The sequence below is a fragment of the Mixophyes fleayi genome, assembly GCF_038048845.1.
Source record: "Mixophyes fleayi isolate aMixFle1 chromosome 2 unlocalized genomic scaffold, aMixFle1.hap1 SUPER_2_unloc_7, whole genome shotgun sequence".
In the NCBI taxonomy this organism is placed as follows: domain Eukaryota; kingdom Metazoa; phylum Chordata; class Amphibia; order Anura; family Limnodynastidae; genus Mixophyes; species Mixophyes fleayi.
This window is the reverse complement of record NW_027445884.1, coordinates 370,715-514,893: the sequence shown is the minus strand read 5'-3', so window position 1 is coordinate 514,893 and position 144,179 is coordinate 370,715. Positions and strand designations below refer to the sequence as shown.

General features: G+C 43.2%; 1 protein-coding gene across 2 annotated transcripts; it reads left to right on the top strand.

The window, feature by feature from the left end:
- Positions 1-73,435: 73,435 nt before the first annotated feature.
- LOC142109666 (integrator complex subunit 2-like) lies at positions 73,436-139,948 on the top strand. Of its 2 annotated transcripts, none has more exons than XM_075193732.1 (24): positions 73,436-73,909; positions 74,780-75,082; positions 86,237-86,375; positions 86,604-86,706; positions 87,124-87,237; positions 88,439-88,569; positions 88,762-88,935; positions 90,629-90,849; positions 91,307-91,432; positions 106,193-106,264; positions 106,398-106,512; positions 114,788-114,856; positions 117,330-117,464; positions 120,400-120,682; positions 122,456-122,560; positions 122,681-122,845; positions 123,613-123,814; positions 124,591-124,716; positions 124,800-125,004; positions 125,092-125,277; positions 126,978-127,085; positions 133,565-133,670; positions 136,027-136,203; positions 139,760-139,948. In XM_075193732.1, the coding sequence occupies exons 2-24, from the start codon at positions 74,790-74,792 to the stop codon at positions 139,924-139,926; spliced, it is 3,522 nt and encodes a 1,173-aa protein (XP_075049833.1). In that variant the 5' UTR covers positions 73,436-73,909; positions 74,780-74,789; the 3' UTR covers positions 139,927-139,948. The 2 variants fall into 2 exon arrangements, with proteins under 2 accessions (XP_075049833.1, XP_075049834.1); XM_075193733.1 differs by lacking the exon at positions 73,436-73,909 and adding an exon at positions 73,997-74,088.
- The last annotated feature ends 4,231 nt before the right edge of the window (positions 139,949-144,179 follow it).

Genomic DNA, 144,179 nt, shown 5'->3' with positions numbered 1-144,179 from the left:
ATAGTGAGACAGCAACCAAGAACGTCCAAAACACTGTTTCCTGAAAGGTCACACTAACTGTCAGGATGTTGGATCGGGAGAGTATGTTGTGGAGCAGTAATTTCTTAAGCTTAGGTTATTTGACAGACAGGTACCAGGTGTAGGCTACCAGCATCACGGCTTCAAGGGTAGCAGAGACACACTGTTGCCCATTCCACCCACTGCAGAGGGGCCAACACTCAGAGAAGGGTCCAAGGGCACTCATGAGTCTGTACTGGAAGGCCTCGAATGCAGTTAGTAGCACCTGAGCCAAAGGCTAAGACTGTTGTCCAGCATGAAGTTGTAGTTTTTCCTGTTTTGTGTTCTCTCATTTCATTCTCTTCTCAGGGCGGTTAATTCTTTTGATTATTAGCAGGTGACAGAGACTGGTTCAGGTAATGATAAGGAGGTATTGGGGAGGAAGAAGTTAGTAGCATAATCAGTCCAGCCAATTACTCTATTCAATTCAGGGGTAAAGGAAAATTTAGAAACCTTGGAGCTTGAAAAAAGTGCGAGGGGCTATTGTCTGAGTAGCATTGCATCCATAAGTACGGCGACCCCATGGTTAGAAAAGAGATACACCCAGCGATGCCAGTCCAGTAATATTCGGACTTGAGCAGGCATCCTTGAGAATGATTATCATTCTTGGGAGGGTAAGGTTTTAGACCAAACAAAGTGCTGGGCATGCTCGCACGTGCCTCAGTGATTATATCAAATAGGATTAGTTCTCTTTCCACTAAATATTCTTGAGGTACCCGAACTATAGGCGGGAGGTCACTAAGGGAAAAAGTAGGACACCTAGGTCCCTTAGTCTGAAGTCTCCCAATGCTTTGCAAGCCGATCACTGTTAAATCTGAGTATTGAGAGACTGGGAAGAACGAACAGACAATAGCCCGCCCACAAGTGTTGATGAAAAGAACTGGTGACATTATTAGATGTGTGTATATTAACACAAGCTGAAGGAGATTGCATATGACATTATTGATAGACATAGGATGATGCTATTGATGAACATGAAGTGTTTAAATGTATTCTGAGCTTAAAGACATGCGTTGGACAGAAGAACCTGTTAAACTTGAAGAACTGTAGTAGAGAATTCAGTATAGCTGATACATGTTCTACTGTTCCTTGCACCTTTCCAAATAATGTATTAAGTGTTTTATTGCACCCTTGAAGGGCATACAAAAGGTTATCTCCAAGCTCCAGAAGTGTACGGTTTATAGTAAAAGAAGAAATCGTTCAGAGGATTAAGACTCTCTCTTATGATAACTTGTTTAGATCTACAAACAGCGTGGTCATACACCAAGGGGGATTTGTATTACATAACAATGAAACGTGGTACTGAGATCCTGCATATAACATCTTTAAGGTGATAGTTTATTATACTATCAAAGGGTGGATTGTTGAAGTCGTATAATTGGATGAACGAAAGTATATTGCTTTAATATTGGTTTGCCGTGCGTGTTGCGAAATGTACGCTTCGCAACACGTGGCGTGATGCGATCGCACGGTAAAATACGCACGCACACACTCGCATTACAACATTTAGTTATTTATATAATTCATATTCATATTGGTTCCGTTACACTGTAATTTATGAGCAGATAGCATTTGGTTTATTATTAGTTTATATAATATGATTATATGTACATTTTAGTGTAATTAAAGGTTTAGGTTATAGGAAAGGTGTCATGCCTGATATCATATTGAAGCCCTAATCATCAGCAGCTGTCCGGTGCAGTCAGCGAAGAGATCGCACATTGCATACTTTAGTCATTGATATTAGGGAATAAACCTTTGTATGATGCTGGCTATGAAAGGAGCAGACCCCCTGGAGAGACGACCCCCTCCTTTGGATTCCTTAGATTGAATCAGCCTATGAACAGTTTACCCTGAAGCCACCCTGTGCCTGGACCTATGGAAGCAAGCTACGTCATCTCTATTGTTCACAATGAAACACTGACTGTATATATTAGCTGCATCCCCCATCAGGGTCAGTCAACTCTGACCACAGTTATCTAACAGATACACTGTTCCATTGGGACCCATGGAAGCGCAGCGATTGCAGTGGTATGTATGTATGTAACTTTTGGTATTGGCTGTGCTGTACTGTACTGTATTATAATATGTTAACGTATTGAATTGTTGACTATTTACATCTGCTAAAATAAACCACCATGTGCTTTGGACACACATACAATTGATTGAGCAATGCTTATTTTAAAACGATAGAATTACTTTAATAGGATAGACAGATGAAGCTGCGAAGCAAGAGAGGACGAAATAAAGTTTCTTGCGGCACCAGAATCCACAAAGGCAGAAGTCTGCTGGGGTCTATTAGGAGAAAACAGTTGCACAGGCATCAAGAACTTGGGATTGTGGAAAGAATAGGGAGTGGAAATGGCAACTTCTAGGGCGGCTTCCCTCTTACCGTCTAGGAGGAAGAGTTTCCCGGTCTCTTTGGGCAGGAATTCAGAACATGCCCAGCATCTCCACAGTATAAACACAGTCTGTGTTTAAAGCATCTCTTACGTTCCTCAGGGGAAATTCGTGAACACTCAAGCTGCATGGGTTCCTTGGGGGCAGATATTGGGTTTTGAAACTGGGGTGCCAAGCAGGGGGTGCGTCTAACCGAAGATCTCTCTTGTGTTCTTTCTCAAAAACAGAGGTCAATCCGGATACAGAGAAATGAGGGCATTCAAGTCAGAGGGAAGCTCTCGGGACACTAGTTCATCTTTGATCCGGTTGGCGAGACTCTGCCAGAAGGTGGCAATTAAGGCCTCGTCATTCCAAAATAACTCCAAGGCTAGTGTGCGAAATTGCACGGCATACTGACCGACTGGTAAGGAACCCTGATGGAGATTCAGAAGACTTGCTGCAGCAAAGGAGACCCGTCCTGGTTTGTCAAAAATCTTCCGGAACATATCAATGAAGGAAGCCAAATTTTCCACGAGAGGGTTGTTACTTTCCATAGGGAAGCCTAAGCGAGAGCCTGTCCGCTGAGCAGGGAGATTATGAATGCAACCTTGGTATGTTCAGAGGAAAAGGCTGCAGAATTACATTCAAAGAGGATAGTGCATTGATTTAAGAATCCTAGTCATCTCTTAGGATCTCCGTCATACTTCTCCCGTGAGGGAATCCAAAGCCCAGAAGAAGAGGTGCTGCAAGCAGAAGCCGAAGAATTGGAGATAACTGTAGTAGCCACTGCCGCTTGGGACGGTGCTAAAGCGCCCTGCAGAGAATCAAGCTGAGAGACCACTCCTTGGACACATTGCAGTAACGTATCTGGGAACTGAAGGAGTTGCATTCTGATTTTAGTGCTACTCAGAAGTGAGGTGCGGAGTCTAACGTGCCCCAGGTCTTCGCCAGGGACCCCCGCAAGAGAGTTTGGCCTTAGCTGCGGGAACACGCAGGTCGTGGTCCTCCAAGAGTGTAATCAGTAAAGCGTAGATAGAAGAGGTGTCAGGCAATCCGGGTCAAAACCACACAGGTAAGAATCCGAAAATGTAGTTAACAATCTGGGTCAAACACTTGAGCAAAATCAGCCAAAGGAGAGAGCACAGACAGGTCAGGAACGATAGCCGGGTCATACATTAGAGTCAATCTGAATATAGAGAACACACAAGTAGCGCTGGAGTATGGGGACCCAATAGATATTGTGACTGGATCACTGATAAATAACTTCTGGTATAAATTTATTTAAAGGAAATAGCGCAGGGCGCTTATTTACATAATTGCACATGCACTAATTTTTGGTATTGTGTATGTTTTGAGATGGGAAATCGTTATTTCTGAGACCAGGGTAGAAAATTTGTTTTTCTGTTTTAACCTTTCTAAAGGAAATGCCTTATTTCTCATGTATATATCTGATACAATGAGCCTTTGTGGATAGAGTTCTTTTGTGTATCGGGATGTGTTTTGTATGGAAGTGTCATTGTTTGGTGTTTGTAAGGTTGCTAGTGGAAACCTCCAATCAGGCATATGGGGAGGGAGTCTGATAGCAGGAATTGCTAACTAAGTTTTGTGATGAAGTGTCAAATGCTTGCTCTGGCCAAAGGCCCAGCAGGGGGTCGTTACCGTGTGGCCTTTTGTCAGAGTGTTCAAACCTTTCTGAACATTGTAAACAGCATGTGATGCAGGACATCACAGCAGCTCTAGAATTTCATAGATAAGTGTAAATATTGTTGGCTTTGCAATGCATGTAAACCTTTGTGTAAAAACATTGTTTCCTGATTCTAAAAATAGCCGGTGTCCAAACTTTCTAAAAGGCACTGGCATGTATTGAAAAGTTGTTGTTCTTCTTCTTTCATCTGACCTGATCACTGGTACCTCCAACCAGTGTGAGAGCAAATAAACATCACTTGCTTCAAAGACCTGCTTAAAACCATCTTCAATATTTGAGCCACTTGCAGCCCTGGTCAGTGTGATAGGCCAGGAGGGATCCATCCACAGCAACCCTGATCTATAGGAAAAGGTCAGGAGTACCAGCCCAGGTACACCAGCAACGACCGTTACCCAGAAGAAACCCGGTTCTGGATGTCGGTATAGGAGTCCAGTGGTGGCAGCATTTGTAAGCCCCTCCTACTGCGGCAAGAGGGCGCATTTAAGATGACGAAAGGGATCGGTGACAATGTAAGCCCAGCCGGTTCCCAGCAACAACAGACAGGGTGGCATAGACGGTCCACAGAGATATATATATATATATATATATATATATATATAGAGAGAGAGAGGCCCTAATTACTGGCGGCGCTGACATGGAAAGCCGCAGCCGGGACCCACTGTAGCGTCCCGTTGCTAGGCAACGGGGCGCGCATGCACCATCCTGGTCGGCAGGGCTGGAGAGGAAGTGCGTCTGGTTGCCAAGCAACCAGATGCACGGAAGCCAGAAGCAGGCGCCCATCCCTGTGTAGAGGAGACGATACAGGGACGGTGCCTTACACTACTCTTCTTAAGTCAGTATGATCTCCACCCAATCTCTGCCCATGCCCCTCCTTTTCTCAACCTTTTTTCTTGAGTAGTCGGAGAGCTGCTTAAGTTCAGTTAAGAAGGATTTTCATCTTAGCTTAAGAAATTCTTAACTTACGCAACAGATTTCCTTTCTTATCTCACTTTTCTGGGCATGCGACGATTTTCGTATTATCCACAAAAAACAGCAGATAAGATCAGTAATGAATCAGGTCCGATATGAATAAAATACAAATAGAAAACTTTCAACTTTATCTATTGTTGATTCCAGAAGGAAAGAGAAAAACATTTTGATTTACTATATTACTCCTTTAATGGACATTCAATGTAGCCCTGATTTAATTCCTGGTTACATATCAAAAATGTTCTCTGGGGGGCGTGGTCTCGCTGCTAATATGGCCGCACGTCTTTTGTAGAGGCTCCGTTCGGGCACACTATTCTCTACATAAATAGCAGACATTGTGGAGGAAATCAGAGCTTATTTGCTTTAAAAAATGTGGAGGAATATCCAGGCTCCATTTTGATGTTAGTGTTGCCTGTCTCACAGCTCCTACCGTAGAACATTTTCATTCTGTTTAGTGGCTGAGGTTGTGGCACGAAGCACCTTTCTCTTTTTTTTTTAAACATATTTTATTTTAAGGTTTTTCAAGTTTCAACAGGATATAGATTAGGACATATATCGTTCAATCGGTATATAAAGTTATTAAGAACTTTGTTATAACTAAATAAGACATCAAAATAAGAAATGGGGGGGGAGAGTAGCCCAAGAAAAGGACAATGGAGGAGGAAAAACAGTTTGGGAAAGAGAGAAGAAAACAAAGAAAGAGGCTAAAGGGAAAAGGAATTGAGGGGAAGGGAGAAAAAAGATAGAGGGACAGGAACTCAACCCGGTGTCTTGAATATCAGCTATTTAGTATGAGATTTGATATTAAGTTTATGGTACCAGTTTCTACCTCAAGAGGTGCTTGATTACTCTACTCCGCAAATTGCAAGCCAAGGTTACCAGGTATTCTGGAATTTGTTAGGTTGGTCATTAAGTATACTTGTAATATGTTCGCAACGATAAGTCTGTCAAATTCTATTAATTATTCAGGCATCGCAGGGGGTTCTAGGTGTTTCCAACTTGCTGCTATTGCACACGTGGCAGCATTAAGGATATGGCTCTCTAGTACTGTTTCATGTTTGTCAGTGTCAGGTATTGGCCTGTGTAGGAGCGAATAGGAAGGACATGGAGGAATTTGTATTAAGGTAACTCTAAGGATTAGATTATATATCTTTTGCCAGAATCTGACCATTTTAGGACAAAACCACCAAATGTGTAAAAAAGAGCATTCTTCTCCACAGAATCTCCAACAAACACTGGAAGCATCTGTAAATATAACTTTGAGACGAGAGGGGACCAGGTACCACCTATAAAGTAGCTTATACGCATTCTCTTTAGTCCAAACGCAAATAGAGCTTTGACAAAAAGTTTCCAAAGGCGTTAATTGGTAGAAGGTTTTAAACGCTAAAAGAGATTGAAATAGATGCCTTAATTGAAGATATTGATAGAAGCGTTTATGAGGGATGCTATGTATCCGCTGCAGATCTGCAAATTCCGGAAAAATTTGCATAGCTTTATCTGTCATAAACCAGAGCCCGCGATTAAACCAATGTTGAGAAAAGGATCGTTGCTGTCCAAGGGGGAAGGCCAGGTTGTTCCACAACGTAAACATAATTTCAGGATTAGCTAACAAATGAAAAGCATGAGTACTATAGTCCCAAATCTGGCGTGAGAAACAAGTAGAAGATGGAAGCGAAAGGAGTGGTGGGCGATGTTTAATTGAGATCCATAAAAGGGTGTAAGGCGAAAAGAACTGTATGCGATTTGCCTCTATGTCAACCCATAATCTAGTGCCAGGTGAAGAGTGAAATAGAACTAGCTGGGTAAGATGCGTAGCAATGTAATACTTAGAGATATTTGGAAGACCCAGACCTCCCTCCGAGGTCCGACGATGAAGCTTGCGAGCTTGGACTCTAGCTCTCACAATAACTAGGCTCACGACCCTCCTTAGCAATAACCATGACATCTGCTCTGGTGGTATCTCTCTCGAAGCTTTCACCACTTAGCACTAGAGATGAGCGGGCTCGGATATCTGAAATCTGAGCCCACCCGAACGTTGCCGATCCGAGACAGATCCGGGTATTCCCGCCAATTGCAAAACTGAAACCGAGGCTCTGAGTCATAATCCCGCTGTCGGATCTCGCGATACTCGTATTCTATAAATTCCCCGCTAGCCGCCGCCATCTTCACTGGGGCATTGATCAGGGTAGAGGGAGGTTGTGTTAGGTGGTCCTCTGTCCTGCTATATCTCGTGATGTGCTGTGCTGTGCTCAGTCCAGTGGTGCTGTGTCCTGTGCTCTGTCCTTCTAAGGGCATTGTTATTTCCCCATTATTCCCAAGTTATAAAAAATGTAAAAAAAAGTTATAAAAAAAATAAATAAAAATAATTATAAAAAAAAGAAATTAAAAAAAAATATTCAAAAACAATCCTGCAGTATAAGTCCATTGGTACTGCAATATTACAAAGTTTACTGATTCTGCAGTATAAGTCCATTGGTACTGCAATATTACAAAGTTCACTGATCCAGCAGTATAAGTCCAGTGGTACTCTTCTGTGCTGCATATCATTTTTAAAGGCTTTGCCGAGTGTGTGTGGCTTAGGGGTACGCTCTCTTGTGCTACATATAATGGAAAACAAAAATTTGGAGGATAAAGTAGGGAAAGATCAAGACCCACTTCCTCCTAATGCTGAAGCTGCTGCCACTAGTCATGACATAGACGATGAAATGCCATCAACGTCGTCTGGCAAGCCCGATGCCCAATCTCCTAGTACAGGGCATGTAAAATCCAAAAAGCCCAAGTTCTCAAAAAGTAGCAAAAAGAGAAACTTAAAATCATCTGAGGAGAAACGTAAAGTTGGCAATATGCCATTTACGACACGTAGTGGCAAGGAACGGCTTAGGCCCTGGCCCGTGTTCATGACTAGTGGTCCAGCTTCACCCAAGGATCTAAGCCCTCCTCCTCCCCCCCTACAAAAAATTTGAGAGTTATGCTGTCAGCAACAACAACAAAACAGCAAAGAACTCTGCCTTCTAAACAGATGACATCACAAATCCCCAAGGCGAGTCCAAGGGTGTTGGTGGTTGTGAAGCCTGACCTTCCCATCACTGTACGGGAAGAGGTGACTCCATCCAGCATTTGCAGCACACCCTCTGCATATGTTGGAAGGATCACCCACAGTGTAGATCCAGATTTGGATAATCAAGGTGTCAATGTTGTACACCGGGAGGAGGCTATTGATGTAACTGGCGCTGTGGAGGAACTTGATGATGAGGATGGTGATGTGGTTATTGTAAATAAAGCACCAGGGAGGGAAACAGCTGATGTCCATGGGATGAAAAAGCCCATCGTCATGCCTGGTCAGAAGACCAAAAAATGCACCTCTTCGGTCTGGAGTTATTTCTATCCAAATCCGGACAACCAATGTATGGCCATATGTAGCTTATGTAAAGCTCAAATAAGCAGGGGTAAGGATCTTGCCCACCTAGGGACATCCTCCCTTATACGTCACCTGAATAACCTTCATAGTTCAGTGGTTCGTTCAGGAACTGGGCCTAGGACCGTCATCGGTACAGGGACACCTAAATCCCTTGGTCCTGTTGGATACACACCACAAACACCCTCCTCGTCAACTTCCTCCACGATCTCCATCAGATTTAGTACTGCAGGCCATGTCACCAGCCAGACTGAGTCCTCTTCTATACGGGATTCATCCGAGGAATCCTGCAGCGGTACGCCTACTACTGCCACTGCTGCTGTTGCTGCTGTTAGTCGGTCATCTTCCCAGAGGGGAAGTCGTAAGACCGCTACGTCTTTCACAAAACAATTGACCGTCCAACAGTCGTTTGCCATGACCACAATATACAATAGTAGTTACCCTATTGCAAAGCGTATAACTGCGGCTGTAACTGCTATGTTGGTGTTAGACGTGCGCCCGGTGTCCGCCATCAGTGGAGTGGGATTTAGAGGGTTGATGGAGGTATTGTGTCCCCGGTACCAAATCCCATCGAGATTCCACTTCACTAGGCAGGCAATACCAAAGATGTACAGAGAAGTACGATCAAGTGTCTTCAGTGCTCTTAAAAATGCGGTTGTACCCACTGTCCACTTAATCACGGACATGTGGACAAGTGGTTCTGGGCAAACGAAGGACTATATGACTGTGACAGCCCACTGGGTAGATGCATCCCCTTCCGCAGCAACAGCAGCAGCTGCATCAGTAGCAGCATCTACACAACGTCTGCCCGTGCTAAGGCAGGCAACATTGTGTATTACAGGCTTTAATAAGAGGCACAACGCTGACAACCTATTAGAGAAAATGAGGGAAATTATTTCGCAGTAGCTTACCCCACTTAGACTGTCCTGGGGATTTGTGGTGTCGGACAACGCCAGTAACATTGTGCGGGCATTGCATATGGGCAATTTCCAGCACGTCCCATGTTTTGCCCACACCGTTAATTTGGTGGTGCAGCATTACCTCAAGAGTGACAGGGGTGTGCAGGAGATGGTTGCGGTGGCCCGCAAAATTGCTGGACACTTTCGGCATTCTGCCAGTGCCTACCGCAGGCTCGAGGCACATCAAAAAAGCCTGAACCTGCCCTGCCATCACCTCAAACAAGAGGTTGTGACGCGCTGGAACTCCACCCTCTATATGCTGCAGAGGATGGAGGAGCAGCAAAAGGCCATTCAGGCTTACACCGCCACCTACGACATAGGCAAAGGAGTGGGGATGCGCCTGAGTCAAGCGCAGTGGAGACTGATTTCCGTGTTGTGCAAGGTTCTCCAGCCGTTTGAACTTGCCACACGAGAAGTCAGTTCCGACACTGCCAGCTTGAGTCAGGTGATTCCCCTGATCAGGCTGTTGCAGAAGCAGCTGGAGAAAGTGAGGGAGGAGCTGGTAAACCATTGCGATTCCACCAAGCATGTAGCTCTTGTGGATGAAGCCCTTCGTACCCTTTGCCAGGATCCGAGGGTGGTCACTATTTTAAAGTCAGAGGAATACATTCTGGCCACCGTTCTCGATCCTCGGTTTAAAGCGTATGTTTTGTCTCTGTTTCCCGCGGACACAAGTTTGCAGCGGTGCAAAGACCTGCTGGTCAGGAGATTGTCCTCTGAAGAGGACCGTGACATGCCAACAGCTCCACCCTCATTTTCTTCCACATCTGTGGCTGTGAGGAAAAAGCTCAGTTTTCCTAAAAGACCCGCTGGCGGGGATGCTGATAACATCTGGTCCGGACTGAAGGACCTGCCAACCATTGCAGACATGTCTACTGTTGCTGCATTGGATGCTGTCACAATAGAAAAAATGGTGGAGGATTATTTTGCTGACACCATCCAAATAGACATGTCAGACAGTCCATATTGTTACTGGCAGGAAAAAAAGCCAGTTTGGAAGCCCCTGTACAAACTGGCTCTATTTTACCTGAGTTGTCCCCCCTCCAGTGTGTACTCGGAAAGAGTTTTTAGTGCAGCGGGGAACCTGGTCAGTGAGCGGGGAAGGAGGTTGCTTCCTCAGAACGTTGAAAAAATGATGTTCATAAAAATGAATTATCAATTCCTCAATCAAGTACAGCACTGCCCTCCAGATAGTACAGAGGGACCTGTGGTTGTGGAGTCCAGTGGGGACAAATTGATAATGTGTGAGGAGGAGGAAGTACACACTGTAGGGGGAGAGGAATCAGAGGTTGAGGATGAGGACGACATCTTGCCTCAGTAGAGCCTGTTTAGTTTATACAGGGAGAGATGAATTGTTTTTTTGGTGTGGGGGCCCAAACAAACCAATCATTTCAGCCACAGTTGTTTGGTAGGCCCTGTCGCTGAAATGATTGGTTTGTTAAAGTGTGCATGTCCTATTTCAACAACATAAGGGTGGGTGGGAGGGCCCAAGGACAATTCCATCTTGCAACTATTTTTTGGGCATTATGTGACCATTCAACAGTCGTTTGCCATGAGCACAAAGTAAAACAAATTCAACAAATTAAACCAAAAGTAAAATGCCCTGTCATAATCAAAAACAAGAGGTATTGATGTGCTAGAACTACTGTAGTGTTTATAAGTTATAAACACTACACTTGAAAGCTTGAGCCTTTAAATGAAAAAGTCACTCTTCATTGCACGAATATTTGCAACAGGGACAATTTTTTGGTTAACAAAGTCAACAAATAACACTTCGACGCTGTCTGTCTTTCACATACTTGATGGGATCTCAATGATGAATGCTCTGTACCATGGTCATCTAAAACAAGAGTTATTGACGTGCTATAACTACTGTAGTTTTTATAAATTATAAACACTACACTTGAAAGTTGGAGGAGGTATTGTGGCCCCGGTACCAAATTGGGTACCGGGGCCACTCCACTATGCAGTCCAGATAGAGGCATATCAGATATTAAACAATGTTGACTGTTGCTGCCAAATCATAAATTAATGAAAATGACCTGTCATCGTCAAAAACAAGAGGTATTGACACGCTCGAACTACACCCTGTATATGCTGCAGAGGATGTAGGAGCAGGCAGCTGTGCAGTGGAATTCAGACCATTTGAAGGCGGAGGTATTGTGGCCCCGGTACCAAATTGTGTACCGGGACCACTGCACTATGCAGTCCAGAAAGCTACCTCGGTGTAATGTTTTGGACTAAAAACAATATTGTGAGGTGTTCAGAATAGACTGGGAATTAGTGGAAATGATTGTTATTGAATGTTATTGAGGTTAATAATAGCGTAGGAGTGAAAATAAACCCAAAAACTTGATTTTAACACTTTTTATGTTTTTTTCAAAATAAATCCGAGTCCAAAACCTTAAATCTGAACCAAAACCTTTTGTCAGGTGTTTTGCAAAACAAATCCGAATCCAAAACACAAAACGCGACACACCAAAAGTGGCCGGTGCACATCCCTACTTAGCACTGCCCTGAAAAGTGAAAGAAGCATTGGTGTTCAGGAGCAAACATTTTATAATATGATGCCGTAAGGCCATCTGGTCCTGGTGCGGCCGAGTTTCTAAGAGACTTAATAGTCTTGTTTATCTCTTTCATCGTGACGTCTGCGTTAAGTATCGGCAGCTGCGCATCCGAGAGGCATGGGAGAGAACATGTGAGAAGGTATTCACGTATTCGTTTATTGAAAATGTCTAGGGAGTCTGCTGGAAAGGGGAGGTTATATAGTGAGTTGTAATAAGTACAGAATTTATTTGCTATAGCTTGGGGGTCATATAAGAGTTGCTGTTCCTAATGGCCATCAAAACGATTGCGTGAACGCTTTTTCTGGAGTCTACGTGCTAGCAGCGTGTCAGCCTTATCTCCTTTTTCGTAAAATTGTTGTTGAAGCCACTGAAGTGTTTTGGCCGCTTTGGCAGCAAGTAATTTACCCAGATGTCCCTTCACGGCTAGAAATTTAAGATAGGTTGTGCGTTTGGGGTATCTCTGATGCTGGATAGTAAGAGCCTGTATTTGAGACTCTAAGTTGGCTACAATCTGCTTGTTTATCTTTTTATCAAGAGAGGCAAGGCTGATCAGACAGTCCCGAATAATTGCCTTATGGGCTTCCCATCTAACAGTAGGAACGGTTTCTTCTGGACTATTGTCTACTTGAAAGTTGCTTAGAGCTTGTCTTATCTTACTACGATTCTCCTTCTTTAGAAACAAATGGTCATTTAATCTCCACCGGTATCGCGGCATAAATTGTGCCAAGATGTCAAGCCGTAAAAACATAGCTGAGTGGTCCGACCAAGTAACCGGAATGATGTTAGCCAATTTCAGGCTCCGCATCGTGCAAGCGTCTACAAAGATCATATCTAGTCTAGAGTATGTGCCACGTGTGCGTATAAGCTCTGTCGTTAGAGTATAGCACTCTCCATGAGTCATAAAGATTAGCATGTGTGAGCAAAGACTGCAATTTAAAACCTTCACGAATAGCACTCTTGCTACGTAATATAGGCTGCGAAAACAAAATAAAATAAATGTAACTGGAAACACATGTGCAATCAGATCAGATGCTACCTCCTAATCCTACATACACAATCCCCAATGTGTAAAGAAATAACAATGTAAATATAGAGGAAAAAGATGGCGCTTCTGATAAAACAAAAGAAAATCAATCGTCTTCATGTGGACCAATAGTTTCAAGACAATATTCAAATCAACATACGTATACGCTAAAGTCCAAACAAATCTTTTTGTTCCACTATAAATATTCCAAATATTACTTGATGAGGACCAATTGACACAAGCTGGTATACAATTCCATATAGATTTCACTCCTGAAAAATGTATCTCCTTTGTTCAACTGTGGATTATCCACTGCACATGGTACTTAAAAAAGGGGGAATCAGAAAAATATCTTAGTGCGACCCCTTTAATAAAGTGATTCAGATATCTCTCAATCCCACTTAAACCAATGTGTGAAAATAGAAAAGTACAAAAATCACCTCGTGATGCACTCCTTGGCCCCTTTTGGGTATGCACTTACATGTAAAAAGAAAAATATATGCGTCTAAGATGTCAGGTAATCCTCCAACCAGTTCTCCCCAAATTCAGAACTCCACTCCGTTCAAGGTGATTTTGTATGGGGAAACAAAAGGTTTCTCATGGCATAAAATCTTTTTGATATTTATTGATATTTGATATTTATTGGTATACACATAAAACAAACTATAACATCTGACAATGACAAACTTCCCCGATATCACAGCGTTTGGTGCAAATGGACCCTTACCAGCTAATCACAGGCATGTAGGTGTATGAAAGTGTCCAGAGAGAAACTCTGGATAGCCGGCTAAATGTCCTGCACATCTCGTGAAAGCTGAAGAGCCGGAAGAGAAATTCACACTCCCCGCGTCCGACGTCATCCACTTTGTTGCCGACGCGTTTCAATAGTAAAATATTTATCAAGGCATAGTGGGTAGACAAACGAGCATTCTTAAATAGACATCTGAGAACCTCAAAAAACAGACTTTCAATTGAGAGTGATTGATCCACAAATCAAAGTAATATTACCTCAAGGACCATCAATTACAAGGACTTGAGTTACATATTGCATATATATAACACAACACATTTCCTGCCAATCATGTATATATAAAAAATAAAATATAAAAATTAATAAAATATAAAAAATATATAAACAGGAGGTATCATATATAAAACCCTCTAAAAGATCATAAGACCTATGGCAATCTATTTGTTCATATAAAAACGTGATTGATTTTATTTTGTTTTATCAGAAGTGCCATCTTTTTCCTCTAAATTTATATTGTAATATAGGCTGTGAATGATCTAACCGTAGGTTTAAAACTGTAGTAAAATCCCTATTATTACTTTTCCTACTTAAGAGGTATTAGGTGCATATATCGTGGCTAAAGTAATAGGGGCATGTGAAAGTAAGCCTGTTAGAATAGTAAATCGACCATGGGGATCCTCATGAATCGTCTCAACTGTCATCGGGAGAGTATGGTGAAGAAGGATAGCTGTGCCTTTGACCGTCTGCGAGGAGGTCGAATAGAATACCTGCAGATTTTGTTTACAATGTAATTTTGGGTGAGTGTGTTTAAAGTGCGTTTCTTAAAGCATTACAAATTGCGGAGAGTGTCGTTTAAGGTACTGAATCAATATTGTACATTTCTGCGGAGTGTTAAGACCATTAATATTAATAGTCAGAATCGAGAGAGTCATGGCTGATACCAGAAATAATCCGACCAAGGTAGCATAGTTGGCGAAGTAAGACAGCAGGTTGAGACGGGAAAGTTAAAGAGAAGGGATAACGAGATAGGGGGGACTTGGGGGGAAGGTCTAAGGGGAGAAGACAGTTTGACTGACAAGACATGTCTTCCGAACAATGAAACCAGTACATCTTTTGTATTTGGGATGTGTGGGGGGTGGTAGCATAGCAGAAAGGGGACACGTGGTGGAGTGGAATCCAAGGGATCACAAACCGGTTAGTGTCTGTACTTGCAATTTAAATAACATTCAAATGGGAGAGAGAAAATATTTAAAGGAAACACTGGGATATTTTAAAGAAACGATACATATAGTTCAGATAATTACTGCGTTCAACAACCATAGTAAACAATAAACTAATTTTTAACCATAGCGACATTCTCAGACCAATCACCTTCAGGTAAATAAATGTCTGGCCATTATCTTGTCGCTAGTCTAGGCAATTATTTGCATCATGATCTGGGAGGCAGTTCAAAAACCATGAAAAAGTACTAATAATCAGCCGTCTCCCAAACCACAAGGGCATTCCTTCCTATCAAATCGATAAACACAGTGAACTTTGCAAACAATTGTACCCAACATTTGGTCAACTCACATGAGGTCTTAAAATTGAAGATCAATAACATTTACGAGGTCTCTGACATGCATATAAAATTAACACGTCTCACGTAGAGCCCTCAAACTCATAATACAATACATTTAACTATATACAGCAGGGCTCAAGGGCCTCTTTTAGTATAGTTTAGCTAACAAAGGGCATAGACTTCGTCTGTCTCCTTATTTAATCTATACATGGCCCGATCAATGTCTTACCTCTAATCTAAAGGCACATTAGTTTTTTAATCCTAAACTGAATCTTAATGTTAAAGCAGGGAGACAGTTCTGGGCTTAATGGTGGACCAGACCCCAGAATGCCAAATTGAGATGTCCCCATAACTTAGCGCATACTGTGTGGAGTTTGTATGTTCTCCCTGTGTTTGCGTGAGTTTCCTCCGGGTGCTCCGGTTTCCTCCCACACTCCAAAAACATACAGGTAGGTTATTTGGCTGCTATCAAAATTGACACTAGTCTCTCCCTCTCTGTCGGTCTGTCTGTGTGTGAATGTGTGTCTATATTAGGGAATTTAGACTATAAGCTCCAGTGGGGCAGAGACTAATGTGAATGGGTTCTCTGTACAGCACTGCGGAATTAGTGGTGCTATATAAATAAATAAATGATGATGATGATGGTGATACTATAGTCAGTTTATGCTAGAAAGTTGGCCAACCCATCAGGGATCTTATAGCTAACAGACACTATCGTCCATAAAATATTTTACATATATAGAGTATCTACCTGCGTCCTGAGAAGACTATGGCTACACAGTAATACTCGCTTATCAGTATTTGACTGGGCTCAAAGGGCCCATTCAAAGTGGAGCAGTAGTGATTTTTACCTTCTAATGATGCAAATGAGTTTGAGTAGTCAGTATTTATACCCATCACTTATTAGTTGTATGGCCACTAAGACATTTCACTACTAATTCAATACCTGCAATAAGCATTTGGTTCAAGTAGTAAACTAACCCATGCGAGACCTCAAGCTAATATTCAATAACCTTTAAGTTATGTTCTATAATCAAATAAAGTTTACTTGTCTCATGTGGGTACCTCGAGCACCTAGTAAAGTACATTTATCAATATGTGATGAGGCAAGGAGGCATTCTTCAAAGTGGTTGAACTAAAATCGTAAGCAGACTTTTCCAGTTGAGTCAAGTAGCGTCAGTGAGCTAGTAAAAAAAAGACAGCAAACACGCAATTTTTTTGCTTAATTTCCTTAGGTTTGTGTCCATGAGACCGTAGGAGCAGCTGGTCTTGTAGCTTCTGTTGTAGTGATTGCTGGAATTGAGGAAGTCGGTATTCCCAATGTTGGCAGAAGAGTTATTCCTTGATCCAGTGACTTGACCTTGTGGGATTGTCCTTCATGACCTATCAGGAGGTGAAAAGGAAAACCCCATCGATAACGGATTTTATGATCCTGCAAGAGTTTGGTAATTGGAGCAAGATCTCGCCGTTTTTGCAGAGTATTAGGGGCCAAGTCCTGATTAACCTGGAGGCCTGTTCCTTCAAAAGTAAGCGAAGCGGCGGTTTAGGCAGCCATAGCGAATTGTTCCTTATGCTTATAACAGTGAAATCGGACAACAACATTTCTGGGCGGTTGGTTTAAGGAAGATTTTGGGCGTAGTGCTATGAGCCCGATCTATTTGAACCTCTAGCGCTGTGGCCTCTGGGAGATAATGCAGGAACAGTCTATCCAGGTACTTAGGTAAGAGGTCGTTATCTATTGTCTCTGGGATATTCCGGATGCGAAGGTTATTCCACCTATTTCTGTTCTCAATATCCTCGAGGTGTTCACTGAACGATTCCATTTCCGTGTGAAGGTCTGAGAGTTCTGTGGAAACAAATTCTTGAAAATACCAAACCTCATCCACCTTTTGCTCCAGGTCTGCTGTTCTGGAGCCAAGGGCTGCTATTTATTTGCGAAGCTCGGTGGATACTACTTTTCTATTTTCCTCTTGTATTACAGCACGAAATTCAGATGGGATGGTGGATTTGATATTGTCTCTCAATTCTGCAGACATTGATACCTCATTGGTGGAGCTAGCGTCATCGTTGTCCGAATCTGAATGCAGCGTCGGCGAGGATGTTACAGATTGTGTTGCTAACCGCTTTTTAGCTTGAGTAAAAATAGAGGCTGTATCCAGGGTGGTGATTTTCTTATTTTTATTCGTCGCTGTGGTGGAGGCGTTATAGAACTAGAGCTCCATGGATTCCTCTGTGTCCCGATGTGCTACTGGCTCATTTAGCCACTCATGTGTGGCACTCATTGCAAACTCAGGCTGTGGTGGAGGAACCCAAATGTGCTGAATATGAAGATACTCAGAATTAAATGCACCTTGACTTCTCAAACAGCTGCGCCTTTTACAGCATCTCTGTGAGAGGTTATGAAGCTTCAATAGGTACAAGTTGCAGTGTATCGTTATGTACACTAGATGGCAGTGAAGTGTAGTAATGAAAATTCAAGCACTGTCAGTGAGCTGCTGTATTAGGATGGGAGCAAGGACAGCCGTGTATTTTTAAATAAACTGGTACTAACCAAACAGCTCTGATGACTGCTTTTCTTCAGCACAATCACAATCAGAGGGCGCAGGGTCGTCTCAGTTATCCAGCCAGTTTTAATACTCTGGGCTCCGGCTCCAGTACTCTACCCAGCAGGCACCACTCGGCACCTTTCATTGGGATCTGACCCTGTCAGCTCAACTTTAAATCTTGCCCGGGACTCGGCTACTGTTGGTCTGCAGTCCTGCTCAGTTGTATTCCAGAAGGCAGACTTTGAAAAAGCCTTAGATTCCCGTGGTGCCTGCTCCACGCCATTCCTATCACTGGACGGCTGTACTACTCCACTATCATCAGTGTGATATCCGATACCTAGAGGCTCCTGCATACCCTGTTTGTAAATTAAAAAGCACCTGCTTACCTGCAAAATCCTTGATAAAGCAAGCTGCACTTCCGTACTCAACATAGCAGTGTACCCGGTTTTCAGGGCTTCATTCCTATCAAAAACAGCTGTGCCTTATAATTAGATCACCGATCGCAAACTTTGTGAGAAATATACCTTGCCTTCAGTCATCGTGTGAAGTGTACCAGTCGCGTGAAGTTCTCCTGGTTCACCATTTAATTTTCTCTGTACTCCTAAATCCATCTTGTGGCCAAATTTATATATTGCACTGAAAGTATTTTAACATCAGAACGTCACCACCAACTCGTGAACGGTAAACCAACTACATCGCCCACAGCAACAGAACAACCAGATCTGCAACAAATTCTGCAGATGCTCAGATCATTGCCAACCAAACAAGCGTTGCCCTCCAAAAAGGACTTCAAAACATTAGAAGCTAAGCTCCAAGAAGTGGTTACACAGGAAGTCGCCACACTATAGGCTGATCTTACCCATCTGGGACATCAGCTGGTTGCCTTGGAAGAAAGCAAAGAGGCAGAAGAAGAGCGTTTTGTCATCTTACAAGCCACAGTCACCAATCTGGCCAAAGTTTTACAGTGGCTACACTACAAAATTGACGACATGGACAATAGGGGAAAGAAACAACTTGAATCAGAGGCATCCCAGAAGACATACCACCTCTGGACCTGGTTGATGTGCTCACTAAGTTGTTAAACGAAATCCTGCCAGACAACCTAATTACATTTTATAGAGGCCATTGGGCCCTCCGCCCTTGAGGTGCGCCATCAGAACGCCCTAGAGACGTAATTTGCCATCTACACTATTTTTCCCAGAAAAATGAAATCCTGAGGAAATAAAGCCGACTTGAGGGTCTTGAATTCAATAGCCAAGAAGTTCAGGTATTCCAAGACCTCTCATGGCACACCCTTCAACAAAGTAGGATGTTGAAATCCCTCACAGATGAAATAAGGAAGAAGGACATTAAATACATGTGGGGCTTCCCATTCCATTCCAATTACAGGTCACGCACAATGGGAAATTGGGCTGTCCTCAGAGAACCATCTGACCTATCACCTTTCTGCTCTGCCTTGGGCATTCAAATGGTTCCACTTACAGAATGGCACGATACACACTCCCGTATAATCCCAATGATTACACCATCTGAAAAGGAAAGGTTTCAGAGTTCGGGCAGATCCAGAAGGAATCCCAAAAGGCGTCCAAATACAACGAGTCAAGAAGTCACCTGATTCTCCCAGCAAAACATACTGGACTGCCATCTTCTATGAGATACTCCTTACTGTCCGTGTCTACTGACATTTGTTCTTGATTGCCACTCTCGAGTACTCATACATCCCTTTTCTAGCAATTTGTTTGTTGTTCCTCTTTTTTTCCTCAGGTATCCTGACTCTCCAACCTAATGCTTACCATCAAGACTTTTACATGAGATCATCACTCTAAGTTCCAACAGATGAGTAATCTATAGAATACCACACTGAGGATTTCATACTTCCTCTGTCACGATTTGCACTCTGCAGCTGCTGTCTACAGTGACTCTATTGGATTTGGTATGCTTTCCACTTGTAGTACCACTGCCCACCAAAGGGGCCACTGTACTACTTGATTATTCTCCTTGATCACTGGGAGTGGTTTCAGCTGCATGAGGCCTATTTATACCTGCCTGCTTCAAACAGTCTGGGCCAGATCATCAGGTCATTCTGAGGAGCATTCCCTGTGCTCAGCTTCTATCTGCTATCTGGACTCCTGCATATTTCTTCGTTGAAATCCACTATTTGCTGTTACCTGTGTCCTTGACTCCTGCATATTCCTTCGTTGAAATCTACTATTTGCTGTTACCTGTGTCCTGGACTCCTGCATCTTCAACCATTATACCTGGTACTTGTAGTTCTACGCTGCCTGTTGAAATCCACTATTTGCTGTTACCTGTGTCCTGGACTCCTGCATCTTTAACCATTATACCTGGTACTTGTAGTTCTACGCTGCCTGTTGAAATCCACTATTTGCTGTTACCTGTGTCCTGGACTCCTGCATCTTCAACCATTATACCTGGTACTTGTAGTTCTACGCTGCCTGTTGAAATCCACTATTTGCTGTTACCTGTGTCCTGGACTCCTGCATCTTCAACCATTATACCTGGTACTTGTAGTTCTACGCTGCCTGTTGAAATCTACTATTGCAGTTACCTGTTTCTCATCTGCACTTTGAACTGTCTCATGAGTTACCTTGTCATCTCTGTTTATTAATAAACTCATTATAACCACTTATCTCCTCTCCGTGGTCATACCTGGGAAATCCTGACAGTATGATCTGGCCATAAAACCAAGCCTGCTGCTGCACGGCTTTCATATCTTTTGGAAAGGATTTCCAGGAAAGTGACCTACTCCGTTTTCAACATTAAGACCATGGCTGCTATTTCCTCAGAAAATTCCCTGTTCCAGTTGCTCCAAGTGGACATTCTTCAACTTCGCACTCAAATAGCGCAAGTATCTTCCTTGCTGAACCAAGTGCTTAAGCAACTTCCAGTTTCCACCCCTAATACATCCTGCTGCAGAGCTGGATTAAGGCTTTGGGGGGCCCGGGGCACTTAAGACAAGGGGGCCCCTAAGATCAAAAATTAAGGTAGTGGTTCCCAAACTTTTGCAGTTTGCGGCACCCTTAGAGTCATCCACACACTCTGTGCCCCTCTGCATCCACACACTGTGTGCCCCTGCATTGCCTCCACCCACTCTGTGCCCCTGCATCGCCTCCACACACTGTGCCTCTGCATCACATCCACACAATCTGTGCCCCTGCATCTCATCCACACACTCTGTGCCCCTGCATCATCATACACACACTCTGTGCCCCTGCATCATCATACACACACTCTGTGCCCCTACATCGCCTCCACACACTCTGTACCCCTGCATCGCCTCCCCACACTCTGTGCCCCTGCATTATCTCCACACACTCTGTGCCCATCTGCATTCTCACTCTGCCCTCTCCTTCATTCTTTTGCCCCTCCATTGTTTCCTATCACCATTCCCCTCCATTTCTTTACTTACCATACTTCACCTTCTTTCTTTTATTTCTTCTGTCTTTTCTTCTTTCTTCTTACCAATTTGGCGGTGCCTGGGACCCAGCATCCTCTCTCCTTGCCGCTGCTCACTGAATGTCGGGCGTGATATATATATTAATATTAGTACAGGTACTTGTAAATTGTACAAGTACCTCTGTATAAAACGCATGTAAAATAACGCCATTGGATATAAGGCTATAGGCATTGACACATCCTGCATTACATCACCTACAGCCCACAGTATGACACTTACAGCTCTCCCAGAGGGCTCGCCTAGGTTGTCTGCATAAGACAAATTATTGCTTCCACAAACTAAAATACTGTACATTAAAACAATCATCAAAGGCCCACATTAAAATGGGTATTGACACAACACATTAAAACTAACATTGAAACTGCACATTAAAAATAGTATTGATAACATACACTAAAACAACCAATAATACCGCAAGCTAAAACTAGCACCGATACTGCACGCTAAAACTAGCATTGATACCGCACTTTAAAAATACCATTGATAATGCACATTAAAACTAGCAATGATACCGCACATTAAAACTAACATAAAAAATAAACATTGATAACATAACACCAATTTTGACTATATATGTCTAATATATATATATACATATATATCAGGCATTGGCGCTACCAGTCTAATATTAATGTTCAATGTATATTTATTGAAACATAACTGATAAAATAAATAATCATATGTATATACATATTGAAGAAGACCCTTCATAGCAGGATTAATACTCTATTGCTTGATTAAATATGTCAAATGTAGCCTGAATATATATATATATATATATATATATATATATATATATATATATATATATATATATATATATATATATATATATATATATATACACACACACACACTCTTACTACTGCAGGTGGCTACATATTTAGTCAAACAGTCAAGTAATAATCAAGCTATGAAGGGTCTTCTTAAATATGTATATACATATGATTATTTATTTTATCAGTTATGGTTCAATAATATAATTATGTATATACATAAAATAAATAATCATATGTATATACTTGTTTAAGAAGACCCTTCATAGTGAATGGCATATTTATTTATATATGATTCTCCTTTTGTTCTATGGGGACTCACCTTCTCTCCTTCATGTGAAGTGGGAGCTGCTGCACATGCGCAGCAGCTCCATTTCAGCCATTTTAGATGGTCCAGCAGCCGCGGTGCTGCTGACAGAGAGTGGATGCATGCATCAGTGGGGATCCCGCCGGCCGCCGCATCTGACAGCTGTCAGATAGCAACTGACAGCTGTCAGACAACAAATGACAGCTGTCAGATGCGGCGGCCGGCGGGATCCCCACTGATGCATGCATCCACTCTCTGTCAGCAGCACCGCGGCTGCTATCAGCATGTGAGGGTATGCGGGCGGCGGGGGGCCCTTGGAGAGAGGGGGGCCTGGGGCACGTGCCCCCTGTGCCCCCCCCTTAATCCGGCCATGTCCTGCTGTAAGGAGTCTAACTATGCTGCTAACATTTCATTATCAAATTTGTCTGCCTTTGACTCTCTGCAAGCAGTACCTCCCAATATTCCTGTAACAAATTCCAGGTTTTCAGGTGCTCCACGCCCTCACCTGACCGAAGAGGAGCGATGGCGCAGGATGACCTACAAACTATGTCTTTACTGTGCCAGTGATGTACATTTTTTACAGGATTGCCCGCTCCGTAGACTCCGACCATCTTCAACCTCTATCTCCAGCTCTAAATTACAAGCTTCTGTCTTCATTCCAGACATGTTATCTGCTCCCATGAGAACCCAGGTTCCCCAGTTCAACCCAGAGGGGGCGCTGCCCTTAAAGACTTCTCCAGAGGGGGCGCTGCCCTTAAAGACTTCTCCAGAGGGGGCGCTGCCCTTAAAGACTTCTCCAGAGGGGGCGCTGCCCTTAAAGACTTCTCCAGAGGGGGCGCTGCCCTTAAAGACTTCTCCAGAGGGGGCGCTGCCCTTAAAGACTTCTCCAGAGGGGGCGCTGCCCTTCCAGTCCGCTCCAGAGGGGGCGCTGCCCTTCCAGTCCTCTCCAGAGGGGGCGCTGCCCTTCCAGTCTTCTCCAGAGGGGGCGCTGCCCTTCCAGTCTTCTCCAGAGGGGGCGCGGCCCTTCCAGTCTGCTCCAGAGGGGGCGCGGCCCTTCCAGTCTGCTCCAGAGGGGGCGCGGCCCTTCCAGTCTGCTCCAGAGGGGGCGCGGCCCTTCCAGTCTGCTCCAGAGGGGGCGCTGCCCTTCCAGTCTGCTCCAGAGGGGGCGCTGCCCTTCCAGTCTGCTCCAGAGGGGGCGCTGCCCTTCCAGTCTGCTCCAGAGGGGGTCCTGTCCCTCCAGTCTGCTCCAGAAATGTTGCCAGTCCATGCGGTCCAGCCCGAGTTGCCAGTCCATGCGGTCCAGCCCGAGTTGCCAGTCCATGCGGTCCAGCCCGAGTTGCCAGTCCATGCGGTCCTGCCCGAGTTGCCAGTCCATGCGGTCCAGCCCGAGTTGCCACTTGGTGCTGTCTGCCCTCAGGCTTCTCAAGGTGCTGTCTGCCCTCAGGCTTCTCAAGGTGCTGTCTGCCCTCAGGCTTCTCAAGGTGCTGTCTGCCCTCAGGCTTCTCAAGGTGCTGTCTGCCCTCAGGCTTCTCAAGGTGCTGTCTGCCCTCAGGCTTCTCAAAGTGCTGTCCCTGCCAGGCCTGCCGCCCAGTCCGGGCCTGCTCCCAAGTCTGCGGCCCAGTCCGGGCCTGCTCCCAAGTCTGCCGCCCAATCCGGGCGCCCTGCCAAGTCATCTGCCCAGTATGGATTGTCTTCTGCCAAGGGGGTCCTACCCAAGTCCCAAGGGATGTATGTTCAACCCGAGCTGGCCGAGTCTCATGCTAATTCGAATTCACCTCCTGTTCAAGTCTTCCAACCACCTACCTTCAATGGGGATATTCAGCAATTTCGTGCTCTTATTAAATTCTGTATATCCTATTTTCCCTCTGTATCTAACCTCCTTGATACTCAACGAAAGCAAGTGTTTTACATGTTGGCCAACTTTACAGGGGAAGCTCTGGAATGGGCAGAGCCCTTAGTTGAAACCCAAGATCCCATTCTGTCTGATTTACAGCTTTTTACTGAGGCCGTGATCAAAGAATTTACACCAGCACCTGCTCTTCTCACTCCCAGTGCTTCATCTATGCCACATGTTCTATCTCCAGCTACTCCCACTTTGAGATTATCGTTTTCTTCACTCCATTTCCAGCAACCCTCTAAAAACCATAAAAAGAAAGTGAAGAGGAAGAAGAAGAAGAAAGATTCTCCTGGATCTCAACTCCCCTGTGGTGTGGTTTCTATACCCTTCCCGTCCTTGCATGAAGACTTCTCAAATACATGCCCAATTCTGGACTATGACTCTGACTTTTCTGACCATTTCTAGTATTTGGGCGTCTGGAATCCGCCCTTTAAGGAGGGGGTACTGTCACGATTTGCACTCTGAAGCTGCTGTCTACAGTGACTCTATTGGATTTGGTATGCTTTCCACTTGTAGTACCACTGCCCACCAAAGGGGCCACTGTACTACTTGATTATTCTCCTTGATCACTGGGAGTGGTTTCAGCTGCATGAGGCCTATTTATACCTGCCTGCTTCAAACAGTCTGGGCCAGATCATCAGGTCATTCTGAGGAGCATTCCCTGTGCTCAGCTTCTATCTGCTATCTGGACTCCTGCATATTTCTTCGTTGAAATCCACTATTTGCTGTTACCTGTGTCCTGGACTCCTGCATCTTCAACCATTATACCTGGTACTTGTAGTTCTACGCTGCCTGTTGAAATCCACTATTTGCTGTTACCTGTGTCCTGGACTCCTGCATCTTCAACCATTATACCTGGTACTTGTAGTTCTACGCTGCCTGTTGAAATCCACTATTTGCTGTTACCTGTGTCCTGGACTCCTGCATCTTCAACCATTATACCTGGTACTTGTAGTTCTACGCTGCCTGTTGAAATCCACTATTTGCTGTTACCTGTGTCCTGGACTCCTGCATCTTCAACCATTATACCTGGTACTTGTAGTTCTATGCTGCCTGTTGAAATCTACTATTGCAGTTACCTGTTTCTCATCTGCACTTTGAACTGTCTCATGAGTTACCTTGTCATCTCTGTTTATTAATAAACTCATTATAACCACTTATCTCCTCTCCGTGGTCATACCTGGGAAATCCTGACATCCTCTAGTTATTGTTTGTTTGTTAAAAAATGTTTGGGGATGTCTGCTTGGGTTGTGGTCATCTTGAGACCACCAGGTTGACATTATGTTCCTACATAATGTTCTATTTTTCTTTGTAAAGCTTATAATCCTGTTTGCTCTTCTAATTTCTTACATGTTAATTGCTAAGTAAACTCATTCTCATATAATGTTTAGCATACTGAAATTTAAGGGGGAAAAACAAGTTTTCTGTTACATTGTTGTCTCTGTCACTGACCCCCAGTGACCACCAAGCTACATAGGCTTTTTCCGGATCATGGTCAGACTATTGTTCACCATGATTATCTGGAGCCGTTTATTTTTTATTTTTTATACATATGGACATCCATACCAGCATTCATTACCATTCACATATTTTTGTCTCCTGACCCTCTTTCCTTCCCCCTAATTCCTAGTCCTCATTCCTGTTTTCACCTATAGCCGGGGCACACTGTATCTTCACCTGATATGCTACAGGGCAAGCACTATTCACTAGAACATCCTACCAATGCCAGACAAACTTAAACTTATTACCTTTAATGTTAAGGGCCTAAATATTCCAGAAAAAAGGTCTAGGCTTTTGAGAGACCTTTTGGCTGCCAAGAAAGATGTGGCTTTCCTGCAGGAGACTCACTTCAAACAAGGGTCAGCACTCTCCTTAAACATCTGCTCTTTTCCTCACATATTCCAGTCTAATAATAAGGATAGCAAAATAGTAGGGGTGGCCATACTTTTCTTTAAATGTCTGGTGATACAAGATGCTGTCATTCATAAACTCCTAGAGCGCAGAGATTTATTGATAAAATGTAAAATTTTCCATCAATCCTTTTACCTTTGTAAATGTCTATGCTCCTAATTATAACCAACCTGCTTTCCTAGAAACACTTTTGGACCGAATAGACTCCCCAAGAGAAGGGGTTCTAGTTATTGGAGGAGATCTCAACTAGACCCTTCAGCCTACCGTGGATGCATTCTCCGGAGCAGCTAGACACCCAGGCAGGTTACACCGCAAGGTGAGGCGTAATCTTCGACCACCAGTTGGTGGACACCTGGAGACTCAAACATCCCACAGACTGCAACTATACTTTCTTCTCCCACCCACACAGCATTTACACCCGACTAGACTATTTCATCTTGTCACACAGACATTTACACATGATCACGGACGTCACCATAGGACAAGTTACCTGTCAGACCACGCCCCAGTATTTCTTTCTGTTTCCATACCACGGCCTGGTCATATACTGTTCACTTGGCGACTGAACAAAAATTTGCTGCAAGATGCATACTGTAGATCACAAATTGAGACGACGCTAGATGAATACATCCAATTTAACAATTCCCCAGGCATATCTAAAATCTCAGTGTGGGAAGCCCACAAGTATGTCATACTTGGAAAATTTATACAGTTGGGCACATTTAGGAAACAGAAAGTGGCTCAAAGAGACGCCATTCTCATGAAAATCCAATCTCTTGAAACGAAACATAAAGCCTTTCTAGAATCATCTATCCTTACAGAATTAGCTGAAACCAGAGCGGCACTGAACAAATTACTCTCGGATAAGGTGAAGCTTGATTTCCGTAAATGCCGAAACAGGTATTATCAGTGGGGTGACAAACCGGGCAAACTCCTAGCACGAGCCCTAAGGAAACAACAAGCTTAATTGTATATACCACATATTAGAACCCACGCAGGGAAGCTTAATCACTCCTCGACAGATATAGCTGCAGCATTCCATGATTATTATGCCAAACTTTACAATATATCTCAAGGGGTGGGGTACGGTTTTTCGGTATTGAAAGACTTGACACCCACTTGCCCTACAAAAAAAAAAGACGAATGTGTTAAAACTATGTGACTATTGATAGACTTACCTTTACAGCGACTCCGCAGCTAAGCGATGCACCACAATGCTGACCGCAAGTCATTTCTAATGATGAGGTGTCCAGCAGTACAGTTTCTTGTCATTGCGACTTGCATTAAACGGCAATGTCAGGTTAAGTGTTTAAACACTTAACATGCGGTGACTTGACATTGCCGCTTTAAATTTAAAGGAATACGGGCATTGTATACATACCCAACGGCAAAAGTCAAAGTTAATGGAGAATTCTCTGATCTGATCGGGATCACGAATGGAAGGAGATAAGGGTGCCCCCTGTCCCCAATGATATTCATATTATGTATGGAAGCATTGGCACAGACTATCAGGGCTAACCCTGACATCTCAGGTCTGCGGGTGGGGGACAAACAATTCAAACTTGCGCTATTCGCAGATGATCTTTTAGCTATCCGCACAAACCCTGTATTCTCACTTGCAAACTTGATGTCCGAGTTTCAATTATTTGTAGCCCTCTCTAACTTTACAATTATGCAAAATCAGTCGCCCTCAATATCTCGTCTCCCCTGGAGGTCATTGAAGGCTTGAGGCATGCATTTCCATTTGTCTGGCATCCCACCCAGTTAAAATATCTGGAAATCATCATAAACAGAGATTTGTCCAGGATGTATGCAGAAAATTTCATACCCATAACTGCTACTATTCGTAAAAGCCTGAGACTGGCTTCCCAAGGATTTCTCTTTGATAGGTAGAGTAAATGTAGTTAAAATTAACCTACTCCCGAGGATCCTATATCTTCTGCATACACTCCCCATCCATATCACTAGCCAGTGGTTTGCTGACCTGCACCAGTCCATACGTGTCTTTGTTTGGCAGGGTCGAAGACCCTGTTTCAAATGCAAGATACTTTATAAGTGCAAACACTCTGGAGGCCTCCAGTTGCCACATTTTGCCACGTATTATGATGCTGCAATGCTAAACAGGGTCCTAGATTGGATGAGGGGTGGATCTGTTAAACAATGGGTCTAGATTGAGGAGTATGTACTAAATGCCCCCATAAGTCACATGCCCTGGCTACCAGTACTCCCCTCCATACATCACCCAACACTCACCCTGACCCTGAACAGATGGTCCACATTCCTTACTATTCCAGACATATCTTCCAGGACTTCTTACCTGACTCCACTACTAGACAATCCAGACTTCCCTCCAGGTCAACAGGGTTCGGCCTTTGCTTGGTGGACAGATGCTGGGGTCTCCCGGGTCGGCCAGCTGGGGGGCATGTTGGGTGTTTTGCAGTTCCCAGACATCCAGATGAAATGGGACTTGGCTAATTCCGAAGTTTGGCGGTACCTGCAAATAAAACACTTCTTATGCTACTCAGGGATGCGCAAAATGGTAGGGAGAAAACTCACTTTGTTTGAATCTCTATACACTGTAAACAAATACCCCAGACACACACTGTCTTCAATATATAACATTTTGATTGAACACATCTTTAGAGCTTTGCCAAATTTCACCAAATATTGGGAACAAGACTTGAGAACTGTCATTTTAGATCAAGAATGGACTGACATTTTCCAACATACACATGCCAGCTCCGTCAGTGTTCGGGTGATTCATACAAGGTTCTAAACCGGTGGTACCGGTGTCCCAGCCTCCTGGCCAAAATGTACCCTGGTTTCCCAGACCTCTGTTGGAGATGCCAAACAGCATCTGGTACCCCACTACACATTTGGTGGGAATGCTCTGCCCTTCGCCCCTTCTGGAAGATGGTGTCACTTATTTTCAAGGCTATTACTGGATCTGAGGTACCAAATTGTCCAAACTTTTGGCTGCCTAATACTAAAATGCCCATTTCCAAGTACAAGAAATCCACACTAAAATACCTCAGTTGCGCTGCGACGGCTGTGATACCAGTCCACTAGAGATCCCCATCACCGCCATCCATTAAAGAAAGGTTTGCATGATTGGAATTTTTATATGTCCATGGATAACCTGATATTATCATCATCAACAGAAAAATACCGAGAGTATTACTTGTTGTGGTTCGAATGGCTAGAATTCAAGGAAACCCCTTTGTACACCCTCTGGAATAGATGAGGTTTCCTTGATCCCTCCACAGTGCTAAACCCACTGCCTTTTGCATGACAAGTTGAGTTCATAATATAAAAAAAAAATTCCTGGCTATCCTCCAATCACACTCCTTCCCCACTTTGCCGTTCCCCCTCTTTCCCCATTCATCCCCTACCTATCTTTATCTCAGCGAAAATATCATATTGAGTCTAATCTCTACTAAAGTGCTTGCAATAAGCCTCTTTCAAATATTACTCATTATTTTGTTTGTTAAACTCAAGGTATACCGTGAACGTAAATTAGTGATATTTTGTTATGTGATCTACATCCTATGCTTCTGTTCTATTCTGTTCACCATGTGATTTGCATAGACTGTACTTTTATTTTACATCCAATAAAAATTGAATGTTTAAAAAAAAAAAAAAATGCTCTCTGAGGGGAATTCACTTTCCCCCAAAACAATGCGGCCATTAACACAGCAATTTTAACCCTACTTTCTGCTTGCGGATACCTGAGCCACAAGCAAAAAGCCGACATTGAAATTACTGTATTGACGGTAATTACGCTTTATTACTGTAATATTGGTAATAGTGCGCAGGCCGTGTTACTTTTTACAGTAACGCGGCCAATTGAATTAAATCGGTCTGAATGGAAAATCAAGGGGGATTTACATTGTATTATATTTGAATCAAAAACTTTTGGGGATTTTTTCATTCTGTTTACAATTTACAAACTATAGAGTTTCTCAAATATGCTGAAATTCATTATTAGGTCATATTTTTAGATAACGATAAGCAACATATTTTTTCAGATACTCATATATCCTTATTTTAAATGAATTAAAAAAGGAAAATGCAAACCAAGGCTCGGCCTTGGATTTATTTATAATATTATGTAGGTCAAACTTCATCTGGACATTTATATTTGCATCATGGAACTTTTAGGGGTATATTTACTAAACTCTGAGTTTGAAAAAGTGGAGATGTTGCCTATAGTAGCCAATCAGATTCTAGCTGTCATTTTGTAGAATGTACTAAATAAATGATAACTAGAATCTGATTGGTTGCTATAGGCAGCATCTCCACTTTTTCAAATCTGCAGTTTAGTCGGACTCCCATTCTAAAATTTGCATTAAAGGAACTAGTAGAAGTATTCTGCTACATTTGATCTATATAACTATTATCTCTGGCTGGGAAGCACTGCTTGTGAAAATGTTGGTATACTCATGCTTGGTACAGAGCTGGCATAGTGCAGTAGAGATGGGTCCCAAATTCCTGCTTAGGCTCCATTTTCAACAGCATTATGTATGATCTGGGGCTAAATTTATTAAACTGCGGGTTTGAAAAAGTGGAGGTGTTGCCTATAGCAACCAATCAGATTCTAGCTATCATTTTGTAGAAAGCACTAAATAAATTAAAGCTAGAATCCGATTGGTTGTTATAGGCAACATCCCCACTTTTTCAAATCCACAGTTTAGTAAATATAACCCCCGGTGTGCTTTTATGTATTTTATGATGGCTTTGGAAGTAGCTATCTCATCTCATATTTTTTAAATAATAGCTTATAATAGTAATTTTTCTACTTGACTACTTCTAATCTTGATTTCAAACAACGAGCAAGGACAAGAGATTATGCAAGAAGAACTGTGTTCCTTAAATTGTGCCAAAAGAATAGCGAAGAACAAATAAAGCAATAAGAAAGATTATTTTCAAACACCTCGGAGAGCTCTTCTATTAAAATTAGATGATAAATTGTCAAGGACATACACAGCCGAACATGATGACCCTAAACCATATTCCTAAATTACACTATTGGAGTATGTAATTTACCAAATGACACACAGTCTGCACCCCATATTAATCCATATCAACCTTAGAACAATTGTGATAACACTGTCAGTCAGAATCCAACCATTATTCTATAAATATGTGATTCCTATTGTAATTAAGAACAGTTGTATTTGTTTAATTAGTTTTGCAAAAAGTCAGATTTACAAATATTTAACCGTTTAATATATATTGCAGAATAGGATATATTTGTAACAAATAAACATATATATCTATGTCACCAGGTCCCAAGCAAAATAAAAGCTATTTTTTATTTTTTATGGTTAATGTAGATAGTGGGCCTGAGTCATTAAGGAAAGTAGGGCAAAAAATGGACAAAACCATGTTACAATGCAAGGGGTGCAATTTAGTTTATTATTTAGTGTATTATTATACTGGCTGTTTTTTCATGTATCACACAAATACTTCATAGCTTTATTTTACACTGAAATTTAAATTTCATCTAGAACTTGCCTTACCCTAACTATAAATCTGCCATCACATTTTGAATTTTCCTCCCCCTCAAACGCAACATGGTTTTGCCAAGTTGCAAAGTTACTAATTTTTTTTTTTTGCTTTACTTTCCTTAATGAATCAGGCCCAGTAACTGTAAACCATGTCTAACATGACCATAAATTAAGCCTTAGAACCCAGAAATGATAATCTAACCAATTTTATTCCAAAAAGGACACCTACACAGACATCACTGTTTTGGAGTACACCCCTCTTTGTCAAGCTTACTTAAATATTATTTATTGGAGGCTTTACTAAGGCGTCTCGCCTTCAAAACGTTCCTTTACATGTATGTGTTCTTTTTGGAATACAGTTAGACAGTTTATTTTTGTGTTTGAATTTATGTTCTTCTAGGTGCCTTTATGCTGAAAATAGCAGACATACCTCTGTTATTTTGTAAGTGTAGTAGTACTGTGAACACAATTGTACTATATGCTTTGGTGTTAGCCATGCACATGTTTGCATTTACTTGAAAAAACAAGATCTGTACTTGTGAGACGCAAAATAAATGAAACATTCTTTGATAAACTGTAAACTAATTTGTTCAATATCCTGTTATACTGACTGTAAAAATCTATAGTCTTGTCTTTTAGTGAAGTCTGTATAAAAGTACCCCTGTTCAGCCTTCAGCAGGGTTAGAATGGCTATTAAAATACACAAGTTTGTCCCTTAATCATGTCTGCAAGTATTTTCCAACTAATCAGCCTTACAATGAGCAGATGGTCAATTCAATTGCTACTCCACCTATTTACAATTTGTTTATTTCATTGAGTGCAATTGAAAATAATAAGTTTCTCTGCTGTCATTCATACATTCCATTCATTCATATGCAATTAACTAGCCTACCTGCATGTTAATGGCAGATTCTATACTTGGCTTAAGAACACAATCATTTAGTTTCTATATACACTGTATCTATTAGGGGGCCAAACAGAAAACTTTGCAAACACAGACGTGCATTTTGCTAATGTTAGCTTTGTCAAGACAAGCTAAAGAATCTTTAGTTGCCTGCTCTATATAGTTATTTTAACCAAGCCCTTCCTAGTGACATCAATGAGCAACAGTTTGAATCGTCTATCTTTATTGCATTACACCTTCTGGAAGATAACATGTATTTTAATTGGCCAAACCTAATTGTAAACGTTTTATAGTCCCACCTCTCCTCATTTCTCATAGGTTGATTCTTGTTCAATATACAATTAATCTAAACTTCCTGCTGTCTTCTCTGAAATCTAATGCTATCCTTTAGTTATAGATAGAGGGAATGCTTAAAATTGAGGGGGTCCCTCGAAAACTGCCGTTAAAATAGGCCACATTGAACCTTAGCACAATCATTCCGAATCAGTACAAAAGAGAAAAATGTTAATTTGATATTGCTTTTGTGTAACATTGATAACAGACACTGCCCTATAACATATTTTAAAGCTTAAAACATAAAACTTGTCACGGCTATTAATAATTATGGATCCCCAGCCTCTACTTAGATGGTGCTAGTAGAGGGTGGTGGGGTGGTGGAGAGGGTGGTGGAGACAGAACACGATGGGATTTGAAGTTCTTAACTTGAGAGCATCACAAGAAACAATAACACAAATGATGATGGTAGTGTTGCAACTTGATATATTAATAGATGGTACAACAGCAGTAGTAATAAAAGGTATGTAGAACTCAGCAGAGCTGAGCACACGGCAGTTCATAGAATACAGTAATAATCACAGAAGTTACTTCAGTTGGTAACCAATGGCAACAGCATGAGAAATAAGCAATATAACAGTTCAACGATGAGATGGTAATTAGAACACTTGGATCCTAAACGAAACACACAGCAGATGAAGGTGAACCACTGATACAGCTAAAAGTCCAATGAGAGTAGTATGCAGACTTGGCTGATCCAAACAGAATAATATGATTCACTTTAGCAGGTGGTTATAGGTATCACAATAGTTCATATTAGCGTAACAGAAAATGTTATATGCTGTCCAAGAACTTGGATATAACTGGTAACATGCAATAAGGTGTTGCCTAAAAGTAGCAGCGTGATAACGAAATCCAAACTGAGCGTGGAACTACAGGTCACAGATGATCCGGTTAACAGGTAAGCGCGAGTTCATCACCAATAGATGCACACAACTTGAGTTGAGGAAATGGTTCCCGGCTTGGCAATATATTCATATTAACAGTCCAGCAATAATAATCAGCAGAGTAATAATAGCCGTGCCAGACATAGAACCACAGATGACAAGAAAACTTGATTGTAGTTCAATATAGAATATTGCAACATAGACAGCCGAGTAGAGTAGTACTTGAGCCAATCAATATGAGCGCAGGTGTAGCAGACAACTCACGAATAGTTCTGTTTGCAGATGAACAACGACAAGTAACTTCAGCTTGTAGACGACCCACGAACTGGCATACAGCGGAGCCGATGGAGAGCAATGATGACAGGTAACTTCGGCAACCGATAATATCCAAGAGATAAACAGAAAGTCAGATATGCAGCCAGAACCCACAGCAGTGTGAGAAACACGAATATCAGGCAATGAGTCCATGATCACGGGAGATTGAAATAGTCCTCTGGGACCAATAGGCTTCGGAAGGAGGTCTCAATCAACATAACAAGGAACACGTTTGCAAAGGTAGTGACTCTGAAGCAAAAGCAAGCACCAACATAGTTCTTAAAGGGCAAGTCACAACGCCAGCACCTAGCTATGGGACCAGCGTATGACAAAACTATTTCATTAGACAGTCCCTATAAGACATTAAGGGGCATATTCAATTGTTGGCGGAAATGCCGAAAATCTCCACTTCCTCCTACCAGAGCTATGGAAACTTTAGAAATAAGTGGTGGGACTGATAAATGATAATAGAGCATATTCGATAAATGCTTAGGGGCATATTCAATTCTCGCGGGTTTCCGCGGCATTAAAACTACTACCGTTATTACGGTAGTTTTCTCACTAGATTTCAGCTCACCGCTCCCTGAGCCGCGAGCTGAAATCCAGCTAACTACTACCGTAATAACGGTAGTAGTTTTAATGCCGCGGAAACCCACGACAATTGAATATTCCAATTCCTGCGTATAGTCGCAGTAATAGGTAGGAAGTTATCTGCGTATATTTTTGAATTGTCTTTGTTTATGATCACCCCCAGATACTTGAGATGTGTGGGGTGCCAGACAAAGGGAAAAGCCGACTTCAGACCTTCAATTATGTTGGGTGGGGAGAAAATATTAAGGGCCACTGACTTTGAATAATTAATTTTAAAGTGAGATAATTCTCCAAAAACACGAAATTCCGACACCAGGTTCGGAATTGAGACGGTCGGATTCGTGAGGATGGCTAGAAGGTCATCCGCAAAGAGGGCTAATTTGAATTCCCTCTCTCCCACCCGGACCCCTGAAATGTCTGGGTTTGCTCTAATAGATCGCGCGAGTGCCTCCATACATAGGATGAAAATCATGGGAGAAAGGGGGCATTCCTGCCTCGTTCCATTGGCTATATTAAAGGGTTCTGATAAGTCCCCATTAATTCTAACTCTTGCCGTTGGATGAGTGTACAATGTTTGAATTCTAGCCAACCCCACCGGCCCCAGACCCAAATGACTAAGTGTTCCCTGTATGAAATCCCAATCCACTCTATCGAAGGCTTTCTCCGCATCTGTAGATAGTAAAACGGTGGAAGATTTGGTAGTAGTGGCTTGCTGGATCAAATCAATTATTTTAGTATTGTTGTCGCTAGCTTCGCGCCCTGGGACAAAGCCTACCTGGTCTGAGTGGATGATTTTAGGCAGGAGTGGTTTCATTCTGTTTGCTATGAGCTTGGCGTATAATTTGATGTCCACGTTAAGCAAAGATATTGGCCTATAGCTTGGACAAAGCGCCTGGTCTTTCCCTTCTTTAGGCAATACTGTGATATGTGCTGACAAGGATTGGTGTGAAAAGTGAGTTTGGGCCGAGATCGCATTGAAGGCCTGGAGCATGAGCGGTATCAATTTGGCTTTAAAGGTTTTATAATAGGATATTGTAAAACCGTCTGGACCAGGACTCTTCCCTGAGGGTGTTGTTTTTATTGCTTCCTCTAGTTCCTCGGGGGTGAAAGGGGCCTCCAGCAATTGTATGGCGTCTGTGTCTAGTTTGGGAAATTGAACCCTCTCAAGGTAGTTCGCTATGCGCTCCTGCTTAGCAGAGGGTTCCGCCAGCGATATCTTCTTATTAAGGTTATAAAGATTTGAGTAATATGCGTGGAACGTCCTAGCTATGTCTGAGGAGGTGATGCAGAGTTTCCCGATGTCTGATTTGATGTGTGATATATACAGCTGAGCCCTCTGAGCTCGAAGGGCTCGGGCCAAAAGCTTTCCGGGTTTATCACCCCACTGGAAGAATTTATTTCGGCATTTGCGATAGTCCAGCTGTATCTTACCCAACATCAGCCTATTGAGGGTCTTTCTTACCTCCGCCAATTCAGCCAGAGTTTCTGATTCTTTAGAGACTTTGTGCCTCATTTCAAGGGATTTGATTTTTTCCAAGAGTAAATCTCGGTAAGTTTATCCCTTGCCATCTATTTTGCGAGAGGAATACATGCTGGTAGAGCTATTGTTCTGTGGGATGCGTTTCCATGTGGCCCAAAACAATGGAAGTGGGATAGGGTGGGAGGAGGGAAAGAGGGGGTTGGGAATGAGGGACATGGGGAGAGAAAATGCAGATAGTAGTAACATTTGAAAATAACCTTTTGGTACTTTAAACAGAAATAACAAACCGCTCCGGGGAAACAAGAGGGACCAAATATCCCTCAGGCCTCGGAAAAACTCTTGCGGTTCAGGGGGTACTGGGGGGATACAATGTCAGTGACAACTTTGTAATAAACTTCTTCTGTACTGCTATTTCAACTTTTTACAGGAATAATATGTAGCCTAACATATCCGAAACTGATACTACTGAACAAAACATTGGCTATGCTTTTAACTAACCTAACTTTACAAATGTTTTGACTAACGACTGGCCTCAGGGAGCGGCCCCCTCCCCACCCCCTCAGAGGTAAAACAATGAAAAGACACGGAGCGGTCCATGTCACACAGACCACAGGGAACTGATCCTTCCTTTCAGAGGCTTTACGACCATTCTCTTGACATTCGAACACTGTCCACCTGTGGAAACAAAAACCGGGAGGGGGAGAAGAAGAGGGGAGTAGTGCAACAAGAGGGAGAGACAAAGGAACATGAAGAGCAAATAGCTTATCTGCAAGGCAACTCTACTGTGACCCATGTGTAATAGAGAAAGAGAGGCAGCGGCATATGCCTTCTTGAGTCGCCTCCCTGCAATATCAAGTCTCTTGAGACCGTTGTTAGTTGATCATGTGCTCTCTTGGTTTGGCTGATTTTGGCGCTTTTGAGGAGCCTTCTTCGTCCTGCCCACTTGTCGAAACCTTTCCACCCCCTGAGGGGCATCCATCAGTGTCAGACGTGAGAAAGACTCTTGCCATTCTGGGAGTGTGACCTTTGGGATGCCTAATGATGAGCAAAAGTCCGAAAGACCTGCTGGTTCCACCAGAACAGCTGATTTGCCTTCATGAACCACCTGCAGCTGAAAGGGGAAGCCCCAGCGATACTTCATGTTATTCTTCCGTAGCTCTTCTGTAAGGGGCTTTAACAACCGCCCTTGCTGAAGCGTGTGCCAGGATAAGTCCTGGAAGACCTGGATCTCTTGGCCGTTAAATTGGAGACCATCCAGATGACGCAGCTTCCGCAAAATCTCATCTTTTTGTGTGAAGTAATGTAAGCGGCAGATGACATGCCTAGGTCTTTCCGAAGGGGCCCCTCGTGGGTGCAGTGCCCTGTGTGCTCTATCAAAGGTGATGACATTCTCTGGTGGCATCTCTAGTACTTCATTGAATATTTTCATAAGGGCGTCCACCAGACCTTGTACGGAGACATCCTCAGGTAGGCCCCTTATCCTCAAGTTATTTCTGCGGCCACGATTGTCCATGTCGTCCATCTTGTAGTGCATCCACTGTAAAGCCTTTCCCTGGGCCGACACCGTGGATTCAAGGGTAGTAAATCGGCTTTCCTCTGCCTCTTTGCTCTCCTCCAGGGCCACCAGCCTGTGCCCCAGGTGTGCCAGGTCTGCTTGAAGAGTGGCCACCTCGTGGCGGACCACCTCCTTCAGTCTGGTCTCCAACGTCTCAAAGTCCTTTTTGGAGGGGACCTCTTGTTTGGTTGGTAACGTCCGGAGCATGCCCATGATCTGGGATAGTTCTAACTGCTCTTTGACATGAGGGGTTGCGGCAACCTGGGACGCAGCTACCTGGGAGCCACATGGGGGTGATTGAGAGTGGCTGGTGGACGAATCCATGTTGCTTGCTTCCAGCCCGATTGGAGATGTCAGGAAAGCTCGTAAATTTGCGCGTTGAGAAGCAGCCGCAGGTTGTTTAGAAGCTTTCTTAGTGGAGCCTTTCTTATCTTTGCCCATCTGGGCCTTCAGCCAATATCTTTGATAGGTTACAAAAACTAATCTTCTTCAGCGGTACTTTAGCATATAGATGAGTCGTCACTAGACCCGTCCCCCCATTGGAGGTCTAGACAGCCATGTCAGATACAGGGATACAGGAGGTGCGCCTGTACCGGCATAACAGGAGTAGGTAGTGGGGCCTCAGTGTCCATGTATCCACTGGGTCACAAGGGTACTAGACGCCATTCTGATGCCTTTCCCGTTGAGGCGCATCCGCCAATGCTGGCCCTGGAATTTGTGCCTCTGGGGACAACAAGTCTCGGCAATATATGTAGCTGGTAGGGTCCTTCAGGGCTGTATCCTGCCTCTCTCAGCAGGGGTGTTCCCTGCAGGGCAATGAGGGGCCTGATGGGGCAATGTACCTCTCTTGTTGGTGTGTATTATGTGGGGCTTGAAGTTGTGCCCCTCCGTTGTTCCGCAAGCGCCCTTTTTTAACGTGGTTTTGTCCATATGTCACCACCTTATCATTTTTCTCCATCACCTCATCCTTCATCTTCATCGCCACATCCTTCATCAAGCTACTTAAGGTGTTAAAAACTCCCCACTGTCACCCCCGGCAACCACCAACCACTCCCAACTGTCACTTCTCCTTCAAGAAATATATAGGTCAGTGTATAACTCTGCCCAGCAGGTGGCGCTGCAGCTTGGTTTTTTTTTCCCCACACACGCCACTAGGCATTTATATAGTAGATGGTCTGCACCCATTTATTAATTTAATTGCTATTCTCCACTACTACACTTGTTGCGCCAGGAAAATCCTCACTGTTTGATCACTATCTCTAGGAGCAAGGGACCCATCCTTCTCACCAAATTTTTCCTATTTAGGCAGCACTGTACACTATCCATCACTATGGAAGCATTTATTATTTCCCCAACACTCTGTTTTGTTATTATGTGCCCACCAATAAGTCACAACCAGGGCCCTCTTAACAACATTTTGGGCCCCCGGGCAAAGCAGTACAGCGGGGCCCCTATATATATATATATATATATATATATATATATATATATATATATATTAAAAAAAGTGATTATATATATGGGCCCTGCAGCCCAGGGGGGCCCGTCGGAGGCTGCACCAAAAAAAAAAAACCTGAAAAGAGAAAAAGATGAAAATACTTACCTTGCTGTCAGCTGGCGATCCGGCTCCCTCCCTGGTCTCCTCCTCCGTCGCGCTCCGCAATGGATGTCGGGCGGGCGTGATGACGTCACGCCCGACATGCACTGCGAGCGCCGCACGGAGGAGGAGACCAGGAAGGGAGCCGGATCGCCAGCTGACCGCAAGGTAAGTATTTTCTTCTTTTTTTTTTTTCAGGTTTTTTTTTTTTCTGCTGCCTCCGACGGTCCCCCCTGGGCTGCAGGGCCCCTGGGCACCTGCCCATTGTGCCCAATGGCTAAGACGGCCCTGGTCACAACATATTTGTCCTGCCCTATTATGGGACATTCACAAGTAATTTCATTGAATTTCCATGTGATGCAGCAGGGGACCATAGAGTGCAGGGAAGAGGTTCCCATTTCACTAACAGTGCATTGGACATATTTGTTTTAGAAACCTGTGTGGTTGGGTAACTGGGTAAATTTAATGGAAAATCACTGTTCTATTGGTTATGTTTATGTTATATACTTTGTAATATTTGCACTGTTTATATATAAATATTTATCTAGTATTATCGTCTAACGCTTAGTACTGGATAAAAACAGGTACTTGCGAGTCTTTGTCATCTGCATGTTGTATTCTTCCCTTGTGTAAGCCAACTGGTGATCATGTAAGGAACGCCTTACCTTCCTGTATTCCTTATATGTGAAGCTAGGAGTACTGTTGGAGGACTCCATGTCCAGGTCCAATATCAAGTTCAGGTCTCACCCCAAAATTCAACACACCTACTCTATGGATTACATCCGCTCCAGAATCCTGGACAGACAGGTACTTCATAGACAGATTACATCATCTATCTGATTGGAGATCTCTTGGCCGCTGTCACGGGCACTAGGAGTTCTGCCCAGGATTCACCAGTTGATAATGCTTACCAGAGGGGCGGGGTTTACACAGCGGTCCTCTGGGCAGTAGGGTGAATAGTAGGAACGTATATAACATCAGATGGAGAGAGAATGCCAGTGGAATAGATGAGTCAGTGACTTGCAGCCAGGGCCGGATTAAGGGAATGGAGGCCCCTGGGCTAAGGGGCATCCATTCCCCCGTGAGGGCCTCCCCCCGTGATCCGAGTTGCCCACCCTCCCACACCGAGCTGCCCAGCCCCCCGCCCGACCCGAGCTGCCCGCCCCCCCCCCCTGATCCGAGCTTTCCGCACCCACCCGGCACTTACCTCCTTCCCCGGCGCGCTGTACGCTCTTTACTGAGGAGATCTCGTGAGAGTGAGACTCCCCCGCCCCGACCGATCAATACTGCTGCTGAGCACTTTCAAGGGCCCCCTGGATGCCATAGGCCCCTGGGCTGTAGCCCAGTTAGCCCTATGGTTAATCCGGCCCTGCTTGCAGCTATACTGGTAGGAGAGTCAGCGACTTGCAGCTGTACTGGTAGGAGAGTCAGCGACTTGCAGCTGTAGTGGAAAGGCCGGTCTCAACCAAGAAGAGCAGAGTGGACGTGAACAGGTGAAGGGAGGTAACGGGAGAGTCAGTGGTCTGCGGATAGCAAGTTGTACCACTGCTGTGATGAGAAGACTTGTTCAGATGCAGGTAGGTAACGGGAGAGTCAGTGGTCTGCGTATAGCAAGTTGTACCACTGCTGTGAAGGGAAGACTTGTCCAGGTGCAGGTAGGTAGCGGGAGAGTCAGTGGTCTGCGCATAGCAAGTTGTACCACTGCTGTGGAGGTGAGGACTTGTCCAGGTGCGGATAGGTGGAGTAGTGATAAGAGTCTATAACTGTATAAATACAATTGGAAAACAGAGGAGCTAGTCCCAAACAGATATGTAGCATCACAGCTAATAGTCTATAGCGGGTATGCAGGGCCGCCATCAGGGGGGTACAGGGGGTGCCCGTGTACCGGGCCCGGGCTCACCAGGGGGCCCGGCGGCACACTCTTACCAGGGGGCCCGCTATCTTCAGCCTGACTGTCACTGTGATAGCCAGACTGAAAAGACAGCAGCGATGACACCAGGGCTAAAGGACTTCAGCCTTAACTTCCGCAGTGGAACGCATGTGCGTTCCACCAACAGGAAGTTCCAAATGCCGAACTTCCTGTTGGTGGAAGGCATATGTGTTCCACTGCAGGAGGTAAGGCCAGAAGTGTCTCTCTCCCTCCCTCTCCCCTAATATATATATATATATATTGGTGTTAGTTTTAGTTTGACAACACACATTAATTTAAACAGATATAAATTTTAAAATGTCAACCAAAACGTTTATAAAATACAGTTTATTTTTAAGCTGTATAAACAAATAGGTTAAATGAATATGTTGCATCATTAAATACCTTCATAATTCACATTATTATACATAATAGTTTTGGATATTGTTTATTGGCTTATCACTTTTAATGTTCCCTTAATTGTGTAAAAAAAATATCCCCACATCTTATATGGATTATTTATATAACCAAATAAATTTCTGATTATTATTGCCATTATTTATGCCAAATGTGAGATGTCCTTCCAGATGGACACATGAGCTAATTTTAAATAGAGGCAAGCAGATATGTTATTAGACATATATAGAACTGGAGAATCATGTTGGCAAGTAAATTTAAAATACATAGTACAAAAATAAGTTAGTTCATCCAAGCATCTTGCACTTAGCTAGCAATAGTAAACCCCAACTATTTCCTGTACAACTAATGCAGTAAGCAGTGTGTGCTGTAAGCAAACAACCATCATAGAAAACAACAAGGATACCTTTAGTCTATTGATACTAACTTTCACAAGGATCTATAATTATATGCTATAAGGATATTAAAAGCTGAACAAGAGAGTATGTCCTATATAGTAGATGCAACTATCCCTCTTTTGGAGATATAGTCGGTTACATATATATAGATATACAAGTTAACCCGTGCATGATACTCATGCATTCTAGTCAAGCTACTTAAGGTGTTAAAAAGGTTCTTGTCATGCATTTGGGCCATAGCCCAGGCCTGAACCACCAACCACTCCCCACTGTCACCCCCGGCAACCACCAACCACTCCCAACTGTCACTTCTCCTTCAAGAAATATATATATATATTTTTTTTAAATCTTTATAAACACTTTTAACAATTAACAAATTAAATTAACAAATTAAAAACATCTTAGTATACCAAATTTCAGCCCTTTCTGAATTTTTTTTTCCACACAAACTAAGAATTTAGCAGGTGGCGCTGCAGCTTGGTTTTATTTTTTTCCACACACAGACAGACTAACAAATGCCACTAGACATTTATATTATAGATACAACCACTTTTTTTTTTTACATAAAATTATATATATATATATATATATATATATATATATATTAGGGCCCCCCTTAACTTACCTTTCAATTGCCTAAGTCTGACCCCCTTCATGAAAGAGGGGACCGGGGAGGAAGCCGGATCGTGACCACAAAAGGTAAGTTGTGTTTTTTTTTTCTACAGGATTTTTTTTTCCATTGCCTTGGGCCCCCTTTCCCCCTGGGCCACCAGGCACCTGCCCATCGTGCCCAGTCGGAAAGATGGCCCTGGTTCATGGGGGAGGTCATCAGGGGGGGGGCCCTGCCTGCTTAATTGTACTGGGCCCCAGGATTTCTGATGGCGGCCCTGCGGGTATGTATACCCCTGCTGAGTAGAGAGGCTTGTCCACAGCAGATATGCAGGATAACAACTGATAGTCAATAACAAGTATGCATATCGCTGCTGATTAGAGAAGCTTGTTCAAACAGATATGCAGCGTACCGGCTAATAGTCTATAGCGGGTATGCATACCGCTGCTGAGTAGAGAAGCTTGTCCAACGAGGATATGCAGGATAACAGCAGGAGAGCTGAGAGACTGTAGCGGGTATGGGAACCGCAGGTGAGCAGAGCAGGTAATCCAGCAGACAGCTGAAGACACGGGCAGGACACAGGAGTCAGTAGCGGGTATGGGAACCGCCGATGAGCACAGCATGTAATCCAGCAGGAAACTGAAGATACGAGCAGGACACATGAGACACCTTAAGAGACTCACAGGGAATGAGACTCACAGGGAATGAGACTCAAGATCAGGCCACGATACAATGGCCACAGGTGTCTTAAATAGGGAGAGGTGACTGATCCACCAATTAGGTTAAAAGCAAGGTCATAAGAGTTCATGGATGCTGCGCATGCGCAAATCATCAAGATGGCGGACGGCCGCGGCTCAGGACAGGCGCCGGCAGGAAGGATAGAGAACCACGCACCAGCGCAGAGGCACTCATGGTCCGGTGAGTGACAGTACCCCCCCCCTATTAAAGGTGGGCACAGAACACTTGGAGCCTGGTTTGCCCGGAAACTTGGAGTAATTTTTTTTTAGAAGAGCTGGAGCGTTGAGATCATCTGCGCGGATCCAGGAACGCTCCTCTGGACCAAAGCCCTTCCAATGCACTAGGAAGCAAAGAACTCTTCGCGAAATTTTGGCATCCAGAATATGAGTAATTTCAAACTCCTCCTCTTGATGAACTTGTACTGCCCGAGGTGCTGAAGGAGGAACAGAGAAACGGTTGAGATAAGAGGCTTGAGTAATGACACATGGAAGGCGTTGGAGATAGGAAGGTTCTGAGGTAATAGTAGTTTGCAGCACACCGGATTTATCACCTGAGTGATTTTATATGGACTAATGAAACGGGGAGCGAACTTCATGGATGGAACCTTCAGGCGAATATTTTTGGTAGAAAGCCATACGCGGTCTCCAATCTTAAGTGGTGGAATAGCTCGCCTCTTTTTATCAGCAAAACACTTGTATCTGGCAGATGCCTTCTTCAGGGAGGATTTAAGCTGAGACCAGATAGTTTTGAAACCCTGACATAAACTCTCTACTGCAGGAACTTGGGTGGGAGGGAGGGCAGGAAATTCTGGGAGAGACGGATGGTGACCGTATACCACAAACAATGGAGTTTTTGAAGATGACTCGTGATACGTATTGTTATGGGCGAATTCAGCCCATGGAAGCAAATCTACCCAATTGTCTTGGTTGGCTGAGGAGAACATCCTTATGAAAGTCTCAAGATCTTGGTTAACTCTCTCGGTCTGTCCATTTGATTGAGGATGGTAAGAGGATGATAGTGACAATCGGATACCCAAGGTCTTGCAAAGGGCTCGCCAGAATCTGGAGACGAACTGCACTCCTCTATCCGAAACAATCTCAGATGGACATCCATGAATCCGAAAGATCTCCTTGATAAAATGGTCAGCCAGAGTAGATGAGGAAGGTAATCCGGTCAAAGGAACAAAATGTGCCATTTTCGAAAATTTATCCACCTCTACCCAGATGGTATTGCAACTTTTGCTAGGAGGAAGATCGGTGTCAAAGTCCATACTAATATGGGTCCATGGTTTGGAAGGAATGGGTAGTGGTTGAAGTAATCCCGCCGGTGTTCTGCGGAGGGTTTTAAACTGGGAACAAACCTCACACACGGCCACAAATTCTTTGACATCTCTCCTCGTAGAGGGCCACCAGTAGCTTCGAGAAAGGATTTCTAATGTCTTGCGTTCTCCCGAATGTCCAGAAAAACGGGAAGAATGATACCACGATAATATTTTTTTTTACGAAGAGATGGAGGCACGAGGGTTCTCCCAAATGGTAGCACCTTGGTGGAAGAAGTGGCCAGAGTCACACATTTGGGATCCAATATGGGATGATTAGGACTATCCTCAGTGTCAGAGGACGCCACAAACGCCCAAGATAAGGCTTCTGATAAGTTCAAAACGAGAAAAGAAAAGTGACCATCTTGCTTGACGAGGATTCAAACACTGAGCTGACTGCAGATATAACAGGTTTTTGTGGTCAGTAAAAATAGTTACAGGATGACGAGCCCCCTCCAGCAGATATCTCCACTCCTCTAATGCTGCTTTTATGGCCAACAACTCCTTGTCCCCGATGGTATAGTTTCTCTCCGCAGGTAGAAGACCTCGAGAGTAGAAGGCACAAGGATGGAATTTGTGTTGCTCCGATCTTTGAGATAGAATGGCCCCTAGACTAACATTAGAGGCGTCTACTTCCAGAAAGGAAGGGTCACGTCAGGCTGTCGAAGAACAGGAGCGGTAGAGAACGCCTTCTTGAGGAAGTGAAAGGCTTGAAGGGCCTCGGAGGACCATTGTTTAGTATTAGCGCCCTTTCGGGTCAGAGCCACTATTGGAGAAGCAATGGAGGAAAAACCTTGAATGAAGCGTCTGTAGTAGTTTGCAAACCCTAAAAAGCGTTGGATTGCTCTGAGGGTAGTTGGCTGGGGCCAACGTAGTACAGCGTTCACCTTCTCCGGATCCATCTTTAGACCTACTCCGGACACGATATATCCCAAGAATGGAATCTAGGATAACTCAAAGGAACATTTCTCTAACTTGCAGAATAATGAATTTCTCCGGGGTCTGGAAAGGACCTCTGCCACATGTTGATGATGAGTGGGCAGATCCTGAGAGAAAATTAATATGTCGTCCAGGTAGATGACGACACAAACATACAAGTCCCGGAAGATCTCATTCACGAATCCCTGGAAGACAGCTGGGGTGTTACACAACCCGAAGGGCATAACTAGATATTTATAGTGTCCATCCCTGGTGTTAAAAGCTGTCTTCCATTCGTCTCTGGACTTGATGCGGATTAAGTTATAAGCGCCTTGGAGATCAAGTTTGGTGAATATCCGGGCTCCCTTAATGCGGTCAAAGAGCTCGGTAATTAGCGGAATAGGGTATCGATTTTTAATGGTAATGGCATCAAGTCCACGATAATATATACAGGGTCATAATGACCCATCTTTCTTCTTAACAAAAAAGAACCCCGCTCCAGCGGAAGAAGTGGAAGGTCGAATGAATCCACGATGGAGATTCTCCTTGATATAATCAGATGTTGCTTGGGTCTCTGGTAGCGAGAGAGGATACACACGACCCCTAGGAGGGTTCTTGCCAGGTTGTAAATCAATCGGACAATCCCACGCCCGATGGGGCGGAAGGCGTTCAGACTGGATTTTATCGAACACATCCGCGAAGGAAGCATACTGTGGAGGAAGACCCAGCGGACAGGGTGTAATAGAAGATTGATTTATTTTGAGTGGAACAACTTGAGACAGACATCTATGACGACAATCCGGACCCCAGGAAGTGACTTGAGGAGTGTTCCAGTCAATCTGAGGAGAATGAAGTTGAAGCCATGGAAGGCCAAGTACAATGGGACTGGTGGTAACAGGAAGGACCAGCAAAGAAATCTTCTCCTGGTGTAAGGTTCCGATTTGAAGGGACAATGGAGTCGTACATTAAGTGATGAGTCCATTAATGGATGAGTCCATTAATTATGCGAGAACCATCAATAGCGGTGACAAAGATAGCTGCTTTTAAAGGAATCACTGGTAGGGACCATTGATTCACTAGAGAACTAGAGATAAAGTTTCCAGCAGCTCCAGAGTCTAGAAGCGCTTGAGACATAAATGACTTGGTAGCAAAGGAAACGGTAACATCAAAATCACAGATTTTAGAATCCATAGAACATGGAGAGGACTCCAGGAACCCTAACCTTACGTCTGCAGAACTGGTTAGGGCCTGGCATTTCCCGACCTTCTAGGGCATGAGTTCAGCATGTAAGTAGAGTCAGCGCAATAGATGCAGAGTCTATTTTTCACTCGTCGCTCCCTCTCTTCAAATGTTAGTTTAGAACGTCCTACCTCCATGGGTTCTACTGGAGGTGGAAGATGACGAACTTGAGATGCTGAGCGAACAGGCGCTTTGGAAGAAGTTACTCTTTCGGAATCTCTCTCACGAAACCTCATGTCTACACGGTGGCATAGAGAAATCAAGTCGTCCAAGGAGGAGGGTAACTCTTGTGAGGACAGTGCGTCTTTGATCTTGTCGGCAAGACCCTGCCAGAAGGCAGCTATCAGCGCCTCAGTGTTCCACTGAAGCTCAGAGGCAAGAATCCGAAATTGTATGACGTACTGAGCTACAGACCGAGATCCTTGGAGTAGTCGGAGAATACTGGAAGCTGCAGAGATAACACGACCAGGTTCGTCAAAAATTCTTCGAAACGTAGAAATAAACATGGCACTATCTTCCAATAAAGGGTCATTTCTTTTCCACAGAGGGGAGGCCCATGCAAGAGCCTGTCTGGAAAACAAAGAGATGAGCTAGGCCACTTTAGAACGATGAGTAGAAAAATTGTGAGGTTGAAGTTCGAAATGAATGGAACATTGGTTAAGAAAACCCCTACAGGTTTTCGGGTCTCCATCATACTTAGAGGGAGTAGGCAGGTGTAGCGTGAAAACGGTAGACACCTGGGATGGCACTGGGGAAGAAGAAGAAGGTACTGGAGGATCAACAGTAGCTGCTACATTTTGCGCAGGGATACCTCGGGAGGCTAAAGCCTGACAACATTGGAATAACTGTTGCTGTCGAACATCTTGTTGTTCAATCCGAGTAACCAAGTACTGCAGCATCTCTTTAGCTGTTGGTTCCGATCCTGGGTCTCTGTCATGGCCTGATCTTACTGTCACGGGCACTAGGAGTTCTGCCCAGGATTCATCAGTTGATAATGCTTACCAGAGGGGCGGGGTTTACACAGCGGTCCTCTGGGCAGTAGGGTGAATAGTAGGAACGTATATAACAGCAGATGGAGAGAGAATGCCAGTGGAATAGATGAGAGTCAGTGACTTGCAGCTATACTGGTAAGAGAGTCAGCGACTTGCAGTTGTACTGGTAGGAGAGTCAGCGACTTGCAGCTGTAGTGGAAAGGCAGGTCTCAACCAAGGAGAGCAGAGTGGACGTGAACAGGTGAAGGGAGGTAACGGGTGGAGTGGGCATTCTCCTATCCTCCACCTGTACTTTCAGACTCATTCCTCCTGAACCCTCCCTTTCCTTCTCCTCTTTTGAAGTCCACTCTATCCGTCTCTTCTACCGCATCCATCTCCGCGTCTCTGTCATATACCGTCCCCCTGGCCCCTCCTCCCTTTTTCTTGACAACTTTGCTGCCTGGCCTCTCCTCTGACATCCCCTCCATTATTCTTGGCGACTTCAATATCCCTATTGACAACCCCACCGACCCTGCTTCCGTCAAACTCCCTGCCCTTTCTTCCTCCCTTGGCCTCTCCCTATGGACCTCCTCTTCTACCCACTGCCTTGGTCACTCCCTTGACCTTGTCTTTTTCCACCGTTGCAGTCTGTCCGAATTCTCTATCTCCCCCTTTCCACTCTCGGACCACCATCTCCTCTCCTTCTCTCTCTCCTCTACTCCTGCACCCCTCCCCCCACCCAAATCTACCCGGTCCAGATGCGATCTCGACACCCTTGATCCTGCTATTCTGTCCTCTTCTCTCGAAACTCTCCTCTCTCCCCTTTCCACCCTGTCCTGCCCCAATCAGTCGGCCTCCCTCTATAACCAAACCCTCTCCTCTGCCCTTGATGCAGTCGCCCCTGCCCAGCCCATCCACCTTCGCTGCTCCAATCCCCAAACCTGGCACTCCAAACTTACCCGCTTCCTCCAAAAATGCTCTTCTACTGCCGAACGCCACTGGAGAAAATCTCGCACCCTGGCCGATTTCCTCCACTTCAAGTTTATCCTCTCCTCCTACAGCTCTGCCCTCTCACTCGCTAAGCAATCCTTCTTTAAATCCCTCATCTCCTTCCAGTCCTCCAACCCCCGCCGCCTCTTTGCCACCTTTAACACTCTCCTGTCTCCCCTCTCCCTTCGCCTCCATTTTCTCCTCTAAAATCGCGGCCATCAGACTTGAAATTTCCTCCTCCACCCACTCTTCCTCCACCACCCCTCTCGCCCTTCCTCCCCCCTTCTCTCTCCCCCCAGCCACCAACTCCTTCTCTCCTTCCGCCCTACCTCGGGCGAGGAAGTCTACTCTCTCATTTCTTCTTCCGCCCCTTCTACCTGCCCCCAGGACCCCATCCCTTCTCACCTTCTTCGCTCCCTTTCCGCCTCCACCTGCTCCCACATCGCTCACCTCTTTAACCTGTCCCTCTCCATCGGCATCTTCCCCTCCGCCTTTAAACATGCTCTTGTCTCACCCATTCTCAAGAAACCCCACCTCACTCTCTAATTACCGCCCCATTTCCCTTCTCCCCTTTGCCTCCAAAATACTCGAGAGACTTGTCTGCAACCGTCTCTCCACCTACCTCTCTGAACACTCCCTCCTTGACCCTCTCCAATCAGGCTTCCGCCCCCTCCATTCCACTGAAACTGCCCTGGCTCAAGTTACGAACGATCGCCTCTCGACTAAAGGCATGGGCCATTACTCCCTCCTGATTCTGCTCGACCTCTCAGCGGCCTTTGACACCATTGACCACCCCCTCCTGCTTCATATCCTCCGATCCATTGGCCTCTCTGGTACCGTCCTCTCCTGGTTCACCTCTTACCTTGCTGACCGTTCCTTCTCTGTTTCCACCTCTGAGTCTCTCTCCCCCTCTTCCTCCCTTCCAGTCGAGGTCCCTCAGGGCTCTGTCCTTGGACCCTTACTATTCTCACTATACACCTCTTCTCTGGGTGCACTCATCAGCTCCTTCGGCCTCAAGTACCACCTTTATACTGATGACACTGAACTCTACCTTTCTTGTCCAGATCTCTCTTTCTCCCTTCTCTCCAGGGTATCCGCATGCCTCTCTGCCATCTCCTCCTGGATGTCCTCTAGATTTCTTAAACTCAATCTTGCTAAAACTGAACTCATTGTCTTTCCTCCCTTTCGTACATCCTTCCCCTATGACCTCTCTATCACTGTTGACAACTCCTCTATCTCCCCTGTTCCCCAACTCCGCTGCCTAGGTGTCATCCTCGACTCATCTCTCTCCTTTGCCCCTCACATTCACTCTCTCGCCAAATCCTGCCGTTTCCAGCTTCGCAACATTGCCCGCATTCGGGCCCTTCCTCTCCCAGGATGCCACCAAATCTCTCGTCAACTCTCTGATTATCTCCCGCTTGGACTACTGCAACCTTCTCCTTATCGGCCTTCCCCTCTCTCATCTCACTCCTTTTAGATCTGTACTTAACGCCGCTGCTAGGCTTATTTTCCTCTCTCGCCGTTCCATCTCTGTCTCCCCACTCTACCAAGCCCTTCACTGGCTCCCCGTCCCCTACAGAATCCTTTTCAAGCTCCTCACTCTGACTTACAAGGCCCTCGCCAACTCCACTGCTCCCTACATCTCCAACCTTATTTCTATTCACACTCCCTCCCGCCCACTGCGATCGTCTAACGATCTTCGCCTGTCACGGGCACTAGGAGTCTTGCCCAGGATCTCACCAGTTGAGTATGCTTACCAGAGAGGCGGAGTTTGCACAACGGTCCTCTGGCAGCAGGGTGAATAGTGGAACGTATATAACAGCAGATGGAGAGAGGATGCCAATGGAATTGATGATAGTCAATGACTTGCAGCTATACTGGTAAAGGTGTCAGCGACTTGCAGCTATATTGGTAGATGAGTCAGCGACTTGCATCTATAGTGGACAGGCAGGTTAGAACCACGGAGACCAGGATGGACGTGAGCAGGTGAAGGAAGGTAAAAGGAGAGTCAGTGGTCTGCGGATAGCAAGTTGTACCACTGCTGTGAAGGAAGACTTGTCCAGGTGCAGGTAGGTAGCGGGGAAGTCGGTGGTCTGCGTACAGCAAGTTGTACCACTGCTGTGATGAGAAGACTTGTCCAGGTGCAGGTAGGTAGCGGGGAAGTCAGTGGTCTGCGTATAGCAAGTTGTACCACTGCTAGTAAGTGAGGAGTAGTTCAGGTGCAGATGAGTGGAGGCATGAAAAGAGTCAATAATGGTATGAAGACACTGAGAGCACAGAGGAACTTGTTCCAAACAGATATGCAGCGTTTACAGCTAATAGTCTATAATGGTATGTATACCGCTGCTGAGTAGAGAGGCTTGCACAAAGCGGATATGCGGGATAATAACTGATAGTCAATCACAAGTATGCATATCTCTGCTGAGTAGAGAAGCTTGTTCCAAACTGATATCCAGCGTAACAACAAATAGTCTATAGTGGGTATGGATACCGCTGCTGAGTAGAGAAGCTTGTCCTAGGCGGATATGCAAAGTAACAGTTGATAGTCAATAACAAGTAAGCATACCGCTGATGAGTAGAGAAGCTTGTCCAACGAGGATATGCAGGTACAGCGGAAGCGCTGAACGGCTGTAGCGGGTATGGGAACCGCAGGTAAGCAGAGCAGGTAATCCAGCAGACAGCTGAGGACACGAGCAGGTTGCAGGAATCTGTAGCGGGTATGGGAACCCCCGATGAGTAGAGCAGGTAATCAGCAGGAAGCTGAGGACACTAGGAGAACACAGGAGACACCTTAAGAGACTCACAGGGAATGAGACTCAAGATCAGGCAACGAGGTAATGAGCACAGGTGCCTTAAATAGGGAGAGGTGCCTGATCCACCAATTAGATTAAAAGCAAAGGTCATAAGTTCTTGGATGCTGCGCATGCGCAGTGCATCAAGATGGCGGATGACCGCGGCTCAGGACAGGTGCTGGCAGGAAGGCTAGAGAACCACGCACCAGCGCAGAGGCTCTCACGGTCCGGTGAGTGACAGTACCCCCCCTTTTAAAGGTGGGCACAGAACACTTGAAGCCAGGTTTGCCCAGATACTTGGAGTAGAATTTTTTTAGAAGAGCTGGAGCGTTGAGATCATCTGCATGGATCCAAGAACGCTCCTCTGGACCAAAGCCCTTTGTCACTCACCGGACTGTGAGTGCTACTTTTCGTGTGTTTAGGAACCGTGGTCGTCCGCCATCCTGAGGGTCTGCGCATGTGCAGCCCTTTCAATCCTTCTGTATCTGTTGCTTTTCATTAATTGGCTGATCAGGCAACACTCCCTATTTAAAGCACCTGTGGTCAATACCTCGTTGCCTGATCTTGGAGTCTCATTCCCATGAGCCTCTGAAGGTGTTCCTGTGTTTCCTCGTGTATTCAGCTCCTGCTGATTCCTGTTATTTCTACTGTGGTTTCCAGACCACTTCAACTCTCCTGTGTTCATGGTGTCTACACCAGCTGATTCCTATCCGCTGCCTCCGCTACTTCTACAGAGTTCCTACTCACTACAACTCTCCTGTGTTCATCGTGTCTGCACCAGCTGATTCCTATCCGCTGCCTCCGCTACTTCTACAGAGTTCCTGCTCGCCTCTACTCCCCAGTGTTCATCGTGTCTGCAGCCAGCTGATTCCTATCCGCTGCCTCCGCTGCTTCTACAGAGTTCCTGCTCACCTCAACTCCCCGGTGTTCATTGTGTCTGCAGCCAGCTGATTCCTATCCGCTGCCTCTGTTGCTTCTACAGAGTTCCAGCTCATCTCAACTCTCCTGTGTTCATCGGGTCAGCGCTCCGCTGCTTCCATCTCTGCTACTGGAGTTCGGACCGCCTCAACTCTCCCATGTTCTTCAAGTTCCAGTTCCATTTACTACTGCTTCCAGAGTATTGCCTCGTTCATGATGGTTTACCTGCCGTGCGCTGCACCAACTTGATTACCGCTTCCACCTTCCAGTGATCTCTCCTCCTGCCGGCCTTCAGCCGTTCAGGTATCCCTGCATGCCTCTCTGACAGCCTGCTCTCCTGAACCGCGGTATGCATACTTCTCATTGACTTTGCTGGTGTATTGCATATCTAGCTGGACTGTGTTGTGTTCTCCTCCGGAGTCCTCTATCCACTGAGACTATTGCTACCATTGACTTTGTCTCCTATTTGCCTGGATTGTTATTGTGACTTTGTATACCTTAGCAGTGCAGCTCTGTTATCATTGTATTGTGATATCATCGTGGGATCAAGTTCTGTGTACCCGTGTATACTCTGCATAGCATTCATCTCCTCATGCCCTCCTCACATATATATTGCAGTGGTACAACTTGCTATATGCAGACCACTGATTCCAGTTCCCTGTGACACCAGTTTCAAGTATCCTCTCACATAGCAGTGGTACAACTTGCTATACGCAGACCACTGACTTCCCTGTTATCTACCTTCATCTGGATTCCATTCCTTTACCTAGACAGCGGTACAACTTGCTATACGCAGACCGCTGACTCTCACTACCTCCTCGCTACCTCTGGACAATCCTCCTCACTATAGCAGTGGTACAACTTGCTATACGCAGACCACTGACTACCCTCACGTTTCCTTGTCCATCCAGTTCCTCGTGTTCTATTATATACTCTCTACCAGTGCTGCTAGTCATAGACTTTCCTCGAGCATTCTCTCACCATCTGCTGTTCCTCCAGTTCCGTTGTCACCCTGCTACCAGAGTACCTATTACCATCTATATTACTCTGGTAAGCCAACATCTGGTGATTTCCTGGGCAAGACTCCTAGTGCCCGTGACACCCTTCCAATGCACAAGGAAGCGAAGAACTCCTCGAGAAATTTTAGCATCTAAAATATGAGTAATTTCAAACTCTTCCTCTTGATGAACTTGTACTGGCCGAGGTGCTGAAGGAGGAACAGAGAAACGGTTGATGATAAGAGGCTTGAATAATGACACATGGAAGGCATTGGAGATACGAAGGTTCTGAGGTAATAGTAGTTTGAAGCACACCGGATTTATCACCTGAGTGATCTTGTATGGGCCAATGAAACGGGGAGCGAACTCCATGGACGGAACCTTCAGGCGAATATTTTTGGTAGAAAGCCATATGCGGTCTCCAATCTTAAGTGGTGGAATAGCTCGCCTCTTTTTATCTGCAAAACACTTGTATCTGGCAGATGTCTTCTTTAGGCAGGATTTAACCTGAGACCAGATATTTTTGAAACTCTGACATACACTCTCCACTGCAGAAACTTGGGTGGGAGGGAGGGCAGGAAATTCTGGAAAAGATAGATGGTGACCGTATACCACAAAGAATGGACTTTTTGAAGATGACTCATGATACATGTTGTTATGGGCGAATTCAGCCCATGGAAGTAAATCTACCCAGTTGTCTTGGTTGGCTGAAGAGAACATCCTTATGAAAGTCTCAAGATCTTGGTTGACTCTCTCGGTCTGTCCATTTGATTGAGGATGGTAGGAGGATGATAGTGACAATCGAATACCTAAGGTCTTGCAAAGGGCTCGCCAGAATCTGGAGACTAATTGCACTCATCTATCCGAAACAATCTCAGATGGACATCCATGAATTCGGAAGATCTCCTTGATAAAATGGTCAGCCAGAGTAGATGAGGAAGGTAAACCGGTCAAAGGAACGAAATGTGCCATTTTCGAAAATCTATCCATCACTACCCAGATGGTATTGCACTTTTTACTCGGAGGAAGATCGGTGACAAAGTCCATACTAATATGGGTCCAAGGTTTGGAAGGAATGGGTAGTGGTTGAAGTAATCCCGCCGGTGTTCTGCGGGGAGTTTTAAACTGGGAACACACCTCACACGCGGCCACAAATTCTTTGACATCTCTCCTCGTAGAGGGCCACCAGTAGCTTCGAGAAAGGACTTCTAAGGTCTTGCGTTCACCTGAATGTCCAGAAAAGTGTGAGGAATGATACCAGGACAATATTTTCCTCCGTAGAGATGGAGGAACGAGGGTTCTCCCAAATGGTAGCACCTTGGTGGAAGAAGTGGCCAGAGTCACACATTTGGGATCTAATATAGGATGATTAGGACCATCTTCAACGTCTGAGGACGCCACAAACGCCTGAGACAAGGCGTCTGCTTTTCTATTCTTGGAAGCTGGTTTGAAGGTTATGATAAGCTCGAAACGGGAAAAGAAAAGAGACCATCTTGCTTGACGAGGATTCAAACATTGGGCTGACTGCAAATATAACAGGTTTTTGTGATCCGTAAAAATAGTTACAGGATGACGAGCTCCCTCCAGCAGATATCTCCACTCCTCTAATGCTGCTTTTATGGCCAACAACACCTTGTCCCCGATAGTGTAATTTCTCTCCGCAGGTAGAAGACCTCGAGAGTAGAAGGCACAAGGATGGAATTTTTGTTGCTCCGATCTTTGGGATAGTATGGCCCCTAGGCCAACATTAGAGGCGTCTACCTCCAGGAAGAAAGGAAGGGTCACGTCAGGCTGTCGAAAAACAGGAGCGGAAGAGAAGGACTTCTTGAGGAACTGTAAAACTTGAAGGGCCTCGGAGGATCATTGTTTAGTGTTAGCTCCCTTCCGGGTCAGAGCCACTATTGGAGAAGTGATGGAGGAAAAACCTTGAATGAAGCGTCTGTAGTAGTTTGCAAAACCTAAAAAGCGTTGGATTGCTCTGAGAGTAGTTGGCTGGGGCCAACGCAGTACAGCATTCACCTTTTCAGGATCCATCTTGAGACCAACTCCGGACACAATATATCCCAAGAATGGAATCTAGGATAACTCAAAAGAACATTTTCTAACTTGCAGAATAAAGAGTTTCCCCCGGAGTCTGGAAAGGACCTCTGCCACATGTTGATGATGAGTGGGCAGATCCTGGGAAAAGATTAATATGTCGTCCAGGTAGACGACGACACAGACATACAACAAGTCCCGGAAGATCTCATTCACGAAACCCTGGAAGACAGCGGGGGCGTTACACAACCCGAAGGGCATAACTAGATATTCATAATGGCCATCCCTGGTGTTAAAAGCTGTCTTCCATTCGTCTTCAGACTTGATCCGGATTAAGTTATAAGCGCATCGAAGATCAAGCTTGGTGAAGATCCGGGCTCCCTTAATGCGATCAAAGAGCTCGGTAATTAGTGGAATAGGATACCGATTTTTGATGGTAATGGCATTGAGTCCAGATAATCTATACAGGGTCGTAATGATCCATCCTTCTTCTTCACAAAAAAGAACCCCGCTCCAGCGGGAGAGGTGGAAGGTCGGATAAATCCTCGCTGGAGGTTCTCCTTGATATACTCAGATGTTGCTTGAGTTTCTGGTATCGAGAGTGGATACACACGACCCCTAGGAGGGTTCTTGCCAGGTTGTAAGTCAATCGGACAATCCCACGCCCGATGGGGAGGAAGGCGTTCAGACTGAACCTTATCGAATACATCCGCGAAGGAAGCATACTGTGGAGGAAGACCCGGCGGGCAAGGTGAAATGGAAGACTGATGTATTTTGAGTGGAACAACTTGAGAGAGACATCTATGATGACAATCGGGACCCTAGGAAGTGACTTGAGGAGTGTTCCAGTCAATCTGAGGGGAATGAAGTTGAAGCCTTGGAAGGCCAAGTACGATGGGACTGGTGGTAACAGGAAGGACCAGTAAAGAAATTTTCTCTTGGTGTAAGGCTCCAATTTGAAGGGTCAATGGAGACGTACTTTGAGTAATGAGTCCATTAATTATACGTGACCCATCTATAGCAGTAACAGCTATAGGTGCTTTTAAAGGAATCACTGGTAGGGACCATTGATTCACTAGGGAACTAGAGATAAAATTTCCAGCAGCTCCAGAATCTAGAAGTGCTTGAGACATGTTAGGAACTCCCAAGTCAGTACAGGGAAACTCGGTAACTACTCTGAAGGCCAGGTGTTAGCTGGAGCCCCTAGTGGTGGGGACAGACTGGGCTGCGGGCCGATCGAGGGTCGAGTAACGTATACTGACTTAAAGGAGTTCCCAGGAGTGGAGTGATTGGTGGACTGTAGTATAAGAAGAATCCTAGGTCAAAAGGTCACAGGCACAGATGCAATATCCAAGGGCAAGCGAAGGGTCATACTCACAGGCAGAGAAGCAAAATCCGAATTCCAGGCAAAAGGTCAAGGTCAGAAGAAAAGGGTCACAGGTCCAATAACAAGCAGGGGTCAAAACACGGGTAGTCAAATCCAAGGTAGCAGGAACCAAAATGGATAGCACAAGCAGGCAGCAGAACTGAGGACAGAACGCTATAACCGTCAGTGAGGCTGCAGACCTCACTGCCCTAAATACCACAAGCCACCAATCAGAGCCTAGCTCTGAGTCTCACACAGCCCCCATGATAATTACATTAATCAGCCCACAGGCTGTGTTAAATTGCGCGCATGCGCCCGGCCACTAGTACCGCCGGGACGCAGCGCTAGATTATCAGCGTCGGACCGTTGCCTTGGCAACGGCCGACCAGGAAGTGGAAATGACGTCCCGGTCGTCAAGGTGACGGCCGGGACGCTAGCAGAACCAGGAGACGAGCCGCGGCGGCTCGTAACAGTACCCCCCCCTTGAGGAGGGGTTAAGGAACCGACACCCCGGTTTAGTAGGAAATTTCCTGAAAAATTCTCTAATGAGTCTCCCAGCATGGAGACGCCTCCGCGGTATCCAGCATCGCTCCTCAGGGCCATAACCCTTCCAGTGTACCAGAAACTGAACTTGGCCTTGGACTCTCCTTGAGTCAAGGATTCTTTTAATGATATATTCCTGGTCTCCATTCACATCCAACGGCCGAGGCCTGCTAGAGGAAGGCTGACTGAATCTGCTGGGAGCAGCGACTTTCTTCAGAAGCGAACAATGGAAAGTCGATGGTATTTTTAAAGACGGTGGGAGTTTCAACCTGAAAGCCACTGGATTTATCTTTTTCTCAATTGAAAATGGTCCAATGTATCGGGGCCCCAGTTTCTTGCAAGGTTGCCTCAACTTGATGTTCCGTGTGGACAACCAAACTCGATCTCCCACCTTCAGAGAACATGGCACACGATGACGATCAGCGAAAGCCTTGGATTTTTGCGAGGCTTGACCCAGGGCAGAGTGCACCTTTTTCCAGATAGATCTCAACCTAGCCGTAAAAGTAGGTGTTCCAGAATCCCCACTGGGAACAGCAGTAGAGAAAGAGTTAGACTTCGGGTGAAATCCAAGGTTGCAGAAGAACGGAGATATGTGTATTGTGGAATGGCAGGAATTGTTGTAAGCGAATTCCGCCCAGGGCAAGAGAGAGGACCAGTTATCATGAAATTTTGAAACATAGATGCGTAAAAACTGTTCCAAGGACTGGTTGGTTCTTTCTGTCTGACCATTCGACTGCGTGTGATACGCTGAGGACAAACTGATAGTGATCCCAATGGACTTACAAAAAGATCTCCAGAATCAAGCAATAAACTGAGATCCTCTGTCCGAGACGATGTCTTCAGGAAGACCATGGAGACGAAAGAAGTGGGTCAGGAACAAGGTAGCCAAAGTCCTGGCATCCGGTAGTTTGGGTAAGGATATAAAATGTGCCATCTTACTGAATCGGTCCACGACTACCCAAATGGTGTTATGGCCTGCAGATACTGGAAGGTCAACAATAAAATCCATCGAAAGATGGGACCAAGGTCTGCTTGGAGCAGGCAAGGGTAGCAGTAGACCAGCAGGACGGTTCCTAGAAGATTTGTTTCTAGCACACTCAGGACAGGCACGAACGTAAGTCTCCACATCATCCGATAAGGTGGGCCACCAAAGCCAGCGAGAAAGGATTTCAATAGTCCTACGAATTCCCGGATGACCAGCAGAGTGGTTGTTGTGACCCTCTATGAGGACAGGTTTCCTTAGATGAACTGGGACAAATAACTTGTTGAGAGGTGTCTGAACGGGAGCAATTTTCTGGAAGTGTTGGATAGTGGCTCCCAGATCCTGGGTGAGTCCGAGATGAATTGAAGTGGAAGGAATAATAGACTGCGAGTCAGGAGTTTGAGGATGCTGAGCCAAAAAACTTCGGGACAAAGAATCAGCCTTAATATTTTTTGCACCTGGACGAAATGTGATGATGAACCTAAATCTGGTGAAGAATAGGGCCCAGCGAGCCTGCCTGGGATTCAGAGTTTTTGCAGTCTGAATATATTGGAGGTTTTTATGGTCTGTGAAGATGGTAATGGTGTGTGCAGCCCCCTCCAACCAATGTCGCCATTCCTCCAATGCCAACTTAACGGCCAATAGTTCACGGTTTCCGACGTCATAATTACATTCCGCTGGCAGAAATTTTCTCGAGAAAAATGCACAAGGATGTAGTTTTTTACTCTGTGCGTCTTTCTGAGAGAGAATGGCACCAGCACCAACATCCGAAGCATCCACCTCCACAATAAACGGAAGTCCTGGGTCAGGGTGTCTAAGGACTGGGGCGGAAATGAATGCAGCTTTGAGAGCTGAAAAACTCGCCAGTGCTTCTGCAGACCACTCTGCTGGGTTTGCTCCTTTTCGAGTGAGGGCAGTGATAGGAGCCACTAACGAGGAGAATGAGCCAATAAACCTACGGTAATAATTGGCGAAGCCAAGAAATCTTTGGATCGCCTTCAAGTTAGTAGGTAGGACCCAATCCTGAATTGCCTGCACCTTGGCGGGATCCATAGCGAATCCTGATGAGGAGATGATATAACCCAGGAATGCCACTGTGGACACCTCGAATTCGCATTTCTCCCGTTTTGCGTCCCGTTTTCACGCAATCTCAATAAAACTTGGCGGACGTGCTGACGATGCTGAGATAGGGATTCAGAATAAATTAAGATGTCATCCAAATAAACAACCACTGTTTTTCCCAAGAACTCACGTAATACATCGTTTATCAGATCCCGAAAGACTGCCGGAGCGTTGCACAAACCGAATGGCATTACAAGATATTCGTAATGTCCCGAGTGGGTATTAAAGGCAGTCTTCCACTCATCCCCCTTCCTGATTCGGATAAGATTGTAGGCCCCTCGGAGGTCAATTTTAGAGAATACAGTAGCTGTTTTTAATTGATCGAACAGAACAGAGATCAAGGGTAACGGATACATGTTCTTAATCGTGATGCTATTTAGTCCACGGAAATCGATGCAAGGCCTCAGGCTGCCATCTTTTTTAGAAACAAAAAAACAACCTGCGCCAACCGGGCACTTAGAAGGGCGGATGAACCCTTTCTCCAGGTTTTCTTTTACGTATAATTCCATGGCCTGAGTTTCAGGAAGGGATAGTGAATATAAACGCCCTTTGGGCAACTTAGAACCGGGTACCAATTCAATGGTGCAGCCGTATTCCCGGTGTGGTGGAAGTGAATCAGCTTTCTTCTTGCAAAAGACATCACTGAAGTCCTGATAGGGTACCGGCAACAATTCTGGACTAGGCTGTATAATTCTAAGAGACAAGGTCAAGCAGGACGTAGAGCACCCGGGACTCCAACGGACAATCTCCCCTGTTTTCCAATCAATAAGGGGGTTATGACTGCGAAGCCATGGATACCCCAATATCAAAGGAGCAGAGGGACAAGAGATGAGATAAAAGGAGAGCTCCTCCGTATGGAGGACTCCTACAGACAACCGAACCATTGGAGTCCTGGCGAGAATCCTTCCCCCAGGCAAGGGGTTACCATCCAAACCACATGTGGTGATGCTTGATCCTAACCTGATATGTGGAATATCAAGTGTCTGAGCCAAATGCATATCCAGGAAATTACCAGCCGCACCACTGTCAAGAAAAGCTTTCAGGTCCATGGATCTCTCACGGAAAGTTAGACGTCCAGGGACTAATAAGGAATTGTCTGAAGAGGTAATCTGAAGACCCAAGCGCACCTCTTCACCTGCACTTAGGCTTTGGAGTTTCCCGGCTTGCTGGGACATGAACGGACTAAGTGGCCTGGTTGACCACAATACATACACAAACCTAGTGAGTGTCTCCAGCGTGTCGGATATCGGATACTGAACTAAGGAATCCTTAATCTGCTCAGTAAGTCCTAAGCGAAATTGGCTTCGCAATGCTGGGTCGTTCCAGGCGCTATCAGTGGACCATCGCCGAAATTCCGCACAATACTCTTCCGCTGAGCGACGTCCTTGCCTTAGCGTATGGAGATGAGCCTCAGCTGAGGCTACCCTGTCCGGGTCATCGTACAATAACCCCAGAGCTTGAAAGAAGGCATCCACAGACTGTAAAGCTGGACTTGTGGAAGGCAAGGAGAAGGCCCAAACTGCGGGTCGCCCTGGAGTAATGAGATGATGATCCCTACCCTCTGCTGTTCGGAACCAGAGGAACGTGGTTTCAGCCGAAAGTACAATTTGCAGCTCTCTTTGAAATTACGGAAGGCTGGCCTGCTTCCAGAGAATCGGTCAGGCAAATTCATCTTAGGCTCCGGTGTGTCACCAGCGGGAACTTGCTGGAGCTGCCGGTCTCTGGAAACCCCTTCTTGGACTGCCAGACGCTGGGATAAGGTCTGCACCACTTGGGAAACCGCCTGTATCTGGTTGGCCAGAATCTGGGCTGGGGACAGATTCGACTCTTCTCCGTCCATGGCCGTATGATACCAATCTTCCTTGGCCGGTTATAATGTTAGGAACTCCCAAGTCAGTACAGTGAAACTCGGGAACTACTCTGAAGGCCAGGTGTTCGCTGGAGCCCCTAGTGGTGGGGACAGACTGGGCTGCGGGCCGACCGAGGGTCGAGTAACGTATACTGATTTAAAGGAGTTCCCAGGAGTGGAGTGATTGTTGGACTGTAGTATAAGAAGAATCCTAGGTCAAAAGGTCACAGGCACAAATGCAATATCCAAGGGCAAGCGAAGGGTCAAACTCACAGGCAGAGAAGCAAAATCCGAATTCCAGGCAAAAGGTCAAGGTCAGAAAAGAAGGGTCACAGGTCCAATAACAAGCAGGGGTCAAAACACGGGTAGTCAAATCCAAGGTAGCAGGAACCAAAATGGATAGCACAAGCAGGCAGCAGAACTGAGAACAGAACGCTATAACCGGCAGTGAGGCTGCAGACCTCACTGCCCTAAATACCACAAGCCACCAATCAGAGCCTAGCTCTGAGTCTCACACAGCCCCCATGATAATTACATTAATCAGCCCACAGGCTGTGTTAAATTGCGCGCATGCGCCCGACCACTAGTACCGCCGGGACGCAGCGCTAGATTATCAGCGTCGCACCGTTGCCTTGGCAACGGCCGACCAGGAAGTGGAAATGACGTCCCGGTCGTCAAGATGACGGCCGGGACGCTAGCAGAACCAGGAGACGAGCCGCGGCGGCTCGTAACAAGACATAAATGATTTGGTAGCAAAGGAAACGGTAACATCAAAAGCACAGACTTTAGCATCCGTAGAACATGGAGAGGACTCCAGGCACCCTAACCTTACCTCTCCAGAACTGGTTAGGGCCTGGCATTTCCCGACCTTCTAGGGCATGAGTTCAGCATGTGAGTAGAGTCAGCGCAATAGATACAGAGTCTATTCTTCACTCGTCGCTCTCTCCCTTCAGATGTTAATTTAGAGCGACCTACCTCCATGGGTTCTATTGGAGGTGGAAGATGATGAACTTGGGATACTGAGCGAACAGGCGCTTTGGAGGAAGTCACTCTTTCGGAATCTCTCTCACGAAACCTCATGTCTACACGATGGCATAGAGAAAACAAATCGTCCAAGGAGGAGGGTAACTCTTGTGAGGTCAGTGCATCTTTGAACTTGTCGGCAAGCCCCTGCCAGAAGGCGGCTATCAGCGCCTCAGTGTTCCACTGAAGCTCAGAGGCAAGAATCCGAAATTGTATGACGTACTGAGCTACAGACCGAGATCCTTGGAGTAGTCGGAGAATACTGGAAGCTGCAGAGATAACACGACCAGGTTCGTCAAAAATTCTTCGAAACGTAGAAATAAACATGGCACTATCTTCCAATAAAGGGTCATTTCTTTCCCACAGAGGGGAGGCCCATGCGAGAGCCTGTCCGGAAAACAAAGAGATGAGATAGGCCACTTTGGAACGATGAGTAGAAAAGTTATGAGGTTGGAGTTCGAAATGAATGGAACATTGGTTAAGAAAACCCCTACAGGTTTTGGGGTCTCCATCATACTTAGAAGGAGTAGGCAGGTGTAGCGTGGAAGCGGTAGACACCTGGGATGGCACTGGGGAAGAAGATGGAGGTACTGGAGGATCAACAGTAGCTGCTACATTTTGCTCAGGGATTCCTCGGTTGGCTAAAGCCTGACAACATTGAAACAACTGTTGCTGTCGAACATCTTGTTGTTCAATCCGAGTAATCCGGTACTGCAGCATCTCTTTAGCTGTTGGTTCCGATCCTGGGTCTGTTATGGCCTGATCTTACTGTCACGGGCACTAGGAGTCTTGCCCAGGATCTCACCAGTTGACTATGCTTACCAGAGAGGCAGAGTTTGCACAGCGGTCCTCTGGCAGCAGGGTGAATAGTGGAACTTATATAACAGCAGATGGAGAGAGGATGCCAATGGAATTGATAATAGTCAATGACTTGCAGCTATACTGGTAAAGGAGTCGGCGACTTGCAGCTATATTGGCAGATGAGTCAGCGACTTGCATCTATAGTGGAAAGGCAGGTTAGAACCACGGAGACCAGGACGGACGTGAGCAGGTGAAGGAAGGTAACAGGAGAGTCAGTGGTCTGCGGATAGCAAGTTGTACCACTGCTGTGAAGGAAGACTTGTCCAGGTGCAGGTAGATAGCGGGGAAGTCAGTGGTCTGCGTACAGCAAGTTGTACCACTGCTGTGATGAGAAGACTTGTCCAGGTGCAGGTAGGTAGCGGGGAAGTCAGTGGTCTGCGTACAGCAAGTTGTACCACTGCTAGTAAGTGAGGAGTAGTTCAGGTGCGGATAAGTGGGGGCATGAAAAGAGTCAATAACAGTATGAAGACACTGAGAGCACAGAGGAACTTGTTCCAAACAGATATGCAGCGTTTACAGCTAATAGTCTATAATGGTATGTATACCGCTGCTGAGTAGAGAGGCTTGCACAAAGCGGATATGCGGGATAATAACTGATAGTCAATCACAAGTATGCATATCTCTGCTGAGTAGAGAAGCTTGTTCCAAACTGATATGCAGCGTAACAACAAATAGTCTATAGCGGGTATGGATACCGCTGCTGAGTAGAGAAGCTTGTCCTAGGCGGATATGCAAAGTAACAGTTGATAGTCAATAACAAGTAAGCATACCGCTGATGAGTAGAGAAGTTTGTCCACGAGGATATGCAGGTACAGCGGGAGCGCGGAACGGCTGTAGTGGGTATGGGAACCGCAGGTAAGCAGAGCAGGTAATCCAGCAGACAGCTGAGGACACGAGCAGGTTGCAGGAATCTGTAGCGGGTATGGGAACCCCCGATGAGTAGAGCAGGTAATCAGCAGGAAGCTGAGGACACTAGGAGAACACAGGAGACACCTTAAGAGACTCACAGGGAATGAGACTCAAGATCAGGCAACGAGGTAATGAGCACAGGTGCCTTAAATAGGGAGAAGTGCCTGATCCACCAATTAGATTAACAGCAAAGGTCATAAGTTCTTGGATGCTGCGCATGCGCAGGGCATCAAGATGGCGGATGGCTGCGGCTCAGGACAGGCGCCGGCAGGAAGGCTAGAGAACCACGCACCAGTGCAGAGGCACTCACGGTGCGGTGAGTGACAGCCTCTCTTCCCCTCTGATTACCTCCTCTCATGCTCGTATCCAAGACTTCTCCCGCGCTGCTCTCCTTCATTGGAACAAGCTCCCCCGCTCCATCAGAACTTCCCCTAATCTGTCCTTTTTCAAACGAACATTAAAAACCCACCTTTTCCTAAAAGCCTTCCAGTCTCATGCCTAAACTCCCACGGCTACCTCTCTTTCTCATCCCTTCTTCCCTTCTCCCCCTTCCTCGACTCCGTCTCCATTTCTGCCGTCTCTCCATCTTATCCATGTGTCTGTCTGTCTTCCCCTCCCTTTAGATTGTACGCTCCTTTGAGCAGGGCTCTCCTACCTTCTGTTTCCATCACTTTTAACTGCGCTCTCCAGCTACTCAGCTCACCTCCTCTCGGTCCCTATGCCCTCTGTCTCCTCTTGCTTCTCTCTGCTCCCCTCAGTGACTCTTAACCCGTCATCCTTGCCCACCCTCTTGGGCCATAGTTACCTGCATGTAATCACTTTTGCCCTCCCTCCCTCTCTTTCTGTGCCTGAGCCTGTGCCTGTGCCTGAGCCCGCAGAGTTATATTGCTTACTGTTACTTGTACTGTGCTGTTTCACCTTGTACTGTGTCATTGTTTGTCCTTGTACGGCGCTACGGATACTTTGTGGCACCCTATAAATAAAAATAAATAATAATAATAATAATAATTTATATCTATTCCAAATAACCACTTTATTTGGTTATCTAAAAATCCCTCTTAGACCCTACCACCTATGTAAAATAATACTAAATCTGAATGTATCCATATTGTTTTAATAATTTAAATGTACTGTGTGTCTAGCAATTTGCATGAGTGGTAAATGTAGTCACATTATTTTGCATATTCATTTAAAAAGATTAACATTTATTTTATAAAACTCTTTCAAAATAGAATATAAAGGATACTAATACTTATTAAAAAAACAATTGGGGTCGTTTATCAGAATCAAGGGAACCAAGGCGGCTAAGTGTGAACTTGGTCTCCATTGATATTCCCTAACTTTGAAAGTAAAGTGAATCGAAGAATTTAAAATAATTGTGTTTCAAAATAAAATCCATATTTTCCAATATAAATTCTATCTGAAGAGAGTCTAGTTGTGTTTCTTTTTCCCGAAAATGTTTTTGAAGCAACAATGCCTTGAGAATGTTTAATGGACGTAAAATGCAAAGATACTGTGGAAGTCAAATAATTGGATGAAGTAGGCTAAATTGATTAATATTGTTTTACTGTGCTATTGCGATTAGTATGCTACTATTATTATTATTATCTATAATTTATAAGGCGTCACAAAGGGTCCGCAGCGCCATACATGACATATTGTAACACAACATGATACAGAAAGAACAAAAAATGAAGAAAAAAAACTTAAAAACACATACACACAGGTAACATGGTAATGCAAATCAAATTATATCTGGGACAATGTGTGAAAGTGATGGTAGAAATCAGCGAGAAGTAGGCCGAAGCGAAGAAAACAGGGTCAGGGAAGCAGGCCAAGAGGCAGATGGTTATGGAATAGTAGATGGAGCACAGAAGGAAAGAGGGCCCTGCTCCTGAGAGCTTACATCCTAAAGGAAAGGGGAGACACAAATAGGGTGCTCCTAACTGGGGGGGAGAACCGGGACAAGGGAGTTAGGAGGAGGACTGATAGACTTGAATAAAGAAGTGAGTCTTAAGGACACGCTTGAAGCCTTTGAAAGTAGATGCTAACCTGATGGAATGTGAAAGATCGTTCCACAGCTGGGGAGCAGCCCGGGCAAAGTCCTGGAGACGGGAGTGAGAAGAGGTGAACAGTGAAGTAGTGAGGTGGCGGTCACAGGCAGAGCGGATGGGGTGGCTAGGAGTGTAGGTAGAGATGAGATTGGAGATGTAGGGAGGGGAGGAATGATTAAGAGCTTTAAGGGTGAGGAGTTTAAATTTAATTCTGTAGGCCATGGGGAATCAATGTAGTGGCTGTTGGAGGGAAACAGCAGAGGTAAATCGGCAGGAGAGAAAAATGAGGCTGACAGCAGCAGTGAGGATAGACTTAAGAGGGTCAAGGTGAGAGTCAGGTAGGCCAGAGAGAAGGAGGTTACAGTAGTCAAGGCGAGAGATTACAAGCGAGTGAACAAGGGCTTTCGTAGCATCTGTGTTGAGAGGGGCGTATCTTGGATGTATTCCGAAGGTGGAAGTAGCAGGATTTTGAGAGGGACAGAATGTGAGGCTTGAAGGAGAAATCAAGGATGACCCCAATGCATCGGAGTTGAGGGACAGAAACGAGGATAGTGTTATTAACAGAAACAGAGAAGGGGGAGATGATAAGTTCAGTCTTGGAACTATTGCGTTTAAGGAAGCGTTGGGACATCCAAGATGAGATGGCCGAGAGACAGCAGGAGACACGAGACAGAAGGGAAGGGGAGAGGTCAGGGGATGAAAGATAAACTTGGGTATCATCAGCATAGAGGTGGTACTGGAGGTCAAAGGAGCATATGAAGACACCAAGGGAGGAGGTGTCGATGGAGAAAAGCAGGGGTGCAAGAATGGACCCTTGAGGACGCCAACAGGTAAGGGAAGAGTATGTAGAGTCATGTGTAGAGACTGAGAAGGAGCGGTTGATGAGGTAAGAGGAAAACCAGGAGAGGACAGTGTGCAGAGGTCTATAGATTTCAGAGTTTACAAAAGGAATTTGTGGTCAACGGTATCGAAAGCAGCAGAGTGGTCAAGAAGGATAAGAAGGGAGTAGTGTCTATTGGATTTAGCTAGGAGAAGGTCATTAGTGACCTTAGTGAGGGCAGTTTCAGTGGAGTGGAGGGGGCGAAAACCGGATTGGAGCGGATCAAGAAGTGAGTGAGAAGAGAAAAGAGACTGTTGTAGACAACCCGTTCAAGGAGCTTGGAGGCAAAAGAAAGAAGTGAAATAGGGCGGTAATTAGAGAGGCAGGAACAAGGGACGGTTTCTTGAGTATAGGGGAGACAAGAGCATGTTTAAAAGAGGAGGGGAATATTCCAGAGAAGAGGGATAGGTTGAGGAGGTGGGCAAGGTGGGAGCAGGCTTCAAGAGAGAGGAAGCGATGGAGGTGGTAGGGGATTGGGTCCTGTGGGCAAGTGGAGGGGTGTGAAGAAGAGAGAAGGGTATGGACTTCATCTGCAGATACTGGAGTGAAGGAAGAGAAGGATGGTAAGCTAGCAAGAGAGGAGGGGAGAAAGGAGCTAGCAGCCACAGAGGAGGGTGGGAAGGGGGACAGAGTGCGCAGGGAGGGGGGAGAGGGTGCGGTAACAATGCAATCACACAGGTAAACAACATGCACTTACATTCACACTTACATTTTGCAAATAGTACACATTTATTAATGTTCCAATCCACAATCATTTATTAGTAAATGTATTAGAGATTATTTATACATAGATTATTTATACATAGATAGAACCATAATAGTAAAGGTAATTATGGTTCAGACCCTCAGAAATGTGTGGAGTTTGGTCTCAAATTAATCCATATTTTACCAGCTAAAATCCGGTATCAATAGAGTAAAGATCGTAACTAGAGATTGCAAGTTATGAATGTTATGAGATTAATACTCAAAAGCACTTTGTTTATGGGTCAGTTTAAATTGTTTTTTCGTCAGGAAGACACATATGCAACAGTTGGAGTAAGTTTCCCCCACCTTTGGAGAGAGATCAAATGAACTGACCTAAGCCCAGCAGTCTACTGGAACATTGTTAACCCTGGACCAATGAAGACCTCTCTTAATGTTATCTGTGTATATTTCATTTCATTCAGTTTGTTCAAGGCTGCTGTGGTTGTTGAAGCGCCCTAGATCTAATTTTGTTTTGCTGTATATAAGCAAGCCCCTGGCCCAGTATTGAAATCTCTTTGACTGCAGACAACAAGACTGAAGCTGGACCTGGGACCAGGGGCACATGTGTAATGTATTCGGTTATACTTTCCTGGATTTTGCTATACCTTCTTATGCATCATCATGGTTTGCTGTAATCCTGCTATCTTTTGCTATTAAATCTCTGTGCGTTGGAACCACATTAATCACATTGGACAATATTTATTAGTAGCAACAAGACAGACATAACAATACATCTGCTGTTACCAAAATAAAATACATTTCCCACCTTTTTGCTTTTAGAATTCTTATTATTTAATTTGAATATTCAAATAAGATGGTAAGTTTATTACCACTTTCTGTAGTAATTGCTCTGAATAACATCCCAGGCTTGAGGTCAGGGAATTTATGCCCAAAATGATTGGTCTTGCTAGGGGATTTTTTTGTTTGTGTAATTTTGGAAGACAGTAGAAGGAGGGTATTCTAGGATATGTAATATGTAGAAAATAAAAATCATTCTGTTAATGCATTACATTTAGGGATTCTTATCTAATAGAGATTTAATTTGCCTCAGTGAAGGAAGCCTGCTAAGGAGGAGATGCTGCAGCCTCCTCCTAAGGCCCAGAACCAGGAAAAGCTGCCATTCAAAAAGAATGGCCTTCTCAGCCTCCCTGTGCCCAGTGCAGGACTGCAATGACTGACAGTCTCCATCTGACCACTCCAAACACTGGAGACATGCATCCACTCCTCCTGTGTAGGCCCAGGCACTGGCAGCTGACCACGACTAAGAGCCAACTTCCCTCTCCTGGAGGAGAGAGGAGATGCCAAGAAATAGAACGTTGTGTTTGAACCCTATGGGCCTAATTCAGAATTGAACACAAGAGTAATTTGTGTTTGAAAATGTTGCATGTAAATCATCATGTATAAGCCATATTCAGAGTTTAAGATGCGTCAAATTCTGAATGAGAAGCAGAGACGTCTGCTTGACAACACCCCTCAGACACTTACATCTGATCATGTCCAAAACCCTTTTTATTTTATATGTAGTATACTTCTATGAAACATCATTTAAATATGAATAACCTAGCTAATACAGCAGATAGAACTTTTCAACATGTGTCAAAACTTCCCTACAGCACGCTCAGCAAATCCTAAACTATGATCAAGCGACTACTAAAGTATCAGTAAGCGTCTGTGAATAATTTACAAACCTCTAATTACATGTAGTTCGCTAGTTGGGGTGTTCACCATCAACTTCTTACTCCTGCCCCTGACCACCTCTTTTTCAGCCATACCTACAAGTACATGCCAGTCTTAATCCATATTTAATTGCTCTAACATGCCCTCACTATACATTGCTTATGTTGCAAGACCCTTTCCCTCCCCTGTCATGCCTCTTGAGGCACAAGGAGTTATAATGTTTAGGTCTGAATAGCTTCAGTTATGTACATTCAATTTCTGAGCATGTGCAGTATGAAAAAACACGGATACACTACACAAACAGGCGTGCGTCTCACTGTGATTATAAATTTTATGCCCGCTAGTTTCTAATGGGAAATAAAGAGATATATTATAAATCACAACCCACACCCAAATAGTACTTTTCAGTCCAATACATGTACTCAAAAGCTGCTTAAGACTGATGAGAATTTCCCAAAGAGACTTCCAAAATGTATTCACTCACTTGCAAAAGATCCAGCACAGAACCCCACCAAAAATAAAAATAATATAGTGTGGACCATTCAATTTTTGATATACTGTACTTTATATTCACATATTTCTTATACAGTACACATTATATTATTTTTTGAGCATGTACCTTCCTTTGGATGGTGGTCAATTCTCCATTGTGAAGATCTAATTGAAAATATTACAGAAAAGCATATCTCAACTTTACAGCTGATCTGTATTAACTTTAACTATTTTTGTATCTTCTGTCCATCATAATCAATTCCAGGCTTCTTACTTTTTGGATGATCCCCTCCTTTTGTGTGTAAGACTGGGCGCCCCGTGTGCTCTGTCGAAGTGAATGCATTCATGTGGATCTTCACCCAATATTTCGTTGAATATTTACGTGAGAAATGGGACCAATTCCTGGAGCGAGATAGCTTTGGGAATGACGCGGATCCTCAGGTTGTTTCTACGACCTCTGTTGTCTAGGTCGTCTACCCTGGTGTGAAGCAATTGGAATTCTTGCGCCTGTCATTCCAGGGCTTCTGAAAGTTGGTCTTGTCGGCCCTCTGTTTCCTCCCTGTGGCTTTCTAAGATGGACAATCTGGATGCCAGCTGGGCAAAATCAGACCTAAGATGGGCTACCTCCTTGCGGATTGTCTCATGGAGTCTGGTCTGCAATACTTGAAAGTCCTTTTTCGTCTGTAGCACTTCCTTTGTAGGAAGTGATTTAATAAGTTGCAGAATAGCGCTGTGGACCTGACTGCTCTGTGGGGTCAGATCGGAGGACGCCATATCAGCGTAAGAAAATAGATGAGAGGCTGGTGAGTGAAGTGAGGAAGTTGCAGGTGAATTCAAAGGAGCAGTGGAAGGTGTAGAAACCTTCAGAAATTGTCTGAGATCAGAACATTGTGGGGTGCTTGGAGGCTTCCCAGAGTCCCCTTTTGCAGGGTCTCTCCTGTCTTTGCCCATGAGCGTCAGGCGTGGTACCGTAGTAAATAAGAGAAAAGTCCACACCGGATCACATAATTGGTGCGGAATACAGTTACCTTCAGTTACATTCCCCTGCAAAGAGGTATAAGGAGCCATGAGGCCAGGATGGCAGCCCATCCCACAATCACATAATAGTCAACCTGTTGAGAGATAGTGGGATGCTAAATACAAGTGTGAGGTGGTTGCAATTGCAAGCATTAAGTCTGGCAATATTAGCGTTCTCCAGCAGATGGTGCTACAAGCTTAAGATTTTAGGGCAGCAGTAAAAGCAATAATGAACGCTTACAATATAAACTTTCACCAGTAAGTGGAGCTACTAGCACAGAAAGGCAGTTCTTTGTGCAGATGAGCAGGTTATAGTGAAAAGTTGTTGCAGGCTTTAACTCTTCGTGGTGGAAACAGCTGTGTGACAGATAAAAAGAAACTCCAAGCCACTTTGGATCTACAAATCTCCTTTCTGAATATATGACACTGGGAGGCCTATTTTCATCAGCTTGTGATGCCCATGGGAGTGTCTGAGATGGCGCCAGATTGACCGGAAGAGAAGATTTAGGGAAATGGCTGGCCAGGTACTTCCGGTGCGTCTCTGTCGGCAGGGGTACACTTTGGGCTTCATTGGACCTAACTGCCCAATGTCAGCAGCCTTTGTTAGTGTGCAGTGTCCGCTGTAACTTTTACTATTTTTTAACTTCAATAGTATTTTTATTTTCTTCCAAATTTTAAGGGATACAGAAAAAAAAAAGGGAAGGGGAGGGGGGAGGGAACTTTTACTATTTTTATTGGCACACAGTGAGAACTACATTTCAATTTCTTGGAGCACTTTTGGTGATAGATTGAATTCTTGATGAAATAACAGAGAAGAGGGCGGAAGACTCAACTCATTTAACTCACCAGTAGTTTATTCGTAATTGATCTCACCCAAAAAGATGAGTTGTTTAAAATTCCCCACTATATTTCACTCACATCTGTCTACATTATATTGTTTTTATTACTTTTGGGGAATTTATCTAAACCATACCTTTTGCAAGTGAGTAAAAATATAGAACACAAAACTTACTGACACTAGTCCAGATGCTGCCGCAATTGCAATATAACAATGCAGCATGTGTGGTTCATGAGTCTAATTTTACATGGCTAATGGACATTTTTTATTTAATGAACCTATGATTTACATGTTATGCCCCCTAGTGGTGAGTTAGGTTTTTGTGGAAAGAGCAGTGATTCAGACTGGTTGCTATAGTGACAACCCAGCCCAGTCTGAGAGATGATGTGAGAAGCTGGGGACCTCCCAGACTCCCCTGGCATTGCCTGGGAGCAGGAGCGTGGTGACTGCGCCAGGGCAAGAAATGTGTGTCCTGAATAAGGAGAGAGTCCCCAGAGCAGAGACCCCTGGAGAGAAGGGGGAGATTTCTGCAAGTGGCAGCATGCATACACTAAGGGATATAAGAGCAGAGACCCCTGGAGAGAGGGTTGTAGCAAAGAGGGGCAGTTGTGGGGAACCCAGAGAGGGGCAGAGAGAACATCAGTGAAAAGTGTTATAGCCCAGGGATTTTACCTCTGCTTGCAGAGCTGTGAGCTACACAGAAAAAGGGTCAAAGCAACAAGCGTGTGCTGGAGGCAAGTCATCCTGTGATTCCTGCATGTGTGTACTGGAAATAGAGGCTGAATTGTGAACAGCTGTGGAACTACTGTGACCATGAGACCCTGGTATCTACTCTGACACCAGCAGTGTAAGATGTGTGCAGAAGGAGATATACTTGTAACCATATTCATATTCCTTATTAAGAACTGTGCTGGAGAGAGTAATTACTGTATTGATGGAACCATTATGATCATCATGCTGGAGTTAGAGGAGTGTAAATAAAGAGTCCAGTTTGTGATAGAGATGGTCTGGTGCCCAAATTATTCTGACTTTTATTGCACTGCACTACAAACTGACATCACCTGTGTTTCACTATTTACACAGAGACTTTGTAGTAAAATACCTGCATGTGTAGGGACCCCCTGGTCAATTACACCCATGCCCCTCAGCTAGGCAGGGCTTGAGAAGCAGGTGCACTGTGTAACCTGTGTAACCCACACTACACACAGTGACGGGGGTTACATACATAAATCACAGCTTCGGGTAAGTACATTAGACAGAGATGAGCCACTTTACACGAGCAGCAGTCCGTGTCTTTCCGACTAATGGCAACTAGTCTTAACCTTCCTGTAATCCCTAAAGACCAAACCCGACACTAAAATGTCGACCAATCACAGGCCTCGCTAGTTTAACAATAGAGACTTTTGCGGTTTCTGAGTCTCAGCCTAGCTTCTGATTGGTTGCGAAGACCTGATAGGCGGTGCTTAATGTTTCAGGGGAAGTGCACTGCTGCGGCTGCTCGCTACATCCGTCACCCAATCGCACCTCATACACTGTACATCGGTTCCGGCTCTCAGTCTGTCTGCTGTTTCCTATTGAGGACACGGAGTAGTCACTGTGTCGCTGCATCAATGGATCGGCGCTGTTAGATTATGTGTGTGACTCTGCGTGTGTTCGCAGAGCCAGATCCGGGCACCCAGACACAAGGCTGTATACAACGTTCTGTCCTGTACATGAGCAAACTGTCACATCCCTGACACCTCCACGAGTCTCCGGGCAGATCTACCAGCTTTGTTTAAAAAACAAAAAAACAAAAACAACAACTTTCCTTTGGGTGGTGTCTCAGGTACTTTTATGTATAAAAAGGTCCAAGTGGGATTGTAATACCTGAAAAGAAAGTCAATGGAGTTTATTCATACTGTGTTTTATTAAATGTCTTAGTTGCTAGTGATATCAATTGGTGCACATCTTCTATGGCTGCTTAACTATATTTTAGCTCCGGCTCCTACAGCAGACTGTTGAATGGTAAATCATTTTATTTGCTTCTTTGTGTAATGCATGTACAAACTGGGGAAACATTGATGCAGTGAAAGATATCAGGATATAACTTTGGAGGCTTGTGACATTAGTTTAATAGTACAAATATTTTGATTGCAATTGTCAAAAAGGACTCTGCATTCATATTTATGGATACCTACAAACTGTCCTGATCCCTTATAGCTACATGGTTAAACAGAGGACAGAAATCCATCCAATAATTATAGTGCAGGGTACTGATTTGTTTATGCTCTGTGTTTATTGTAATGACCAGATGATGGAAATGACACACTCGGCTGTTTATGTAAAATATTGTTATGGTTAAATCATGCAGTAAAACAATGCGCAGACCTGAATGAGCAGAACATTTAGTGTACATAAGTGTCCACAGAGAATACAGTTGGTACAGAGTAGTGACTAGTCTTCATAAATAGAACTGTACTTGTGATTAATATCAATGCCACTTATCACACTTCTTGATGCTTTGTTTTACTGGCATTTTTATGAACACAGAAAGACACTGATTTGGTCTTCGTGACCCACTCTTTAATTGTTATTGACCCTTAATTTGCTGTCATTCCTCATAAGCTTTGATTTGAGAAACAAATTTCAAATGTTTTTCATTAATAGCTGTAACAGTTTTAACAAAACTTGAATTCATTTTTGTTTTCTTTTACAGCTGCAATAAAATGGGTGAGAGTTTAGGTCTGCATTATGTCAGCCCGTATGCATTTGAAGCAATGCAGAAGGTAGATGTAGACCGCTTGGCTGCTCTGAGTGATCCAGAGCTGCGACTTCTGCTGCCATGCCTGGTTCGGATGGCTTTGTGTGCTCCAGCAGACCAGAGCCAGAGCTGGGCTCAAGACAAAAAGTTGCTGCTCCGGCTTCTGTCGGGAGTGGAGGCAGTGAATTCCATTGTGGCCTTACTGTCTGTGGATTTTCATGCACTAGAGCAGGATGCCAACAAAGAACAACAGCTAAGGTGTGTTGACTTATTGGCTCAAATGTATTAAACTGTACATGGTGTGCATTCCAGACACCAACACGTTAAAGGTTGTCTTATTTAAGTATTTTTTTTTTTTTTAACTCTGTCACAAGTCTGTTTGTGATCCTCACCTAAAATTTTCTTCTTTTGTAATCCATTGGTTAAACTAGACACCATAATGTATTGTTATTATTCTCTGTGGCCATTTTTGACAGAAATATTGCAAATTTATCTCCATCTTAAAATAGATTTGATATATTTTGTAGATTAGTTATTTGCATAGGCTATTTTTACAGGTATACCTGTCATTTTATATAAAAATCACTGGCCCCCTTTAGATATAGAATACAGCTATTCTGAATATAATCCTGCAAAACTGAAACCTTTTGATATATTTATGTTCTCTGCATAGAGTATATACTCAAGTAGGCTTAGACTGGTGTTTATCTAATCTAATTTATCTATCTGTACACCATGACAGACAAAGGGACTTCTAAAAAGGCTAATGCTGTAAAGTCTGTTATTATAATTGTGTAAAACGTAACACTAAATTGTTTTGTGGACAGTCTGAGTCGGAGGCACTGTGCAGAGCCTGTGAGGTAGGGGAATCTTCCCATTCTACTTCCGCATCACACAAGTCTAATTCACAAAGGGTCATACCCGTTACGGGTGTGGCCCATGTGGAATTCACCTTTGCGCAATCCCTTGCAGAACCAGCCCAGAGATTGGCTAAAACCTCTTCCTCATTGGAACGCATGCTTAATGCATAACACAGAACATCACACAAGCATCCGATGTCACAGAATACTAGGATACTCGACTCCACTCCCATCTGAGAAAGAGGGCGAAATTCCCAGAGTTTCTGGGGAAGAGGAATCTGGTATCATGGAAGAATCATCCATTGTCTAGGACATGGATAATTTGGTGTTAGGGGTTCGTCAGACTTTAGGTTTCACGAACCCAGAATTGTCACATGCAGTTGGTTTCTTGCTTTTTAAAAGGCATATGAAACTGCTCATTTGTTTTCCTTGATCTCCCCAATTACTGGACATGATTTCAGAGGCATGGAAAGAGCCTGACCACTGATTTCATATGCCAGGAAAGTTCAGATTCCTCTACCGGTAGAGAAATCTGTGAAATGGGAAAGTATTTCAGAGGTTGATCCACCTCCAGCCCGGGTGACTAGAACCACTACTCTTCCGGTACAAAGGGGAAGTTTCACTTCAAGACGCCACAGACAAGAAATGTGATTTCTTGGTCTGTTCCGCTTCTGAAGTGGCTGGCAGTATTTTCAGTTCGGTCATGTCTACAGCCTGGGTAAAAAAGGCCATTTAAGCTTGGGCAGAACAGTAAGACACTGGTCTACATGATGGTTGCCCCTAGCTGAGTTGTTGGACCTAACGGATCACATCAGAGAATCCTCTGAATTCCTAGGTCAGGCATTCTTGAATACTATGAAACAAAACCAGAGCAAAAACAAGCTTGTGCTTGGTATATCCCATATTGTATATGGTACCAGCTGCATGGCAATATAAATGCCCATATGTATACAAAACAAAAGACATTTGTCAGTGCTTATCCGTAACACTGCATATCTGTGTGTATTTAGCAAAATGAAAATATGAGGTATTCGGTTATATTTTGATCAATACATTTAAGCCTGCATCCCAGCGTCAAGGGCACCTCATTATATGCAGGTCCTACACTGACCTATATGCATTAAACACCATTAAAATGCAGTTAAAGTCAGATGCACTCATCTCCCAGGTATAGGAGTTTACATCTAGCAAGGGCTGGCCTGTGAGTCACACCCAAATGCCTTAAATAGGCTTGATAGACAGCTGCTATGATAATAAGGCAATATCATCAGAGCATCATCTGAATTCCTAGGCCAGACATTCTTGGATACTATATCTGTTATATCTAATCTCTCGGCACTAATTATTGCAGTGAAGTTGCTTTGGTTTTGGTCCGTGGACACGGATTCTAAGTAGGGATGAGCGCACTCGGATTTATGAAATCCGAGCCCACCCGAACGTTGCGGATCCGAGACAGATCCGGGTATTGGCGCCAAATTCAAATCTGAAACTGAGGCTCTGACTCATAATCCCGTTGTCGGATCTCGCGATACTCGGATCCTATAAATTCCCCGCTAGTCGCCGCCATCTTCACTCGGGCATTGATCAGGGTAGAGGGAGGGTGTGTTAGGTGGTCCTCTGTCCTGGTAGATCTCGTGCTGTGCTGTTTAGTTCTGTGCTGTGCTGTTTAGTTCTGTGCTGTGCTGTGCTGTGCTGTCCTGTGTTCTGCAGTATCAGTCCAGTGGTGCTGTGTGCTGTGCTCTGTCCTTCTGAGGTCAGTGGTGCTGCTGGGTCCTGTGCTGTCTCCTGTTCAGTCCAGTGGTGCTGTGTCCTGTGCTCTGTGCTTCTAAGAGCATAGTTATTTCCCCAATATTCCCCTGTGTTTAAAAAAATAAAAAAAAGTTATTTAAAAAAATACCAAAAACTACTTTAATTTTTTTTAATTACCACAAAATTTGCACAACCAATCCTGCAGTATAAGCCCATTGGTACTGCAATATTACCAAGTTCACACATTCAGCAGTAAAAGTCCAGTGGTACTGCAATATTACAAAGTTTACACATTCTGCAGTATCAGTCCAGTGGTGCTGTGTCCTGTGCTCTGTGCTTCTAAGGGCTTCTAAGGGCATAGTTATTTCCCCATTATTCCCAAGTTTTTAAAAAATAAAAAAAAAGTAAAAAAAAATAAAAAATTTAAAAAAAAAAAAAAATATATAATAATTATAACCAAATTTGCAAAACCAATCCAGCAGTATAAGTCCATTGGTACTGCAATATTACAAAGTTCACACATTCTGCAGTATCAGTCCAGTGGTGCTGTGTCCTGTGCTCTGTCCTGCTGAGTTCCGTAGTGCTGCTGGGTCCTGTGCCGTGTCCTGTTCAGTCCAGTGGTGCTGTGTCCTGTGCTCTGTGCTTCTAAGGGCTTCTAAGGGCATAGTTATTTCCCCATTATTCCCAAGTTTTTTAAAAATAAAAAAAAATAAAAAATTTAAAAAAAAATATAATAATTATAACCAAATTTGCAAAACCAATCCAGCAGTATAAGTTCATTGGTACTGCAATATTACCAAGTTCACACATTCTGCAGTATCTTGTGCTACATATAATGGAGACCAAAAATTTGGAGGATAAAGTAGGGAAAGATCAAGACCCACTTCCTCCTAATGCTGAAGCTGCTGCCACTAGTCATGACATAGACGATGAAATGCCATCAACGTCGTCTTCCAAGCCCGATGCCCAATCTCGTAGTACCGGGCATGTAAAATCCAAAAAGCCCAAGTTAAGAAAAAGTAGCAAAAAGAGAAACTTAAAATCATCTGAGGAGAAACGTAAAGTTGCCAATATGCCATTTACGACACGGAGTGGCAAGGAACGGCTTAGGCCCTGGCCCGTGTTCATGACTAGTGGTTCAGCTTCACCCACGGATCTTAGCCCTCCTCCTCCTCCCCCCCCCCCCTACAAAAAATTGAAGAGAGTTATGCTGTCAGCAACAAAACAGCAAACAACTCTGCCTTCTAAAGAGAAATTATCACAAATCCACAAGGCGAGTCCAAGGATGTTGGTGGTTGTCAAGCCTGACCTTCCCATCACTGTACGGGAAGAGGTGGCTCGGGAGGAGGCTATTGATGATGTAGCTGGCGCTGTGGAGGAACTTGATGATGAGGATGGTGATGTGGTTATTGTAAATGAGGCACCAGGGGGGGAAACAGCTGATGTCCATGGGATGAAAAAGCCCATCGTCATGCCTGGTCAGAAGACCAAAAAATGCACCTCTTCGGTCTGGAGTTATTTTTATCCAAATCCAGACAACCTATGTATGGCCATATGTAGCTTATGTAAAGCTCAAATAAGCAGGGGTAAGGATCTTGCCCACCTAGGAACATCCTCCCTTATACGTCACCTGAATAACCTTCATAGTTCAGTGGTTAGTTCAGGAACTGGGGCTAGGACCCTCATCGGTACAGGGACACCTAAATCCCGTGGTCCAGTTGGATACACACCAGCAACACCCTCCTCGTCAACTTCCTCCACAATCTCCATCAGATTCAGTCCTGCAGCCCAAGTCAGCAGCCAGACTGAGTCCTCCTCAATACGGGATTCATCCGAGGAATCCTGCAGCGGTACGCCTACTACTGCCACTGCTGCTGTTGCTGCTGTTAGTCGGTCATCTTCCCAGAGGGGAAGTCGTAAGACCGCTAAGTCTTTCACAAAACAATTGACCGTCCAACAGTCGTTTGCCATGACCACAAAATACGATAGTAGTCACCCTATTGCAAAGCGTGTAACTGCGGCTGTAACTGCAATGTTGGTGTTAGACGTGCGCCCGGTGTCCGCCATCAGTGGAGTGGGATTTAGAGGGTTGATGGAGGTATTGTGTCCCCGGTACCAAATCCCGTCGAGATTCCACTTCACTAGGCAGGCGATACCAAAAATGTACAGAGAAGTACGATCAAGTGTCCTCAGTGCTCTTAAAAATGCGGTTGTACCCACTGTCCACTTAACCACGGACATGTGGACAAGTGGTTCTGGGCAAACGAAGGACTATATGACTGTGACAGCCCACTGGGTAGATGCATCCCCTTCCGCAGCAACAGCAACAGCTGCATCAGTAGCAGCATCTACAAAATGGCTGCTCATGCAAAGGCAGGCAACATTGTGCATTACAGGCTTTAATAAGAGGCACAACGCTGACAACATATTAGAGAAAATGAGGGAAATTATCTCCCAGTGGCTTACCCCACTTAGACTCTCATGGGGATTTGTGGTGTCAGACAATGCCAGTAACATTGTGCGGGCATTAAATATGGGCAATTTCCAGCACGTCCCATGTTTTGCCCACACCATTAATTTGGTGGTGCAGCATTACCTCAAGAGTGACAGGGGTGTGCAGGAGATGCTTGCGGTGGCCCGCAAAATTGCTGGACACTTTCGGCATTCAGCCAGTGCCTACCGCAGACTAGAGGCACATCAAAAAAGCATGAACCTGCCCTGCCATCACCTCAAACAAGAGGTTGTGACGCGCTGGAACTCCACCCTCTATATGCTGCAGAGGATGGAGGAGCAGCAAAAGGCCATTCAGGCCTACACAGCCACCTACGACATAGGCAAAGGAGTGGGGATGCGCCTCAGTCAAGCGCAGTGGAGACTGATTTCCGTGTTGTGCAAGGTTCTGCAGCCATTTGAACTTGCCACACGAGAAGTCAGTTCCGACACTGCCAGCTTGAGTCAGGTCATTCCCCTGATCAGGCTGTTGCAGAAGCAGCTGGAGAAAGTGAGGGAGGAGCTGGTAAGCCATTGCGATTACACCAAGCATGTAGCTCTTGTGGATGTAGCCCTTCGTACGCTTTGCCAGGATCCGAGGGTGGTCACTCTTTTAAAGTCAGAGGAATACATTCTGGCCACCGTGCTCGACCCTCGGTTTAAAGCGTATGTTGTGTCTCTGTTTCCGGCGGACACAAGTCTACAGCGGTGCAAAGACCTGCTGGTCAGGAGATTGTCCTCTGAAGAGGACCGTGACATGCCAACAGCTCCACCCTCATTTTCTTCCACATCTATGGCTGCGAGGAAAAAGCTCAGTTTTCCCAAAAGAGGCACTGGCGGGGATGCTGATAACATCTGGTCCGGACTGAAGGACCTGCCAACCATTGCAGACATGTCTACTCTCGCTGCATTGGATGCTGTCACAATAGAAAAAATTGTGGATGATTACTTTGCTGACACCATCCAAGTAGACATGTCAGACAGTCCATATTGTTACTGGCAGAAAAAAAAGGCAGTTTGGAAGCCCCTGTACAAACTGGCTCTATTTTACCTGAGTTGTCCCCCCTCCAGTGTGTACTCGGAAAGAGTTTTTAGTGCAGCGGGGAACCTGGTCAGTGAGCGGCGAAGGAGGTTGCTTCCTCACAACGTTGAAAAAATGATGTTTATAAAAATGAATAATCAATTCCTCAATGAAGTACAGCACTGCCCTCCAGATACTACAGAGGGACCTGTGGTTGTGGAGTCCAGCGGGGACGAATTGATAATGTGTGATGAGGAGGAAGTACACACTGTAGGGGGAGAGGAATCAGAGGTTGAGGATGAGGACGACATCTTGCCTCAGTAGAGCCTGTTTAGTCTGTACAGGGAGAGATGAATAGCTTTTTTGGTGTGGGGGCCCAAACAAACCAATCATTTCAGCCAAAGTTGTTTGGTAGGCCCTGTCGCTGAAATAATTGGTTTGTTAAAGTGTGCATGTCCTATTTCAACAACATAAGGGTGGGTGTGAGGGCCCAACGACAATTCCATCTTTTTTTGCATTATATGACCAATCAACAGTCGTTTGCCATGTTCAAAAAGTAAAACCAAATTTAAAAAAATTCAAGAAATTAAACCAAAAGTAAAATGCCGTGTCATAATTTAAAACGAGGTATTGACGTGCTCTAAAACTACTGTATTGTTGTTTATATTTTATAAACACTACACTTGAAAGCTTGAGTCTTTCAATAAAAAAGTAACTGTCCATTGCACGAATATTTGCAACAGGGACAATTTTAGGGTTAAGAAAGTCAACTAATAACACTTCGATGCTGTCTGTCTTTATAAACACTACACTTGGAAGTTGGAGGAGGTATTGTGGCCCCGGCACCAAATTTACTACCGGGGCCACTCCACTGTGCAGTCCATATTTAGGTGTATCAGATATTAAACAACGGTGACAGTTGATGCCCAATTTTTTAATTATATTGTGGCCTCGGTACCAAATTGTGTACCGGGGCCACCACACTACGCAGTCCAGATACTTGTTTGGTGGAATTCAGACCAGTTGAGGGTTTTATTATTATATTGTGGGGACCACTCTATCTATACCACACTACAACTCTATACCACTCTATTTAATACTTTAATTCTATTTCATACTTTAATTCTATTTCATACTTTAATTCTATTTCATACTTTAATTCTATTTCATACTTTAATTCTATTACTAATTACCATAAAGAGGAACTGCCGCTTCTATTTAATACTTTAATTCTATTAGTAGTTACCATAAAGAGGAACAAAATAAACCAATTTTACCAAAAGTATAATATGACTTAGACTTACAAACACTACACTTGAAAGATGGTGCCTTTAAATGAAAAAGTCAGTCTTCATTGCACGACTATGTGCAACAGGGACAGTTTTTTGGTTTACAAAGTCAACCAATAACACTTCGACCCTGTCTGTCTTTAACATACTTGATGGGATCTCAATGACGAATTGTCTGTACCATGTTTGGAGGAGGTATTGTGGCCCCGGTATCAAATTGGGTACCGGGGCCACCCCACTACGCAGTCCAGATACTTGTTTGGTGGAATTCTGACACGTGGAGGGTGTATTTATTTTATTGTGGCCCCGGTATCAAATTGGGTACCGGGGCCACCCCACTACGCAGTCAAGATAGATAGATGCGTATCATAGATAAAGTACATTCAGTGGTGTGGGGCAAATTGAAAAATATTCAAAATGCACTGACATTATCAAAAACAAGAGGTTGTCACACGCTAAAACTCCAACATGTATATGATGGAGAGGATGGAGGAGCAGCCGTATGTGTAGTGTAATGCAGACCTGTTGAAGGTTTTTTATATATTTTATTGTGGTGCCCAGTGCCCACTCCTCTAGGCAGTCCAGGTACATTTATTGGTGCGATTCATAAAAGTTCAGGGTTTTTAATATATATTGTGGTGACCCACTCCTCTAGGCAGTCCAGGTACATTTATTGGTGCGAATCATAAAAGTTCAGGGTTTTTAATATATATTGTGGTGACCCACTCCTCTACGCAGTCCAGGTACATTTATTGGTGCGATTCATAAAAGTTCAGGGTTTTTAATATATTGTGGTGACCCACTCCTCTACGCAGTCCAGGTACATTTATTGGTGCGATTCATAAAAGTTCAGGGTTTTTAATATATTGTGGTGACCCACTCCTCTACGCAGTCCAGGTACATTTATTGGTGCGATTCATAAAAGTTCAGGGTTTTTAATATATTGTGGTGACCCACTCCTCTACGCAGTCCAGGTACATTTATTGGTGCGAATCAAACAAGTTGATGGTTTTCTTATTATATATATTGTGGTGACCCACTCCTCTACGCAGTCCAGGTACATTTATTGGTGCGATTCATAAAAGTTCAGGGTTTTTAATATATTGTGGTGACCCACTCCTCTACGCAGTCCAGGTACATTTATTGGTGCGAATCAAACAAGTTGATGGTTTTCTTATTATATATATTGTGGTGACCCACTCCTCTACGCAGTCCAGGTACATTTATTGGTGCGATTCATAAAAGTTCAGGGTTTTTAATATATATTGTGGTGACCCACTCCTCTACGCAGTCCAGGTACATTTATTGGTGCGAATCATAAAAGTTCAGGGTTTTTAATATATATTGTGGTGACCCACTCCTCTACGCAGTCCAGAAAGATACCTTGTTGCAACGTTTTGGACTAATAACTATATTGTGAGGTGTTCAGAATACACTGTAAATTAGTGGAAATGCTTGTTATTGAATGTTATTGAGGTTAATAATAGCCTAGGAGTGAAAATAAGCCCAAAAACTTGATTTTTAAACTTTTTATGTTTTTTTCAAAAAAAATCTGAATCCAAAACCTTAAATCCGAACCGAGACCTTTCGTCAAGTGTTTTGCGAGACAAATCCGAACCCCAAAAATAACGAAAATCCGGATCCAAAACACAAAACACGAGACCTCAAAAGTCGCCGGTGCACATCCCTAATTCTAAGGGCACCATGGAAGCTGTGCTTTTTGATGGCATTTCCCTATTTGGAGCATGGTTAAGCCAGCTCATACTAAAGGCCACAGATGGGGAAAAAGACCCTTTCTGCCAGTTACGCGGGTCATTCGAAAGCATCCCAAGTTTTGGACCTTTTACCCCTTCAGCAGATCCAGCGGATCCCCTGTAAAGGGCCAATGCATTGCAGCGTTGGACAACTTATAACGTACTAGTTCAAGCTCTGAGCTTTCCTCGAGGAAAGTCGCGGAGAGTCCAGTCAGACAATGCTACAAGGGTAGCAGAGCCATGAAAGAAGCTTCCAAAATAATGTTGTGGGCGGAACAGTCTTTATCCCAGGGAAAAACTGTGAGGTCAATTATCTCAGCCACAACACGTTCCATCCAGGAGAATGGTCTCTCCAGGGAAGTATTCGACCTTCTAGTCCACCGTGGGGATCGGCCAGATCTGAAGGCATCCCAGCTGAACTTCAAGGTTCCCTTATTAAACATAAAATCCCGGGATCCAGCCGCAGGATTCATGGACGCCATGGTGATCCTGTGGCAGTTTCACCTGGTCTTCCTGTTTTTCTTCAATTCCCATGCTTTCGAGGGTTCTCAAAATGAGTGAGGGCCATTCTACTTGCTCCAGATTGGGCTTGCCGAGCATGGTACTAGGATCTTCCCGTAATGGCTGGTTTTGAAAGCGTGGCTATTGAAACCTATGATTCTCCAGGCAAAGGGGTTTTCCACATCTGTAGTAAAAACAATGATTAAAACCTGGAAGTTCCTTCCTCCGCGGCAAGCAACTATCGGGTCAGGAAGGCATATGTTCTTTGGTGTAATACTAATTGTTCCCACAACTCTCGTTTCAACCTCCAAGCAGGCCTTAACAAGGGCTTGCGTTTTATATTCTTTGAAGTTGCAGGTTCCAGTGCTGTCTGTGTTCTTTCAGCGCAAGTTGGCCATCTTGCCGAAGGTTCCCACCTTTTTACAGGGGGTGCTTCATGTGCTACCCCTGCTTGTTCACATGGTTAAGCCATGACATCTAAATTTGGTTCTTCAAGCCTTAGTTAAAGAATTGTTTGAACCTTTAGACTCTGTGGAGCTTTGGTATCTTACCTGGAAGGTGGCTTTTCTACTGATGTAGTATTCTACACACCGAGTGTCTGAGTTGGGGGTGTTGTCTTGTGCTCCACCCTTCTTAGTTTTTCATTTAGACTGGGTGGTGCTTTACGCCAAGCCCTCCTTTGTTCCAGAAGTTGTCTCTCGCTTACATTTGAATCAGGAGGTTGTGGTACTTGCCTTCTTTCTGAGTTTATGGTCTTCGGATCAGTCCTTGATACTCCTGGACGTGGTCAGAGCACTTAGGTGCTATGTAGACCAAACTGCAGGACTTCGCAAAACCACTGACCTGTTTGAGCACAAGTGTGGTTTGTTGGCTTCTAGGGTTTTGCGAACAGCAGTGTCTGAGCAATCCCTCCCTTAGGGGTAGCATTAGTATGCCTCCTATATCTAGCAGTATCCTCCAATAGGACGTAAGAGAAAAGAGGATTTTTGACTCGCCATAAAATCCATTTCTCATAGTCCATTGAGGGACCTCCTCTATATACCCCTTCCTGTGGTTTTTTTTTTTTTTTTTTTTTTTTTTGTTAAAGTGCCTTGACTCCTAGGACCACTGTCTAGCAGTGTCCCCCCTATGAACTATGACAAATGGAGTTTACGGTGAGTCAAAAATCCTCTTTTTACTAATATCAACAGCTGAGAATTTTGTGGTGTTCTACTCGACAATATTTCCAAAATATACCATGATGTAAGCTGAAAACTTTATTTTGAGAAGTTCTTTTGTGTGTAGAGGCAACATGTTAATGCATGGCAACCAGGTATTACAAAAAAAATAATCCTGTAGCTTTTCCTGTTATCCAACTGATCTTGTCAAATTATATTTTAGAGAGTTCTGTTTGTCTCTTTTGTGTGCACAGTGTTCTGCCCAGAAAATTTTGCCAGCTGGGTAGCATTAAAAAGTATCCGGGTGGGGACAGTTGTAATAATATGGAAAACTGTTGGTGGTTATTACCCACACCTGCCAGGACTGATGGTCAGTGGTCTAACACACACAGCTGGCTGTAGTGCTCACATAGTGCCTGTTCTAGTAGGAGAAACAATGGTTTATTCTGAATATAGGACTCTGTTTGGCTCCAAGAACTGGGTGGCAAGTAAAAACAGCCGGGTGTAGCACTCTGGCAATAGGTGCTGGGTGACATTGGTGTAAGAAGTTGTTGTTTATAGTAATTGTTCATTGGCTAATATTCTCCCTAGGCACAAGCTTGGAGGCGGTACTGGAGAAAGTATCTTGGTATCACAGCTTCAGCATGGTCTGACATTGGAGTTTGAGCACAGTGATTCTCCTCGTCGGTTGCGGCTAGTGCTCAGTGAGTTGTTGGCAATAATGAATAAGGTATGAGTTTCTTGAAATAAAGTTAGGTTTAATATGTTTCAGTTTAAAATGCTGAACCACTGCTTCTACATGTATTTTCCAAATTATAGAAACAAATGTTTAATGGAAGAGCACGTAATATTTTTATTATTTTGCACCTTTCCTTTTTTATTTATTCATTTATAGTTCTCCTATTGTATCATGACATTTTTACCATTTTTTTTTTTTTTATTATTTTTTTTTTTGTAGGTTGCAGATTCGAATGGTGAATACTTTCTGAAGTCCTCAGAACTGTTTGAAAGTCCTGTGCACATGGAGGAAGCTGCAGATGTGCTCTGCATTTTACAAGCAGGTATTACAGGATGTTGGGTATTTGGCAGACTGCTGAATATCAGTTTGAAAGGCTTTGATGGGTTTGGATGATAATGCTTTTGTAATGCTTAGTCAGGGAAGTCATTTTCATTTAGTTAAACTCAGGTGCAAGAAATCATGAAACGGTGACCACTTTGTGCTTTTAGGAGATGGGCTTGATTCATTGCTTAGAAGCAACTTGAGAACTTGTCTTTTTAACATATAATAAAGGACTCTGAAGTTTTCAGTTTCCACATCATTTAAAATAATATGGATAGGAATACTGTTGTAACTTTTTTAGTTTGTTTTGGTTTAATCTTTCATAAATGGTAATTGTAATAACATGACTCAACACTTTTACTAAATGAATATAAATATCAGACATTTTACTGTATTGCTACACTCTTCTCTGTTACAGAATTGCATACGCTCCTGCCGATCACTGATATGGCTGAAGCTCTGCTCCATGTTCGCAATGGGGCCTGGTTTCTGTGTCTGCTGGTGGCTAATGTTCCAGACAGCTTCAATGAAGGCGAGTGATTTCTAGATCATTGCAGAGGATTAGTAACTCTGAATTTATTCTTTGTAAATGTTCCTGTATTTTACCAGGACTCAATATATTCCTAGTTAGCTGCATAACAGCTTCCTCATGTAATCAACCTTAAAGTTGACATAGTTTCACATTAAAATCCAATTACTAATAACATTTATTCTAATCCAATTAGGCTGTTTTATTGAGATTGTTGCAAGTCTTTCTGGCACAAAAAGACAATAGTCCCTGTTCTTACTTTTTCTTTCCTACCATTGGGGGCACTGCGGTACATTGGGGTTTAGTAGGTGGACTCCTCTGTCAAAGCAAGCTCAGTTTTGTATAACCAAGCAGAGAGGAAAAGACAACAAGACAAAAACCAGAACAAAGTAACTAAAACAGAGCAGAACCATTTTTAGAGCAAAATGAGGGTGCGCAGTGTCACCCAATGGAGTCAAAGAAACAGATTTTATGGTGCGTAAAAATCCTACTTTACCAGGGCCCAAATTTAAAACCTAATGTCAAGTAGCGATAGCAGTGGGTTCTATTATTATACAACCATTCACATGCCACAATGTATTAACTGCCCAAATATATATATATATATATATATATATATATATATATATATATATATATATATATATATATATATAATCTAATATATAATCTAATATATAAATGTCTAGTGGCGTGTGTTAGTCTGTCTGTCTGTGTGGAAAAAATAAAACCAAGCTGCAGCGCCACCTGCTGGGCGGAGTTATACACTGACCTACTAAATTCTTAGTGTGTGTGGAAAAAAAAAATCAGAAAGGGCTGAAATTTGGTATACTAAGATGTTTTTAATTTGTTAATTTAATTTGTTAATTGTTAAAAGTGTTTATAAAGATTTAAAAAAAAAAAAAATATATATATATATTTCTTGAAGGAGAAGTGACAGTGGGGAGTGGTTGGTGGTTGAGGCCTGGGCTATGGCCCAAATGCATGACAAGAACCTTTTTAACACCTTAAGTAGCTAGATTTGACTAGAATGCATGAGTATCATGCACGGGTTAACGTGTGTGTGTGTGTGTGTATGTGTATGTATATGTGTATATATATATATATATATATAATTTGACACACTTAATGCAGTTTATACCCCACACTATTTTGTAGAAGCATTAACAGCAGCACTTACCGCTTCACTCTCTATTTATAATAGTTTGCAGCAGTTTGATAAAGAACGGAGAGCGCCAAGATGAGGAGAGTGCTGGAGGGAGACGCAGAACTGAAGCGTTGCGTCAGCTGTGCAAGATGAATCCGTCTCAGGCTCTTAAAGTGCGAGGAATGGTGGTAAGAAGCCACTCTTTGATTGGATTATAGGAAATCCTCTTATTCTTATTGGTGATTGTTTAAAAACATAATGGCATGAGGCATAGTAAAATGTCTGCTGGTTGCAAATTATGGATATGTTCATACTACACAACTTATTTTTTAACCCAAACCACTTAATTAACTTGTTCGGATAATTCTTATATGTGACAGGTAGAAGAATGCCACCTTCCAGGGCTTGGTGTGGCTTTAATGCTGGACCATACTAAAAATGAGGCTGATGATGATGGTGTGAGCAACATGGTGTGTTTTGTGAGCGGGCTGCTCCTTGGGACCAATGCTAAAGTTCGGACCTGGTTTGGAACGTTTATTCGGAATGGTCAGCTGGTGAGATTGCATTGCCATCTTGGGTATATATTTACAGTGGTGATGTCCTTTTATTGAAACCTAGAAATTGCATAAGGTTTTCTTGTTAGTTAATATTAGCTAATGGTGTAACCAACTTAAATGAAGTCCTGGCATACACATTGTTAAAGAAGATGTCTGTTGATCTCAAACTATGTTTCACAAGCAGTTCACATACAATTCTCTTGTTTTACTGAGTAACGAATTCTACACTGAACTTAATACTATCAGCTCCGTACTTCACTGTAGGTATGATATTATTGAGGTGTGGACAGGCTTAGGTTTGCACCACAAAGCTCTTTCTTAGTCTCATCTGATCACAAAACCATTTCCCACATTATAAATGGGCTACTGCTTTTTGGTAAACTCCAGATGTGTATGAACATGGTTCATTTTGAGTAATGGCTTCTTTTGTGCCACCCTCCCGTACAGGCCAGTGTTATGCACAGCTTTCAATATGGTTGATTGGTGCATCTTTACACCAGTCACCGCTGCTGAAATCTGTAGCTTCTTCAAAATGATTGTTGGTCTCTCTGCGGTTCCTCCTCCAACTCTCCTTGTTTTGTGCAGAGAGTTTAGAGGGATGCCCTTATCTAGACAGTGTCTGGGTGGTTTGATGTAGCTTCGCTTCCTGATAATTGAACCTACAGTTTCCACTGGGACAGTCAAACACTTGGATATTGATTTGTACCCTTTTCCTAATGTATGTGTTTTTGTATTACTATAGCACTCTCTTATTTGGGTTGCTCTTTAGTCTTCATTTTTGCAAATGTCATCTTCATTACCTGAATAATGATCCCTTGACTATTTTTTTTTCACCAGTGTAAACTTCCAGAACATGGATTGAATACTTATGTGAACAGCATATTTAGTTTTTTGTGTGATTTGAAATGAAAATCACCAATAAAAACATTTCAGTGTAGGATGTGTTCAGTAAAATGAGATAATTGGTTATGGGTTCAAAAGAGGTTACAAGACGTACATTCTCTAACCAAACATTTACATTAATGGTAAACTGAATGTTAACTTATTGAAAGCATCAAAACCTTAACAATTGAAAAATACAGTAATGTAATTTCAGCTTTTACACAAAATATCCTTTTAAAGCCAGAAACTCTGTTCTCACAAAATAGAGTGGATACTGGGAACATAAATCATAGTGTGTAAACTTAGGCATGGACTTGAGATGCACATGTTAACATAAGTTAGGGTAGTGGGTTAGGTAGGGGATAAGATATGGACTAGGAGGGAATGGAAGGGTGAGGGCTTGAAAAAAAGCCTTGGTCAACAGATTTAGAGACTGGGACGTAGAGGGCACTAAATCAGGTTCTAATTTACAGGTTGAACAGGGGGTTCTTGTGAAAGGAGGTCCAAGTTTACCAGTTTGGTAAAGAGAGCAAAATATACTTTGGGTCATGAGGAACTCAATAAACTAATAATATTGGAGGCAAGGGAAATTACTTTGTATTAATGTTTTTTTTTGTTTTTGTTTTTTTTGTTTTGTTTTTTAAAACTTTTGATTTTATTTGTTGCTATAACTTCTTTATTCTATTTTTCTTCTCTATTTCTTAATTGTCCCTTCCAAGTGGTTGAAAAGTTTGCAATTTTGTCTAGGAATTCTTCTTATTTTGTTTAACAGAATGTGGCATCATTACTGTTAATACTCTCTCCTTAGAGAAGAAGAGAAAACAGCAGTTCTGTGCTGTGGCAAATGAGGAAGCAGCTCCTGTCTGAGTTAATGGGCATTCTCCCAGCTGAGAAAAACACACAAGTGCCAGAGGAGGGCGACACTGAGTATAGAATTCCTGTCTATTGTGGGCTCAAAGAGGAACATGTAGTCAAAGCCAGTGCCCTGTTACGTTTATACTGTGCCTTGATGGGAATTGCTGGGCTTAAGTACGTACCCTATTCATTTCTTTTCTTTTTTTTTCATAAAATCCATTGTAGCTATTGCAACAAATGAATTAACTTTTCCTTCTGTATGGAGCTCTGGACAAATATCTGAGGTGTGAAGTATTAAAGAAAAGTGTTCACATGCCATTAGCCAGCAATCTGAAGTTATAATCTAGTGGTAATTTTGTTCTGATCTTTGATTTTTGTGTTATGCAGAAGATTTCATGTTTGGTTAGCGACTTTCACAGCAAATGCAAAATAATAATAACACTGAATTGAGAAAGTCATATTGCACATTAACAAGTAGCCTTGTTACTCACAATATCAGGATTACTAAACTTGATAAATTGACCATAAGGATTTTCTGTGTTTAGAACTGTACTTTGCTTATGGAGATACTCCAGTGCTGCCATTCTCCTGCTTCACAGCTTTGCTTATGGCATTTATATTATCCTTGTAGGCCAACAGATGAAGAAGCGGAGCAAGTGCTTCAGCTCATGACCAGCCGTCCACCAGCGACTCCAGCTGGAGTGCGGTTTGTCTCCCTTTCTTTCTGTATGCTGCTCGCCTTTTCCACGCTTGTCAGGTAAGCTATGCACAGGCCTGAGCTTTACTTCTATGTCAGGTGTATATGAAATAATTTATTTATAAGTTTGGTTAATGCTCATAACCGCAACAAGAATGTGAGCTACAGCAGCTGTCCTAATGCTCCCCTAGAAAGTATTGAAATGAATGGATATAGGCTCTGGTCTATCAGCAATTGTCTTCAGACTTCAAGGTAGTGACAGTGTCAGTTGTGGTTTTGGTTTTTTGTTTTTTTTTAACCAATCAGTCTTATTATCAATGACTATCCTTCTTGTTTTATATGCAATTGCAATTTTAAGAAATTGATCAATGTGTCTCAGATGCTCACAATTGTTAAAACTACCTAAGCAACGTGTTATTGTTATATGGAGAAGCAATTAACAATGCAGCAACAGTGACATATGGCTTGCACCCATCTTATAGAAGTTCTCTTTGCTTATCTTAAGATGGGCAATGACTTTTGGTGTCTGTAGAAGCCAGATAAATATGGGTAATGCTCACAAGGAATGTGGTGCACATTACTTAATCAGACCTGCAATACAACCTGCCTCTTGCCACATCTGATGCGCAATTAATCGGGTAACCAGCCAAAAAAGCCCAACACTTTCCATGTGTAGCAAGAACTGTTGTGGCATTTTGCGTTGCTTCCCATGTTTTGGAAGAATGTTTTATGGGGATATCGAACTACCCTTCCAGTGATTCAGCATACCTTTGACACTTTGCGGAATGAGGTTAGGGTGTAAAAGTGTTAAGGTATCGGCTTTCTGCTTTCTTTAATGCTGCCCTTCATCTTCTGAACCAGTGAGCCCTATACTGACAGGTATATAGATTATCATAAGATTGGAGACCAGTTTTGTCTGCTGCTCACATTTATGATTGCAAGGACTAGTTACTTATGTTTTATATTTCTTTCTTTAGTGCATGTCTGTTTATAACAAAGCTACACCTGATACTAAAAACATATGGTGCTTTTAAAGGCCACAAAAAGAAAATATGTATAGATTGTTCAGACAAATTGGGTATGGAAAATATCCCATTTCTCTTTCATCCTATCGGGGGGGACACTGCTACCATGGGTTTTATGAGGGGAGCGTGGAGTTGGCATTTAACTAGTTAACTTTAATGTATCAAGCTGACCAACCTCTCCCCTCTGGATCTGAGGAGTGTGTTCTACAGATAAAGAGCACACTTCTATGGGAGAGCGGCACTACTCTGTCTTGTGAGAGCCGAACGGGGACCTGCTACAGGAAGAGGACCTGACCCTGCTGGGAACAGATCCCAAAGGTTGACACTCCGGTTTAGCTCGCCACACTACGCTTCCGGTGCCGGGTACAGCAGCCCTGCAAGATGCCACTGAACGCAAGGTCGAGGATCAGTTAAAATCTATCTTTGTAGTGGCAGGTGCCTCTTTCAGACCCATGTTTTCATCTGCTTGGGTTGCCAGAGCGATGGAAGCATGGACAGAACAATTGGCCAAAGGACTTCAGGATTCAGAATTGTTTCCCCTTGCCTTGCTTCTAAAGGAAGCCTCTGGATACTTATATGACGCGGCTCAAAATGCAGCCTTTGTTTCCTCCTCCATACAGGCTTCCGCGGTGGCAGCGAGAAGGACCCTATGGCTGAGGTCCTGGGACGCAGATACAGAATCTAAAAAATCACTTGAAATGTTACCATATTCAGGCGCAAGTTTGTTTGGCCTTGAATTGGACAATATGATTTGCCAGGCCACGGGTGGTAAAAGCACTTATCTGCCAGTGAACGTTACTAAGACAAAACCACCTCAATTTGGCTCCTTTCGGGGGGGCTCTTTTGCTAGGGGTCAGACGACTAGAGGCAAACCTACCGGTAGAAGGGGACACTCTTATAGATGTAGGTCCTCCCTCACTACGAGATGGAAGTCCGCAAAATCTACGGGAAAAACAGCATCCTGACTGCCATCCACCCCTTCTTGCGGCAGCAGGAGTAGGGGGGGGGGGGGGCGATTTGACTCTGTTCAAAGAACAGTGGATAGAGTCCTCCCAAGACCTTTTGATTCGTGTATCATGACGAGAGGGTATATGATAGACTTGTAAGGTCCAGCCCCTCGTCGTTTCTTTGCAAAATCCTTGCCCCGCAATCCAGAAAGTAGGCGGGCAATGCGGCTCTGTGTCGCTTCTCTTCTTTACTGCAGGAGTCATTTGCACGGCACCAGACAATCGGAAAAGACGGGTTCTATTCAAACCTGTTTCTGGTCCCAAAGCCGGATGGCTCATTCCGACCAATCTTAATTCTAAAAATGTTAAATCTACAACGGTAAGGAATCCCTCCGATCGATGGACTGGAGGCAGACAAATTTTTAGCATCAATAGATATATAGGACTGATGTCCCCATTTGGGAGGGACATCAGTCACTTCTCAGCTTTTCGGTAGGATTAGCTCACTACCAATTCCGGGCACTCCCCTTCATCCTCTCTACAGCGCCCAGAGTGTTCACAAAAATCATGTTGGTAATGGCGACATGTCTTCGTTCCAGAGGGGCCAAGATAATACCATATTTAGAGGACCTACTCCTCAAGGCTGCATCAGCGATGCTGTTGACATAGCACCTGACACCATCAGATCTTGGAGCACCATGGATGGGTAATAAATCTAAGGAAATCACAATTGATTCCCTACCAGAGGATGACCACCTTGGGGCTCATCATGGACACCAGAGAACAAAAGGTGTTTCTCCCGGAGAACAAGGCCAGGTCATTACGGGCACTAACTACACAGGTCCTGGCCACTCACAGACCGACCATCCACTTATGCATGCGTGTCCTATGGAAGATGGTGTCGACCTTCAAAACAATTCCTTACGGTCGGTTCTATTCCTGCTGCTTCCACTGGGATCTATAATCAAAGTGGTCAGGTTCCCATCTGCATTTGGAACGCCAGAGCATCCGCTTGCCTTCACAAGCAAGGGTGTCTCTTCAGTGGAGGTTGGTCCAGGATCACCTGGCAGTAGGCAGGTCCTTTGCCCCATGGTCCTGGATCATAGTAACCACAGACACAGCTTGAGGGGCTGGGGAGCTGTCCCCTTCACTTAAGGCTACAGGGACTTTGGTCGACTCAGGAGTCTTCCCGGTCAATCAACTTTCTTGCGTTGAAGGTCATGCTACTGGCTCTTCGGGGCGCCCAGACCTTGCTTCAGGGTTGTCCAGTCAGGTTGCAGTTTGACAATGCCATAGCATTGGCTTATGTAAACAGACAGGGTGGAACCAGAAGTGCAGCAGTGACAGTGGCTGCACAAATCTTTGCCTAGGCAGAACAGGATGTTCCCTCAATCTCAGTGGTGTTCATCTCGGGCATCAGGAACTGGGAGGCAGATTAGCTAAGCCGTCATGCAGTGATACCAAGGGGAGTGGTCCCTACATCTGGCAGTCTTCCAGTTGCTGATCCTGAAATGGGGTCTACCGGACCTGGATCTCATGGGACAACAGGAAGGTCCTGAGATTCTGCGCAAGGGCAAGGGACCCCCTGGCAGTAGCCGTCGACGGCATGACGATGCCCTGGGACTTCAGGTTGATATCTGTTCCCTGTACCCATGATTTACCGCGTTCTCAAACGAGGAAAGCAAGTGGGACTCCCAGTGATTCTGGTAGCTCCCGCCTGCCCGAGGAAAGTCTGGTACGCAGACATTATCTTGATGGCAGTAGGTCAAGGAGTGCATCTACCACTGCGATACCACCTCCGTCTCCAAGGCCCATTCAGACATCAGGACTTGCCTCTGCTAACTTTTGCGGCATAGCTGTTAAAGCAAGCCTTTAGCGGTCTAGAGGATTCTCTCCTAGAGTTGTGAATACTCTGTTGCGAGCTCGTAAGCCAGTTTGGGCTCGTATCTACCATCGGATGTGGTGCACTTATATCAGATGGTGTGAAAATCGTCCCTGCCATACCTCATCTTTTTGTCTTCCCCGTTTCTTAGCTTTCCTCCAGGATGGCCTGGATGCAGGTCTCCGTTTCCCCTCTTTAAAGGTACATATATCATCCATTTCGGTTTTCTTTAACCTTCGTTTGTCGGACATGTCTGATATTAGGACTTTTCTTCAGGGAGTCTTGCATATCCAACCGCCTTATGTTCCGCCTACGGCACCATGGGACCTCAACCTGGTACTCGATATGCTTAAAGGTTCTCCTTTTGAACTGTTACATTCAGCTGATCTGAGGTTCTTAACGTGGAAAGTAGTGTTCCTTCTGGCGATTGAATCAGTTCGCAGAGTGTCAGAATTAGGAGCCCTCTCTTGGCGTGAGCCGTATTTGGTTTTTCGGGATGACAGAGCAGTTCTGCAGACTACTTACTATTCATCATCATCATCATCATTTATTTATATAGTGCCAGCAAATTCCGTAGCTCTTTACAATTGGGAACAAACATTGATAAGACAATACTGGGTAATACATACAGACAGAGAGGTAAGAGAACCCTGCTCGCAAGCTTACAATCTATAGGACAATGGGAGTTAGAAACACAAGGGCATGTTCTACATCATATTGCACAATGGACCAGCTAGAACGCAAAGGTAAAAGTATTGAGTGGGCTGTGTGTGTTGCAATGTTAGTAGAGTAGTTGTCTTGCGTTAGCAGTGTAGAGGATGGTAATAGGGTAATCTAGGGAAATTAAGATGGTGGTTGAGGAATATCATAACCTTGTCTGAAGAGGTGGGTTTTCAGTGAACGCTTTAAGGTTTGAAAACTAGAGGAAAGTCTTATTGTGCGAGGGAGGGAATTCCAAAAAGTGGGTGCAGCCTGGAAAAAATCCTGTAACCGAGGATGTGATGAGAGTGGATGAGATATGTAGATCTTGTGCAGAACGGTGGTGTCGAGTAGGGAGATATTTCGGGACCAGTGAGGAAATGTATGTCGGTGCAATTTTGTTGATGGCCTTGTATGTTAGTAGAAGAATTTTATATTGGATTCGTTGAAATACAGGCAGCCAATGTAGAGACTGATCGAGTGGCTCAGCAGAGGAATAACGGTTAGTAAGGAAAATAAATCTAGCTGCTGTGTGCAAAATAGATTGTAGGGGTTCAAGTCTGATTTTGGGAAGACCAGTAAGGAGGGAATTGCAATAGTCGACGCTGGAGATGATGAGTGCATGAATTAATGTTTTTTCGGTGTCTTGTGTCAGATATGTGCGTATTCTGGAAATGTTCTTTAGGTGTATGTAACATGATTTAGATATAGAGTTGATGTGGGGAATAAACGACAGTTGTGAATCAAGGATTACACCTAGGCAACGAGCTTGTGGGGTGGGATTTATGGTCATGTTATCAACAGAAATAGAAATGTCAGGCAGGAAGCTTCTTTATTTGGGTGGGAATATTATTAATTCAGTTTTTGAAAGATTGAGTTTGAGTTGGCGAGAAGACATCCAAGATGAAATGGAAGAAAGACAGTCAGTAACGCGAGACAACACAGATGGTGAAAGATCAGGAGAGGATAGATAAATTTGTGCATCATTCGCATAGAGATGATACTGAAATCCAAAGGAGCTTATTAGTTTTCCAAGAGAAGTGGTGTAGATAGAGAATAGCAGGGCACCTAGGACTGAGCCTTGTGGTACTCCAATTGATAAAGGAAGCGGAGAAATTAATAATGAAAGAGCGATTGGATAAGTAGGATGAGAACCAGGATAGGACAGTGCCTTCAAGACTTAGGGATTGTAGCGTTTGTAGGAGGAGAGAGTGGTCAACAGTGTCAAATGCAGCAGAGAGATCCAGGAGAATTAGAAGAGAGTAATGGTTATTATTTTTTGCTGTGATCAAATCATTGACAACCTTGGTCAGCGCAGTCTCTGGAGTGTTTAGAGCGAAAGCCTGACTGAAGAAGATCCAACAGGTTGTTTGCTGTAAGAAAGTGTGTGAGGCGAGTGTAGTCAATTCTCTCGAGAAGCTTGGAGGGGCATGTGAGCTGAGAGATGGGGCAGTAATTTACGAGAGAGTTAGGGTCAGAATTCAGTTTTTTTTTAAAATGGGAGTAATCACTGCATGCTTGAATAGTGATGGAAAAATACTAGTAGAAAGAGATTACAGATTTTAGTTAGAGGGGGAATGAGCACAGGAGACTGGGACATACCAATTTGTGAGGGAATGGGATCAAGAAGACAGGAGGTAGAGTAGGAAGATGAGAAGAGAGTAGAAACTTCCTCCTTATTTGTGGGATCAAATGAAGAGTGTCAGAGGGTGCTACAAAGGAATTGAGCCGATTGCTTGTCAAGGGAGATGATGCCATTTCAAGCCTGATCTTATCAATTTTGTCCTTGAAATAGGAAATCTTGGGCGAAGTATGTAGTGTCGCTGGAGCCACTTGATCCAGGGCAGTTGCTAGGGTTTGATGAAAATAGGGTACTGCCCGATCAGGGGAGGACTATTCCTTTGTTCGTACCGAAGGTAGTTTCCGGATTCAACAAGAACCAAGAAATTGTGGCTCCGGTGTTTCAGGCGGGGGGCATCGTCTTCTGGACAAAATTCAATGGAGTGTTTTGAATGTGGTCAGGGCGCTCCGAATTTATGAGGACCGCCCAGATTCGACGCACAGATTCTCTGTTTTTATCCTTTTTGATTCACATAAAAGAGGATGGCCAGCCTCTAAGAAATCCATTGCAAGATGGATTACTGCAACTATTAGGCAGGCTTACATCAGTACTAACCGACCTGTGCCAGGTCTACCTACTGGCCATTCCACTCGTTCGGTAGGGGAGTCTTGGGCAGCGAGAAATGTGGCCTCAGAGGGCCAGCTTTGCAGAGCAGCCACCTGTCCTCAGTCTATACTTTTACAAAATTCTATCAATTCCATATCTTTCGTCTACAGATGCCAAATTTGTCTACAGTGCAGGCTGTCAGAGCGGTCCCACCCTTATGTGGGCTGCTTTAGAATGTCCCCATGGTAGCAGTGTCCCCCAGATAGGATGAAATAGAAAAGAGGATTTTTATATTTACGTTTCTCTGATTCCATCTGGGGGACACTGCGTTCCCTCCCTTCTGCTCTTCAGCTGTATATTGTTTGGTTGGTTAGCCAATCATCCTTGGGGCATTATAATTAAATTGAGGAGCTACAGGGGGTTGCAGAGGGGAGGGGTCGGTCAGCTTGATACTTTTAAACAAGTTAACTAGTTAAATGCCAACTCCACGCTCCCCTTATACAACCCATGGTAGCAGTGTCCCCCAGATGGAATCAGAGAAACGGATTTATCGGAAGTGTAAAAATCCTCTTTTGTGACCAAGGAAATGCCTGTTCAAGGACTCTATGTAAAAGAGTATTATTTGACTTAAAGAACTGAATATGGCCCAGTCTCCTTTAACTGTCCCGCTGACACAGATGGAAGTAACACAGGCATATTTCAGCTATGATTTGCCAAATTTGTCCAGTAAGAGTAATGTCACATGTGCGATTACACAGCAGATTAATCGGATTCAGTTCCAGGATAGTTCGAGAAACTGAAGGAGAATTGGAAGAAGGTGGGAACTATTCCTCCCCCTAAATGAAATCCAACCTATTAAAACTTATGTCTATAGTGGAGCAAAAAGAATCTGATGCTCCATTGATGACAGCTAGCAAGTTAGTCTCCAAGATGACGAAAAAACATCTATTTTTGTTTCATCCAGAAGTCTCAGCAAAAAGATTAGTTCTTCTAGATGCAGTAAAAGCCTTAATGCTGTGAGAGATTCTGGTACCCATACCACTAGAAGAACAATGATTAGTCATGTATGCACCAGCATACTTAGATCTTCTCTGGCAAGGAAAATGGAAGTTAAGAGTCCCTTCTTTATCGTCAAGTCAAAATTCAAAGCCATATGGTGCACCCTAAAAGCTTTCTATCTGATTATAAGAAACAGAGTTATAGTGATACATTCATACATCTGCACAGCAGTCGCCTATAACAAGAAGTCCAAACCTTCTATATCAGACACACTAACAGTATGGTAGGGGAAATGTCTCTAAAATTGCACTCTCTCAAGACCGCTTTCCTTGTGGGACACTTTAGGGAGCATCATGCACTTTCCTACAGGTAAAGAAACAAGAGATCATTAAAAGAAAAATATGGATTTATCCTTACAAAGTGGTAACTGCATTTTATTGGAACCAAGAAATGTATCTCCCTATCTTCTGACTAATCTAGTTAATAGGGTAGAAGTGAAACTACATAGATGCCATGGGACTGCATAAACGTCAAGCAGTGCATCCCAGCATTTTTATAAGCTGTCAGTCTTCTTTAAAACCAATGACTTTTTTATAAAGGGTGAAAAGGCAAAACAAAGTTATTATTGTCTGAATTTCTGTAGCCTGAATGGCATTTACTTGGGCATAAAGGGCTGGAGCCATAGTATACAAAATATGTTGGTCTGCAACTTGTTCATTAATAAACACTTTACCATCTGGGCAGTATTTGGTCAAAGAATATTTTAGGCTGCTAACATTCTAAAACACTGGAGAAGTGACGGTGGGACCTCCATAAGATTGACCCTCTTCTCAGCTAGACTAACTATATATGCTGCAATGGGCAGAGGGAAATGGATTTTGCGATAACTTAATTAGGAACAATCTGTGTATTGCACTTTAAGTTTCACCAATTTCACTTGTCGTTTGTGCATTATTTCCCAGAAACCTAAAATGAGCTGGGGGATTAGTCAACAACACATGCAGTATGATGCCTATGCCAATTATTTTTTTTCTCTCCAGTCGTTTCATATGTATGTTTGTTTTCTTTTCTAATGTACAATAAAAGAACTAAAGTAATACAAGGTGTGAGTACATTACTTTTTTTTTCTCTTTCATCCAATCTGGGGGACACTGCTTACCATGGGTTGTGGAGGGGAGCATGGGAGTTGGCACCTAGCTAGTTAAGTTTAGCACTGCTGACAGACCCCTCCCCTCTACAATCCCCCTGCCTCTTCCTGTTCAGTTTTTTTTTTTAGGTGCCCATGGAGTTGGGCATTGTTTTAGTTACTGCTAGATTTTTTTTTTCATTTAATTTTTTATTTTTTTTTATTTAAATTAATCTTTTTCATTACAAATTTTTCTTTTGGTGGCAGACCTGGGAGTGTGTTCTATTATAGAGAACACACTCCCAGAATAGCAGCGCAGGCACTGCTCTGTCAGATGAGAGCCAGAGTCTCTCACTGGCAGAGAATAGGGTGCCTAGATACAGAGTGACAAGCGGTCTCTCCGGACCGCTGTCACCCTTGGAGCCTCCCCGATAACCGGTGCTGCCACTGCAGGCATAGAGTGCCGGTTATCAGAGATTACAAATGCCGGCGGCCATCTTGGATCCGCGAAGGAGCGAGGGGGACTGAAGGGGGCCATACCAAGATCCCCCCTCATACATAGGAGGGGACATCGGGGTGAAAACCGCTGCGGAGACCTCAACCTTTGAGGTCTCCACTACTCTGCCGCATACCACTTTTTTCAAATTAAAAAAACTGAGCAGCTGTAATGAAGAGAGACAGCATAGGAGGTGGGGGAGCTAAGACATAGAGCTCCCCTGCTCACCAGGAAAAATTGGACTAGCCCGGTCTTCTGGCACCAAGGAGAAGCCCGGGAAAGGACACAGATCAGAGGGAGCAGGCACCAGGACACTGCTGTTGGACTTCTCCCCTGTTTGGCCTGTCGGCTAAGTATCTGATTTATTTAAACAATATTATTGTATTTGCTCTGACTGCAAAGCGGGCTAGTAGGGGTTATATTGTAGTTCTCCTACTTGCCAAGATATTATATTGTTTGACATAAAAGTTGTACTTGTATTTTGTTAGATTAGTTGATTACTTGTTTTTTCACACTGTCTCTCTGTCTCTCTCAGCTAAATCTAACAATTTAAGGCTGTGTGTTTGATGATCCTTCCTTTGTAAAAATGACAGATAAAGGAAAGGGCCCTATGGCAAAGTATTTTACATGTTCAAGATGTAAGGTTAAATTACCATGTGGGCAGAAGGACCCGTTGGCGCTCTGCTCTGTCTGCGAAGCAAGGGTCCCCCTGCGCAAACCCAGCATATTCCAGCCCCACTGACGGAGGAACCGGCCTGGGTGGCCTCCCTGACACAGTCGGTTTCCTCTTTAGCACAGATGATATCTCAATCTACTCAGTTGCTATCTAGTGTGGCAGCCTCGGCGGCTAATAATGCTAGTACACCTTTGGGCCTCCCTGCTACCACAGGTTCTATTGGAACGTCTATACCAGGACCTTCCTCTTTGCTTATGGACCAGGCCCCTGTTCCCACAGAACCGGCATGGTCCGCAGCATTTATAAAGGGTTTGGACAAACTAAACCAGTTACTTGAATCCCCAAACATCCCGCCTGCTAAAAGGAAGCGGCCTAGATCCACTAATCCCCTTATGGTCCTTTCAGACTGAGGGGGTTTCAAAGTAGAAGGGGGAAATAAATTCTGATCCTGACCAGGTTCAACCTTTGAAACAGGAAGAGAACACTAAAAGCCAATTTATTGATGATTTGGTTTTAGCGGTGAGACAAGGGTTGGACCTCCCAGAACCGGAGGATCCTACTCCTAGAGACAGAAGTCTCTTTAAGAAGGCCAAAAGGAAGGCTATCCATTTTCCCCCTTCTGTAGAACTCGGAGATATTGCAGAGGGAGCCTGGAAACAGCCTGATAGAAGGTTCTCTGTTCCCAGGAGGTTCTCTTCCCTGTATCCATTGCAGGCGGAAGACGTGGCTCGCTAGGAGGGTATTCCTACAGTGGATATTCCAGTAGCCCGTTTGGCCAGACACACTTTACTACCAGTCCCAGGTTCAGCAACTCTGCAGGATGCCACTGATCGCAAAGTGGAATCCCAGCTAAAATCTATATTTGTGGCAGCGGGTTCTTCCTTTAGACCCACATTTGCTTCAGCTTGGGTTGCTAGAGCCATGGAAGCATGGGCAGACTAACTGGCAGAGGCTTTACAGGACTCTGATTTACTTCCCCTGGCTTTACATTTGAAAGAGGCATCGGGGTACCTTTATGAGGCGGCCCAGAACACAGCGTCTGTGTCCTCCTCTATTCGGGATGCATCTATTTCAGCAAGAAGAATGTTATGGCTGAAATCCTGGGAAGGCGATTCGGAATCAAAAAAAGTCAGTTGAAACAATTCCCTTTTCAGCAGCAGGTTTGTTCGGCCCGGAATTGGATACTATGATTTCCCAGGCAACAGGGGACAAAAGCACTTCTTTGCCGGTATTCTTAAGTAGAGGCCGGACCCCTCGGTTCAGCTCCTTTCATCAGCCCTTTAGGGGGACCTCGTTGCCTAGAGGACAGTCATTTAGAGGTAGACAACCAAATGCTCGAGGCTCCTCTGTCAGGGGTAGATCCTCGTTTGCAGCTAGGCTTCCAAGACCCAGGAGAAGCCTGCGTCCTGACGACCACTCTACTCTGCCGGAGGTGGCGCCAGTGGGAGGACGTCTTTCTTTGTTTCAGGAACAATGGGCAGCGTCATCCCAAGACCCTTGGATTCGGGGCATTATATCAAGGGGGTGCATGATAGACCTGCTGGGTCCGGTACCACATTGTTTCTTTGTAAACCCGCTACCCCGAGATCCAACAAGAAGACAGGCAATACAGGCCTGTGTCGCCTCTCTTCTTTCGCAAAGAGTCATTTGCAGGGTCCCAGACAACCAGAAGGGACAGGGGTTTTATTCAAATCTGTTTCTGGTCAAGAAGCCGGACCGGTCCTTTCGACCCATTTTAAACCTAAAGAACCTCAATGTGTACTTATGGGTGGACAGATTTCGGATGGAATTCCTGAGGTCGGTAATAAACGGCTTAGAGAAGAATCAGTTTATGGCTTCCATAGACATAAAGGACGCATACCTCCACGTTCCGATTTGGAGCGACTATCAGTCCCTCCTAAGATTCACAGTGGGGGCCTCCCACTATCTGTTTCGGGCTCTTCCCTTCGGCCTCTCCACCGCTCCGAGGGTCTTCACGAAGATCATGTCAGTGATGGCAGCATGTCTTCACCTAAAGGGAGTTCAGGTAGTGCCTTATTTGGACGATCTGCTCATCAAATCTTCCTCAGAGATTTGCTTACGTCAGCACTTATCCCTCACCTTGGAGATTCTCGAGAGCCATGGGTGGCTGATAAACTTAAAGAAATCCCAGGTGGTTCTGTGTCAACGCATGGTTTTCCTAGGGCTCATCATGGACACCAGTCAGCAAAAGGTGTTCCTGCCTGCGGAGAAGATCAGTTCAATTCGGAGTATAACATCTCAGGTCTTGTCTTCTCCCAGCCCCTCAATTCACTTGTGCATGCGGCTGCTGGGAAAGATGGTGGCCTCCTTCGAGACTAACCCCTACGGTCTGGCTCATTCTCGATGCTTCCAGTGGGATCTGTTGACAAAATGGTCAGGATCCCACCTACGTTTGGATCTCCAAAGGATCTCTCTATCCCCGAGGACGAGAGAATCGCTCCAGTGGTGGCTGAATCAGGATCACATGGCGGTGGGCAGGTCCTTTGCTCCATGGTCATGGGTCATAGCCACAACAGACGCCAGCCTGAGAGTTTGGGGGGCGGTAGTCCTGCACCTCAGGCTCCAGGGGCTATGGTCAGTTCAGGAATCAGCCTTATCAATCAACACGTTGGAGTTGAAGGCAATTCTTTTAGCTCTCCGGGGGGCACAGACTCTCCTTCAGGGCCACCCAGTCAGAGTTCAGTCCGACAATGCCACGGCTGTGGCGTATGTCAACAGACAGGGAGGAACCAGGAGTGCAGCTGCAATGTGAGTGGCAGCTCAGATATTGCTTTGGGCAGAACAGTATGTTCCAGCAATCTCGGCGGTGTTCATTCCAGGAATAGAAACATTGGGAGGCCGATTACCTCAGTCGCAATGCGATGACGCCAGGGGAGTGGTCCCTCCACCCAGAAATATTTCAGTCTCTAGTTCAGAGGTGGGGTCTTCTGGATATAGATCTCATGGCCTCCAGACACAACAAAAAAGTTTACAGGTTTTGCGCAAGGGCAAGAGACTCCTTAGCGGTAGCGGTGGACGTGATGTCCATGTCATGGAAATTCAGGTTGGGTTATCTGTTTCCCCCGATTCCCATGCTTCCTCGAGTACTCGGACGAGTGAGGCAAGGCGGTTGGCCGGGGATTCTAATAGCACCCTCATGGCCGAGTCGAGTGTGGTACGCAGACATAATATTCATGGCGGTAGGACACGAGACGACCTTCTTCTCCAAGGTCCCTTTCCTCACCAGAATTTACCTCAGCTCAGTTTAACGGCATGGATGTTGAAGCTAGGGGTTTTTCCCCCAGTGTAGTGAACACTATGCTGCGAGCTCGAAAACCGGTTTCCGCTCGCATCTATCATCGTATTTGGCGAGCCTATGTTAGATGGTGCGAAAATAAGTCCTGTCGCACATCTTCCTTTCGTCTCCATCGCTTATTGGCTTTTCTTCAGGATGGCCTGGAAGCAGGGCTCCGTTTAGGTTCATTAAGAGTTCAGGTTTAAGCGCTTTCAGATTTCTTTCACCTGAAGTTAGTGGACTTGCCAGACGTCAGAACTTTTCTTCAGGGAGTCTAACATATTCAGCCTCCTTACGTTCCGCCTACAGCACCATGGGATCTTAACCTGGTACTGGATATGCTTAAAGGGCCTCCTTTTGAGCCATTGCTTCTGGCAGATTTGAAGTGGTTGACCTGGAGGGTCCTCTTTACCTACGGCAGATTTTAGGTGTCTTACCTGGAAGGTCGTCTTTCTTTTAGCAATTGCATCTGCACGTAGGGTTTCAGAATTAGGAGCTCTGTCTTGCCGGGAACCATATCTGGTTTTCCACGAGGACAGAGCGGTGTTAAGAACCCTCCCTTCCTTCGTTCCAAAAGTAGTTTCGCCTTTCCATCTGAACCAGGAAATTGTAGTTCCGGTCTTTTCATTTACTTCCCATTCTGATCAACAGTCTGTGGAAAAGTTAGATGTGGTAAGGACTCACTGCATTTATGTCAAAAGAACTTCTCAGATTAGACGTACAGATTCTCTGTTTGTTCTTTATGATTTTAATAAATGAGGCTGGCCCGCCTCAAAACATTACATTGTAAGATGGATTACGGCAACCATTAAGCAAGCTTACATAAAGGCTAACCGTCCGGTGCCAGAGAGACTTACGGCCCATTCCACCAGATCGGTAGGGGCGTCATGGGCAGCGAGAAATGGGGCTTCTGCAGACCAGCTTTGCAGGGCAGCCACCTGGTCCTCTGTCCACACCTTTACCAAATTTTATCAGTTTAATGTATTTGCATCTGCGGATGCAAATTTTGCTCGTAGTACTCTGAGCGGGGTTTTCAGAGTGGTCCCACCCTTAGGGGGCTGCTTTAGAACGTCCCCATGGTAAGCAGTGTCCCCCAGACTGGATGAAAGAGAAAAGAGGATTTATGTACTTACGTTAAATCCGTTTCTCTGATTCCGTCTGGGGGACACTGCGATCCCTTCCTTCTGCTTTTCCTCTGTGTGCTCTTGTTTGATTGGCCTTTTCTCCTTGGGCTTTTTAATTAACTGAACAGGAAGAGGCAGGGGGATTGTAGAGGGGAGGGGTCTGTCAGCAGTGCTAAAGTTAACTAGCTAGGTGCCAACTCCCGTGCTCCCCTCCACAATCCATGATAAGCAGTGTCTCCCAGACGGAATCGGAGAAACGGATTTAACAGAAGTACATAAATACTCTTTTTTTTCTTTTTAATTTAAACTCAACATGATGAACATGCCGAAATGAAACTAAACGGTAACCTCAGACTTTCTTTGTTTTTTGTTTTTTTTTAACAGTACGCCAGAACAGGAGCAGCTGATGTTGATGTGGTTGAGCTGGATGATAAAAGAGGAGGCTTATTTTGAAAGGTGGGTTTTTGGTTTAAATCATTTGTCTTTGGTTTAATTAATTCAATCAGAAATTGGTGTGTTAATGGCTGTTACCAGACTTTTTATTTAGGTGACCTTTCTGTAATAATAATTGTTTGCTTGTCTTTTACAGTACTGCTGGTGTATCAGCCTCATTTGGAGAGATGTTGTTATTGGTTGCCATGTATTTCCATAGCAACCAGCTGAACGCCATCATTGATTTGGTCTGTTCCACATTAGGAATGAAGGTGAATAAGACACTATTATTTTTACAAAAAGGGGAGAGGGTGTTACAGTTTATCATGTTAAGCAAACGCCTAACGTGTACCCTTTAATCATTTGTAATATTTTAAACATTGCTAAAAATGTTTTACAGGGGATTCACTTTAGTTACTGGGTTTTGACTGCATTTCACCAAAATCTCATACAAGATTCCCAAAATAGAGAACCTAGTGTACTGCTTCCTTAGTAAGCTGACAAGGCACAGAGCCGTAACTAGACATTTTACTGCCCTGGGAGAGCGAGACCACTGGCGCCTAACCCTACCCTTCCCCCACGGGATACCTGCTGTGGTCTATCGAGACTTCCAAAAGTCCAGAACTCCCTTCACAACACCCCAGGGTAAATGTTTGTTTATGTTTTTCTAAATATGTAAAAATGAAGATAAAAAAAAATCTTCCTTTTTCCCCCTATATAGCATCAAATATTTTTAAAGTACACATATTTAGTATTCTACTCTGGAAAATCAGTTAGTCTGTAGTAAAATTATGAATTCCCTATTCTGAAAAAGTATCCTTTGATGTCATATTTCTCGTGTTTGAATATATATTTTTCTGTATAGTCCATTTAAAATAAAAATATATTTATGCCAATATAGTCCCAAAATATAACCCTACCTGTACAAATAAACCCAGAAACATTTGCTTGGCTATGGTAAAAAAAAATGTAAATAAAAAAAACTTAAATTCTTATGAAACAGATCATAGGACGAGCAGGTGTGATAATTGCCCCTGCTGTGTACATGAATGATGTGTGTTCTACACGGAGGAAAAATGTATTCTTCACTAATGACAACAGTGGCGAATAAAGCACTTCCAATATGTTCCTTTTGAAAAAAGTTTTTTAGGAGATTAGCAAATTCAGCCCCTAGGTAGACAATGTAGACATGCATGAGACACCCCCCTCTCCTCTGCTGGCAATCTCCGACGCTCATCTGCTCTCCACTCTTTGCACTTACCTTGGGTCTCTTCTCAGCTTGCATCCTTGCTGGTTGTGCTGCAGGAGGCATGCGCTTGTCTTCTTAGTCGCGGTCTCTGTCCAGGAGGCAGGAAGGTGCTGCTTGCATAAATACCAGGGGTGAATGTGATTGGGGCAAATAGCGGGCGGCTGTGGCGCCCCCTCGGCCTTGAGCCATGGGCGTCTGCATCGGTTACACCGTCCTCGTTATGGCTCTGACAAGGCAATATCTGCAAGAGGAGAAATAAATAGTAGAGTATGATTAAAAACTTTGTGAAGGAAGGTGAGAGATCACACTACAGGGTAAGATGATGTATTCACTGAACCCTAAGTTTGAGAACGCCTTACCTATGAAGAGAAATAGTGCATCCACCTCACCTATATTATAGGTCCTGATTGGCTGTGAGTATAGGACATTTAACAATTTAGAAAGGGTAAAGGCAACAGGTTGGGCTTCTTCCACTGTGACATTTCAAGCTTGAGCCTTATTTTTATACACAATTTGATGGGCAATGTCGGAAAGCATTCATGTCAGAAAGCATTCACTCATGAAGACCCACTGGGCCTTCATGAGTGGAAGCAGAGTTTTTCTAACAACACTTTCTTATGCCAGTAGGGTCAAACAGACAAGCTTGAAATATGGACACAAAAGCCCTGTCCTCGCTTAAGCTGGGTACACACTACACTGTTTTCGCCCAATATTCGGCTGAAACAGCCGACATACGACCGCTCGTTCAAAAGTCGGGTCAGTGTGTACAGTTACACGATGGTCGAAAGTCTGCCCAAATGGACGATTGTCGCCTCATTTGGTTGGTCGTACCGTTTAATATTTTCGTTCCAATCTCGTTTCCGCTGTGTAGTGTGAATAAACTTCCGGCCGATCCACAACAGTGAGTACGAAATTACAGTCATTGCTCACAACAACATGGCTGTAAAAAGTCGCTAACGGGACGTCCGCTCTTCCCTTTCTCGTCCTAAACAAGGCTAGTGTGTATGCAGTCCATGGACCGACCGATCGGACCATCGGTCGCATGTAAAATCGCTCGGCATAAAAAGTTGGTCGAAATTTCTATAGTGTGTACCCAGCTTTAGACCCTGTCATGTGGACAGGTCACTTATCCGACATACTCTGCTGCTGTGCACATACCAATGATCTGTTTAGCTACAGATTGATTAATCTATGATCATTTCAAAACTGGTAACATATCTATATGCAGGAGATGAATAGTACTAGTAATGGTAGAATCTCTGACCCTAGTCACACCTCTTAACAACAGATCACACATTATTTTCTTTGTGTATTGTATGTTGACAACTGGTGTAATAAGTATTCCAAGAAATTGGCAAGTGGTAAAGACACCTCAATGGACAACAGGACTCCCCTCCTGTTTTACAGTAAACATTTCATCGGATGACATCAAGGAGTTATATACATACAATTTTCCTGTTTGTTTTGGGGAATAAGTACGTGTTATGATCTGAAATATGGTAGCGCACTACACGCATCTATAACTTAGTTGCAGGAAATGTACAAACACAAAAGTTTTAATTTTTGTGGTGGCTACATGTTGCCCATCCATGTATAATTATTACACTTAATATTTTATGTTGTTGATGCAGAGGTAAGGTAGGATCTGCAGTTTAAAAACAACCCCCCCCCCCCCCATAGTAAACTTGATGTAAGCATTGTTTCTCTAAATATCTTTCGGGGGACATTGGGGTATAGAGTAGGGACAGGGCGTTCTGGCACTTTAAAATTTCAGTTAACGAAGCCCTAGCTCCTCCCTCTCTATACCCCACTTCCAATTTAGCCAGTTTAGATTTAAGTGCCTGGCGATTGGGCTGTACTGCAGCCCTATTTAGTTTAGTTTTATTTTCAGTATTTTAATTTTATTTTTCATTTATTTGTAAATCAGAGGCTTCTGCCTCCGACCATGGCTGTCAGTTTCTGCTAGTATGTGTACTCGCAGTGTACAGCACGGACCACTGTGCTCTGCCTGGAGAGGGGAGACCGGAAGTGCCTCCAATGCCAGCCCCCTCTCCCAACATGATTTAGCCTTCCCAGGAGCCGGGCACAGTCGCAGCAATCTGTGCCTGTATTGCATAATGTCACCCTGTATGGTCTCCTGTTTGTATTATGTACGGCGCTGCGGAAACCTTGTGGCGCCTAACAAATAAATGATAATAATAATAAGCTGCAGTTACTGTGTGAGGAAGGATGGCAGCAGGTAAGTGGACCCTGGGTGAGGGGTTGGGGTAGAAAATCGCAGTGTGTCCCCCCCCTTAGTAGGCTGCCTCTTACTAGAGCCTTTGGGTTAATTTTTATTTAAAAAAATAAATAAAATAAGATAGTTTCACTAACATAGTGAGCCCTGCTAGGCACTGATTGTAGAGGGGGTTGTCCTGCTGGCAGTCCGCCAATCCAATGCTGGGCCCTAGGGGGTAGTGTTTTTCCTCTATAGCACTTCTTCCTTTGTGGTCTCTCACTCCTTTGTGTGCGAACACTAGAATTTGCAGCCATTTTACAGCTCCAGCTTCTCCCTTTTTCTGTCCTGTGTCCTGTAAGGTAATGGGTTGCAGGCTAACTTTCTGTACTAGATTTGTATGCTGCTTGTCTTATATACTGTGTGTTTTTCACTGGTTTTTATTTTATTGTTTTATCTGTGTGTTTTGTCTCATCTGTTAACATGTTAGGGATGGGGTAACTTCTATGTTGAACTTTGCCTGTGCTGCCTGCAGTGTTAAGTTACCGTCTGGACAGTCAGGCGCACACGCTTTGTGCACAGCCTGTCAGTCTCAAGTTCGCATGCTGTGTGCACCAGCAGGTGCTGGTTCTGACTCGGCAGAGCCCGCATGGGCTCAGTCTCTTTCCAGTACTGTGACTGAACTTGCCCAATTGGTTCGGTCTCAGTCTGTGGGCGGTCCTTCTTTTAATCCCCCTTCCTATGTGGCGAGTAAGGTAGATTCAGGTTCGCTTATTCAAGATCCAACTGGTCCTGTGGCGTCGGATTCTGTAGAACCGGCCTGGGTACCTGTGCTGACGTCCTCCGTACAAGGTTGGTTTCGCTCTCCTCCTCTTTAGAGCGGATGTTGCAATCTGCTACTTCGTCCTCCTCACGTAAATGGGTAGCGGCACCCCTGCAGGGAAATGGGTCAGATTCTGTTTGTTCTTCCCACGAGGAGGGCGAATTAACGGTTGCTTCTGACATGAACGCTCCTTTTGTGGTGGTGGAGGTTCATTCTGAGCATCTGAGTGTGGAGTGATTAATACAGACTATGCTTCAGGTATTTGACATTCCTGAGGCGGCTGTCCCTGTCACTGCGGAGCCTTCTCTTTTTTCACGACGGACAAGGCAATGTTTGTATTTTCCTGCTTCTCAATTAGAAGATTTGTTGGCTGAGCCTTGGGCTTCCTCGGATCGGAAGTTCCAGGCACTTCTCCTGAGGTTCTTACTAAATGGAAAGCACCTCCACATGTGGATGCTGCTGTTGCAAGGTTGGCCAAAGGGATTACTATCTCTCTCCCTAACGCAGACACTCTTGAAGACTGTAAGGTTGAGACCGTCCTTAAGTCTATTTTCATGGCGGTGGGTGCCTCTCTGCGGCCCGCCTTGGCGTGGGCGTAAGTCAACAAGGCTGTAGAACACTGGTTAAAACAGCTGTCGGAAGGCTTGTTGACTGGGAGACCGTCCTCTGAATTTGCTCCACCAATGGAAGTAGTTCAGAGTGCAACAGATTTTTTTAAGGGGAGGCGGACGGCCCTAGACACGGGACTGATAGGGGTGTGAATATCTGTCTGTGGTTTCGACTTGTCGGACTCTCTGGTTTAAGTGCTGGGAGGCTGATGTTGAGTCTAAAAAGATTTGAGACCATTCCTTTTTCCGGAGGTGTTTTGTTTGGCCCTCAGCTTGACTCCATTATCAGACAAGCAATGGGAGAAAAGAGCACTTTTCTTCCTGTTAATGTTCCCAAGCAAAGAATGTCCAGCTTCCAGTCTTCAGGCAGGTCTCAGGGTCAATATTTCTCGGGCCAATCCTCCATAGGTCAGTCGTTCATGCTGTAGCATGGGCGTCTGGCCTGGTCTGCTTAACGTCTGGCAGCTAAGCCTGCAGACAAGCAGTTTGCATGACTGGCATTTTGCCCCTCCACGGTCGCCAGTCGTGGGAGCCCGCCTTCTCTTCAGGGATCGGTGGTTACAGACTACCACGGATGCCTGGGTAAGGGGAGTTGTGAACCGATGGTACAAAATCGATCTGCTCGGTTATCCTCCCAGGAGGTTCTTTACCACAGAGCTTCCCACACGTCCACGAAAGCGACTGGCTTTACGAGCAGCGATCAAATTCCTCATTTCTTCCAGGGTGATTATTCCGATGCGAGATTCAAAAAAGGCTTGGAATTTTATTCCAACTGTTTTCTTGTGCCAAAATCAGATGGCTCATTCAGACCCATTCTGAATCTAAAATCATTGACCACCAAGGTCAGAGTGCCCAGCTTCAATATGGAGTCTTTGCGGTCGGTCATCCACGGCATGGAACAGGGAGAGTTCATGGTGGCACTAGACATCAAGGATGCCTATCTCCACGTTCCCATCTGGGATGGTCATCAGTCCCTCCTTGAGGATTGCGGTTTGGTCAGAACACTTCCAATTTCAAGCTATACCCTTTGGTCTGGCCACGGCCTGCGGATCTTCACAAAGATCATGACAGTCATGGCTGCTCTGCTAAGGTCCAAAGGCATTACGGGTCATCCCTTACCTGGATGATCTTCTTTTAAAGAGTACTTCAGTCTCGTATTTAAGTAGTGATCCAGACTCTAGAATCCCACGGGTCGATTCTCAACTTCAAAAAGTCCAAGTTTATCTCATCTCAGTGCATGATATTTTTGGGACTTTTATTCGATACCCAGCAGCGGGTGTTCTTACCTCCGGACAAGATTCTGGCCTTGCAGAAGATGGTGACATCTCTGTTGGAGGCAAAACAGACCTCTGTTCATTTTGGAATAAGAGTTCTGGTCAAAATGGTATCGACTTTTGAGGCGGTCCATTTTGCTCAATTTTACGTACGGGAATACCAGTTTGAACTTTTGTCGAAATGGAGCAAATCCCATCTGAATCTATTAGGCCAGGTATTACGCCTGTCTTGGCATGTGCGTCAAACGCTTCTTCAATCGGTGGTTGCACAAACAAAATCTCTACAGGAGTCGTCCATTCTCGATCTGGGATTGGACCTTGGTCATAGAGGATGCCAGCCTTTGGGGTTGAGGTGCGGTCTGTCTTCACACTCGCTTTTAGGGTCTTTGGAATCGAAAGGAATCCAAGCTTCCAATCAATGTATTGGAGCTGTGGCCAGTGTTCCGTGCTCTAATAAGCGGCAACATTTGCTGCAGGGAAGGGCGGAGAAGATTCAGTCGGACAATGTCACGGTGGAGGATTAGCCTGTTTCTGATGATCTTCGGGCGCACTCTACGAGGTCTGTGAGTGTTTCCTTGGTGGCACGCCACAGTTCCTCAAGTGAACAGTTGTCAGGCGGCCACGTGGTCTTCTGTACACACATTCACTCTGTTTTACAAGTTTAATGTGTTTGCATCCAAGGATGCAAATTTTGGAAGAAAGGTGCTTCATGCAGTTTCTTCTGAGTGTTCCCACCCTTGATGCGGCTTTGGCATGTCCCCGGTGTCTCAAAAAGGATGTTAGCGAAAATAGGATTTTTATACTTGCGTAAAAATCCGTTTCTCTTGGTCCATTGGGGGACACCGGGTGCCCACCCTTAACGCTTTGGTTTCTCCTAATGTTTGACATGTCGTCTTTTTGAGAGAATATTGTTTTTCTCTGTTCCTGTTTTCTCTCTAGCTCTGTTTTCTGTGTGCTTGGTTAAACATAAACTGGCTAAACAGTAAGTGTGGTATAGAGAGGGAGGAGCTAGGGCTTCGTTAACTGAAGTTTTAAAGTGCCAAAACGTCCTTTCCCTACTCTATAACCCAATGGACTAAGACTGATTTTGCGCAAGTATAAAAATCCTATTTTATATGTTTGTTACCAGCCCTGTAAACATGGATGCCAATAAGGCATACATGGTGCATTGTGCAGAGGATGCTTTCAGTGTGCTGTGAACGCTCAGAAAATTAGGGTTCATTGAAGCCTTTGGCAAATGATTTCTCTGTATGCACATATACTTGCTGTAAACACAGGGCGGTAGGGATGTTAATCCTACACTACAATTAGAGAGCAAAATGTTCAAAAGTGTGTTGCAAAATATGCACCTCATTTCACATGTGCCCATGAAATTTCGTCCGTGGAATTTAAGTGTTCCCAGTGCTGTCACAGCCACAGAGTACACCTTCTGGGAGTTTGTATTGCTAAAGACTATAGGATCTGTTCTTTGCTGTTACACTAGCCTTTTCCAAAGTGTCTAATGCTCTTGAATGCTGCATTAAGTATGTAGATCTTATCCGCAATCTTTTCATTGAAATTAATCTGGAAACACACAGCTTAAGTGAAAAAGTATTATTGCATTGGTCACCATGAATCAAGTTTTGTTTTTTTTGTTTGTTTTTTTAAACTTTAAAAGCTGCTTTTACAATCTAGGTGTTCATAAGCTTTAAGCAAACAATTGAACAGATAAGAGACTGCAAAAGTGGTAAACAAGGAATATAATTCAGTTTTCATACAATGTTTAGAAAAATCTTTGCTCCTCCTCTGCTTTCCATTTTACTTTACATCGCCCACAAATCATAATGATCGCAATAGATACAGGCTCACCCCCATGTACGATCTCACAATCCTTTTACAAGTAATTGCTCTGTGAAGGGCTGGCAGCTTTTTTTTTTTACTTAATAAGAGAAAAAAACAACTTATATTGGAAAATATCAAAATATTGTTGTCAGAAGCTACTACTTGTGTACTTTTAAAGAGAAATGCGACCCCTAGTTGAAAATTAGGAGTTCTGAGGTATGGAGCCCAGTGTTTTGATATGGGCACATGAGTCCTCTGTCACATCTTGTACATTTCTATCCCTAGGTACATTATCCCATGTAATTGTCACCAGCTTTAATGTACTTCGGAAACCTATTGCAGATGGTTGGATATGCTTACAATTTAATAAATGTATACCTTGAATTAATTAGGATTTTTTTTCTTTTTTACGGCTGATCCATTCTTTAAATCTTAAATGTATATATTTTCATTTTCTATATATTGGCCTGTTTATTTGTGTATATTCCACACATTGTGTTCTGCATGGCTGAATATGCTAATTATGTGAAACATTGATTTAATTTGTACTCTTCCAGATTGTCATTAAGCCAGGCTCACTTGGTAGAATGAAGACCATTTTCACCCAAGAGATCTTTACAGAGCAGGTAAAGCCAATATAGATGGGAGTAATGATAGTCACGAGTACTAATGAGCATCATCAAACTCATGAAAAACCACTATAAATAGATGTAATTGTTGATTGCTTTAATAGAGAACATTGTTCTATTTAACGTTCTATTTTACATTTGTACTATCTTCAATACAATTATTTTCCAATTACTTTGTTTTGTAAAAAGTTTGTTTACTGTTTTGTTATCAGTGCTGCAATGTTATATTTGAAGCTTTTGTTAATTATCAAACAATTTTCAGTTATTCAGCATCTGATTGTCATGCTATATGTATAAAATTACTTAGTTGAAATAGGAATTGATGCTGAAATGCTAATTGATATTATTTGATATAGTTTTAATACTATTAGCAATGAATTTCCCTGTCTCTTCTTAAATCTCCAAATTATGAAGATTGCCAGATTTAATTATTTTTTATTTTTTTTATATGAATTAGTCTGCTGTCTCTGTGGGTACTACTATGCATGTTACAATACTCCACAAGTATCTTGCCTCATTGTTGAAGTCACATTTAAATACCAAAGCAGGGTTATTCACATAGCCTACCATATTGACAAATATTAAGTTGCTTTGTGCAATTTATAACATCACAACAGTCCATGCTGCTAACGCTTACAGAGTTTGTTAGGAAAATAATTCAAACATACATTTATCCTGCATTTTTGTGAGGTAATAATCTGTGAACAAGTCCTATAATGGTGGCGATGGATAACATTGTAGTCTATGACAAGTCTAATGTTAATACAAACTGCATGGTAAATGTATACATGAGGAAAACTTTGTTTGGGACTGTGTGATATGCTGGCTGTGCAAATGGACAATCAACGCTCAGGCAAGTGCTCGATGTTGCCATTTGTAACCAAGAAACGCCCTCTATCTAACTCATTTTCAGTTTTTCATTCTAATGTGATTTGAAGAGGACAAAAAATGTGCTGTTCTGTGTCTGAAGATTCCAGAATCATCCTCCTAGGGGCATCCGCCTTGTTAAAGCAATTATGTAACTAAAAGTGTGTTCACTTAATTTAATTAACACTTGAGTGAATTTTGTTTTCTGAATATCAATGTGTTTTTAAATCTTTACTGCCTGAGGAATAAATTATGTGAAAGACCTACAACATTTTCTTTATTGTTTTCTAGTTTAAAAGGTTTCTAAGTATTGCTTTTATTTGTTTTTACAATATTAATGTTTCATATTTTGTCTTAAAATCCTTTATTTTAATTTTTTTTTATTGTCTTGAATACAAATTGCAAATTATAGAATTAGGTTAGCAATTAACAAACAATTTAACACTGAGATCTAGCCACCAGTGTGATCTCAGACAAGCCACTTTGTCTCCTTGGGGTAAATGTATTACGGCGGTTTTGTCAAACCTCCGATTTTCAATGATTTTGCCAACCATATTTAAAGCGGGACTTTCATTAAAGGCAAAATTGCAGTTTAACACATTGTGTCGCCTGCAGAAAAAAATATAGTACTCTCAATTAGGCAAAGTGTGCTTAAAAATGTCGGTATCGTGGTATGTAAAATGATATGCCCTAAAACGCCAAATACGAAAACAAATTAATATATGGATCCTCTGTTTTCTGTGAGGTAAATGGTTATGGAATAAATCACTGCTGGTAGTAGCAGAGCATAGCCTCTGAAAAAGCAAGTCTCCCCACCTTGATAAACCTTATTGTGTTACAATAATTGCTGTGCACTGACTCACTCTGGGCTTTGCTGTCCACTATGGGCTGATACTATGAAATGTCATGCAATTTTCTTTTAAGTTGGCAACCCATTCATGATGCATGCTTCTGGTAAAATCATAAATATATATATATATATATATATATATATATATATATATATATATATATATATATATATATATATTATATTATATAAAGTTAACCCGTGCATGATACTCATGCATTCTAGTCAAATCAAGCTACTTGCATTTGGGCCATAGCCCAGGCCTCAACCACCAACCACTCCCCACTGTCACCCCCGGCAACCACCAACCACTCCCAACTGTCACTTCTCCTTCAAGAAATATATATATATATATATATATATATTTTTTAAATCTTTATAAACACTTAACAATTAACAAATTAAATTAACAAATTAAAAACATCTTAGTATACCAAATTTCAGCCCTTTCTGAATTTTGTTTTCCACACACACTAAGAATTTAGGTCAGTGTATAACTCCGCCCAGCAGGTGGTGCTGCAGCTTGGTTTTATTTTTTCCACAGACAGACTAACACACGCCACTAGACATTTATATTATAGATATATATATTTATATATATTGATTATCATCTCGTGGTGATACGATAAGCTCCAATGGGACAGGAACTGATGCAAATGACAGATATTTTCTGTAAAGTGCTGCGGAATTGCTGGCGCTATATAAATAAATGGTAATGATTTAGTTTCATATTCATAATTTTTCCCTTTTTAGGTTGTAACAGCTCATGCAGTTCGTGTACCCGTCACAAGCAATCTGAGTGCTAACATTACTGGCTTCTTGCCCATTCATTGTATATATCAGCTGCTGAGAAGTCGGGCTTTTACCAAACACAAAGTGTCAATAAAGGTAGGCATTCTATATATTCTGAAGTATATCCATAATGATTACTAGGTCTTCCTATATGAAACACAGCATTTTGTGACATTTGCAAAAAAACCACTTTCAAAGTATAGTTTGCAAGTATTGTTAAGGAATGGATAACTTTTTATACATATCTTTTAATGCTTAAAGGAGTTGCTTAGAGAATGAGTTTAACGTCTAGTTATTGAATCTTCAATTATAATAATTGGTAAGTGCAGCATCTTCCTACACATAATTGGACTACTTTTCAAGCTTGGTTACTTGAAATGAGGTGACTCTCAGCTTTCCCCTATAGTACTGTGCTGGCTGGTAGGAACACTGATTTACAGCTCTTGTGTAGCCCCTCTTGTAGTCTACTAATGACATTTAAGAAGCTTTTTCAGAAGAATAACAAATCTTTTTAAGGATACACGAGGTGGCAGCCTTTGACTCAACCACCACATTAGCTAGTACAGTGGTGAAACCAAAGACAGGATGGGACCCAACTTTTGGTTCAGATTACAATCCCATATCATTCCCATAGATTGTAAGCTTACAAGCAGGGTTCTCGTACCTCTCTGTCTGTATGTATTACCCAGTATTGTTTTATTAATGTTTGTTCCCAATTGTAAAGTGTTACGGAATTTGCTGGCGCTATATAAATTGATGATGATTGCTAAATGTTCATCTCAAAATTTATGCAAAAATATTGGTAAATCATTGGAATCTTATTATCCCCTTTTGGGATCAAGTTGGGTTTGCACTGGGCTGTCAGGACCCATACAATACAAGGAGTAATGTAGATTTGATCCATACAATTCACAAACTATAATCCCCATGGAACCAAGCACATAATCTGTTTGCTTTGGCTCCACCTTCCTCAGCGATAGATTTTATTTTCAATAACCCAGACTTCAAGCTGGATTGGCATCCTTTGACCTTGGGTCCCTGGCTGGCAGATGACTTCAGATTTTTAACAATTTATTGTGCTACAATCTCCAGGCCCAGATCAACATACGTTTTATAAAAACTTGTATCCATTTCTTCAACTCGGGCACCTCCATAGTGTGCCTAAAAACAACTGATTGCCAGACCTCTCATGGCATTTGAACCTCTTTGTGGAAACAGACCTCCGCTGAGGTCGTGGTGTTATAAATGCAGAGTTTACGGCTACGAGCTCTCTGAAAGATCCATATGAGCTGGCTTGGGATTAGGACATTGTAGAGGTCCTGGATGGGGGAGGAATGGGCAGAAATCTGGGAGTGGAACTCCCCTATTTGTGTCAAGATTAAGGGAAATGCATATAAGTTATAATATTGATGGTATTTTGTCACAGTTTGGCTGCTTAGTATTTTTCCTGACGTCTCGGATGGATGTTGGCAGAGGCTGTCCTTCTCCGGATACATTCCAGGTATACGGTGGACCTGCCCTAAACTTTGTATCTTCTGGAGCCACATTAAGCAGTTAATTACTTCAGGTGGATGTCCCTCTCCCCCCAAACTATTTCCTCCTGCTGACCATGCAGTCTGCAAAATTGATAAATCAAGTGATTGCAGACAGGCACCTGTCAACTAGCGGTGGACTGGAAATAGTTGTCGGCTCCCAGTTTCCAAGTGGTTCTCAAGAAAGACTTTCATATGTATAGTATGGAGTCTGGGCATTGCAAGGTTTCTCAGGCTGAAGCATTGCCTGGGGCACCATCGCCCCCTGCTACCTCCAATTCCAACTTCTGGCCCCTCACACACCTTACTTTTGTACAGTAACATAATTACACCTGCTTCTGACTGGGATTGCTGCATTGATGCACTGATGTCTGATGCAGATGTGTGCTTTAAACGCTGTCCATGCTTCCACTTTTTATAAGGTCTAGGAACTGTGGGCATCCCAATATAAAGCCCAACTTACCTAGCGCAATTGGTGCATCATGGCCTGGAACGAATCTGTGTCGATGGATGGAACCTATCTTGAACATGATTGCTGGCCTTTCAGACCTTGTATTAGAGTGTATTGGTGACATCGGTTTGTCTTTGCTGCTGTTAAGACACTCTAAATCTATAAACATTTCATGTAGAATAAGAATTATTTGCCCATTAAGCCTTGGTCTCCACAGTCCAGGCTTTGGGTGGTGCCATTAACATGGGTTTATTAATTGTGCAATGTATATGATAAAAAAACATTTTATTTGTTATGGATCGCGGGCTGTGCGCTGATTATGAGTGTGCAATGGAGCATTTCAACTTATTTGAGCTGCTTTAGAGATCATAGGTGATGCGGCATGTTCTAGTTCAGGTTATCACATGCACTTGAAAAACGTATCAAATGGAATATATAGGACTTTGAGGAATTCCTCAGCTATCTATTGCAAAATTTGGTCTCCTGTAATCTCCTTTCTTGGATAATCCTTCCCTTTTTTTCTGAAATGGTCTATTTCCTTCAGTGTTGCCCTCTTTTCTTAATATAAGATCATATACTTCCCTTTTTTTTTTTTTTTCTCAGTACCCGAGTGGACTCTCCAGTTTCCCTCCCACACACCTTTTCACCTCCCCAACCTTTTTCATTTTCGTTAATTAGCTCAAAGATGATGGCAGTGAATGCTCTCACTCACTGCCTTCAGATGTTCTATGATACACATGTGGAAACTGTACCGAGCACCTTGTACTTTATTCCCATTGATACTACCTCTCTCTGCTGTGTATCTGTGTTTATTGGTTTTTGTTGCCTCCAATAAACAGTTCTGTGGGGCTGTATTATATGCTGAATTAGGGCTTGGTAACATGCTGTATTGTTACTGTTCCATGTATTTGTAAAATGTGTGCATATGTATGGATGATGAGTGACTCTAGGCTCCTCCCTACTTACATTTAGCATGTTTTTTTAGAGCAACCATTAAGGTTAGGTGTGTATTATTTATTATTTTTTTTTACCCCAATTTGTATTCCAGGACTGGATCTATACTCAGCTTTGTGAAACAACTACTCCTCTACATCAGCAGCTGCTCCCGCTTGTTGACGTGTACATCAACTCCATCATCACCCCTGCATCCAAGTCCAGCCCAGAAGCCACCAACAAGCCAATCACAGAGCAGGAAATACTGAATGTTTTCCAGGGCCCAACAGGGGAGAATTCACGTTCCAATCTGCGTCACAAAATTACCACTCAACTCTTGCTGCTCTACTACCTACTGTCTTATGAAGAAGCACTTCTGGCTAATTCTAAGACACTAGGTTGGTATTTTTTTTAAACTGTTGAATGCTGCTTGTCCCTGTTTTGAAAAATGTTAAAGGACAAGTCTATGTATTTTTAGGTGTCTTGCAGACATAGACTAGGGTGTTGGGCTGACCGGTCTCGTAATAAACCCACAGAACTAGCGGTAGAGGTTTTCTCCTATAGCAGCCGCCTTTCCTGTAAAGCTTGATGTACTCACAGGTACTCTGATGCCCCCAGGTCTCAAGTCTATTGTATTGCAAGTTTATTAACAAAACCGCAGCGAAAGGCCGTCTGAGGGAATCCAGATGGTAACGGATGGTCAGACAAAATCTGCGGTCAGGGGTCTGAAGCAAACAGAGTAGTCAAATATAGGCCAATAGGTCAGGGCTGGCAGCTAGCAGGGATATCTAAATAACAAGCAGTAGTCAGGGCAATCAGGTTTCCTGTTTTGACCTTGGCTTTGTTTTGGACCCACTTAAACTCTATCAGGAGTCAGTAACACAGCACACAGCAGGTCAGCTATCCACAGGGCGTAAACACTATAACCGGCAGGGTGGCTATGCCCTCCCTGCCTTAAATACTAAATGCAGCCAATATGGGTCAGGGAGTAGCATCACATGATTAGTCCCCGAAGTGCTGTTTAATTAAACTTAATTAGCCCACATGCTATATTGAATTAATGCGCGTGCGCCAGGCTGCCCTGGATTGCCGGGACGCTGCGATTTAGCAGATCAGCGTCCGGCCATTGCCCTAGCAACGTTCGGGCCTAAAGTGGCGTCTCGGTCGTCAAGGAGACGACCGGGACGCTAGAGAGAGAGAAAGAGAGAGTGTGAGTCACATAGGGGTTACATTTTCAAAATAGACCCTTGCAAATATAAGTCCAATTAATGTCTACTCATTTGCTAGATATACTCTCTAGCATAATATATGTAGCACCAACCTTCTTTCATGCAGATTCTTCTCTATAATGTTTTCGTAGCTTGCAGTCCCATTTATACCCAGTCTCCACCGGCACATCACAATGGAGTAGTATGAATAGCTTCTTGTACTACTCACTTCAAAACTACTGATGTTGACTAGTTGATATGGCAGTGGGCACTTCATTGAATCTGAGGGCCACGCTTAACCAAGAGGCCTTATTTTGTACATTTTAGACCATGCTTTTTTTTTTTTTTTTTTTTTTTTTTTTTTCTCTTTCTTTCTTCCAAAAGTTGATATATTTTGTTTTCCATATAATTAATTTTCTATAATCATGCAAAGTAGTAAGTCTTTGGAACCATGAAGAGTTTTGGCCATAAGCAAGTCTTTAGCCTTCGAAATACAAATGTTTGTGGTGGTTTTTTATGCAGGTGTGTACATATTGTTAAATGTGATATAGTAGTATAAATGGGATATAGTAAATGTGATATAGTAGTGATATATGTAGTCAAATCAGTTTCATGGGCATTTTTGTATGTACTCAGTGTGCATATACATGTTGACCAACATAATCTTTCTGAAAAGAAAGGTCTCGTAGCAAAGAATGGCTAATGTTTGTATTGTCCCATAGTTGTATTTGTTCTGTTTTATTTTTTATTGATTGTCCAGCGCTGCGGCTTCTGTGGCACCATATTAATAAAATAAGATGATAGCTTTTACTATTTTCATTCACTGAGCCGGTCTACAACTGTAAAGAGAGAAACGGTTGACATTGTGCTCATTGTTGTGTTTGGGAAGCGGTTATTGTTCTGAGAAAGAAACCCATACAAAACATGATTACCTAAAATCTTTTATTTGTGTTGGAATTACAGCAGCTATGCAAAAGAAACCCAAGTCTTACTCTTCATCATTAATGGACCAGATTCCAATAAAATACCTCATTAGACAGGCACAGGACCTACAGCAGGAACTTGGAGGTAAGGGACGGATTGCTCTGGGTTTTTGGGTATAACATGGGAATTTATATAATTAGTAATATAAATTTTGCTATGTCTTAACTTATATTCACCAAATGTTAATGTGTTCCTCTTCTCTAGGCTTACACTCTGCTCTTCTGCGCCTACTTGCCACTAACTACCCTCATCTGTGCATAGTGGATGACTGGATATGTGAGGAGGAAATCACTGGGACAGATGCTCTCTTACGTAGGATGCTGCTGACAAACTCTGCCAAAAGTCATTCTCCCAAACAGCTGCAGGACGGTAAGCTGGACAAATGTCACTGTGTGTGTTATTAGCCCCTTCTTACTGTTCCCTTTATGTGTTCTTGCCTGAAGATCATTCTTCTCCTTATGTGCTGTTTTGGCCTTGTGGTCTCTGAGCTGACAGCTCTTTCCCATAGGTCTCCTTAAGGTGGTGCTTTCTATAGTTCTGTACTTCACCCCTTGGCTGTGGTGCGTTGTCTTGGGATGCTATTCTGGGGAAAAATGATAATCTATACAAGGTCAAAGTAGAAAATTGCCAGAGGTGAAAGTTTATTTACAAGCACATGGGCAAGATTTTTAAACATTATAGTATATGGGGGTGTTGGATTAATAAGTACATTATTGGGATTTAGTAATTGATATTCCCGAATAGTTTCTTATATTCTCTGTGGAAGGTATGTGGTGGCTGCATATAACTGTATGCACAAGATAACAAAGGACACAAACACTGTAACATCAAAATATTGCAATTTTTTTCTAATGTCGCACATGACGACCACAGGACATACAATTGTAAAACTGGAAAATTGTAAACTTGTTAAATGTCATTATTTTTTGTTATATATTTTTGTTAAATAATGAAGGTTTAAAAAAAAAAAAAAAAGAGAGAGCTTATATAGCAGACCCTGTATATCATTACATCTGTAGACTAAGCAGATGAAAAGAAAGTGTGCTTCTTTTACAATCCTTGTATTTTACCTTTTGGCTGTTTAAAAATAGTGGAGATATTCCTCTTTTAGAAATATGTTTTTATTTTTGTTTAAGCATTTTTACTGCTTCAAAGCAGCCACACTCTGGTGATGCAAATTCTAGAGCACTTGACTTTGCTTAGTGCCAGTGACCTAATCCCGTATGCAGAAGTTCTCACTGCCAATATGAGCGAACTCCTGAATGTCGGTGCTCCACGCAGGATCCTTCAGACCATCAACAAGCTATGGATGACCTTGAACACTGTTATGCCAAGAAGGTAGGACCCATTTAATTTTATTTAGAACTTGCTGGCCTTGAAATAGGATTGAAATATTTGAAAGCAGCTATGCTTATTTAGTGGTTAAATTAAAATTCCATCCATGTCTATTTATGAAAAGTGCATTTGTCCTGGAAATTGTTGAAATGGCTCATTCTTTGTATTGCTGATCTAGAGGCGAACTGCACCCACTAAAAATATCCCCCTATTGATGATAGGATGGCGTGTCGAATATAGTTGTTTTTCTGCTATTTTATGGTGGAAGACCACACTTACACACAACACTAAGGAGGGTATTCAATTGACGGCGGGATCGCCAAAAATCCCACGCTCAAAGAATATTACCGTTAATACGGTAATTTACTCGCTGGATTGCGAGCTGAAATCCAGCGAGTAAATTACCGTATTAATGATATTTACGCGCAGGATTACCGTATTAACGGTAATATTCTTTGAGCGCGGGATTTTCGGCGATCCCGCCGTCAATTGAATACCCCCCTAAGGGTTTAAAGTTTCTAAAATGTATTCATAAATTTAACTGATTTACTAATCAACTTGACAACTGTAAGTTGGTTTTCTGTCTGAATAGAATTTGTAAAGTGAATTTTCAGCAGTCACCACTCTGGAGCTTTTTATTATATTAATTTTATTCCAATTCAGAAGACTAAAGCAGATAATTTAATATATGAATGTGTCACCCAATTTACTCTTGTTTTTATTTGCTACTGCAGCAAGATTATATATGATATCAATTTGTCACCTTTTCTAATTTGCAGGTTGTGGGTGATGACTGTAAATGCATTGCAGCCTTCTCTAAAACTGGCTCGGCAGCATAAGTATACACAGAATGATCTCATGATTGACCCTTTAATTGTTCTAAGGTGTGATGCACGAGTTCTGAGGTTAGTTTATGTCTGCATTTCTGCTAAAGGCATGGATAGAATGTTCTGTTTGGTTTACTACCTTGGTTCTTTTCTGTTGGCAGGTGCCCACCACTGATGGATATCACCCTCCACATGCTGAATGGCTATCTTTTAGCTTCCAAAGCTTACCTGAACTCGTATCTGAAAGAGACTGCGGATCAGGATATTAAACCATCACCTAGTAATGCAATGGCAGCTCTAGCAGGACAGGCAGAAACGATGGAGGTTACTAGAGAAGAACTAAAAAATGCTCTACTTTCAGCCCAGGTAACTAGTAAAAGCATGTGACAGTCTAACGTGCTGAACACTACCCTTGTGAGAAACAAACTTCAATGTTGGATTTTTCAATATTAGGATAGTGCCGCAGTGCAGATCTTGCTGGAGATTTGTCTTCCTTCAGAGGAGGAAAAGAATCAGGAGCAGCTGGAAGGAGAAGAGAGTCTACTTTGCAACCTCCGGGAAGTACAGTGTCTAATCTGTTGTCTGCTCCATCAGATGTTCATAGCAGACCCAAACATTGCTAAACTTGTTCATTTTCAGGTATGTATCACATTTTTTTTTGACTTAAGCAGATCTAAACTGTTCATTATTTTCAAAAACATTCCCTTGTTTAACAGATTTATTCCTGTGCCTAGAAATGTCCCTATTTTTTTATTGCACAGCAACTGCATAGTAACATTACTATCATTCTGCATACATGCTGCAGTTCTTACAATCATTCTTATTCTCTGAGCTTTATAATCTGATTTAAATAGTAGTAAATGTCAGTTCAGATGAGGATTGCAGAGCACCTAGTAAGTACTAGGCATCATCATCATTTATTTATATAGCGCCACTAATTCCGCAGCGCTGTACAGAGAACTCATTCACATCAGTCCCTGCCCCATTGGGGCTTACAGTCTAAATTCCCTAATATAGATACACACTCGCACAGACAAACAGAGACTAGGGTCAATTTTAGACATCAATTTCTAGGAGCAATGTGTCTCTGGAAATCATTGTAAAATGTTAGCAATTCTAGGTAATGCATGCAGGCAATGGTTAGGGTAGTGCTTATCTTTTGCTATGAAAAGTATATGATTATTGCAAAGTATTATTTATGCTAGGGTCTATGCTTTGCTAATGTAACCTTTCTTACTGATAGGACGTTTAGTAACTGCCATTTTGGAGATTCAATTTATAACTTGCCATTAAATGCAGTAGACTACACTGTTAACAATGTCCCACCATTACTGGACCCTGCTGTGGCGGAAAGCTTAATGTCACTATTGGGGAGCGCATGTCTGTGACATCATAGGATTTCCCTTTTGTAAAGAAGAATAAACACCTTAGGTGGTATGCTGGGTGGGGAAAAGCACCTAAAATCTGAATTGGGTCTCCTCTGTAAACTTGCACCAATGGACCCAGACAATGTGTCTTACAGTAGCTGCTGTGCAGGTTATTAATAGATCCAGTGTAAATTGGATTTATAGGTTCTGACTATAGACCAAGTGGCAGCCCCTGTGATCCTTGAAGGTCCCCTTTGGTGAAGGAAAAAGCATGCAAATAAGATACAATCCTGTTTCTCCCTTTATCAAATATTTATTAGGTACATATTTGGTATTCCTCTACTTGGGGCAAATTTAGCTTATTAAGATGTACCTGTAATGCAGTTTTGAAATATAACAATAAATAGTTAGACCCGAATTATAATGTACAATTATTAGCACACATGCCTAATTGATAAAACCAATTCTGAAACTGTGCCCCTTTATCCCTTTGTCATAAATGTATTACCCATCATTTAGATTAGCCGTCTGTGTGGGCTCGGTCATGTATATTATTCTGAGCCAGCAAGATTACTGTCTTCAAAGCTGGGATATGATGTCGGACATTTTTGTCGGGACTACAGTGAGCGTGCTCCTGACATTATACGGCATGCTCACTCTCAGGAATACTTATTAATATTTATAGCTGGCCACAATTCATGCAGACATGTTTTGAATTTAACTTGTGGTAAAACTGATTTTTCTTCCCTTTCGTTTTCCTGCTTATTAAAATAAAATGAAATATATTTATTGCAGCATGCTACCAAAAGAGAGCCTTCTTTGTCACAGGAAAATAAATGCAACTTGTGGAAGAGTGAAAAATCAGTTATTCTCTGTGAAGTTTACAGATTACAAATGTGTGGAAATGGGTCTGGTCAGTAGAACAAGATAAAGGGTTTAATGATTTCCTGGGATTCTTGCTTTTTCCCTCAGGGTTATCCGTGCCAGCTGCTGCCTCTGACTGTTGCAGGAATCCCATCAATGCACATCTGTCTGGATTTTATCCCTGAACTCATAGCTCAGCCTGAACTGGAGAAACAGGTCACTTATGTTATCTCAGTCTTTTAGAGTTCATATATTGCAATAGCTTCAGGTATAGGGTAAAGAGACAGCAATCTGTTTTACTTTTCACATTAGGCTATAGTAACCATTGCTGCATTCTTTTCAGTATTGACTCTGATAGCCTATACTGATTTGGATGTTTTATTTCTCTTTACACAGTAGAAAATAAGGCACTTCAGCTACCCAAATGTAACTATTCCATTCACCTGAATGTAGAGCACATAAAGCAAAATTAGTTCTGTATCTTACATATAGTCAGATCTTTTATTATATCCTAGAAGATGACGCACCCTCTTCCTTCTCTTTTTTGTAACTCTACACTCTGCATGCCACTCGCATTTTAATCGCTTTATGCACTGTTTATGATTAATAAGGTGTGACTCACAAATTAATATTCCTGTTCTAATAAATATAATTTCCAGGCTGCAAGAAGTATGAAAAAGTATTCAGTCCTATACCTTTTCCAACATGTACTCGTATTATATATAGAATTACTGAATGTCACCATATTCATACAGAAATAATAAAATTGTTATTTCCCTTTCATCCTATTTGGGGGACACTGCTACCATGGGGTTGTCAGAGTGGAGGTGCAGTTGGCACTTAACAGGTTAATTTTGTTAATGTATCAATGTTGACAACCCCCTCTCCTCTGCAACCCACTGTAGCCTTTTCAGTATTGGTCAAGTTTGCTCTGTTCTAATACAGAGCATTCACTTACAAAACTCGCTGCCACACTGATCGAGGACCGCTATACCGGCTCTACTAAAAATCTCAAAGAGCACCGGTAATCGGAACGTTGGGTACTGCCATTTTGGAATGCACCAAGTCCCCTCCTAAGCAAAGGAGGGGGTGCATTTGTACACAAACAAAGACGGCCACCAGGAATCTATTACAAGCAACTGCTGCATATCATAGATGCAGCAGATCGCCTTTTGCCAGCAGGAAATACTGGAGGAGCAGGAAAAGGGTCTGTAGCAGTTGAACCATTCCAAGGGCGCCAAAATAACTGCCCGGGAAAAAAAGCAGCAGCCATTTATCAGGGACACAGAGCTGCTGACAGATCTCTCCTGCTCCAAAAGACATCTTAGCCTGATTGGAAGGCTAAGTACCACTTTTTCTTATATCTCTATTACAGGGGTATAGGGGTATATTGAAATTAAATTGTTGTTACCATAGCATTTTTATTAAAATATAGAATACTAATTGCACTAACACATAATCTTACCGGGATACTAATTTTTGACTCGTAGACTAGCTGGTATTTCTCTGTTTGCTTGTGAGTGATTTTTCTGTATTTCATTCTATTACTGTTATACTGTTCCCTTAAAAAAATGTCTGATAAGGGAAAGGCAACTTGGGCAAAATATGTGTTCCAAGTGTAAAGATAAGTTACCAGTTAGACTACAGGACACGGGGGTACCTTGGCCATGCAGGCTCAGGTTAGTGCTCCACCACTACTGGAAATGCCAGCATGGGCAAATGCCCTGACACAGGGGGGTTGAGACATTGGTAAAGCTGCTATCTAAACCAACAGAGATTCCAGCGTTGCGGTGGTTCTCCCCTCTACCTCAGTAGCAATTGACCCCCTTGTAACAGGCAGGACTACGGGGATCGCAGAGTCCATAGACTTAGGAGAGGCTGGGGCTCCATCTGTCCTCACCTCACAAGACCCTCCTACAGGAGAACTGTCTTGGTCAGCTTCCCTAGTTAGAGGACTTGATAGGTTAAACAGTTTCTTGGATGTGCCAAGACTCTTAACCAAGGTTAAACAGTTTCTTGGATGTGCCAAGACTCTTAACCAAAAATAAGCCACACCGATCCACTAACCCCTTCTGACCCTCTCTGATTTAGAGAGATTGACGATTTGGTGGTAGCAGTTTGTCAGACATTTAGGTATTCTGGATCTACAAGAGACTAGAACATCAGATCAAAGTCTCTTTAAAAAAATCTAGGAGACGTGTGATCCGCTTTCCTCCATCAGTGGAACTTAAGAAAATAGCAGAAGCATTCTGGAAACAACCAGTGCGGAAATTTACTGTTCTTCGAAGGTATCTGGCTTTATATCCATTAATTGAGGAGAACCTCAACCGTTGGGAACTGGTTCCAACGGTTGATTCACTGAGCACGCCACATCACACGCCCTATCCCAAGCATAGCCTCCCTGCAGGATAATACTAACCGCAAGATAGAGGGATTTTTAAAATCTATCTACACTGCGGCAGGTACTTAATTCAGACCTATGTTTCCATCGGCATGGGTTTCCAGGGCTGTGGAAACATGGGCTGACCAATTAGCAGAATTTCTTACCCTCACCCTGCATCTCAAGGAGGATTCTGGATGCTTATATGAGCCCGCCCAGAATGCAGTCTCCATTTATTCATCTATTTCTGCAACCGCAGTAGCAGCCAGGAGAACTTTATGGCTCAGGTCCTGAGATGAGGACACTGAATCCAAAAAGACTTTAGAATCACTCTCTTATTCATGGAGAGTATTATTCGGTTTGGAACCTGGAAATTTGTCAGGCCACAGGAGGCAAAAGCAGCTTCCTCCTAGTAAATATCCCAGAACCTGGGGCACCAAGGTTTGGTTCATTTAGACAGTCCTTTCGTGGGGGCTCCTCTGGCCGGGGACAGACACACAGACCGAGACCTGCGGCCTCAAGAGGACAATCTCGTATTGAGGTAGGTCTTCCTCCTCCTCGAAACGTCCCTCTCCCAAGCTTCCGGACAAACAGTCAGTTTGACGGTCTCCCTCCCCTCCTCGCGGCTGTGGGAGAAGGTGGACGTCTGCTACTGTTCAGAGATCAGTGGTCAGCCTCCTCAGAAGACTGTTTGATTTGGGGTATCATGATGAGAGAATACATGATAGACCTCTGAGGTCTGGCCCCTCTTCGGTTCTTCGCAACCAGCTTGCCCTGTGACCCTCGAAAGAAAGAGGCAATGCTTATATGTGTTGCCTCTCTTTCCGCCGGAATCATCCATCAGGTTCCGTAACACCAAAAAAAAGACAGGGTTCTACTCCAGTCTCTCTCTGGTCCCAAAGCCGGATAGTTCGTTCCAACCTGTTCTAAATCTAAAGCAGTTAAACCTGCACCTGCGGGTGGTCAGGTTTCGAAGGGAATCCCTCAGCTCAGGTCAGTCATCAATAGACTGGAACCAGATGAATTCATTGCTTCTATAGACATCAAAGATGCCTACCTTCACATACCTATCTGGAAGACTCATCGGGGCCCCCCCTAAGATTCACGGTGGGGCTATCTCACTACCAATTTAGAGCTTTCCCAGTTGGCCTCTCGACAGCACCAAGAGTGTTTACAAAAATAATGGCAGCATTTCTTCTTTCCAGAGGAGTACAAATAGTGCCCTATCTGGAAGAGCTGCTCATCAAAGCTGCCTCAGCTCTCCTGCTAAATCAGCACCTGGTACTCACTATCAGGATCCTGGAGATGCATGAATGGCTCATAAATCGTGAAAATTCCCATTTGATTCCGTGCCAGAAAATTACCTAATCATGGATACCAACAATCAAAAGGTTTTCCTTCCAGAGGACAAATCTCAATCCCTGAGGAACCGGACTGCTCGGGTTATGACCTGCCACAGTTCATCGGTCCACTTATGCATGCGTCTATTAGGAAAGATGGTAGCGACTTTCGAGACCATTCCTTATGGTCGACTTCATTCGTGCTGCTTCCAATGGGACCTCTTAACGAAGTGGTCAGGATCCCACCTGAAATTAGAGGGGCAACTGATACAATTGTCACCACAGGCGAAAGCTTCACTCAGAGGGTGGATGGTCCAGGACAATCTGACAATAGGAAGGTCCTTTGCCCCATGGTCCTGGATCTTGGTAACCACAGACGCCAGCCTGACAGGATGGGGGCTGTGGTACTTCATTTTATGACTACAGGGATGCTAGACCGCTCGGAATACTTCTCTCCCCATCAACATTCTGGAATGAAAAGCCATGCTGATGGCCTTACAGAGGGCCCAGGTGATATTTCATGGGCACCCAGTCCGTCAATGTGACGGCAGTACCTTATGTCAACAGATGGGGGCACCAGAAGCGCAGGAGCAACGAGGGTGGCGGCTCAGATCTTGACCTGGGCAGAAACCCACGTTCCTGCTATCCCAGCAATTTTTATACCAGGAATCCAAAACTGGGTAACAGACTATCTCAGTCGGCATGTGATATTGCCGGGCGAGTGGTCACTCCATCCAAAGGTCTTCCAGTCTCTGTTCCTATGATGGGGTATCCCGGATCTGTACTTAATGGCATCTCTTCACAACAGGAAGGTACCATAGTTTTGCTCTCGAGCAAGAGACCCCTTTGTGGTGGCCATCGACGTAATGACGATGCCATGGGACTTCAGGTTGGGGTACCTCTTTCCTCCCGTCCCTATGATTCCCTGCATCCTTCGATGAGTAAAGCAAATGGGGCTCCCAGTCATACTAGCGGCTCCTGCTAGGCCACAGCGAGTTTGGGGCAACTGGTAGCTCCACGTCTGAAGTTACCTCTTCGAGTAGACCTTCTTCAGCAAGGGCCATTCACACATCAGAACTTGCCTCGGTTCAATTTAACGGCATGGCTGTGGAGGTCCAGAGGTTTCTCTCCGCGATTAGTGAATACCCTCATTCTTTCTAGAAAACCAGTTTTGGCTCGTATTTACCACCGCATCTGGCGAACCTACATTAGATGGTGTGAGAGCCGACCATGCCACTCTGCTGCTTTTCGTCCTCCACTTTTTCTGGCTTTTCTCTGGGATGGCCTGGATGCGGGCCTTCGTCTAGGTTCATTAAAAGTACAGATATCGGCCCTTTCAGGGTATTTTCACCTGCGCTTGGCAGACATTCTCAATGTCGGAACCTTCTTGGAAGGAGTCCTGCATATCCAACCTTCATATGTTCCACCAAGGCACCCTGGTTTCTTAACCTGGTGCTTAATATGCTTCAAGGACCTCCTTTTGAACCGTTACACACTGCAGAATTACGGTTCTTGACTATGAAAGTTGTATTTCTATTAGCTATTGCATCGGCTTGTAGAGTTTCCGTATTGGGTGCTCTCAAGTCGTGAACCATATCTCATCTTTCACTATGATAGGTCGGTTCTCAGAACAGTTCCTGCTTTCCTACCAAAGGTGGTTTTCAGCTTTCATGTGAACCAATAAATAGTGTTTCCGGTATTCACGGGTGGCCCACGGTTTTCAGGGACAGGTTCTATGGAGTTCCTGGATGTGGTTAGGGCTCTAAGACTTTATGGCAAGAGGACATCAAAGATTTGCTGCACGGATTCATTATTTATTTTGTTTGACTCCTCAAAACAAGGGTGGTCGGCCTCTAATAAATTGATTGCTAGATGGTTTACTTCTACTATTAAGCAGGCTTGTATCAATGCTAACAGGCCTGTGGCAGATCGTATTGTAGCCCATTCTTCCCGTTCAGTGGGGGCGTCCTGGGCTGCTCAAAATGGGGCCTTAGCTGACCAGTTGTGCAGGGCAGCCACTTGGTCCCCCGGTCCATACTTTTACCAAATTTTAGCAATTCAACGTATGTGTGTCAGTGGGCACTGCTTTTGGCAGTAGTGCTCTACGTGCCGGGCTGTCAGAGCGGTCCCCTCTTAATGGGACTGCTTTAGACTGTCCCCATGGTAGCAGTGTCCCCCAGATAGGATGAAAGAGAAAAGAGGATTTTTATACTCCAGATAAATCCGTTTCACTGATTCCATCTGGGGGACACTGCGTTCCCTCTCTTCTGCTGTTTGTTCTCTGGTTGGTTGACTCCCCTTCCTTACGGCTTTATATTTGGACTGATGAGGCTACAGTGGGTTGCAGAGGGGGGAGGAGTTTTTCAGCATTGATGCATTAACACAGTTAACCTGTTAAGTGCCAACTTCACCTCCACTCTCTCATCCCCATGGTAGCAGTGTCCCCCAGATGGAATCGGCGAAAACGGATTTATAATGAGTATGAAAGTCCTGTTTTATTGCCAGTAACTGCAAAATAATTCATACATCTATTTAAGAAAAAAACACATGACAATGAAATCATTCTATACCATTCTATAACTAACCATGTCTGGACTAGCTGTTCATTCAGGAGAGCGAGACATCAGCAACTGAGTGCCTTATCCATTGTGCAGTGATGCGTAGATCAATAAACAAACCGTGTTGCCCTTAACCGGATGGGAGTTATTAGATAGGTTTAGTTATATTTGTCCTGTGCCTATTCATTTCCAGTGAGTATTCTACTCTGGAAACCAGCACAGACTTAGAAATTAGACTCAATTTTGGAACACTGAAACAATTCTACATAGAAGAGGTTTACTTACTGACAAATGTATATGATTTATTTACAGCCTGTAGATGATTGTGAATATAATATATAATACAAGTTTGGATAGTGTTTGGTTTAGTCATTTGTAGCCGATGTAAGATAACCGACATTTATTTTATGTCTGCAGATATTTGCAATCCAACTTCTTTCACATTTGTGCATTCAGTATGCATTGCCCAAATCTCTTAGCATGGCTCGTCTGGCCATTAATGTAATGGGGACCCTGCTCACAGGTAAATTTTTGTATATTTAACATAACAATGTTGATTGTCATAGTTTATGGTTTAATACAGTGCTGATAAAAAACAGAAAGTAACAGTTTCTAACGGGCGCTCTAAATAAGGGATGCAGCTATTATTACTCTTAACATACAATACCCCAAAGTATGTAAAAATAGCAAATGAGATGATATCAATAGGTAGAGGAATAATTTAGCGCTTCCCTTTCATAGACCTATGCATATAAATCAACCAGTAAGTAGCGCTTCCCTTTCATAGGCATATGCATATAAATCGAACAGTGGATAGAATATGAAAATCAGACTCATCTAATCCAGATAACGGAAGTCCTTTCCAAAGTCAAATTCCTACAAAAAGTAGTGTTGAATCAGACAGTTCTTCCGTTTCTTCTATAGACATTGCGGTCTCACTCTCCCTCCTATCGCTTTTGTATATGAGGTCTATAGAGAATTTTTTCAAACAATCTTCTATGATCATATGATCATCGCCTTGGATGTATACGAGAGTCTTCTATCCAATTGCTACACATTAGAAGATTGTTTGAAAAAATTCTCTATAGACCTCATATACAAAAGCGATAGGAGGGAGAGTGACTCCGCAATGTCTATAGAAGAAACAGAAGAACTGTCTGATTCAACACTGCTTTTTGTAGGAATTTGACTTTGGACAGGACTTCCGTTATCTGGATTAGATGAGTCTGATTTTCATATTCTATCCACTGTTCGATTTATATGCATATGTCTATGAAAGGGAAGCGCTAAATTATTCCTCTACATTTTGATATCATCTCATTTAATACAGTGCTGTCTAACAACTGGGGATCGAAAGTGCATTATTCCCAATGAGTGTACTTTAATTTAACAGAATACAAAATATAGTTTGCCTTGCTTATGTTCCTCTTTTCTATGCTTTTATAATCATGTTTTGTTTTCTTAGAAATCCTGTATTTGTTACCTAATTAGTAGGGTAAAGTTAAAAATAAGATTCCCTTGCTCTTTGATAATTTACCTCTTACTATAATACAGTTCTTTCAAGTGATGTGGAAACAAGTTAATATTAAGTACAGTATTAAACACTATATATGTTTTTTACTCACATTGGTGGTCTAATGTTAGCTAAAAATAAATGAAATGGCATAAAAATGTTGTCAAATTATTTTATTAGAAAACAATTATTTCAGTGTTTGACCAATCTGTCTTCTAACCTGGAGGTGTCATTGATATTCAGGATATAGTTTAGTTATAAACCTAAATGCTCTTCATACTGTATTGAGCCTTAATTTTCCTGTACAAAGCAAATAACTTCATAGTTTACTAACTATTACATGACATCATGGTTAAATACTTGAATTAATTTAAAGTCGCATAATTTCTAAAATGATCTATGTAATCTGTTCTGTACTTTTGTGTACAGCAGTGACTTAGTTGTGCCACATGGCCTTTATGACAGATGAGAGAGTGTTAATTGTGTTTTTTGCTTGGTTCCACCCACCAGCTGAGGTGGAATGTTCTTTATGATGTCACCAGACTTTCACATTATCCATGTAACATGTCAGTGGACATGTGCCATCAGGCTGCATCTCCACAGATAAATATAATATGCCATTATAGACACTACAAATTAAATGTAATTTTTTTTTTTTTGTTTCTTTCTGTCCAGTACCTGTAATTACAAAATAAAGATGGAAGAAACTAATTAAACCCTGTGCACATTTGTGTTTTAACTTCTGCTTGCCAGATATAATTATTTTAGTATAGTGAATGTGTTCAAACGATGGTTTAAAGGCAGACACTTTGCCAAATTTTAAACATGTTTAAAACAGTGGGGATAAAACACATGGACAAGAATATCCTATTGACCAGAGTGCTTCAGTGCCATTTTAGACATCTCCATAAAAAGGATGGTTTTATCAAATTGACTTGCCTACCCTGTCAATTTCCAGTGATTACCATGATGTCTATCTCTGCATGCCACTCATCTCCCCACTGCATGGAGATAATGTCAGGGGGTTGCAGACCTCTGGCTTTCATACTTCACTGAAATGTGTTGCATGTTCTATTACAGTGTACTGCTGAACACATGGTTTATATACAAATACCCATTCAAAATGAATGTTTGTGTATTAATTGAATGAATGATTAAAGTTTGTAATATTGCCAATGTCCTAGAGTATCACCTTAGTCTTTCAAATCAACATTATCCCTCACTGGTATATTACCTATTGCTTTTGGTTTTTTTGGTTTGTTTTTTTTCTTAGCAACCCACCTAGGTGTTGTGAATTAAATGAGTGTGGGTAAATACCTTCTAGCAAACTTGTGATGATAGTTTTAATTTTTTCTTCTTTTTGCAGTATTAACTCAGGCAAAGCGTTACATATTTTTCATGCCAACATTGCTTTGCTTGGTATCGTTCTGCCAAGTCTTCCCTCCATTATATGAGGACATCATGTCGCTACTTATACAGATTGGGCAGGTTTGTGCGTCAAATGTGGCCACTCAGACCAGAGATGTTGACCCAATTATTACACGTAAGTAGAAATTGAAACTTATTATTATCGTAGATATGTAAGGCACCACAGTACTCCGCAGCGCCATACAGTAGGGAAAACAGTACATGCATAAAACAAGGACATACAAGGCAGACAAAACAAATGCAGACATGAAAACAAAGGGTATGAAGGACCCTGCTCATTAGAGAGCTTACATTCTAAGTGGAAGAGGGCATGGCTGAAAAAAGAGGAGTAAATGTGTCTGAGTGGAGATTGGGATAGTTTTATGGGTACATTAGTGTGAATAGTGGTATTGAGGATAAGGTCACCTTTAAAAAGAGATGAGCTTTCAGAGAGCATCTAAAGATTTGAAGGCTGTGGGAAAGTCTGATTGAGTGGGGTAGAGAATTCCATAAGTGGGGAGCAGCACGGGAGAAGTCTTGTAGGTGGAAGTGAGTCATGGTTACCAGAGACGAGATAAGGCTCAGAACTTCTAGAATACAAAACAATTTATCATATGGCAATTGAGAAGGGCTGCCTTCTACATGGGATGAAAGTGACCAATATACAGTAGTGAGGTAGGATATGTGCACACTAGTGTCTTTTTGATTTGTATGTGTTTCTTGCTCTCTTTTCTGCTTTTGGAAGTGAAAGAATCCAATAGGAGACTGCGGAAGAAAAGCGTCCCCTTTTATATCGTTCCATCTTTTGTGCTTTTAGAAAAAGATGAAATACAAAGCGATCAAAACTCCTACCTTAATTTTTCTAAACTTAGTGCTTATTGAAATCTTAGGTTTTCCTCACTAGCATTTTTATTACATATACTCTTGCAAACGTTAAGCAGCTGTGAGTACATAAAGGAATCCATTCCTGAACAAAGCTTACCGCACAGGAAGGGGGGGAGTGGGGGTACTTGGATATATACACTATATGGACAAAAGTATTCGGACACTTGACCATTACATCAACAGGGACTGTAATGACATTGTATTCAAATACATATACTTTAATATGGAGTTGGTCCCCCTTTTGCAGCGATAACAGTTCAGCTGAGCTCTTCAGAACGTCCCATTTTGTATCACAAATTTTTGCAAATGGGGACTGCATGGCTAAGTGTTTGATTTTATACACCTCTGGCAACGGGTCTGATTGAAACACCTCAATTCAATAATTAACAGGTGTGGCCAAATACTTTTGTCCATATAGTGTATGGGATCATGCAACATGCAATTTTAGTTTTTTGAGCCATGCAACCTGTTTTAGTGCATAAAAACAAGAAGATCTTGGTCACTCATTCACTCAGCCAGCTTGTTTAGAGGTTTCTTTATTTTAGTACATGTTTAAAAACCTCTCTAAGTGCTGGACCATATGTGAGGAAGGTGTTACTATTAGATAGTAAGTTAAGAACAACAACTACAAGAAAATAAAGTGAGCACTTATTGATGCATAGACCCCTGTATGTTTATTAGCTAAATATGCATCACTGCACATCGCAGTGATGCATATTTAGGTACCACTTAGATGCACCATGCCGGGGCTACTCTGGGAGCCCCGGCGAAGTGACATCTATACAGCAAACTTTTTTTCCTGCTTAGCGCTGCCGGTGACAGGAGGAAGTGCTGTGCACATGCGCACAGCACTTCCACTGTACCGGATTCTGTGAAGCCAGAGAGGCTTCAGCAGAATGCAATAGGAAATGACAGGTAACGCCATTCTGAGATGGCGTTACCTGTCCGTGCAATGCAAAGCTTCATGCATTTCAGAACATCGCAGTCCCCATAGTAATCTATGGGGACTGCGATACTGCACGGTGTCAGCCTAAACAGAGGAGATTTCTATGAAATTTCCTCTGCTAGGCAGTTAATACATAGCAAACTTACTTAAAAGATGGGAAACGGCCATTTCCGCATCTTTTAAGTACGTTTTTGCTTGATGCATAGACCCCACAGAGTGATTGAGATCAGTAGCTCGTAAAGAGTAGATATAACATCAATCAAAACAGATTTTGGAGAAAAATAAAATCATGAAACCGCAATCAAAAGTGGTAGTAAGGAACAAATAAAGAGTAGAGGTTGATTGAGGGCGGCGGTGTGGCCTGAAGGGGTGATTGTAGGTATGGGAGGGGATGGAGCCAGGTGTACTGGACCTAGTAGATTACTCAATTTAGACTGAGAAGGGGAGGTTTATATGGAAGTATGACTCCAAGGTTTCCCAAACCTTGCTGAAAGATTTAGAAGTGTTACAGAGAATACTAGCCATACATTATATTTTATATATGTGACAGATTCTGTTCATGACTGACTCTATGTCTGGAGCTTAAGATTGCTGCCAGTCTGTGGCTATTTGGCAAGTGGCTGCTGAGACGATATGTCTAAACAGCTTGTCCTGGTACTTGGTGGCTGTCGGAACTCTAAGCGGAAGGAGGAAGAACCTTGGTGGAAGGGGGATATCGAGATGTAATAGGGTGGATGAGAAATTTCTGAGCTCCAACCAGAACATTGCTACTTGGCTCATTGCAACCATATTTGGAGGAATGAACCGTCTGTTGAGCAGCCTTTACAGCATCTGCTCTCAACTGTAAGGCTGGGTACACACTACAGTGTTTTAATCTGGTTATCAGGCCAATTAAACGATAAATGACTGTTTGGCCCAATATCTCATTAGTGTGTACACTGCAACAACAAACAATTATCATTCATAATCTCATCATATTGTTTAATTTGATTCTTAAACTAAAATCCCGTTCAACGATGGAACAATGTCGTTCCAATTCTGCATTGTGTATGCACTCGCAACTGGCAGTGTCCATAGATCTCTTTGGAGTGAGCAGAGTATTGATCTTTTCAGCCGATGACTCTGACAGATGAAGAGCACACATTGAAGGTAAAATATATTTTGTGTGTACACATGAATCAACATGCTGATTGGGCCAATTTTTTTTTTCCTTCAGTCCTTTGTAGAATTGTTAACTATATTTCATCTGCAGAAATTTTCAGTAGTGTGTACCCAGCCTAAGAACTGGGTGGTAAAGAGCTATCTGCAGGCTGCTGGGCCAGGGGAGCCAGAGGAGACCGATGAAGTACCAAAACTTTCCTTTTCAATCAAAGTCCAAGTTCTTGTTGAGCTTGGGATGTTCCATAGGACGTATTTCCCAAGCTGGGCTGCCAAATAGTAATGTTAACTTGCCCCTCTTACCCACGTGCAGACATCTATAGGGTTGGGAGGCCAAAGCTGGTGCACACACTGATGCTTTTAAAGGTTTGCTGGTTATTGGAAAAGTAGACTGTCTTTATTAGTCAAGAATATTTGATACCTGTCCAAAATAAGACTTCTTTAACTGAACCTTCATGCCACAAATTAAAAAAAATGTTAACATAATATAAATTAACATTTTGCAAGGTATTGAATGTGTTTTGTGAATTGGTAAAGGACCCAATTTGAGGCACCAAGGGACTAGCAGTGTACAAGGGTGATCAGTTTGCCCAGTCCTTATTTAAAATTGTACTGGAGACAGAATGGCTTTGTATGGAGAGTCACTTCATGTCCACTTTGAGTAATGTTTTTTTTTCTTTTTTTTTTTTTACACGTCGAACAGGCCTGCAGCAACTTAAAGAGAAGGAACTTGCCAGCGCATTCACTCTTTCCCCATTGCCGATATCTTCTACAAAGGACCCAGAGAGTTTAGATCCAGATGTACAGCTTTGTCAACGAGTTGAAAGTACCATCATTGAGATAATTAACATGAGTGTTACTGGAGTGTAAATAATCTGATAATTTAGTTCTATCCATTGTTTATCTGTATCAGATTTGACAGTGTAGAAAGAGACATGCACAGAAAATGCAGTAAGGCTTGGTGACGACGCCACGCATAATGGCAACATAAAACCCTGAACTTTCTGTAGGTTTGGATAGTCAAATATCTACAAGTACCATGTCAGCTGTACAGTCTAAAATGGTATACAGAGGCCTAAATTTAAAAGAAAATGCTGCAGATTCATTTATATTTCAATAAGCCTAACACACTGCTGGGTAAATGGATGCAGTAATGTATTCACCAAAATCAAATGATACAATATGTGAAAATACAAAATGCAAAAGCATACTTAAAAAATTCCCAAAAAAGTCTCTTAATCTTGGCGGGACAACCATTTGTTACATGGGGATACAGATGGATATGAGTGGGTTGTCCAAAATCACTGCTACATCAGCCAGTTTACAATGAAACTCTTTGTATATGTTCTTTAAGGAGTTGAGAATTTGTATTCTAATCAGAAAGCATTTGTGTATAAATATTTAATATTAACTATCCACTGAGGTTGCTTTATTTACTGTATATAAATACCGTTTTTGAATGCAACCATGGATACGTCCCAACAAATATTGTTTACATTTTTAGGATTCCAATATTTCAACCTCTTCACCCCTGTTAAATAAAAATTATATATATATATATATATATATATATATATATATATATATATATATATATATATATATATATATATATATTTTATTTGCTAACTAGTGAATATGGTTTAATCTAATCCTTGGTCAGTGGTATGTAGAATATCTTATTTATGTTCTCTGATAATTGGTTTGAGAACCATTGTGCTACAGTCACATACTTCAGGGAAGCTAAGTGGCCATTGCCTAGTGCTGTTCAACATTTTCATCAAAAGGAAACCGTATATATATTCTAAAATAAAGTATACGTTAGAAAAACAAACAAAACAAAAAAATGTTTTGTAGGTCTGAACAGATAAAAAGAAGACAAAAGACAAGCCCTACATCAGAATCTGTGAAAAAACTTAAGATTGATCAGGGAACTGAAAACATTGATCTTGCATGACCAAACCTATTTACAGCTATAGCCTATGCATGACAGTTCATATGTTTAAAGCTTTTTGTCCTCTACATAAAAGGACAGGATATGTGGTGTTCATCACTATAAACATGTTAATGCTGAAATGACTTTTATCGTTGTTAGACAAATGATGGTGTTCACAAATGTCTTCCCATTTTCCAAGATCTAAAAGAAGAGTGAATAACTGTAAGATGACTTTATTTTTGTCTAATATTTTGTATTTTTTTTTTTTTTTATCTGTGCTGAATAGGGTAAACAGAAGTAAAATATATAAATAATGTGCATGATTACCATGACTTCATAATAACACACACTATAGTTTTACAGCTCATTTACTTTAAAATTGTTCATTTTTAGTTGTTATAAAGAATACAATTTCTAATGAAAAGTTTTTTAGTTTTTAGTTCAACGGTCTGTAACGATTTGTTTCCTATTTATAGAACAGTTTATTGTGCAAGCTGTTCCCATCTCACTTTGTTTCATGTACTGTTTTATAAACTGATTTAATGTAGTGGGAAACAAACAAATGTCATGTATCTGTGTATTTGTAAATCAGTCCTAATGCAGCTTTTGTTATAAAACCTATGGACACTAGGCCAAAGTAACACATGCAGTGTATTTACCTTCATCTAAAGCAGTGATGATAAAATTCTTTGCCTAAGTTTGTTGTATCCACATATTGCTTGGCTGAATTTATTTCACAAAATGGTCATTCTTACTATGGAGAAACATACCTTGAGGACCCTGACAGATCGTGGAAGTGGAGTATGTGACAGAAGCAGAGAAAGAAGATTAAGCAGATGGAAAGTTGGTATTCCAAGAGCAGGAAGGATGAGTTAGAGAAGCAAGCAAATAATCCGTACTAGTAACATCTCCACTAAGGACGTGCATTTACTGTCTGCGTGACAGACACAATCAATTATAATGTGTTTTAAATGCTCAACAAACATTAATTTATAAAGAGTTAGAATTTCTTTCAGCATACACAGCACAAGTGGTACTACAATTTGCACATACATATATAAGAAATCGACAGGGACAACAGTGGTCTCTCTCTGCAATGATGTACAACTACAGATACTAAAGAATACATCCCCCTGGACCTCATAAATTGATAATAGCTTTTATATATATATATATATATATATATATCTGCCATTTCTTCTTGTGACGCTAATGTATAACAATTCTAAGACACCCCCTTCGTTTCCTATGTTAATGTCTGTGAATAGAAAAATTGCTGGCTGAGCTTGAGGAGGTATTTTGCCAGGTGGAGATTATTTAATGGTCTTAAAGTGCCTAGACCAGTTGGCATATCGGTAGAGTGTCTTAAACACTCTTTTTTGACATTGGAGCCATTCCCCCAAGTTAGAAGCTATGGTTGTATATTCCCATACCAAATAAAGATACCTTAGCTTGTAGCTCCTAATGGCTTTTTTTTTTCTTCTTGATACTGATAGTAAAATGTTGCTAGCTTTATTTGCATTATTCACAGAGATCAAAAAGGCTTAATGGCAGGCAAATTAATTTAAATCAATAAGACAACTACTATCTATAGCTGGGTACACTGAAGAATTTTTTCGACTGACGTGCTATCTCAAACGATTATACCTACAACTGAAGGTCCGATCAGTCTGGCGATTCAGGGATACACACTGACACAATTTACCTTCAGATCTGTGCTTATCTGGTCCTCTAGTCTGGAGAATGACAGCACAATAGTCATTCATTTACTACTGTCACACTGATTAAAACCGCCATGTTATAGCTATCCACATGTCCTAACGAATTTCGTAAGCATCTGTGCCTCTGAAACTAAATATTCTGTCTCACAACAAACAAATGAATTATTCCTTCTATGGCACTCTACATTTATTCACTCTGGCATTCAGTGCTAACATTGGCTGAAAAGACCATACTCTGTAAACTCTATGGAGATCGTCAACATGAGTGCATACACACTACGTGATCGTTAGGTGATTGATTGGAAAAATATTAAACGGTACGACCAACCAAATGAAACGATGATCGCCACTTTGCTACGACTATAGATCACCTTGTCACTATACACATTCACACAATATCTGACCAAACGGTGGGCTGTTAGCTGATTTGTCCAATTATTTGATGAAAATCCTGTAGTGTGTACCTAGCTTAACGTGCAGGATTTTGTCCTCTTACTCGACAGAGCAAGGGCCTTCAACTCCATCAAATGGAGTTATTTATGGTTAGCTATGGCTAAATGTGGTTTTGACACTCAATTTATAAAAAGAATAGAGATGTTGAATGATCATGATGTGCCTAAGGCATTAGGAGGTAGATTTCTTTCCTCCTCCTTCAAGCTCCCAACAGTAGATGTACCCAGTAAAGATACTCCCTTTCCCTGGTTCTTTTTTTTTTTTGCATAGCAGCTGAACAATTGGCAGTTAGGGTTACATGTAACAAAAATAATACAATATAATAAAGGACAGGTAGTGGGTAGACTGGCTTTATGGTGTGATTTGATTAACTTACCCCCCCCCCCCCCCCCTGTGTACCCTTTTCCCTTGCTTTATTTGTCCCTCTCATTTTTGCACCCCCAAAGTTTGATAAAAATGTAATAAAAATTAATTGATGTTGAAAAAACAAAAACAAACAAGAAGGTCTTACACTTCCATATGTTACTAGATATGGGGAAGCCTACACCCAAACACAAATAAGACATTTGTCCCTTTTATTACTACAAAAACCTTGGGTAGACTAAGAAAAGGCACCCATTTCAGACTACATTGAGGACTTAATCTGGACTGCCAGAAAGACCCGCTCGTAAGGGATAACACCCAGGAAACAGCACGGCAGCTGAGAGATGGGGTGGTAATTTGAGAGAGCGTTTGGGTCAGAATTTTGTTTTTATGAAATAGGAGTAATCACTGCATGCTTGAATAGTGATGGAAAAATAGCAGTAGAGAGAGATAGATTACAGATTTTAGTTAGAGGTGGAATATGCACAGGAGACAGGGACCTACCAATTTGTGAGGAAATGGGATCAAGAAGACAGGAGGTAGAGTAAGAAGATGAGTAGAGAGTAGAAACTACCTCTTCATTTGTTGGATCATTTGAAGAGAGAGTGTCAGAGGGTGCTACAAAGGAATTGAGCTGATTGCTTGTCGAG

Bases quoted from the DNA above. Each gene is read 5' to 3' on its own strand.
- LOC142109666 (XM_075193732.1), top strand. From the start codon at position 74,790: ATGGGTGAGAGTTTAGGTCTGCATTATGTCAGCCCGTATGCATTTGAA. The intron at 87,238-88,438 runs GCGAGTGATTTC...TATTTATAATAG, and splicing joins TCCAGACAGCTTCAATGAAG to TTTGCAGCAGTTTGATAAAG. The intron at 123,815-124,590 runs GTAGGACCCATT...TCTAATTTGCAG, and splicing joins AACACTGTTATGCCAAGAAG to GTTGTGGGTGATGACTGTAA.